This window comes from Schistocerca cancellata, unplaced genomic scaffold (assembly GCF_023864275.1).
Source record: "Schistocerca cancellata isolate TAMUIC-IGC-003103 unplaced genomic scaffold, iqSchCanc2.1 HiC_scaffold_718, whole genome shotgun sequence".
In the NCBI taxonomy this organism is placed as follows: Eukaryota; Metazoa; Arthropoda; class Insecta; order Orthoptera; family Acrididae; genus Schistocerca; species Schistocerca cancellata.
The window spans coordinates 7,732,189-7,876,367 of record NW_026046729.1 but is presented as its reverse complement, the minus strand read 5'-3'; the positions used below and the strand labels follow the sequence as shown (position 1 = coordinate 7,876,367).

General features: G+C 43.6%; 1 protein-coding gene across 2 annotated transcripts; it reads left to right on the top strand.

The window, feature by feature from the left end:
* Positions 1–36,583: 36,583 nt before the first annotated feature.
* Positions 36,584–140,748, top strand: LOC126141537 (probable cytochrome P450 6a13). Of its 2 annotated transcripts, XM_049915250.1 has the most exons (7): positions 36,584–36,688; positions 76,270–76,616; positions 94,090–94,440; positions 103,658–103,883; positions 116,661–116,882; positions 121,590–121,841; positions 140,423–140,748. In XM_049915250.1, exons 2-7 carry the CDS (start codon positions 76,281–76,283, stop codon positions 140,587–140,589), a joined length of 1,554 nt encoding a protein of 517 aa, XP_049771207.1. In that variant the 5' UTR covers positions 36,584–36,688; positions 76,270–76,280; the 3' UTR covers positions 140,590–140,748. The 2 variants fall into 2 exon arrangements, with proteins under 2 accessions (XP_049771207.1, XP_049771208.1); XM_049915251.1 differs by lacking the exon at positions 116,661–116,882.
* Positions 140,749–144,179: the final 3,431 nt, after the last annotated feature.

Below are 144,179 nucleotides of genomic sequence, written 5' to 3'. Positions count from 1 at the left end.
AGCAGAGACACATCCACCGTGCATAAAATTGGGAAAAGGCTTCTACTGTTTTGATGTGAAAATTACCGATCACCGCAGAATGTCCTCACTATTTCAAAACCATCATCGGAATAAAGAAAAAGCAAAAATTTAAACTCCAAAGAAAAAACATCAATGTGAAGCAATTTGTTTCACTTTGATGGCCAAATTACACGACCTAAGAGTGTATCTCACATTTAAATCAGTGTCTGTAAATAAACCCATAATGTACATGTGTATTACAAACGTTTCAGACACGTTAAGTAACATTACAGAATACAATTTTTCACGCCATTAGCTAAAATGGAAGAAAAAAACCATACAGCCAATTTATGATTAACAATAAGAAGCTGTAATCCAAGGGGTTGTAATGGCTCTGAGCACTATGCGACTTAACTTCTGAGGTCATCAGTCACGTAGAACTTTGAACTGATTAAACCTGACTAACCTAAGGACATCACACACATCCATGCCCGAGGCAGGATTCGAACCTGCGACCGTAGCGGTCGCTCGGCTCCAGGCTGCAGCGCCTAGAACCGCGCGGTCACTCCGGCCGGTAATCCAAGAGGACATAGCTGTTTTGTACACTATGGCATGTCTCGTTTCTCCAATGTGATACCACGTCATACTGGCGTTACAAAATAAATCGTGAGAACCTGTCTTGTAACAGAACCTCCTGTAAGTTTCTACCACGTGACTATCTCTTCCATTACATCGAAACCAATTACCGTCTCTGTGTATACATTTGACATCTTTTTGCATAAATGACCTCTACCCCCATGTCTATTAAGTTTATATCATACAGCAGCAGTTTCTCGCGTTCTAGTTTTGTAAGCAATTTGATCATGACAGCCTGTTTCACGCAACCTACTCACTTGGTGGGAAAGAAAACGCTATCATTTCTAGGTTCCACAAAGAGCTACAATTCAGGTGGTGTCTTCATTATCATTAGAGGTAATGAAATATGAAATAATGCAGGACATGCGGTAACACCTATTTTTTAAACACGCAACCGTGACGATTATAATAAAAACATGTCATGATTCAGTGAGAATAAATATCCGATTCTAGTTGTTTGAGCAAAATCGATGTAGTTTTGAGACCTTGCATCTAAACTTCAGTCCATTATAGCACTCTTCGTAACAGAACCTCCTATCAGATTTTAGCGCGGCTCTCTCTTCCAATATGAAAACAATTAACGTCCGTGTGTTGTCATTGAGCATGTTACATATGCATGTATCACTACTCTGGATCTCGAGGCCAGTGCTCGAAGCCGTTTGTACAGTTCTGGACAAACTCTCCGTTAGAGTATTAAGAGTGTTGCATTCTGCACGACTGACGCTTCAGAAACCACATGGCTCTAACACTATTGCACTTTTAGGTGCAGATCCGTGTAATCATCGGAGTGTGTGTTTATGCTCTACGATCATTTCTCTCATGGTTGACTTTTGTGATTTTGACGCTGAACAGTGGAATAATGCTTCGGAATTGATTACAGTATTGAATTATTTGAAATGTTTCAACTCCAACTGTCTGGAACTCCATCACGTATAGACAACATGACTGTCTGGTATACCAACGCAACACTCTCATGTCTACTATACACTGATATGAGGTGCTGTCCTCCTCACCACGCATGCATCTAGCGAGATCTTGTGCTTTTGAATGAGTGCCATGCGTAAGATTGGTGTTGCAGGGAGGACTGGTCAAGGACAATGTGGGAGGGATCTGTCAATCTCCGACTTTATCCTACGAATGCAACAATACAGTGTGGCGTCTATCCACACAGGGAAAGACGGCCAGTCGTAATCATGAATCCTATATTATGATTGATGTACTGGAAATATGTAGATAACATCTTTTCGTCGATAAAGTACGCTGTGCAGTATACTTTGGTGGACATGGTCGAATGCATGTACTGCACAGTCATCTACCTGCATTCGCAATCTAGGGTATGCTACTTATAGTGTGATGGTGGTGGAGGGTGGGGGGGGGGGGTGATGATGCAGAGACTGAGAAGCATTCTACCGTGTCACTGACTGGCATTGAAATTATGGCACAACAAGAAACATTACACCGTCCCATCGTCCTATATGAACGGTGCCTTCCTCATCCCGTCCGGCCGCTGGATGTTGTTGTTGTGGTCTTCAGTCCTGAGACTGGTTTGATGCAGCTCTCCATGCTACTCTATCCTGTGGAAGCTTCTTCATCTCCCAGTACCTACTGCAACCTACATCCTTCTGAATCTGCTTAGTGTACTCATCTCTTCGTCTCCCCCTACGATTTTTACCCTCCACACTGCCCTCCAATATTAAATTGGTGATCCCTTGATGCCTCAGAACATGTCCTACCAACCGATCCCTTCCTCTGGTCAAGTTGTGCCACAAACATCTCTTCTCCCCAATCCTATTCAATACTTCCTCATTAGTTATGTGACCTACCCATCTAATCTTCAGCATTCTTCTGTAGCACCACATTTCGAAAGCTTCTATTCTCTTCTTGTCCAAACTATTTACCGTCCATGTTTCACTTCCATACATGGCTACACTCCATACAAATACTTTCAGAAATGACTTCCTGACACTTAAATCTATACTCGATGTTAACAAATTTCTCTTCTTCAGAAACGCTTTCCTTGCCATTGCCAGTCTACATTTTATATCCTCTCTACTTCGACCATCATCAGTTATTTTGCTCCCCAAATAGCAATACTCCTTTACTACTTTAAGTGTCTCATTTCCTAATCTAATTCCCTCAGCATCACCCGACTTAATTCGACTACATTCCATTATCCTCGTTTTGCTTTTGTTGATGTTCATCTTATATCCTCCTTTCAAGACACTGTCCATTCCATTCAACTGCTCTTCCAGGTCCTTTGCTGTCTCTGACAGAATTACAATGTCATCGGCAAACCTCAAGGTTTTTTATTTTTTCTCCATGGATTTTAATACCTACTCCGAATTTTTCTTTTGTTTCCTTTACTGCTTGCTCAATATACAGATTGAATAACATCGGGGAGAGACTACAACCCTGTCTCACTCCCTTCCCAACCACTGCTTCCCTTTCATGTCCCTCGACTCTTATAACTGCCATCTGGTTTCTGTACAAATTGTAAATAACCTTTCGCTCCCTGTATTTTACCCCTGCCAGCTTTAGAATTTGAAAGAGTATTCCAGTCAACATTGTCAAAAGCTTTCTCTAAGTCTACAAATGCTAGAAACGTAGGTTTTCCCGGCCGCTGGTACTCTGTTGATTACCTCACAATGGTTGACTGATACCACTTGGTTGCGATGGAGGCAGCCTTGGCGTAACAATGGATATCTCCTACTTGTTACTGTGGAGCATGGGGTTAAATGTAAACGTCATCACCTACAGACAGTTGTTTGGAAGCGTTCCTCGATGCTGCAGACTCATTATGCTTCCTTATGCAGCGACACCCTCCACATGATTTTATGTTTATATTTTTTTGCACCATTAAGGTAACAGTACTTCTTTTATTTGTACTACCTTGCGCGTGTTGTGAACAGCAAAAAAATGGTTCAAATGGCTCTGAGCACTATGGGACTTAACATCTGAGGTCATCAGTCCCCTAGAACTTAGAACTACTTAAACCTAACTAACCTAAGGACATCACACACACCCATGCCCGAGGCAGGATTCGAACCTGCGACCGCCGCGGTCGCACGGTTCCAGACTGTAGCGCCTAGAACCGCTCGGCCACCGTGGCCGGCCTGTGAACAGCACCCTCTGTCAATGGTCAGCACCGGAACAGTAATCATATGCATGACTTCAGAATGAGAAAACAATGCTCTTCAAAACGGAACACCAAGATATCCGCTACCATATCGCTGTGGAAGATGAGAGAGATTAACTGAACAAGTCATCACCATCGGATAGTTGTTGGAAATGCTCTACAATACCGCAAACTCTTCCGTTTTCGATATTTTGCCATGTCTTCCACATTTTTGTCAATGAGAAACATCGCCTCTATGTTTTATTTCTACCAACCTGTGTGTTGCGGGAGCACTATGTGATGCTCAGCTTACTGTAAGAGCCAAAGGATCGAAACGCGTTAATAACGGTTAGCAGCAGGAAAACACATGCCGTCATCTGGGGGTGGGCTGCGTGCGGCCGGGGGGGGGGGGGCAGAATGAATTGATCAATTTATTTAATTTGCATATCTGTATGATATCAATTTGATATCAAAATTCCACCGGCACCGCCATCTCCCTACTACTGCTGATGTCAATTGAACAATGTTGAGTACCACGAGGAAGAGCGGCTGTGGCATTTAAAAATGTGTGTGAAATCTTATGGGACTTAACTGCTAAGGTCATCAGTCCCTAAGCTTACACACTACTTAACCTAAATTATCCAAAGAACAAAAACACACACCCATGCCCGAGGGAGGACTCGAACCTCCGCCGGGACCAGCCGCTCAGTCCATAACTGCAGCGCCCAAGACCGCTCGGCTAATCCCGCGCCGCGTGGCACTTCGTCCTAGCACGTGACACTGCAGGTCTTGCGAATGCCAGCGGCAGTTTGTGGCGGGGAGCGAGTAACTCTTTCAGAGGAGTTTAATAATTCTTGTCTGCACATTTCAATGTATGCAAGCTCTCCATACCACCCAACAAAATTAAGGTCTTTAGAGGGGTACCTTTTCAATTAAATATTGATTTTCTGTGCGCCCTGCACGGAGCCGAAGTTTCGCGATGTGTATTGGACAAGCCGCGGAGTGTGACGTCAGAAGTTCGTTGTAGGGCCCGTATATCTCGTTGGCTCTGGAGAGTATAGGGTCGCATCGTGGTTCCACTTCCACATTAAATACGATTTACATTCACTACTGACTGGGGGTGAGTCACTTTCGGTTGGGCCATGACGCAAACAGAATTCCCGGAGAGTAGAAATTTAGTCATCAATAATCTTTCTTAGGCTAGAAATTTTATTTTCTTTAATATATCAACCGTCATTTAAAGTTATAGCACTGTACATAATTGTATTTGAACTTTATATGGAGAAAATATTGGCGCTGGACTGGCATTCCATCTCAAATCATCAACAGTCAGGCAGCTTTAGTAGGGCTGAAATGCCCTGATGGATTTGTCACGATGCAAATTCTGGTCCATGTTCGATGTCTCTGAGCTCATTCTGGTGTTTCTTCTTCTCTACTGACAATACAGTACTCTCCGCCTTCCTTTGTATTGGCGGATCTGCTTCTCGTGACATCTAGTGTTCAATCCTAAATACTTGTGTCCAAATAGTGTAATATAATGATACAAGTTCGTAAAATTTAACTGATATCCTCCCGAAGTAAAGCATTTTATTGGGCAACTAGACAGCACGCGAACCAACAGCCAACAGGGTGAAATCTATGCTAAGGCGGCCAACTTTTTCAAATCCCAATGCGGGACGTTTCGAGGATGTAGATAGGGAGTATGAGCACGTGACTCAGTATGTCGGTTATTCTGAAACTAGGAAAGAAACGTAGGCGACAAAAGAACTCATTTACTCTTAAAATAATATATCTAATATAAGTGACATTCTAGTTTTAATTCTAGATCTTTATTACATTTTCATAAATATTTTCGCAAGCGCCTATAATAAATTTTTGTCTGGCGATTTTTGAATGGGTTTTACTTAAGACGGTTAAGGTCTGTGTGGAACGTTTTGTGCATATGGATGAGAATTGAGGGTAAGTGCCCGTTATCCTGATGGTGCTAAAATTAGCAATGAAACATAATTTATTATTTTTTCATTTATTTTTCAAATCATATTTCTGACATGAGTGTCATTATTTCACTAAATCTTGGTTTTGATTCAGAATTTCATAAAAATTTTCACAAGTTCCCATACTGAATTTTACAATCAGCATTGCACGTAGTCTTTGAACTTCTATGTGAAGTTTTTTCCGATGTCCACATAGTGTTCATCAATGAAAGTACTCGTTCTGAAGGTGTGTTCGTCCCTGGTAAGCCGAGTACATATCGAACGATGGCCAGGCAGTATGACGTGGTATGTGCTGTTCATTAAGTTTGTTGAACACGTCTAACTATCGTTCCTCCGCGCTGCTCTTCATATCATCCCATCTCTTCAGAACATCGTGACTGACGTAATCTGAAATGTCGTTCACCTCGTCAAACAATCTATCTTCAGCTATTGTAGTAGCCGTCGTTGGCATCTGCACAATTACTTGTTGGTACATTTGCTTCACATCATCCCATTTCAGACTATTTTTTAACTGGATTCAGTCATATGCTTTGAATTCATTGTACTGATGCATAAACTTCTGTAGGTACTTGATACTGCTATTATAAAAGTTACCTATACAGGGTGTTACAAAAAGGTACGGCCAAACTTTCAGGCAACATTGCTCACACACAAATAAAGAAAAGATGTTATGTGGACATGTGTCCGGAAACGCTTAATTTCCATGTTAGAGCTCATTTTAGTTTCGTCAGTATGTACAGTACTTCCTCGATTCACCGCCAGGTGCCACAATTGAAGGAAGGTAATGTTGACTTCGGTGCTTGTGTTGACATGCGACTCATTGCTCTACAGTTTGGGCAGGCATTGTTGGTGATCTCTTGATTGGGCCCCGTGTTCTTCCGCTTACGCTCAATGGAGCACGTCATCATGATTTCATACGGGATACTCTACCTGTGCTGCTAGAACATGTGCCTTTACAAGTACGACACAACATGTGGTTCATGCACGATGGAGCTCCTGCACATTTCAGTCGAAGTGTTCGTACGCCTCTCAACAACAGATGCGGTGACCGATGGATTGGTAGAGGCAGATCAATTCCATGGCCTCCCCACTCTCCTGACCTCAACCCTCTTGACTTTCATTTATGGGGGCATTTGAAAACACTTATCTATGCAACCCCGGTACCAAATGTAGAGACTCTTCGTGCTCGTATTGTGGACGGCTGTGATACAATACGCCATTCTCCAAGGCTGCATCAGCGCATCAGGGATTCCATGCGACGGAGGGTGGATGCATGTATCCCCGCTAACGGAGGATATTTTGAACATTTCCTGTAACAAAGTGTTTGAAGTCACGCTGGTACGTTCTGTTGCTGTGTGTTTCCATTCCATGATTAATGTGATTTGAAGAGAAGTAATAAAATGAGCTCTAACACGGAAAGTAAGCGTTTCCGGACACATGTCCACTTAGCATATTTTCTTTCTTTTTGTGTGAGGAATGTTTCCTGAAAGTTTGGCCGTGCCTTTTTGTAACACCCTGTATATGTCTTTAAAATTTTTTTGTCGATTTGCCAACTCTCCACAAGACCTCTTAACTCATTTTGTATGCTCAAAGGAATATTATTATTTTCTAAACGCATTGTGAACTTGTGTTTGGGTTCTATAAATAAATGGTAAACTTCCTTAAAGGAAATTTTATCTCCTATCATCTTCACAGAGTCATTAAATAAAGTGGCTGGCACAGGTACAAACTGTAACCAAAACTCCGAACATTCAACGCGTGTAGCACAGCTGGGCATTTTTCCTGGAATAGAAAGTAAGGTTTCAATGGTACATACATCTGCAGGGCTCTGTTACTTCAGGCAAAAGTGCAAGCCATCGTGTTTTACTATATTCCAGGATCATTTTGTATTGCATTTCTGCTTCTTCGCAAAAAATGTTTGAGAGCGTCTACACGCACTGTGTGTGTATAAAAGTAGGAATAAATCTTCGTAATAATATATTCGACGTCCACTGGTAACGAATCTGCAGATGTTTGTATAGCGTTGTGTGCAATATGCGCTGCGCACCACACTCCAACTATTTTCTTCCTTAAGCCCTCTTAAAGTTTCAATAACACATTACGTTGTCCCTCATTTTGAACTCCGCTAAAATTTGTATTGCCATTATCTGCACACATTCCCATGACATTCTCCTTGAGTTCACGTTTTTCCATAATGTCCGTTAAAGAATGATATACTGTATAATAACTGCATTTTCACCAGGTAAATTCAGGATATCTAATATTTTTACATTGATTCCAGTCTTTGGATGAAAGCACCGCACTAGTATTGGAAATATTTTGAGGTCTGTCGTTTGAAACGTTTGCACAGTTACAGATAAATGGAACGTCTTTATGTTCTGTCTGTAGGTTATCTAAAGGAAAAACCGAGCGAGGTGGCGCAATGGTTAGCACGCTGGACTCGCATTCGGGAGGACGACGGTTCAATCCCGTCTCCGGCCATCCTGATTTAGGTTTTCCGTGAGTTCCCTAAATCGCTTCAGGCAAATGCCGGGATGGTTCCTTTGAAAGGGCACGGCCGATTTCCTTCCCCATCCTTCCCTTACCCGAGCTTGCGCTCCGTCTCTAATGACCTCGTTGTCGACGGGACGTTAAACACTAATCTCCTCCTCCTCCTCCTCCTCTAAAGGAAAAGGCGCAATCACATTATTATAACTGCTTCGCACTTAGGTTTGCCGCATTGAAACTTCTTTTGAAACACTATTTGTATCAATTTAGAGGTGCATTCCATCGATCTAAAACTCTGATTTGACTTACCGTGTGGAAAGCCCACAAACCTTCGCAAGTTCTTTGCAGTCAGCGAAGTTTTCCTGGCGGAAATGTTTCACAAATGTTAAACGACGTTCTGTATCGTGTTTATCGCCGTGAACAACGGAGAACACCCCATTACACTTTTTGCACTGCACTTCTGAAGGTGTTGCACTCTTCTGTAAAGAAAGTGACTCCTTTTGCAAGTCTTTCGTGAATTGACAACTTCTCTTTATAACAGTCGGCGACATTACTAAGTAAAACAAGCAAATTAGTTCACGGACCTCGGGGAAGCGCGCAAACAGAAGTCAACAATGTCGAGTCTCCGCGCGGACTAATTTACAACCTAAACAATCGCCCGTTGAACTTCGGCATTACCCGGAATGCTTCGTCTGGAACCTATCGTTTCTCAGGTGCTGCCAACCTTAGAGAACTAAGAGTGGTCACCCCATGCCAACAGCAAGTGGTGTTTTACCCAATTGCACACTCATAAATTCTATCCTGATTCGTAGTGCTTACGATACGTGGGAATAATCTGCAGTTGGTGGAATGTGAAAATTACAGGAATGCAGGACATGCGGGAAAAATTAGCCACTTTGCGAGACACTTTTATTAAGTCTTCCAATGCGGGACGGTGCGACAGAATCTGGGACGGTCCCGCAGAATCCAGGACGGTTGGCCACCTTAATCAATGCGAATTTAACAGCCTAAAACCTTTTGTGTTCGGGCCACATTTTTTTTTCTTTATTTTCCAGTTTCACAACTTTGCATCGCATCCTGCGATGTCATGTAGCATTCAGTGAGTACAGCGGAATCGCAGAACGCAGACAGTCGGGAGTTAGATTTTTGTCCCTGCATAGGACCATACGTCGTTGCCAGTGGACGGTAGCGTGCGGCACCGTGGCTAGACAAGAGAACGCCCGTTACGTCAGCAGCGAGGGAAAGCACAGCTATTCTGGCGCGAAGCAACTAATCTTCCTAACAAATATCAGCAACTAAAAGTCGCATTTTCCAGTGCAGGTACAGGGCTATTACAAATGACTGAAGCGATTTCATAAATTCACTGTAGCTGCATTCATTGACATATGGTCACGACACACTACAGATACGTAGAAAAACTCATAAAGTTTTGTTCGGCTGAAGCCGCACTTCAGGTTTCTGCCGTCAGAGCGCTCGAGAGCGCAGTGAGACAAAATGGCGACAGGAGCCGAGAAAGCGTATGTCGTGCTTGAAATGCACTCACATCAGTCAGTCATAACAGTGCAACGACACTTCAGGACGAAGTTCAACAAAGATCCACCAACTGCTAACTCCATTCGGCGATGGTATGCGCAGTTTAAAGCTTCTGGATGCCTCTGTAAGAGGAAATCATCGGGTCGGCCTGCAGTGAGCGAAGAAACGGTTGAACGCGTGCGGGCAAGTTTCACGCGTAGCCCGCGGAAAATTGGCTCATGTCACAACTGGAGACCGACAGCGCCGACTTCATCTTTCAACAGGATGGTGCTCCACCGCACTTCCATCATGATGTTCGGCATTTCTTAAACAGGAGATTGGAAAACCGATGGATCGGTCGTGGTGGAGATCACGATCAGCAATTCATGTCATGGCCTCCACGCTCTCCCGACTTAAACCGATGCGATTTCTCTCTGTGGGGTTATGTGAAAGATTCAGTGTTTAAACCTCCTCTACCAAGAAACGTGCCAGAACTGCGAGCTCGCATCAACGATGCTTTCGAACTCATTGATGGGGACATGCTGCGCCGAGTGTGGTAGGAACTTGATTATCGGCTTGATGTCTGCCGAATCACTAAAGGGGCACATATCGAACATTTTCGAATGCCTAAAAAAACTTTTTGAGTTTTTGTATGTGTGTGCAAAGCATTTTGAAAATATCTCAAATAATAAAGTTATTGTAGAGCTGTGAAATCGCTTCAATCATTTGTAATAACCCTGTAATAGGAGAAGCCTACAGGTTGTAAGTACTTTCTGACAACAATATTACAGTGCCAGAAATCGATCATATTAATAAATAAGGGGATGATGTTTAATCTAACGAAAATGGCTAGGAAATATGAGTGTATGTACCAGTGCTGGCTGCGCAATCACCGTTTGCATGCCTTCTTATCTAGTTCGTCACGAGGTCACTCTACTAGGAAATTGTTACTTTTCAGTTAATCATTACCAGTTGTGTCGGTACGATCAGTTTATGGCGTTTAGTTAATAAATACATCAGAATGGCAATCATTTTGAACGCTATTCCGAATAATATAGCTTCCTGCTTCATCAGTTAGAATCGCAGGATGTAGAATTGCACCCTACAGAGAACCTCGTCGAGCTGATACTGCTTCTGCACCGACATAAATTCGAGAACTTCCCAACAAACAGGTCGAATCAATCCTATACGAAGAAGACTCACGAATAGAGTCCAAGAACTTAATCTCCGAAAAACTAGGATGAAGGAGAACGACTGTACTGTAGGTCTCTTACATTATTCTCTACGGATCCTCTGGCTTTAGTGAGACATTTATGGAGGTTTAGTAAAGTGGAAGGTTCTTGCAAGCACTCAGGCTGATATACTGTTACTCTGCGAAAATGAAATGCGGAATGGACGACGTCTGTTTTGTACTGAAATAGTATTGCCTAATTCTATTTATTGTCACATGGACGTCTTGCCACACGAAATATTTCCTGAGCTATAAAGATTCTAGTCACATAATGAAATGATCCGAAATCGAAATAGGGAATAAAAATTCAAGAAAGACATAACCCTTTCCTGCCCACACTAGGAAATGCTGCATCAAAGAATTTAATACATGGGAGGAATACTACCAAAGCAGCTGAAAACCGACTAGGTTAATGTTATACAAATTCATTTTTAATTTAAGTACAAAATAAAAGTACATAGAGAAACTCTTTCCTTGCCTCCTCTTTGTTTTTGTCATAATCATAGAACTTTCTCTGGGTGATAAGTTGGTCTGCTTTTACCTTTCCTTTTCTGCCTCGTACAGTTCCTTTTTTGGCCATCAGCCTTTGTTTCATCTGTATTATAAGTTTTATGACAGGTATTTTTTCGTACTAACTACAATAAATGAGAAATGTGTTGATAAATACTATACTAAGTATGGCCCAGAATACTCTGTGCCGCCATTCTGCAGACTTAAGACCAACATTTTACAATGACCTGACTAGATCTGCATAATCTACTCTTCCCATTTGATTGTTATAGCTTCTGTGCGACAAGAAATATTTACCGTTGTACCATCTTTTTGATTTCTGGTAACATTAGCTGTTTCATTCCAATGCCACTACTCTGCCGTCCCTCCACTTGAAACAGATATCCAAAACTTAGAAATCCTGTGTTCCTAATTACTTCTTTTTAATTATTTGTCGTCTGTAACTTGAGGCATACCATTTCTTCCCCTTCTTATTTTTCACAAGTACTCGAATTTGATTATTTTCATAATCTCAAGCAACCAAGGGATCTAAAGTACTTACCGAAATGTAAAAATGAGTTTTTGTTCCATCCATTTTGGTCAGTTATAAATTGCGCCTCCTTTGGAAGTCAGATCTGGAAGCTGGAGAGATCTGGAGATATTGAATAAGAGTCTCGAACCGTTCTCTCCACCAACCTGTCGTCTTCTAAAGTTATGTCCCCAGCGCAGAAGACAGCACATCGGTGGTGGGACCTTCTTCAGCGGAGGCTGCGATGCTGTCATGTCGAACCTGTGACTGTGCGTTTTTGGGATGCCACTTGCCCTGGTTAGTCTCTGTATCTACAGAGGGCAAGATCCGTAGTACTGACAAACATGGTACGCGACACCTCTCATTAATGTATCCTGTATGGTTATTATTCAAATATTCACCCACCTTACATTGTGTTTTACAACAGAGTAGCTCTCTTAATTGTATGGTAACTTTTCCGTCCAGCTTCCGATACGGAGTACTACATGTCCGTCCCTCGAGAACGCCCAAAACAGAATGACTAGCACAGCCGAAGTACATCGTCTCTCAGGCGTGCAAAGCGGCCCGAAGATGTGTTAAGCACTTCGGTTACAGTATCGTTACTTTTATGTTTCTCTAAACCAGTGAAATTTAATAAACAAAAACGGTAGACTCGTAGGGTAGCCGTGAGAAATACAATGAAAAGTATATAAATAAATAATAAGAAAAGTTAGGCGTTTTGGCGCCAAGCCAGTCAGAAGCAAGTTCAGTACAATTGGTGGACTCTCGGAGAGGACTGGTACATACTGTACAATCTGTGGCTTGTACTTCAATTCACTATTGTACCATTCGCTACTTTACGTGTATGAAGCTGCATCATGGCGAACTTCTAGCAAAATAAAATACTGGCGGCCACAGCTAGGAATATCACACATCACCCTCCTTCTTTGGTTTCCAAAATTGGCCTGTTTTCGAAAACAACTAACAGATTTCGAAATGAGAAAGTTTTGTCTCAAATTAAAAAAGAATTTGAAGTTTCTAGCCTCTCAATAGTTCCCCTACTCTCGCATTCACGGAAATTCTTTAAAAAAACTAGGAAATTGTTATTCCTAAAGTATGATGTACTTTCTCACCTTACTTCTATCAAAAACTTTAACTAAGCACTCATTACATCATGAACTTTCTCTTGTGACAAAACATCATTTATGATTATTTAGCACATAGCTGTAGTCTACATCTACATCTACATCTACATCCATACTCCGCAAGCCACCTGACGGTGTGTGGCGGAGGGTACCTTGAGTACCTCTATCGGTTCTCCCTTCTATTCCAGTCTCGTATTGTTCGTGGAAAGAAGGATTGTCGGTATGCCTCTGTGTGGGCTCTAATCTCTCTGATTTTATCATCATGGTCTCTTCGCGAGATATACGTAGGAGGGAGCAATATACTGCTTGACTCTTCGGTGAAGGTATGTTCTCGAAACTTTGACAAAAGCCCGTACCGAGCTACTGAGCGTCTCTCCTGCAGAGTCTTCCACTGGAGTTTATCTATCATCTCCGTAACTCTTTCGCGATTACTAAATGATCCTGTAACGAAGCGCGCTGCTCTCCGTTGGATCTTCTCTATATCTTCTATCAATCCTATCTGGTACGGATCCCACACTGCTGAGCAGTATTCAAGCAGTGGGCGAACAAGCGTACTGTAACCTACTTCCTTAGTTTTCGGATTGCATTTCCTTAGGATTCTTCCAATGAATCTCAGTCTGGCATCTGCTTTACCGACGATCAACATTATATGATCATTCTATTTTAAATCACTCCTAATGCGTACTCCCAGATAATTTATGGTATTAACTGCTTCCAGTTGCTGACCTGCTATTTTGTAGCTAAATGATAAAGGATCTATCTTTCTGTGTATTCGCAGCACATTACACTTGTCTACATTGAGATTCAATTGCCATTCCCTGCAGCATGCGTCAATTCGTTGCAGATCCTCCTGAATTTCAGTACAATTCTCCATTGTTACAACCTCCCGATATACCACAGCATCATCCGCAATAAGCCTCAGTGAACTTCCGATGTCATCCACAAGGTCATTTATGTATATTGTGAATAGCAACGGTCCTATGACACTCCCCTGCGGCACACCTGAAATCACTCTTACTTCGGAAGACTTCTCTCCATTGAGAATGACATGCTGCGTCCTGTTATCTAGGAACTCCTCAATCCAATCACACAATTGGTCTGATAGTCCATATGCTCTTACTTTTTTCATTAAACGACTGTGGGGAACTGTATCGAACGCCTTGCGGAAGTCAAGAAACACGGCATCTACCTGTGAACCCGTGTCTATGGCCCTCTGAGTCTCGTGGACGAATAGCGCGAGCTGGGTTTCACATGACCGTCTTTTTCGAAACCCATGCTGATTCCTACAGAGTAGATTTCTAGTCTACAGAAAAGTTATTATACTCGAACACTTGTTATTCAACAACAAAAATTGGCACCTGGGCCAATAAATCTCCTCATAAACACTCACTACAGTTATTGATGTTTATATATGATAGGAACTGAACAATATATGTTGTCAGCGCATTGTCATCAACCTTTATACAACGCACGTTTTTCATCTGATAGCAGCGCAGTGCCGTCCACTTTTACCTAATAACACATTTTTTTTTTACTTCTTCCAGCACTAGGTCGTCCATATATGTTGTCTACTATCACAGAGCTCAGAAGTACTCTAAATTATATCAGCGTATAAGTGTGCTTACATAAAATTCTTACGTAGATGTTACATAGTTTTACAATATAAGCAACGTTGCATTGAATACAATACAATAGTACAGTATTTATGAAGTCTTTGTCACTGCTATGGTAACTACAGGGCTTTTATTTGAATCGTCGCCTCACGTTTTGTTTTGGTTTCCCTAACGTTGACGCATCGGTCAGTGCACTCCCGCACCACCTGTTTTTGCCTTTACACATCAGGTGTGACTCGTCCCAGTCACCGCTCTCTGCAATTCAAGTTTATAATGGCGCTCGACGCACCGCTATCTTAAATCTACGTATTGAGTATGGAAATGATATGAGAATAGTTCTCATTTTATACTGCAGGTTTCATTTTCATTTCATTCGATAACTTAACTAGGTATTCAAGCAAGATTAACAGGTTTTTTGATAGAACTGAAGATACCCTAGATCGTAATAACAGAGGAAAATAGCGAAGTATATCCTGTTGCTTTAATTCGCTCTTAGCTTATTATGGACTTTACTGCTCAAACATGCAAACACTATGGATATAACGAACATTTCTCATGTGCTTTATGTATTTGTACCTCAGTTCTCATTATTGTCTTATGTGAGATTCATGTCTTGTGTTCATCAGTTGTGAGGGTAACATTTCTGCATCGTGATACGATTAATTATAATGCTTCGGCTGAAATACCCCGCCTACTGATCCCTAAACTTGTGGCCTACTCTCACGTCGCCGATTACACGTATTGCTGCTGAAACCTCATCACTGCTTGTATTCACTCACAGACCATCTACAAACTGTTGTTAATAAAGTTTTATTTAATCTTCTCAGAACCATTGCGTATTGTTTGCTCTAATTGTGTCTACTTACTTGGTTTGGCGTCGCCCTCTTCCCCTGCGTCAGCTGCAAGCTAGCTAAATAAAGAAATACAGAAGACTGCTTTCTCTGCCTATATGTGAATGTAATTTCTTTGGATTTCATAATATACAGAAAAGATTACTGTACTTAGTTTATAGGCTGTTCTCCGGCCTGTATAGCCTAGGCTCTGTACTTCTTTTGCAAACTTTACGCTGCATTTTAATTTTTGTTATACACAGATATAGTCTATAAACGGTTGTTCAAATAGTACGTCTTTCGTTTCACTTACTCCCTTTTTATCTTGAATAAAGAAGAAGGATAGATGACAGACTTTAGTTCGGAATGATGAAGAGAGACGAACTAACAGCGTGAAAAAAAAAAGGAACAAAACTGTTAGTTAACTCGGGTGCGTCAACAACCTAGCAAATCAAAGAGCGCTATGGCTCCCTGAGGTTATTCACGTAAAGGATCAGTTAATACTGGCAGTTTTCCCAGTAGTGCTGAAAGAACTCTTTATTACTATCGCAGCCACTGTTTTCAAAGCCCCTAGCTTCAAATATTTCTGTTCTTATTCTGTTTTGTGTACTTGTGGACCAGTCTGCGTTTAAGAATGTTATAAAAAACTCTTTCTATGTTTTATGTGTGTTACTCGCTCCTGTTCCCCATGATATTGCGTCCCCTTCAAAACGACTGGCTGCAAAATTTTTTTTTCTTTCATGTTTTCAGGTATGATGCTCTCAAACTGACGAAAGAAAGCAACAGGATGTATTCTACTTTTGCTAGAAAAGTTAGGAAATTTGTAAGCTTTGGCATTGCGACTACTTCATTAATATGGACAACACCCTTAAGTTTACCAGTTGAGCTTACGTAAAAGTGTTGAACAGTTTTAGTCCTCGGAAATTACATGAATTTCATGAACAACAGGTATATATTTGATTCAGAATGGCTTAAAGATGTTATTACATCCAGAAATACTCTTTTTGCTGAGGATAGAATTTTCAGTTTTGGTTCCACTTTCGCTAAAATCGTCAATGCTACATATTTCGTGTAAGTCTTGAAGGAAATTAAATGCTCTAAAACGCTAGTTATTATGCATTTCGCATAAAACTCCGCAAAACCAAGTTCTTAAGGCGAAGCCACTGAGATACGTAACTTTTTGCGATTTCTTAATATTTTTGCATGTTTCAACAGCCTCGTACCTCAGCAGCTGTTCCGAACTTTCCAAAACGTTGTACATGAAACTTGCAGGATATTTAACGCCCCCCAAAACTGATGTTTTATATTAAGATTAATTCACTTCATTGACACAAAAAAAATCATTCACAGTCGCCGAAATCAACAAAAAAGTTAGTTCAGTGAACCATCATTCGACTGATGGTTCATGAGAAATGAGGATAATCACATCTTGAAATAACGGTGCCTATTTCACCAAAATACTGCCTATAAGTACGTCAAAGTTGAAACAGTGATTATGATTCACCTAAATCAACATCTTCATGATTCCTCTGCAATTCGCAATCAGATGCCTGGCAGAGGGTGCATCAAATCAGCTTTAAGCTTCTTCTCTACCGCTCCACTCTCGAATAGCAAGTGGTAAAAACAAACACTTAAATCTTTCCGTGCACGACATGATTTCTCTTGTTTTGTTATGATCATTCCTCGCTATGTAGGTGGGCACCAACAAAATAATTTCACACTCTGAGGACAAGGTTGGTGATCGAAATTTTATGAGTAGGTCCTGCCGCTGCTAAAAGTGCCTTTGTTTTAATCACTGCCACCCCTGTTCGTGTATCATATCCGTGGCGCTCTCTCTCCTATTTCACGACTGTACAAAACGAGCTGCCCTTCTCTGAACGTTTTCAGTGCCATCCGTCAGTACTATCTGATGCTCATATCGCACCGCACAGCACTACTCCAGAACAGGGCGGACAAGCGTAGTGTAAGCAGTCTTCTTACAAGACCTGATCCATTTTCTAAGTAATAAATCGTAGTCTTTGGTTTGCTTTCCAGACAACATTATCTATGTGATCGTTTCGATTTACGTTGTTCGTAATTGTAATCCCTAAGTACTTAGATGAGTTTACAGCTTTTACAAGTTGTTTGATTTATCGTGTAATTGAAATTGAGCAGATTATTTTTAGTGCTCATGTGGATAGCATTACACTCTTTATGGTTTTGAGTTATTGCCACTTCCTGCACCATACATATACCTCGTCTAAATCAATTTGCAATTCGTTTTGATCACCTCATGACATTACATGATGGTAAATGACAATCTAAGAGCGCACCTCAGAAAGTCGCGTAAAAATCGTTCGTGTAGATCAGGTACAAAAGGGGGCTTATAACACTTCCTTCGCGAACACCAAATATTACTTTTGTTTTAGTCGACGACTTTTAGTCAGTTATTTCGAACTGTGACCTTCTGACAGGAAATCACGAATCGAGTTGTAATGTCCCCACAGAAAAATACCCTCTACCACGCAACAGTTAATCATTGTCAATCAAACCATCCACATTTATTTACTCTGGAAAAGTATCTGATCTGATTTTCTAGTAATATATGCGCCGACAGTTCGTCGACGCCAAAGTAATTTTTAGTACGTTTATTCTTTGGAATAACAGAGATACATGTATGTATTCTCCATGGTTGTGACACTGGTAACTAGGACAGCTTCGGAAGTATCTGTTGAAAGATTGACGGGTTTATAAAAGAGACATATTTGCTTTTCTTCGCGCTAAAGCGAGCTATAAACATTTGTGCCACTAGCGGGTTATTTGAAGAGAGAGAAAGAAATTGTAACGGAAAATAATTAAGACTTGGAACCAACAGAGATTGGGACATGTAATGGAGATGAATTGAATATACATTTTCCTTCATAAATAAGGTTTGTGACCCCTTTTATTCTGGAGTGAATGAACGAATGAGTTCTTTGTCTGAATCATTGATGATCGCATTGGCCCGGTAATTAGTGGGGAAGTTTCAGCTGTGTCGAAGAGAGCCTGCAATCACCGAACCTTTGTTAAATCGTCCAAAAAGGCTTCGTACACATCTGGAATTCGAAATCTGTCGTAAAAGGAACGAATTGTTCAAACGATCGATTTTCCCAACTGAATGCAGCGCTTAACAATAATAATAAGTGTAAATATCTCTTACAGCAAGCCAGCCGCTGAATACTAAGACGAAGGGCTCCACCAGAGATTCTACTGGGCTGATTTCACGTAATGAAATATTATATTTAAAACTGTACATAGATAAAGGAGAGAGAGAGAGAGAGAGAGCGAATGAAATTAGAGAAAATACTCATAATCCTCCATTAGTCTAACTTTTCGCCTGTTTTATCACGGATCAGCCTAAAGACAAATCGGGAGGCCCTTACTTTACTGTATAGATTTATGTGTGAAAGTGAAGGGATCTTAAAGGCAACAGATACACGTCTATACAGACAAAACATTACACAAAGTTAGCGGCAAGCTGCATGCATTCATCATTCAACATCTATATTCTCCTTACATTAATACATTATAGAGTCACACAAAGGAGACTTAACTCCATAGGCACGCAATTTAATTAGAAGTCGCTTGTGCCAAAAGCCTTCTGGGGATCTAAAAATATGGAATCAGTACGACGTCCCTTGTCGATTGCACTCATTACTTCGTAAGGGTAAAGAGGTAGTTGTGCTCCACAAGAATTATATTTTGTCAATCCGTGTTCGCTATTTGTCAATAAATAGTTTTCTTCGAGGTGACTGATAATGTTCGATCTCGGTATTATGTTCTAAAAGCGTCCTGCAAATCGGTGGTACTGATACTGGTCTGTAACGCAACGGATTACTCCTATTAATTTTCTTGGGTATCGATGTAGCTTTTGCAAATTTCCAGTCTTTGGATACTGATACTTCTACGAGCAAGCGGTTGTATGTGACTGCTAAGTATTAAGCTATTCTATCAGCATATTCTGAAATGAACCCGACTGGTATACCGTGTGGAATGGAATGGTAAGACTTCCTTAAATATTTTAAGGTGCTCGCTACACCGAGGATATCTGCTTCTCAGTTATTCATGTTGGGAGTTGTTCTTGGTTCGAATTCCGGAGTATTTTCTTCACCATTTTTTGCGAAGTAATATCGGAAAAACTTATACTGTAACTCTGCTTTAGTATCACTGTCGCCAATAATGTGACCACTGACATCGCGCAGTGAGAGTACTGATGCGTCTTGACGCTGGTGAGCTTTACGAGGGCAGTTCAATAAGTGATGTAACACATTTTTTTTCTGAAACAGGGGTTGTTTTATTCAGCATTGAAATACACCAGGTTATTCCCCAATCTTTTAGCTACACAACACTGTTTTTCAACGTAATCTCCATTCAATGCTACGGCCTTACGCCACCTTGAAATGAGGGCCTGTATGACTGCACGGTACCATTCCACTGGTCGATGTCGGAGCCAGCGTCGTACTGCATCAATAATTTCTTCATCATCCGCGTAGTGCCTCCCACGGATTGCGTCCTTCATTGGGCCAAACATATGGAAATCCGACGGTGCGAGATCGGGGCTGTAGGGTGCATGAGGAAGAACAGTCCACTGAAGTTTTGTGAGCTCCTCTCGGGTGCGAAGACTTCTGTGAGGTCTTGCGTTGTCATGAAGAAGGAGAAGTTCGTTCAGATTTTTGTGCCTACGAACTCGCTGAAGTCGTTTCTTCAATTTCTGAAGAGTAGCACAATACACTTCAGAGTTGATCGTTTGACCATGGGGAAGGACATCGAACAGAATAACCCCTTCAGCGTCCCAGAAGACTGTAACCATGACTTTACCGGCTGAGGGTATGGCCTTAAACTTTTTCTTGGTAGGGGAGTGGGTGTGGCGCCACTCCATTGATTGCCGTTTTGTTTCAGGTTCGAAGTGATGAACCCATGTTTCATCGCCTGTAACAATCTTTGACAAGAAATTGTCACCCTCAGCCACATGACGAGCAAGCAATTCCGCACAGATGGTTCTCCTTTGCTCTTTATGGTGTTCGGTTAGACAACGAGGGACCCAGCGGGAACAAACCTTTGAATATCCCAACTGGTGAACAATTGTGACAGCACTACCAACAGAGATGTCAAGTTGAGCACTGAGTTGTTTGATGGTGATCTGTCGATCATCTCGAACGAGTGTGTTCGCACGCTCCGCCGTTGCAGGAGTCACAGCTGTGCACGGCCGGCCCGCACGCGGGAGATCAGACAGTCTTGCTTGACCTTGCGGCGATGATGACACACGCTTTGCCCAACGACTCACCGTGCTTTTGTCCACTGCCAGATCACCGTAGACATTCTGCAAGCGCCTATGAATATCTGAGATGCCCTGGTTTTCCGCCAAAAGAAACTCGATCACTGCCCGTTGTTTGCAACGCACATCCGTTACAGACGCCATTTTAACAGCTCCGTACAGCGCTGCCACCTGTCGGAAGTCAATGAAACTATACGAGACGAAGCGGGAATGTTTGAAAATATTCCACAAGAAATTTCCGGTTTTTTCAACCAAAATTTGCCGAGAAAAAAAAAGTGTTGCATTACTTATTGAACTGCCCTCGTACATACGACCGGAATTCCTTTGAGTTTTTGCCAGATTTCGAGACAGTGTTTCGTCGTGGAAACTATTAAAAGCATCTCGCAATGAAGCTTGTGCTAAATCTCGAGCTTCTGTAAAAGTTCTCCAACCTTGGGGTGTTTGTGTTTTTATAAATGTGTCATGCTTTTTCCGTGTTATCAGATTGAACCAAATAGAACTTCGGTCCAAAGAGTGTATTCACCTCCGATATGCTACCATGATGACACTAACGCACAGAATGTCCGAGCGACGATTCTCCCAGTTATACGTCCCCTTGGAAAAATTATGAAAGACTGTGCTGGAAAACCTACATCTACATCTACATCTACATCCATTCTCCGCAAGCCACCTGACGGTGTGTGGCGGAGGGTACCTTGAGTACCTCTACCGGTTCTCCCTTCTATTCCAGTCTCGTATTGTTCGTGGAAAGAAGGATTGTCGGTATGCCTCTGTATGGGCTCTAATCTCTCTGATTTTATCCTCATGGTCTCTTCGCGAGATACACGTAGGAGGGAGCTTGACTCTTCGGTGAAGGTATGTTCTCGAAACTTTGACAAAAGCCCGTACCGAGCTACTGAGCGTCTCTCCTGCAGAATCTTCCACTGGAGTTTATCTATCATCTCCGTAACGCTTTCGCGATTACTAAATGATCCTGTAACGAAGCGCGCTGCTCTCCGTTGGATCTTCTCTATATCTTCTATCAACCCTATCTGGTACGGATCCCACACTGCTGAGCAGTATTCAAGCAGTGGGCGAACAAGCGTACTGTAACCTACTTCCTTTGTTTTCGGATTGCATTTCCTTAGGATTCTTCCAATGTATCTCAGTCTGGCATCTGCTTTACCGACGATCAACATTATATGAACATTCCATTTTAAATCACTTCTAATGCGTACTCCCAGATAATTTATGGTATTAACTGCTTGCAGTTGCTGACCTGCTATTTTGTAGCTAAATGATAAAGGATCTATCTTTCTGTGTATTCGCAGCACATTACACTTGTCTACATTGAGATTCAATTGCCATTCCCTGCACCATGCGTCAATTCGCTTCAGACCCTCCTGCATTTCAGTACAATTTTCCATTGTTACAACCTCTCGATTCACCACAGCATCATCTGCAAAAAGCCTCAGTGAACTTCCGATGTCATCCACCAGGTCATTTATGTATATTGTGAATAGCAAAGGTCCTATGACACTCCCCTGCGGCACACCTGAAATCACTCTTACTTCGGAGGACTTCTCTCCATTGAGAATGACATGCTGCGTCCTGTTATCTAGGAACTCCTCAATCCAATCACACAATTGGTCTGATAGTCCATATGCTCTTACTTTGTTCATTAAACGACTGTGGGGAACTGTATCGAACGCCTTGCGGAAGTCAAGAAACAAGGCATCTACCTGTGAACCCGTGTCTATGGCCCTCTGAGTCTCGTGGACGAATAGCGCGAGCTGGGTTTCACATGACCGTCTTTTTCGAAACCCATGCTGATTCCTACAGAGTAGATTTCTAGTCTCCAGAAAAGTCATTATACTCGAACACAATACATGTAAACCTCTTACGTTGTTTGATTTTCAAACACCTTAGCAAAACTGAACGTACTCAGACATTTCTCTCTTTACTTATTCTGATCAACACTGAACTGATACACAATATTTTCAGCGCAACGCAGTCTGACTTTCAACAATCCCTTTCATGAGTCACTTACCTCACAAAAATCTTCGTTACTCAAACTACTGCAATACAGCGAGCGCCAATACTGCCAGCTAAATAAAAGATTCTAACTACTGAAGGCACTAACTGCTGATAGGCATAGTTAGCAAATGGAAGATTCTGATAGAGAACAAACAATGTATTTACCTTAATAATGTTCAAAAGTCATCATATATATATCTATCAACTCATAACATCCATCTCTACAAACTTCCTTTCTCTGGCGGACACACGTCCAGATCGTCCGCTTATAGTAACCTCTCAAAACTCTGGCATCTCTCTTTCCACGTCCACCACTGATGGCGGCTCACCTCCAACTGCGCAATGCTACGCGCTTTTCACATCCAACTGCCCAATACTACACAAGCGAATATTCCAATAATGAGTCCAACCAGCCACAGACTTCATACATCTCAGTCAGTGTTTTTCATACAGAGCGCTACGTGGCGTTACCAACATAAAAACCTAAGCAGCCTACTTACAACAGCAATGTACGTACGTCGCAAGTGCTACACACGCATGAATACGCTCAAGATGTCACAGCACATGTTCGCCATTGCGGCACACCAGGTTTGTTCATCACGTACCCGTGCTGTCCCCCGTGGACAGACATTCCTTGGCCAGTCACGCATCGATCTCCATGACATCACTGACAGAGTCTTCAGATAAAGCTGAAATCACCGATGGATTTCATTGTGAAGCATCATGTGTTTGGCGAGACGCTCTAGAGGATGTATTCAGTGAAGTGGCACAAACGCGGCCTGCGCCACGCACGTATTCTCGTTTGACTGACTGGGAAGATAAGACCGAAAGAAATCGACGATGTGATAACAGTCGAAATTCCGTTTGAAGAAGCTTGCCGTGCATGGACGACGGAAAACATTCGAAGCCTTATCGACGGGCACTAGTAGCAGAAATAATTACTGGAAGTAGCTTTCATCCACTGTATCGTCATAGATCGACTCTAGACAACACAAGATCAACAGTTGTCAAAGTGAGTCTATATGATATGGATGTTAATAGTCGTTGGAATATTCCGTATTCGTCATTAGTCTCGAACACATTTAAAGCGTACATCAATGTAAAAGCTTGCCATTCCTTGGAATCCATCAGATACGTCTGCAACAGTCTGACCACAGGAAGGAAGGATGAAAGGAAGATTTGGTTTAACGTTCCGTCGACATCGAGGTCATTAGAGAGGCTGCACAAGCTCGGAATAGGGAAGGCAATCGGCCGTGCCCTTCCAAAGTGACTATCCCTGCATTTGCCTGGACCGATTTAGGAAAATCCCGTGAAACCTAAATTTGGATGGCTGGACGCACGTTTGAACAGTCGTCCTACCGAATGCGAATCCAGTGTGCTAACCAGTGCTCCACCTGGCCCGGTGTGACTAAGGAGGTGACGTGAACGTGAATGGAGCCCGTGCGGAGAACTCCAGCGGTGAAGTCACTCAGCACCAAATGGGCCTCTATATTAGCGGTTTGGCACATTTTTTTCATTCTCCATTCATGAAAGGCAATCCACTTTTGTTCTATAGGTCGTACATCTGGAGAATGGCAAAAGACTATACTTCAACGCGAAGAACGCTTTACAACGAGCTGATCGACCGCCATCTACAACAATGACAGATTTTTGTGAAGTGCGCGCAGAATGCTGATTTTGCCTGAAAGCTGCTATACTCCGATGTATTATAACTGGAACTATCTCAAAAGAAATTTCGATGACGGAAACAAGGAAATCAAGTTACAGGTTACCGCATGCACTTCCCACAGTTGCATTAGGTCGCACTGAGACAGTCCATCCAAGCAACGCCCAGTGTTTCTGTTTGCGTTTCCTGTTAGTCAACGTTCGTGGCCGAACATCATTCTAAAATCTACGAATTGTTAATGGCGAATGGTGTAGCAAATAAGACGTTTGCGACTGCTAGAAAATGACACCCATTTGGATTATATCCTCGGAGGTGCTATTTGTGGACATGACTGAATATAGTTATCTGGGAATATGAGCAGCACAGTTTTCTCTGTACCGTACCGTTTGTTGGAGGCGACTGCCGAGCGAATTACTTGAAAAGAAAGAGAAATCGAAACGCTTGTACGTGAAACCGTGCATAGCGAGAAGAAAAGCTCGACTTGTTCACCAGAATTTGATTCTTAAGCTACAGTGTGAGGACATGAGGAACAACAAAAAATATTTGAGAATGGCGAAAAAATTTCAGTTTGCCCTCACCAGCGTGATCCCTCATACACGGCACTCATTTAAGAAATTCCATTTCTGAATTTCATTCATCATAACTGATGTTTTTGGATAGCTACGATGAAGCTGTGCCATTAAAGATTTAAATAGTGAAACAAGATGCTAGTTATGTATTTTTTTCACGCTTAAAATGACGCCTTTTGAGAATTTATTCTCATTATCAAGAGGAAAGATTTACACAAGTATTTTACGTGTTGTTTGTATGTTGTTGTTGTACTCTCTAGCCTTTTAGTGGTATTTTCGTGGTTTATTTCAATCGGATTGACTTCTTTTGCCCGATTTTCCGAAGCATCATATAACTTCCCTACGTAAATATTTGTACTTGTTCATGAGAACAAATTCTCACAAAGAATCGCACAAAAAAGAAGAACATCTATCTCGTCATGACGGCCTCATTTTCGACGAGCAACTACAGCTGTGAAATAAAAACTTTTTCGACTGTATAAAGCCGTTGCTTGATCATTGATTCAGATTTCCTCATGCAGTTTGTCGAAATGTTATTTTCCTGTTACGTCTTTGCTGTTTTCTTGTATGTCACAACTGACGTTTTTTTACGTTACAAAATGTATCTCTGTTTAATGCAGATAAATATATAACTTCATCTTATTATTATTAGTACATATGTTATGCCTCAATCAGCTTCATGACAATTTCATGCGTCTAATTTGAAGGTACAGTAGCCTACTCATTTCTGCTGCTACTAGATGGCACTCGTAGCAACATCATGTTTACTAGCCGGCCGAGGTGGCCGAGCGGTTCTAGGCGCTACAGTCTGGAACCACGCTACCGCTACGGTCGCAGGTTCGAATCCTGCCTCGGGCATGGTTGTGTGTGATGTCCTTAGGTTAGTTAGGTTTAAGTAGGTCTAAGTTCTAGGGGACTGATGACCTCAGAAGTTAAGTCCCATAGTCCTCAGAGCCATTTGAACCATTTTTGAACCATGTTTACTTGCCCACACTTTGAAACGTGGGAACCTCAGTTTTGTTGCAACCCGTGTTCACTCAGGTACGAGCAGCCCTTAGCAGCTCGCCATCTTATTTTATTTACAAGTTTTCATGACGTCGCCTTTCCTGCTTAGATTTTTTTTAGAATGTGACTCGTAAGTACTGCATCTCTCTCCAGTCAGCACACACTTTAGTTTATTAATGTTTTATATACCTATTATTGTTTAGAACAGTTAGTGTAATTCTGAAGACGACGCTCATAGTAGCATCGAAACCTGGTCAATTTCGACTTAATATTTGAGACGGAGGGCTTATTTGTTATAATCGTACAAAACAAAAGTGATGCAGCGATTCATTATATTTATCATGAAAGCCATTTGTGCTAAAGGTCCTCTCAAGATTCGAAAGCTATTCTAACTTGCAATGTAGTACCCGAATTCTTCAATGCAGCAGTTTACGTATTATTCAAGGGAGACGTAAACGAATCCGTAAGTCACCCAATGAGGAATTTATGAAGGGTACGTAGGTTAGAGTACAAATAAATACATTTATTTTACTTATGTACACTTTGAACACACTTGGCTTTTCAAATCTCCATCTCCTTCCACATCCTTTCCTGACGCTGCAGCAATTTCTTTGTAAGATGCCATCCACTTATTACGGTTTTTGTGGTCATCGTACTTTGTATTATGAAGAATTTTGAATTCTTTGTACTTTGCAATGATCGCTGTGGTGATAGCGATGCACCAAATATACTTCGTCATTTGAAGCTTAAAGACACTAAAGCAAGCGAGGCTACATGTAAGAAATCGCCCTCGCTCGAACTTTATTTCAAAGATCTTTGCGGAAAGCTTCCCTGCAACAATTTCAAAGATATGACCAAAGGGCTTTGACAAGTATTTATCATTGGCCGCGAATACTACGTCGCAAATACAAGTTTTCTTTTTTTTTCTTACTTTACTGTAATATTAATCACCTCATACAGGCGGGCTGTTAGCAGCATATTACACTGCTCTACAGGCTTAAGTGGTACAACAATATGACATATAGGTGACACAGACAATACAATAAAAATGTAGACACAAAAAACAATAAACATGAAGCCGTTCACGCTGGACGAGAAAAAACACTAACACATTTTGACACGCCGCACATATCATGGATGACTGCGACGGCACACGTGAACAGTGGAGGCGTGACGGCGAGAGAACACGAAACACAAAACAAAGGAACACACACGAGACACCGATGGCGATGATCTCCAGCGCGCGAAAGTCCACGTAGTGTGTGCGAGTCCAGGGACCTGCCAAGAGAGGTGGAGGGGGTGGGGGGGGTGGGAGAGGGAGAGGGGAGAGCAGAGATTCCATGGGCAGGGGAGAGAGGGGAAGGGAGGAACGGGGAGGGGAGGCCCGTGTGAAGAGGGGTGTAGGAAGGGGGATGGGGGAAAAGGAAAGAGAAGGGAGGGGAAGGGAGGGAGGGTGCCTAAAGGAAAGGACACAGGAAGTCGGGGGGGGAGGATCAAAGTTGATAGGAGGGGTAGATGGAGGGGAGGAGGACATCATCAGCGAGGGGGAGCTGGCGGAAGCCAGCTTGGGAGAGGGTAAGGAGGGTGGAGAGATGGAGACCGGGTGCGACATCATGGGAATACAGGCGCAACAGCGGGCGGCTGTGGGAGAGGATGAGTGAGACAAGCGGGTGAGGAGGATCGAGTTTGCAGGAGGTGTACAGGATCCGTATCCTTTCAAGGACAAAATAGAAGCACTCAGGCCTTTACTTATTGTTGGCCACGGTTGCAGTCGCTCTTAAACAAGCGCGCCTGAGAACCGGCAGCGGTGTTATAGTGAGGTCATTTTGCGGTCGAGAACTTCCCAAGGCGCGCCTCTGGCTGACTGCAGCTGTTGCAACACGATCTGCGCGTTAGTTCTCCGCAGACACTTGCTCAGTGAAGAGAAAGCGTCACATGACATGCAGTTGGCAGCGTGTGTAGGACTATGGGACAAACCACCATTATGTGGACCGGACAAGGTTAAAGTGAACGGAATGCGTATTTTCTTAGCTTGGCTATTCGCATAAAATGGTACATTCTCAAGACAAACATAATAATATCTTCGATGATCATTTTCGTATCACTCTTTCTTTTCTGAGCATTTAGACTGGCTATGAAAGAGGGAACGGTAATCGCGTTAAGAGACTGTTGACTGCAAATATATAGCGTCACTTCTTACTGGCTAAGCATTTGAAAAGACGGAAAGATTCGAATAGAAAAGGTTCTCGTCGCTTCTGAACTGGTTATCTTTGTAGTGATTGTGAATGTGATGTCTTCTGCCTGTTGCCGTCTTCCCTATGATCAGATGTGAATTACCTGTCTTGTTAGTCTCCTGCTCACAGGACCGTGGTGACAACAGGCTCCTTCACGTCTAGCAGGGATTTCGATTGCCTATTAAAATTAATTGGTTAATGAATGGAACAGTGTGAGACTGCACTGGATCTTCTATCGACATACGCGGTCTTGTGTATTTTTTAAAATTAAACACCCTACATCCTTCTGAATCTGCTTAGTGTATTCATCTCTTAGTCACCCTCTACGATTTTTACCCTCCACGATGCCCACTAATACTAAATTGGTGATCCCTTGATGCCTCAGGACATGTCCTACCAACCGATGCCTTCTTCTAGTCAAGTTGCGCCACAAATTTCTCTTCTCCACAGTTCTCTTAAATACTTCCTCTTTAGTTATGTGATCTACCCATCTAATCTTCAGCATTCTTCTGTAGCACCACATTTCGAAAGCTTCCATTCTCTTCTCGTCTAAACTATTTATCGTCCGCGTTTCAGTTCCATACGTGGATACACTCCATACAAATACTTTCAGAAACGACTTCCTGACACTTAAATCTATACTCTAATTTAACAAATTTCTCTTCTTCAGAAACTCTTTCCTTGCCATTGCCATTTTATATCCTCTCTACTTCGACCATCATCAGTTATTTTTCTCCCCAAATAGCAAAACTCCTTTACTACTTTAAGGGTCTCATTTCCTAATCTAATTCCCTCAGCATCACCTAACTTAATTAGACCACATTCCATTATCCTTGTTTTGGTTTTGTTGATGTTCATCTTATATCCTCCGTTCACGAGACTGTCCTTTCCGTTCAACTGCTCTTCGAAGTCCTTTGCTGTCTCTGACAGAATTACAATGTCATCGGCGAATCTCAAAGTTTTTATTTCTTCTCCATGGATTTTAATACCTACTCTCAATATTTCTTTTGTTACTTTTACTGCTTGTTCAATATACAGATTGAATAACATTGGATAGAGGCTACAATCCTGTCTCACTCCCTTCCTAACCACTACTTCCCTTTCATGCCCCTCGACTCTTATAACTGCCATCTGGTTTCTGTACAAATTGTAAATAGCCTTTCGCTCCCTGTATTTTACCCCTGCCACCTTCAGAATTTGAAAGAGATTATTCCAGTCAACATTGTCAAAAGCTTTCTCTAAGTATAAAAATGCTAGAAACGTATGTTTGCCTTTCCTTAAACTATCTTCTAAGATAAGTCGTACGGTTAGTATTGCCTCATGTGTTCCGATGTTTCTACGGAATCCAAACTGATCTTCTCCGAGGTTGGCTTCTACCAGTTTTTCCATTCGTCTGTAAGTATTTTGCAACCGTAACTTATTAAACTGTTAGTTCGGTAATTTTCACATCTGTCAACACCTGCTTTCTTTGAGATTGGAATTACTATATTCTTCTTGAAGTCTGAGGGTATTTCGCCTGTCTCGTACATCTTGCTCACCAGATGGTAGAGTTTCGTCAGGACTGGCTCTCCCAAGCCGTCAATAGTTCTGATGGTAAGTTGTCTACTCCCAGGGCCTTGTTTCGACTCAGGTCTTTCAGTGCTCTGCCAAACTCCTCACGCAGGATCGTATCTCCCATTTCATCTTCATTTACATCCTCTTCCATTTCCATAATATTGACCTCAAGTACATCGCCCTTGTATAGACCCTCTATATACTCCTGCCACCTTTCTGCTTCCCCTTCTTTGCTTAGAACAGGGTTTCCATCTGAGCTCTTAGATTAAATTAGTCGATTTTTTAACTTACAGATGACACTGAGGTGACATGGGATACTTTCTAATATCGTTGCGTAGTACAGCAACTCGACGTGTAATAGAGTCAACATGTCGTTGGAACTCACCTGCAGAAATACAGTATTGAGTTATGGTGCCTCTTTGGTGCTGTCCATGATCGCCAAAGTGTTTCTGGTGCATGACCCTGTGTACGAACTGACCTGTCGACTTCCTTTAGAGAAAGCATCGCAAATACGACGCGCTCATTACTTGGAAAGATACTTACATCTGCACACCTGATTATGACTGTTAAGGTAAATACATTGTTTGTTCTCTATTAAAATATTTCATTTGCTAACTATCCCTATCAGTAGTTAGTGACTTCTGTAGTTTGAATATTTTATTTAGCTGGCAGTAGTGGCGCTCGCTATATTGCAGTAGTTCGAGTAACGAAGATTTTTGTGAGGTAAGTGATTTGTGAAATGTATAGGTTAATTTAGTCAGGGCCATTCTCTTGTAGGGATTACTGAAAGTTAGATTGCGTTGCGCTAAAAAATATTGTGTGTCAGTTTAAGCACAGTCGTGTATAAATTGTTCTAAGGGGACGTTTCACATTCAGTTGGCCGTTCAATGTAAACACAGCCCACACTATTATGGAGCCACCACAAGCTTTCACAGTGCCCTGCTGGCAACTTGGGTCCATGGCTTTGTGGGGTCTGCGTCACACTCGACTCATCTGATCAGGCTGTGATTTTCCAGTCGTCTAGGGTCCATCCGATATGGTCACGCACGCAGGAGAGGCGCTGGCAGCGACGTCATGCTCTTAGCAAAGGCACTCGCGTCGGTCGTCTGCTGTCATAGCTGATTAACGTCGAATTTCACTGCTGTGCCCTAACGCATACGTTCGTCCTCTAAGGTGCGTTCCATAAGTAATGCGACCAAATTCTTAAAAAATCGTTTATTGAATATATTCGTACAAATAATCAAAAATTCTCAAAATAGCATCCTCTTGCGTCGATACACTCCTGGAGGCTGTGTTTCCATAGCTGGATGGCATCTTGGAATGCCTTTTCCGAAATGTCCTTTAGAGCTGATGTAACATGCGCCTGGATGCATTCAATCATGTTTCCCTTTCATTACTCCTTTTAACCGAGGAAACAAAAAAAAAGTCAGCAGGAGCCAGGTCAGAACTGTAGGGAAGCTGGGGAACCTATGGGGCATGGTCCCGGCGAGAAATTCGTTGACAATGAAGGCGCTGTGACTCGGCGCGTTGTCGTGGTGAACTTTCCACGTGTCCTTGATGTCGCTTCGGCAGCGCGAGACCCTCCTTTTCAGTCTTTTGAGCACTTCCAAGTAGAAAGCTTAGTGTTCACTGTAGTCCCAGTAGGTACGAATTCGTGGTGGAAAATGCCTCTGACGTAAAAGAAGACAATGAGCATGGTTTTGATCCTGGACTTGCTCAAGCGTGCCTTCTTGTGATGGGGCGACGATGGGGTGTGCCACTCTGAAATCTGCCTTTTTGTCTCAGGATCGTACTCAAAAATCCACGACTCATCACCAGTGATAACTGAGTTTACAATATGAGGATCATTTTCACACATTTCCGACATTTCTCAGCACCGAAGCAGTCGCATGTGCTTGTGTTCGTCGTTCAACACTTTTGGGACGAGTTTGGCACACACCTTTCTCATGTTCAAATCTTCGGTCACAGTGCGGTAAATGGTTGTTTTTGACATGTTTAGAGTTTGTGCTATCAATTGAAGGCTCAGCCGTCTGTCAGAGTTCAAACAATCGCGCACACATTTTCGTCGACTCGTGCGGTTGATGGCCGTCCACTGCGAGGTTCGTCGGTGATCTCCTCTCGGCCCTCCATGAACGACTTGTGCCACCGAAAAACTTATGGTTTGGACAAGCAATCAGTCCCAAAGGCACGCTGAAGTATTGGAAACGTCTCGGTGACGGACTTCCCAAGTTTAACGCAAATTTTGATAGTGTTCCATTGCTCTACAGAATGATCCATTGTGCCGTGTTAAATAAACTCAAAACGGGGTTGACAAAAACGCACTTCCCGACTCTCTGGCAACTCGCAGCTGGATGAGACAAAGAGCGTTTTGAAGCTAACACCCTCCCCCCCCCCCCCCCCAAGTAGCCCAGCCGGTTACAGCACTGTGTGGTGTACCGTTGCGTCAGAAAAAAATTGGTCTCATTAGTTATGGAACGCACTCTGTACGTCGCGCATTTATTTCTGGGGTTATTTCACGCAGTGTTGCTTGTCTGTTAGCACTGACAGCTCTACGGAAACACCGCTGTTCTCGGTCGTTAGGTGAAGGCCGTCGGCCACTGAGTAGTCTGAGGTGAGAGGTAATACCTGAATTGTGGTATTCTCGGCACTCTCTCAATAGTTTGACTCTCAGAATATTGAGTCCCCTAACGATTACCGAAATGGAAAGTCCCATGCGCCTAGCTCCAACTACTATTCCACATTCAGAGTGTGTTAGTTTCCGTCGGGCGGCCAACACGACCCCGGAAAACTTTTCACATGATTCACCTGAGTGCAAATAACAGCTCCGCCAATGCACTGCCCTTGTGTATGTGATACTACCGCCATCTGTATATGTGCATACCGGTATCCTATGACGTTCGTCACATCATCAGTGTTATGGGGCTGGACTGGACTGCTGTTCAGGCTTCATTACGGGCTCTAAACGTTTCCAAAAGCCACTGTATTACAAACTGAATCTGTCTTCTGTACTTTGAAAGAGCATATAACAAAATTTTGTAGTGGGAAAAATAAATACACTCCTGGAAATTGAAATAAGAACACCGTGAATTCATTGTCCCAGGAAGGGGAAACTTTATTGACACATTCCTGGGGTCAGATACATCACACGATCACACTGACAGAACCACAGGCACATAGACACAGGCAACAGAGCAGGCACAATGTCGGCACTAGTACAGTGTATATCCACCTTCCGCAGCAATGCAGGCTGCTATTCTCCCACGGAGACGATCGTAGAGATGCTGGATGTAGTCCTGTGGAACGGCTTGCCATGTCATTTCCACCTGGCGCCTCAGTTGGACCAGCGATCGTGCTGGACGTGCAGACCGCGTGAGACGACGCTTCATCCAGTCCCAAACATGCTCAATGGGGGACAGATCCGGAGATCTTGCTGGCCAGGGTAGTTGACTTACACCTTCTAGAGCACGTTGGGTGGCACGGGATACATGCGGACGTGCATTGTCCTGTTGGAACAGCAAGTTCCCTTGCCGGTCTAGGAATGGTAGAACGATGGGTTCGATGACGGTTTGGATGTACCGTGCACTATTCAGTGTCCCCTCGACGATCACCAGTGGTGTACGGCCAGTGTAGGAGGTCGCTCGCCACACCATGATGCCGGGTGTTGGCCCTGTGTGCCTTGGTCGTATGCAGTCCTGATTGTGGCGCTCACCTGCACGGCGCCAAACACGCATACGACCATCATTGGCACCAAGGCAGAAGCGACTCTCATCGCTGAAGACGACACGTCTCCATTCGTCCCTCCATTCACGCCTGTCGCGACACCACTGGAGGCGGGCTGCACGATGTTGGGGCGTGAGCGGAAGACGGCCTAACGGTGTGCGGGACCGTAGCCCAGCTTCATGGAGACGGTTGCGAATGGTCCTCGCCGATACCCCAGGAGTAACAGTGTCCCTAATTTGCTGGGAAGTGGCGGTGCGGTCCCCTACGGCACTGCGTAGGATCCTACGGTCTTGGCGTGCATCCGTGCGTCTCTGCGGTCCGGTCCCAGGTCGAGGGGCACGTGCACCTTCCGCCGACCACTGGCGACAACATCGATGTACTGTGGAGACCTCACGCCCCACGTGTTGAGCAATTCGGCGGTACGTCCACCCGGCCTCCCGCATGCCCACTATACGCCCTCGCTCAAAGTCCGTCAACAGCACATACGGTTCACGTCCACGCTGTCGCGGCATGCTACCAGTGTTAAAGACTGTGATGGAGCTCCGTATGCCATGGCAAACTGGCTGACACTGACGGCGGCGGTGCATAAATGCTGCGCAGCTAGCGCCATTCGACGGCCAACACCGCGGTTCCTGGTGTGTCCGCTGTGCCGTGCGTGTGATCATTGCTTGTACAGCCCTCTCGCAGTGTCCGGAGCAAGTATGGTGGGTCTGACACACCGGTGTCAATGTGTTCTTTTTTTCCATTTCCAGGAATGTATATTGCGGAGAGGATTGTGCCCACAAATATGGGGTCCTTTTTCCTCGAATCGGTGTGGCGCAGTTTTTATGCAGCAGGAAGTTTGAAATTAGCGCACACTCAGCTGCAGAGTGAAATTTCGCTCTAGAAACAATACCCAGGTTTGCGCCTAAAAAGCAGATAACGTCACACGCATTGTGTGCATCCGAGAGTGAAGGTGTGCAGTAATCAAAGCTAACAAAACCGGAATAATGGTTAGGTGTATCTCATGATTGCATTTTGAAATTCATTCCACCATTGAACAGTAGCCTGGATTGTTTGAATAAGTGTAACATTTCCGGCCGCGAACGTTTACATTTCACAGTTAACTCATTTATGTTTGCTCTTTCAATGGTGATCAGAAACTTGTGGTAAATTTCGTTACAGTTCTCATTTTAAAATAAGAAAAATACTTATGGAATATTCCCCCAGTTCTTGGAGAAATATGGACATACTAAAAACGTGAATACACAGTATTAATGCTTCACAATAATATTTATTTAATAGTTCGTTATGAACCGGCTTTCGAATTCTTCAGACAATACAAAATTGTTAAGGCTGTCATGGCCACTTGTTGACAAACTGCCTATTGGCTTCCGTCTCGGGTTCTTTGGCCGACTTTTCGCCAGCACGAGTGGCTGGCATTGTCAAAGCTTCACCCTCCATTGCCGGTGGTGAACTGAGCATGGAGGGTGAAGCTTTGACAATGCCAGCCACTCGTGCTGGTGAAAGTCAGTAAAATCATTAGATGAACGTCGGCCGAAGTACCCGAGACAGAAGCCAATAGGCAGTTTGTCTTCAGATAATACTAAACAGACAGTCCACGCAAATTCAGGAAGAATTCCTAGCTCTAGAAACATCGTTGTACACAGCTGTATGACATTTCATGACTAATCGATACAATCACAAGCACAAGCTAAATGTAATATCTGAAGAACCCTGAACAAATAAATCTTATATTACAGTATATTCAAATATTAAAACTGTATGACTATATTAGCGAAATATGTAGTACAAGTGGGTAATGGCACAGGCTAATATGTCACATGGAACAACTGGTGAATGTGATGAACAGGCAAAAAATAGTGGAAAGGGGGGGGGGGGGGGCGGAGGAGTGAAAAAGTCTAAAGAATGTGGGTGTGGAACAGTTATAACAAGCTTGTTAACTATTGGTGAAAGAAATAATAACTGACTGCTGATATTTTTCTAATGGTGAGTAATGGAACTCTGTTGGTCGTTAAGGACCAGGTCAGGATTCATTGATTGTTGTTTATTAATGGCCAGAACTTCGAGTAATATTAGTTTTCTGCCTTTACTTTTTCTACGGAGAACACCACATTTCACAGCATGTGAATGACATTCTTTCAGAGCATGTTCAGCAAAGGTTGAATCTTTCTTTTTCAGTCTCCAGACCATTTCATAATTATTTCTCTAACCACTGGATAATTGGTTGTTGTAGCCAATCCAGACCCACATTCCATAGACTTCTTTCTGCCCCCCTTCCCTCCCCATTTTTTCGGCCCATTCATGACTTTTATAAGTGTGTACATAGGATTTAGTGGAATGTACTACTACTCACTTGCACAGCTTATTTGGGTTATATACTGATGTATTTTTAATATTTGAATATACTCTAATGTAAGATTTATCTCTCCAGAATCTCGTTAGGTGTTACATTATGCCTGTCTCTTGTGCCGATATAGCAATAAAATGTCACACATTTTTGTACAACAAAGTTTGTGCAGCTATGAACTGTCCCTGAAGTTATGTGGACTATCTGTTTAGTATTAAGTTCTCTGACCATGGCCTAAGAAGCCGAAAGCCGGTTCATAACGAACTATTAAATAAATATTATTGCGCAACGTTTACCTTGTGTATTCAAATTCTGAAGAAAAATACAGTTAACAATGATCATTTTTATCATCTCGTCGAAATGGACCTATATTCCTGGAATATTCAGTGGAATAAAATGGCTCTAGACCCTGAGCCAAAGTGCGTACTCCCAGGAGGTGAGACCTGTCGACCTCTCCTTGGGTCTGTATCTTCGTTTCGTGACTGACTGTGAGTGTGAAGCGTGAACCTGCGGCAGGCAAAGCGCGCGCTGCTGCGACCGTCCGCTCCCCAGAGGCAGGATAACCGGTTTCTCCTTCCTGTGACTAGCCCGACCCTGACCGCGTGCCTTTCAGTGCCACGCCCCCGCGGGAGAGACGCCGGCCGCCCGTTGCAACAGAAGCGCGCCGTCGAATAGCTGCTCCCTGCACAGTGCTCGACTGCTGCGTCACAGGCAGACACTGGTGAGTACCTTCTGGACAAAGTCTCAAGGTCAGCGGCGCGTGAGGCCTGTAATTACACCATCATATTTATTTGTCAAATATTTATGTCAAAGAAATTTGATGGTGTAATAGGGAACTTGGTCAAATCTCGCCTGTCGTCAAATAAATATGATCAAATCTAGGGCCTCGCCGTAGATTTGATCATAAAAGTCGTTCGTCTTCTATTGACTGCAATGTGAAATGTAACCGCTTCGAGCGCTGGCGTCGCTAAAGCTATTTGACGTCTCTGTAGTGTGTTTGTAAACATGGCTTCACAGTTGGTTTTTTCCCTCGACTCTTTTATTTTTTTAAACAAACTTGTTTCGACTAGGGGGGGGGGAGAGGGGGTGTAAAAAGGGGCACAGTGCGTCCTTTTAATTGTGCGTTGATGGGCAGGTGAAATATGCAGCAGGCGAATTCATGTTCACAATCACAGCTACAGCCATCCACCTCTAAATCTAGTAACTTCCAGGCAGTTATTCAGCAAGCCGGAATAGAGGATGTGGTCGCACTCTACAATAAAAAAGTTCTTTGTTAACTTTTCATCCTGCTTTGTCTATTTTTCATCTCTGGATGCCACAAGTTAAAATGTGCCTCATCGCTTTCGTACTTTTTATTTATTTTGTAGTTGTTGGAACACTAATTCCATCAATTAAATTATTCCAAATTAAATGTCTTATTGTCCATATAGTGTTCTAAGCATTTATTTACCTTCAGATATTCCCCCTTCATTGCCCTATAAATCGCTTCACACGTTTCTGGAATTATTTTGGTTAATGTGCAAAGTGATATTCGAGTGCCGTGTTGTAAACTAGAATACCTCTCTCATGTACCAAGTAATCGCAGTGTCACAGTTTCCCTATCTTCTTCACGCACAGCATTTCTCAAGACAGTATTCTGTTATTTAATACAACAAGCCACTGCACTGAGCAAATACTGAAATACATTCTCATCCATTAGAAAGTGATTTATATATTAATACTTGACTTCCTCCACTTGTAGCTCTCGTAACAAATTTTGCTGAATGCTGTTATTATCTCGACGTAATATCTAAGGCTTCATCCAAGAATGCTTCCTTTTTTTTCAGCCGCTTTTCTTCAAAATACACACACAATGTAACTATGGTACTAGCAACTGCACCGCATAGCAACAAGTTGTCGTCCGCTATCCTCAAATTTGAGAAAAATATAACGACAGCGTAATACCCCTTTTTAGAGCCACGCCAAAGAAATTTGACGAATATTTTATCATATTTCTTTGTCAAAGAAATATCGTAATACCGGCCTGACAGGGCAGATACATTCGTGGAGTCATTGCTTTAGCGATTCAAACACAGTATCTTACAAAACACTGATCCAGGTTAACAGGTACTCATCTGAAGTCCCCTTTAGACGAGTGGCTTTGTGGACAAAATCGACCGCTTATTGTAGTTACGCATCATGTGCTACGGCGTAAAGCTACAATTACGAATACGACCGAAGATGGCAAGCCGCTCTGACCCGCCACAAGCGGCACCACTCGCTCACATTGTTGGTCCTCACATGTACAGTTATAACCGTGCGACTTCAGGCTGCGCATCTGCCAGCGAGCCTGCACGTGCGCAAAACCGTGGCGCTCAGATGCATGGAGTAAAAGGAAGTCGGCGTTCAGGAGTCGCATGGGCAAGCATCTGCGTGTGCTGAACAATGAGCGTATATATCGGCCCAAATGTGGCGTGTGGAGTTTCGTCAGTTCTAAAATGTTGCGTGGCGTGTGCTTGGCGAGTACGATAGTTGCAACCATGTTCCGCACGTAAACGTTTCAAAAACATATTGTTATTGGCACAGCAGCAATAGGTATTGCAGCTGTGAACATGAACCAAGCAAACGTCCTAAGGAGCACACTTACCGTCACAATATACACCACTGGCCATTAAAATTGCTACACCATGAAGATGAAGTGCTACAGACACGAAATTTAAACGACAGGAAGAAGATACTGTGGTATGCAAATGATTAGCTTTTCAGAGCATTCACGCAAGGGTGGCGCCGGTGGCGACACCTACAACGTTCTGACATGAGGAAAGTTTCCAACCGATTTCTCATACACAAACAGCCGATGACCGGCGATGCCTGGTGAAATGTTGTTGTGATGCCTCGTGTAAGGAGGGGAAATGCGAACCATCACGTTTCCGACTTTGATAAAGGTCGGATTGTAGCCTATCGCAATTGCGGTTTATCGTATCGCGACACTGCAGCTCCAGTTGGTCGAGATCCAATGACTGTTAGCGGAATATGGAACCGGTGGGTTCAGGAAGGTAATGCGGAACTCCGTGCTGGATCCCAACGCCCTCATATCACTAACAGTCGAGATGACACGCATCTAACCCGCATGGCTGTAACGGATCGTGCAGCCACGTCTCGATCCCTGAGTCAACAGATTGGGGCGTTTGCTACACAACAACCATCTGCACGAACAGTTCGACGACGTTTGCAGCAGCATGCACTATCAGCTCGGAGACCATGGGTGCGGTTACCCTTGACGCTGCATCACAGACAGGAGCGCCTCCGATGGTGTACTCAACGACGGACCTGGGTGCACGAATGGTGAAACTTCATTTATTCGGATGAATTGAGGCTAGGTTTACAGCATCATGATGGTCGCAGCGGTGTTTGGCGACATTGCGGTGAACGCACATTGAAAGCGTGTATTCGTCATCGGCATACTGACGTATCACCTGGCGTGATGGTATGGGGTGCCATTGGTTACACGTCTCGGTCACCTCTTGTTCGCATTGACGGTACTTTGAACAGTGGACGTTACATTTCAGATGTGTTACGACCAGTGGCTCTACCCTTCATTCGATCCCTGCGAAACCCCACATTTCAGCAGGATAATGCATGACCGCATGTTCCAGGTCCTCTTTTGGGCCTTTCTGGATACAGAAAATGTTCGACTGCTGCCTTGGCCAGAACATTCTCCAGATCTCTCACCAATTGAAAACGTCTGGTCAATGGTGGCCGAGCAACTGGCTCGTCACAATACGGCAGTCACTACTCTTGAAGAACTGTGGTATCGTGTTGAAGCTGCATGGGAAGCTGTACCTGTACATTCCATCCAAGCTCTGTTTGACTCAATGCCCAGGCGTATCAAGGCCGTCATTACGGCCAGAGGTGGTTGCTCTGCGTACTGATTTCTCAGGATCTATGCACACAAATTGCGAGGAAATGTAATCACAGGTCAGCTCTAGTATAATATATTTGTCCATTGAATACCCGTTTATCATCTGCATTTCTTCTTGTTGTAGCATTTTTAATGGCCAGTAGTGTAGCTGGCGTTCCCCAGGGAAGTGTTATAGGCCCTCTGATGTTCCCGATCTACGTAGACGACATAGGAGACACTGAGCAGTCCTCTTAGATTGTTTGCAGATGATGCTGTCATATGCCGTCTAGTAAAGTTATAAGATATTAAAACCAACTGAAAAATGATTTAAACAAGATATCTGTACGGTGCAAAAAGTGGCAATTGATTCTAAATTATGAAAAGTGCTAGCTATCCACATGAGAATAAAAGAAATTTCGGTTACACGGTGAAGCACACAAACATAAAGGCTGTAAGTTCAACTAAATACTTAGGGATTACAATTATGAATAACTTCAGTTGGAACGATCACATAGATAATGTTGCTGGTTATGCAAACCAAAGCCTGTAATTTATTGGTAAAATACTTAGAAAATGCAACAGTTCGACTAAAGATACTGCGTACACCACTCTGGTCCCCTCGTTTCTGGACTGTTGCTGTGCGGTGTGGGATCGGCATCACATGGGACTGAAGGAGGACATCGAGAAAGTTCGAAGAACGGTAGCTCATTTTTGTATTATCGTAAAATAAGGAAGAGAGTGCAACGGACATGATGCGTGATTTAGAGTGCTTGTCAGTAAAACAAAGGGGTTTTTCGTTGCGGCAGAATCTTCTCATGAAATTTCAGTCTGCTACGTTCTCCTCCGAATGCGGAAATAGTCTGTTGGCCCTCACATATATAGAGTTAAATGATGAAAATGATAAAATAAGAGAAATCAGAGCTCTCACAGAAAGATTTGTGCTCGTTTTTATCGCGCTCTGTTAGAGAGTGGAAGCCGTGGAGAAATAGTTTGAAGGTGGTTGGATGAACCCTCGCCACGCACATAATGTGGACTGCAGAGTAATCATGTAGATACTTCTTTGATTAAAGAGCTGTGACACGATTACCGAATTGTTGTTGTTGTTGTGGTCTTCAGTCCTGAGACTGGTTTGATGCAGCTCTCCATGCTACTCTATCCTGTGCAAGCTTCTTCATCTCCCGAATTCATTACCGAATTATCGAATCTATTTAAGAATGATACACTGTTTGACACTGTCAAGAATATAGACAGCTGGAACGACACAGTTAAGAAGAACAGCGTTTCTACAGAGCTGCAGCTTACAGCTATTCTCAGATATTTGAATACGGTCACTCCCTCGCAGATTTAAAATTTGCCACAGGAATTTCCAGATAGTCGTTGTCTAAAGTAATTCCTGAGATATGAGAAGTACTTTATGATGCACAACGCCTACAGGACACGAGGGTAAACAATTAAAAGTGCTAGCTATTGTATCAATATCTTCAATTAAGAAATAATTGAAACTTAGGCGGAGGAAAAGTCGCACAGACTTCCAAGTAAAATTTTTAGTGGCGTCACTGCTTAAAAACGAGAAAGAAGGCGAGGCACTTTTGTTACGCTGTGGTCATGTAATTACTATGTTGGTGTAAAATATGTGAAGGGATGTAGTGCTTTGATCTGGGACAGAAATCTGTTAGATGCAGATTGAGACGAAAGAGAAAAATCTGTCGAAGCATGGAATGGTGCTGGTAACAGCCTACTACATAAGTTATTATTACACAGATATGTGTAGACAATGTTTCAGGAAGATCTTGACAACTTTTGAGGCGCAGGAAACAAAACGAAGCCGAATTATTATGCTGTCACTGTGGTATCCATAGTTCCAATGCCACAGCGTGAAAGTTCGCACTACGGGAGCGGAAGATTTTCGCCGACGACAGCACCCTCTAGCCGGCGCTGTGCAGCTCTACGAGCGCCGCTCCACTTTCCCCCAGTTCATGAAGAGCAGACGGCTGAGAACCGTCGCCTTAGCTTAACTTGCTATTGGGACTTTTTTATCTGGACTTTGGCTGCACACCTACGTGCTCATAGCCTAAAGTTATGTAATATGTTTGCATATGTTTATACTATAGTAAAACCTCTTTTACTTTACTTGCAGTGCCGATGTGCTTTGCCACACCTGCTCCTACTCGCTTCCAACATTCGGCCTACCTTTCAAATTTCAGGAGCAGACCCACGCGTCACCTTCCAGGAGGGCTACAAAAGACACTATACCGTACAGTTTTAGGTGGGGAGTGCTTTTAACTACGGTTGCGTAAGATACGGATAGCCGTCGGGCCTGAATTACCACTGTCAACCGCAGCAAACAATTGCGCTGTAGCCACTACCAGTCTCCATTGCGTTGTAGATCACTTTTTCTTCCTAATCTTGAAATGTGTGAAGAGCCTAATCCTAGTATATAAAAGAAGTCCAATGGGACTCTCGCCACATCAAAAGGAATCAGCGATTCCGAAGAGCATTATGTTAGTTCTGTTTTCGTGGAAACACAGCACGCAGTCGAGGACGGCAGCCCTCCCAGAAGGAGGCGAAGATTATTCCCTCAGCACCGCACCTCTCCCCTCGGATAATCTAAGTTCTCGTTTGTTTACGTTCGCGGCCGATTGCCACGATATACTATCTCCATAATACCACAAAGGTGGTGGTACATGAATGTAATCGAGAGATCTGCCCTTCGCTTACTGACGTAAACTTTCTTCCGTTCCTTTCTTAATAAGTCACGGAAGATCTGTTTTTTTTTTTTTTTTTTTTTTTTTTTTTTTTTAGGTGGTGGTACATGAATGTAATCGAGAGATCTGCCCTTCGCTTACTGACGTAAACTTTCTTCCGTTCCTTTCTTAATAAGTCACGGAAGATCTGTTTTTTTTTTTTTTTTTTTTTTTTTTTTTTTTTTTTTTTTTTTTTTGCAGTGTAGTCGCGGTTCGCTTCGCATTAACGCCACTAGTATCATAAACTTCAGTCAGTTCATATTTTTACGGCATTTCAATTCCAGTTTTCAAAAGCGCCGTAGCTCTTTGTGCATATTTATAAATCCATAAGAAAGTCATTTGACCAGAAGCGGGAATCTGCCTTGATCGTGTCACGTCTGTAGGTTACTGACAAGAGCCTCAGGAAGAGTACATAACAGAAAGTCCCCTCACGTACTGTAGGGAACAGACAGAAGAATGTACTGAGGCGGACAAAAGTTTTCAGACATTGGGAGTAAACGTATATGTTTTTTTTAACTTAAAACATATATTTTATGCTTTACAGATGTGTAGTACATATGTCAGTCTGAACGTAAGCAGAACAACAAGTAACAAAACACACCTTTTGTAAAAAAAAAAGAAAGAAAATAGAAATATACAGTGGGCAAAAGTATTCACTCAGCAGTCAGTCTTTGGTAATGCGTCCCTTACTCTGTACTACAGCCCTCAGTCCTTATGGCATCGAGTAAAAACCTTTATCGTTATATCCGAATCGATATCACCCATTCTTGTTCTATCAATGCACGCAAGTGTGTCAAACTGCTCACATGTCGTTTGAATAGTGTCGTTTTGAGTTCATTGCAAGATGATCTCGATTGGATTGGGTACGCGAGACTCCGGTGCGGTAGTGGGGCGATGAGGCGTGTTGTATTCGATCCACTGTTTGGCATTTTCCGCCGCATGCTTAGGATCATTTTCTTTTTGGGTATAAAATTCATCTCCATGAGCCAACTTCGCAGCACTTTTCGCCAGAATGTATGTTTGAATGTATCGAGATAGACAAATTTGTTCATGGTGCCTTCAATGAAGACAAGCTCGCCAACACCTTCTAGAAGACATGCATCCCCACACCATCATACTGCCGCCTCCATGTTTGATGGTTGCTTGCATGTTTTTGGAATCCCATTCTGTGTTTGCTTGACGCCACACTAAACTGCGTACATCCACGTGGCTCAAAGTAAATTTGCATTCATCACTCCACAGAATCTTGTCCCCGAAGATTGCACCCTTGCCGACAAATTCTTCTGCAAAAGCCATCCGCTTTCTTGTGTTACACCTACTGACGAACGGTTTACGCCTTAGCACTCTGACATTGCACCCAGCACTGTTCAGGCATCTGCGCACTGTTCTAACACTAGCTTCAATACCGACGCCTTCTGCTAGTTATGCCCGCATCTCGTGGTCGTGCGGTAGCGTTCTCGCTTCCCACGCCCAGGTTCCCGGGTTCGATTCCCGGCGGGGTCAGGGATTTTCTATGCCTCGTGATGGCTGGGTGTTGTGTGCTGTCCTTAGTTAAGTTAGGTTTAAGTAGTTCTAAGTTCTAGGGGACTGATGACCATAGATGTTAAGTCCCATAGTGCTCAGAGCCATTTGAACCATTTTTTCTGCCAGTTACGCCGCTACAGCAGGGGCCGTTGTATGCTGGTCGTTTTCCACCATTCGAACTACCTTCCTCTTGTCTCTGTTCGTGAGTTTCTGAGGCCGCCCCTGTCGTGGACGATTGACGAGAGTTTTTTCTTCTTCCCATTTGTGGACGGTACTAAATATAGTTTTTTGGCCTCGGTTGACGCCCTTGACTATTTCTGCATATTATTTTCCATCACTATGCAGCCGCACAATAAGCATTCGCTCTTCCACTGTCGTTTCCCTACCTTTCCGAGGCATGGCAATTCGTTGGTCTTTTTTGGCGAGACCCTTGCTTTCTGTAGTACGAGCAGCGGCCTAGCGTACAATACAAAATTGTTAAGGCTTTCGTGGCCACTTTTTGGCAAACTGCCTATAGGCTTCTGTGTCGGGTTCTTCGGCCGACGTTCATCTAATGATCTCTACAGCCAGAACTTCCGTGTCGGCGAATTTTATTACGTTCTGGCTGTAGAGAAGCACTATCACACGTGCTTGTTCAGAGAATCGTTAGAAATACAAAAACGCGCGAACAGATTCAACAAGAAAGAGGAAAGCCTAAAGGTAAACAGATCCTGGCTTCCAGTACTGCATCAAACGACCGTCGCAGGTAGCAAGACGAGAACCGCACCAGAAATGACAGCGGAGAAGCCCTCGGACGTTGGCGTGCCAGGTACATATAGTCTGCGGCCGCGAGCTCGGCTCCATTTCACCACCGGCAATGGAGGGTGAAGCTTTGACAATGCCAGCCACTCGTGCTGGCGAAACGTCAGTAAAATCATTAGATGAACGTCGGCGGAAGAACCCGAGACAGAAGCCAATAGGCAGTTTGTCTAGCGTAAAATGACTGCTTGCTGCCGACGAGTTGTGCCTTCAGACTGCTGTTACCTCGACAAGCGAGGTGGTGTCTGATTACTTTTGTCCCGCGTGAAACACACGCCTGAGATGGTAACACGGAACTAATCGTTCCAGATAGAGCGTGCGGTGAGATTCGCATAGTCGACGTCTTTCGAAATGTTCCCTGCATTATGGTACATAAGTAGATACACATTCCGTGTACGCGTCAGTCACAGTGGACCGTGAGGTACGTATGCGATCTGTGTCTGACTACTTTTTCCCGCCTGTATACGAGAGAACGCATAGTAGCATACGTGATAACGCCACACTCCTGGCGTGTTCGTCTAAATGCTCAGGTGGCCAAATGCGGGACGCACCTGACCGCCGCCGGCTTAGCCGCGAAAGTACGTGGCTACTGTGATTGCGTTCACATTCACTGCCTTTACATCCGACACATCTTCCCAAAGACGAAAACCGAATTTCGGAAACCGTTTTTCGCGGTCGTGTTCACGTGTTGAGGCCTGCAGCGGATCGGCTAGCTCCGTAAAATATGGGGCCTGTATAGCACTACCGCCTGTTATTCTTATACCATAACCTCAAAGTTGGAGGCAGTTCGTATAATGAAATTATTTTTATTAGAGCAGTTACAGCATAAAGAAGTAGAGCAGTTATACCCTCTGAAAGGAATTTCGTTATGTTGATCGTCATGTACCTAACGGAGAAGACTTATCGGAAGTGAACGTCAGAATTACGTAAATATTTGAACAGTAACGAACAATAATTTACCTATCCACAGTGTCCAAATGATAATGAAAACGGTCGCCAGCCTAATTAGGCACAAGAATGAATACCATTCTTGTTCAGGAAACTGAAAATAAGTAACTTCAGTTGGCAAACACAGCATATACTTTGTCACACGAGAGTCCAATGAACTCTGGGACCTGCATATGTTCACGTTAAGGCTGGAGCTGACAGAGCAAAACAAACTGTTTGCATAAATATAACAGATAACGAAACACACAATTACCTTGAGGACTTAGTCAAACTGAATGGTCTCAATAAAGTTACTATTAATGTTCACTGTAGAATCGTAAATTGGACATAGGTTCAATATTATTTTTCAAACATATTCCAACGTGACACGAAATGTGGATATGGTTCATAGCAAAATTAGTTATTGTACGTAGATTAAGTCTCTCACTACTAAACACATTTCTACTTAGAATGAAAATTAAATTGAGTTCACCAACAAATTACTTCTCACTGTCTTTTGAATAAAGAAGTTACTGTTTTCATAGATAGTGGTCTTCCTATTAATCGTTATCTAGCATGAGTACAATAGACAAACTGTGGATCATGTTACACCATTAATACGCACTTTGAATACACAAGAGGAACCCAATATTGTACAGAATTCGACTTGAATAGCAAGAGTAATTGAAGCTTTCTATTATTAAGTAACTTCGAGCATTTGAACTACTTTCAGTGGAGGGTGGCCCTTAATCTTAACCACTGTAGCAGAGCAAACTAAACACACTTCAATACACTAGAGAAACAAGCCCTTAACGAGCATGAACATGTAGCTTTCAACAGCAACAGTTCTCAACTGTTACTGCAGTAGAACACAACTTGACGTGGTTATAAGACAATAGCTCACCTTTGGGTGATTTTCAACAGGCTGCACTGTGATCATTTACTTTGCAAAACTCTATAAGCCACAATTTTGAGAACATTCATTTTAGAAGTTGGCAACAAAATGTTAATAAGCAGTTGCAATAGAAAAATTATTTTCAGCAAGCATCATTTACTATATTACTCAGTTCTGCTACATTAATTTTAACTTAGTTTCATCTTACTATCTTCAAGTGGTATTAATTAGTAAAACACGGAGCTTTATGTTCTTTCAATAAGGACACTCGGTAATTACTTTAGCATGGGAAGGATCCTAAGTGGAAATGTGACAGACGATAAATCAAGGTAAGTTTTCATTAACAGTCTTTTGTTTTACCTTGTCATTGAAAAAAAAAATCATCCACCTTAGCTGATCTTTCACTGTACATTTCCACAATTCCTTGGTTCCTTTTCAGTGATTGCGCAATGTGATGGCGAGTGCATGTCGATGGGTGGATTTGCAGGCGGAAATGCTGGACTCTGTCATTTCTCGGTGGCGTTGATAGATACCAATTCCAGAATAGTTCCAGCTCTTTATCCATCCATCCGAGGCATTAGCACTTCGGAAAACGGCACCAAAAGCCTCTCACGGCACCAGCACAATACACAACTTTTACATGAGCAGTTGATAGTTTGGTACCTCGTCCCCGTCTAACTCTTAATTCACCTCTTCTACCTATGCCAACAACAATTTGCGCGCACTACTAAGTTTCGTTCCGGAGGGGAACCACACCACCTTTTACATACAAAATAACTAAGAACCCTAAGTGGAGGTCAGCAGTTTACATAAAAGCAAACAATCACTTTAAACAAAACATATTATTTATATATATTGGTAGTTCTACAAAAAATTATTTAAATACAGGAATTCAATTTTAAAGACAACCAAAGAGATTATGTGAGAAAGACAAACAATATAATTTTCTCATTTTGTGCATATTACGGGGATTACACTTCATTGCAGTATCGCATTAATCATACACTAATTACAGATGTTGAACAAAACAGAAAGCTAAATGAATAAACAAAAGGTATGTAGTGTCTAAGCTATGGTGCTACACCTGGAAAACAGCTGTTAGACTTTCTGACCACAATCGGTAATTCAATTAGAAGACGTGTAAACAGCTTCAGTCTTATATTTCTACTTATCCTTCACTATACAAAAAGCCGCTCCGTTCATATTAGTCGAAAATTTTTAAATAGGTTGCGTTTACATGGGAGGCAAAATCGATAGCTGAACTGGAAAACCGGCAACTAGAAGCGGATTTCCAGAATCGATTTTTACATGTCTACATGACCACCCAGAAGCGGTATTGGGAAATCGGTCGCGACATCCCGTCTTCGGAGCCATATGTAAAAGGAGTGACAGACATTCTTGCACGCGGATCCTAAGACTCGTGTGCCGAACGCGGCAACAACGTCCAGAAGTACCACCGTATAGCTGCTTCGGCGACAGACAGAACCTCCGCTCTCTGCTCTGAAACCATTAGTGCTGCCGCAGAGCTACATAGCAACCGGACACTGCCTTTACTGGCCTAACATAGCGAATTCATTAGTGGAAATCAGTTTTTCACATTCCGAGGAAGAAAAGTTAATAAACAGTGTGGATAAATATTTTGTAATTTATGACACAGGACATGAGGAATTCAGAAATGTCTTCGTGAATGATTGCGTCAGAAAAAACGCAGTAAAGGAGTTAAATAAAACTAGAAAGTACATAGAGCTATTATTCATTACCTTACAGATTCGTATGTGTACTGTTAATGGCTGTTTTACCTTTCCATTTCACTGTCAGAACACTGTCAGACATGACATTTACTGTGTGGTTGTACTTCAGTCTAGATGTGTAACACTGAGGGATTAGTCTTCCTATCAAAATTAACCATTGTTTGAACGCGTTTTCGCCCACACAAGGAATGCCAAGTGTGACATTGTCACGTGAGGGCTACAAAAGCGGTTACGGCCTGTATGGGCGAGCAGTTCTAGGCGCTACAGTCTGGAACCGCGCGACCGCTACGTTCGCAGGTTCGAATCCTGCCTCGGGCATGGATGTGTGTGATGTCCTTGGGTTAGTTAAGTTTAAGTAGCTCTAAGTTCTAGGGGACTGATGATCTCAGAAGTTAAGTCCCATAGTGCTCAGAGCCACTTGAACCATTATTGAACATAAGCGGTTGTTCGGAATGCAAAATGCAGTCTGCCACTTTAAGGCACAGATCTACACACAGGAACGCCAAGTGTAATGCTATCACAGCTGTCAGGGAAATGAATGTGGTACGTGCGATATGCTGTTCAAACTCTAGTGCGTCCGCCCCCTATTCCTCGTAAATGAATTGCAGCCGACTTGCTTACCTCACGTCTCGTAGACGTTACCCCAGTTGGTTTCTTCTCTGTGGGCCCCAGCTCTATCGCTTGTGCCATAAACAGTGCACGATAATGTGACAAGTGGGTAGGCTTAAATGTCTAAGCATAACAAGTATCACAAAATTCCAACTAATTTTATTTTATTGTAACAACTGCAAAATTAGTGAAACGATTTCTGAAGCCGATTAATATTCATGGCTATATTCCCGGTCATTAACCATTGCCTCCAGACCACCACTAACGCCACAGAAATGTTTCAGTCTTAGAACCACCATGAGATCCGACAAATATGTTTTTCGAGGCTACCTTAACAATTATTTCCGTCTTTGCGCGGACTCGCACTTCGCACAGTAGTTCGCGTGTGGCCATCTCGAAAACTGATCGTAGACTCCCTGGCATTGACACAACATCGCGCAAGTGTGTTATGCGAGACAAATTTTCAACTAACTTTTCCGTCTTTACATGAGATCAGATTTCATCCACGGATTCATGTATTACCTCTTCAGAAACCGATCGTACACTAACAGTGAGCTATCTTAGCGGTTTGGTGCTCTGCCTCCTCAGGGCACCTTGCGATTTGTCCATCCTTTACATCAAAAGAGGGCGAAGAGGAGGAGATTAGAGTTTCACGTCGCGTCGACAACGAGGTCATCTGAGGTCGTGCACAAGCTTGGATTAGGGAAGAATAGGGAAGGAAATTCTCCGTGCCCTTTAAAAGGAACCATCCTGGCTTTTACCTGCGGCGATTCAGGAAAATCACAGAAAACCTACATAAGGATGGTCGGACGCTGCATTGAACCTTCGTACTCGCGAAAGTCCAGTGTGCCAACCACTGCACCACCTCGCTCGGTCCTTTCCATCAATAAGCACAGTCGGCAACTAAATTTCGTAATTAGCACTTTCTGATGAGCTGAGTGCTACTGAAATTATTATAACACATTGTCCGTTCAGGCAGCGCATCAGCACGGTTGTAAAGGATGATACTCACTGTGTGTTAATATTTAAACAGTAAATATAATGGACAAAAAATTCGATACTTCCTGGCAGATTAAAACTGTGTGCCGGACCGAGACTCGAACTCGGGAACTTTGCCTTCCGCGGGCAAGTGCTCTACTATCTGAGTTACCCAAGTACGATTCACGCCTCGTGCTCACAGCTTTACTTCTGCCAGTACCTCGCCTCCTACCTTCCAAACAATACAGAAGCTCTCCTGCGAACCTTGCAGAACTAGCACTCCTGAAAGAAAGCATATTGCGGAGACATGGATTAGCCACAGCCTGGGAGATGTTCCCAGAGTGAGTTTTCACTCTGCAGCGAAGTGTTCGCTGATATGAAACTTCCTGGCAGATTAAAACTGTGTGCCGGACCAAGTCTCGGTCCGGCACACAGTTTTAATCTGCCAGGAAGTTTCATATCAGTGAATACTCCGCTGCAGAGTGAAAACTCACTCTGGGAACATCTCCCAGGCTGTGGCTAATCCATGTCTCCGCAATGTTTCGCAGTTATTATCTGTCCGTTCGTTCATTGACGTCTCTATTCACTGTAATGAGTTTAGTGTCTGTGTTTTGCGACCTCACCGCAAAACTGTGCGATTAGTAGACGAAAGGACTTGCCGCTCCAATGGGAACCGAAAACATTTGATCGGAGGGTCATATGTCAACCGATTCCTCCACAGGAAAACACTGATACATTCTATACGACACTGGTGACGGAATATGCGTCACATGACAGGAATATGTTGTCGACCCACCTAACTTGTACGCTTGGCGAATGGGTGAAAAGATTCCTCTACCTTGCCCCATTTAGGTGTTCTTGTGGATGTGATAATCACTCCCAAAAAAGTGATGAAAACATAAGAGTTTGTCACATAAACTGCAACAAATGTATGCAACAGTTTCACAGTCGCACAGTTTTCCCTGTGCTCTGTCGAAACATAAGTTTTTAACGTTATCAAATTTTTCCGTGTGTAGACCGTCAAATCCTGCATATGTCCAAGCAAATCTGAAAATGTCCTAGAATTTTAGAGAGCGAAGTTTATTATGTGTGAGTGCCTGAACTTTGATAATTGTGTGAAAATAAAAAATTAAAATTTTTGCTCGAGGGAAGAATTGAACCAAGGACCTTTTGCTCAGCAGCTGCTCACGCTAACCACGAGACCACGGCGCTCCTTTGGTCAAATGCTCCTTAATGTTACCTACCTTCCACATGGACTACTCAGTTTGGATATTTTTGCTTATTTTTTTCATAGTTCCACACAACTTCTTCCTGTTTTCTCGATTTATCTGTGTTCAGTTTTTCAAGGCCTATCCACTGTGCCAACTTACAACTAAATCTGAGGGGGGTGCGATGGGGAGGTTCCCTTGTTAGTAAGAGTTGATGGTAGGGTTTCAGTGTGGTGCACACTCCACGAAGCCACTGACCCAAGTTGTCAACAAGGCACTGTGCAAGCTGGTGGGGGCTCCACAATGGTGTGAGCTGTGTGTATACGGAATGCACTAGGTCCTGTGGTCCAACTCGACCGATCACTGATTGTGTCCGCCTATTTGGAGGCCATTAGCAGTCATTCATTTACTTAATATTTCCAAACAACGATAGCATTTTGTGAATGACAATGGTCCCTGATAGTCTCACTTTCACCGTTTTGCTGCCAAACTGTCCAGTAGACATTTCTGACAACACAGGCAATTTTGGTGCGTCCGTGTGGACAGAAAATAACCGCGTGTCACATCTGCGACTCAGAACAGAAATAAAAAGCTAGGGGACGCTTCAGTAGACTTGCTTACCACGGGCAGACTGTTGAGAAAACAAGGTCACTCGTGTCAAACAGGATTCCAAATGGCAATCGACGCTATACCACATCGTAAATATTCAAGTTACATTCGTACGGTGTATTTTCGCTAGCTATGCGACAGACTCGACGATTTTTAGGGTTGCGCAGCTCGGTCGATAAAAATGGAAAACTTATTGGACAGCAACTGTCCCCCTGCCTGTCCTACTTTTCTCAGGATCAGATAGAGATTGTTGTTGTTGTTGTTGTTGTTGTTGTTGTTGTGGTCTTCAGTCCAGAGACTGATTTGATACAGCTCTCCATGCTACTCCATCCTGTGCAAAGCTTTATCTCCCAGTACCTACAGCAACCTACATCCTTCTGAATCTGTTTAGTGTATACTGTTGTGAACTGGCAGGAGCCAATTCACGGAGTTTGGAGGAAGCCGAAAGGCACGCGATTAAGCTCACGCAGGCTGGCGTGTCTCTAGACCTGCCGTGTGGCGGCGCTCGGTCTGCAATCACTGACAGTGGCGACACGCGGGTCCGTCGTATACTAGCGGACCGCGGCTGATTTAAAGGCTACCACCTAGCAAGTGTGGTGTCTGGCGGTAACACCACATATACATCTCATGGTCTCCTTCTACGATTTTTACGCTCCAAGCTGCTCTCCAGTACTAAATTGGTGATCTCTTGATGCCTCAGAATATGTCCGACAAACCGGTCCCTTTCTCTTCTCCCCAAATCTAGTCAATACTTCCTCATTAGTTATGTGATCTACTCATCTATTCTTCAGCATGCTTCTGTAGCACCATATTTCGAAAGCTTCTATTCTCTTTTTGTCTAAACTATTTATTATCAACGTTTCACTTCCATACATGCCTACACTCCATACATATACTTTCAGAAACGACTTCCTGATACTTAAATCTATATGATGTTAGCAAATTTCTCTTCTTCAGAAACGCTTTCCTTGCCATTGCCAGTCTACATTTTATATCCTCTCTACTTCCGCCATCATTAGTTAATTTGCTCCCCTAATAGCCAAACTCCTTTACTACTTTATGCGTCTCATTTCTTAATCTATTACCCTCAGCGTCTCCCGATTTAATTCGACTACATTCCATTATGCTCGTTTTGCTTTTGTTCATGTTCATCTTATATCCTCCTTTCACGACACTGTCCATGCCGTTCAGCTGCTCTTCCAGGTCTTTTGCTGTCTCTGACAGAATTAAAATGTCATCGGCGAACCTTAAAGTTTTTATTTCTTCTCCATGGATTTTAATTCCTACACCGAATTTTTCTTTTGTTTCCTTTACTCAGATAGAGGTATCAAGTTGAAATTTATGTCCAACCTAAGTTCTACGGTCCATTTGCGATGTAAATAATTTTAAGCGTCTATGTCAATGCAGTCAAAAGAGACCACCGTTTATGTCAAATATTTTGATACTGGCAACTCATTCATCAGAACCTGCGGGTTGATTATCCATATAAATAGTGAAGTTTGTACAGAATCCTGGCAGCGCGTGTCCTACCCGCAATTTTTCCTCGTTTTTACTTTCGGAATCCAGTGGGCACATTGGAGAAGGATTATTCAAGACAGACAGTCAGCCTCTGTAGCTCAGTGGTCAGTATGGCAGAATACTGTGTGGGGAGCAGTGGTTCGACTCACAGCCGGATCGGAGATTTTCTCCACTGGGAGACTGGTTGTTCTATCATCATCATTTCATCACCTCAGACACGCAAGTCGTCGAAATGGTGTCAGCTAAATAGGCTTGCACCAGGCTACCGGTCTACCCGACGGCAGGCGCTAGCCAGATGCTCATTTCAACAGGAAGAAAGCACCGCCTGGCACCCTCATAGAACCTCTTACATTCTCAATTTACGTAGGAAAAGTTATCAGATAGGTTCAACAACTCCACGACATTGTTCAGTGGCGGTACTGTTGTGGAAAGGAACGAATCGTCGTTTGACGATCGAAGAGAAACTTACAATGACTAGTGCAAACCTTCCATTCCATATAATGAATAATATCTATGTGTAAGTTTCGAAAATGCATTGCAGTGCCTATAACAATCAGCAACTACCAGCCACAATCCAATTACGAGATTAGTGATGATGATGATGATGAGCGGTTGGCGTCATTGGCCGGGAGGCCCCTCGCGGGGCAGGTCCGGCCGCCTTGGCGCAGGTCTTATTACATTCGGCGCCACATTGGGCGACCTGCACGCCGGATGGGGATGAAATGATGATGAACACAACACAACACCCAGTCCCTGAGCGGAGAAAATCTCCGACCCAGCCGGGAATCGAACCCGGGCCCGGAGGACGGCAATCCGTCACGCTGACCACTCAGCTACTGGGGCGGACGAGATTAGTGATCAGTACCTGCAATGCGTGACTTTGTTTAGTTCTTTAATGTTAATATTAAGAAGTTATATTAAATAGGACGGAAATACAAGGTCATTATTACAGAATGTGAATGGAAGATTAAGACTTGGTGCTAGCGTTCCGCGAATAGGCGATATACCTGAATAGGAAATTGCATGAGAGACACTTGTCATCCAGTTATCGTATAATAGGTTAGGGTCGAATGTAGTGGTACAAAATAGTTTCCGCTATGTACTGAACTGTCACTTGCTGAGTGTGTAATGCTGTGTTAACGAAATACGATTGGTGGCATATGTATCAATTCAGGATGAGAACCACCTACCACCAAAAGTAATTAATCTTACAAGGTGGTTTTCTTGCACGCAGCTGCCATATACCCTCTTCACAGGGTAAAATAGGGTTTCCTACATCTATATACAAAATGATGGCAAATTTTACTAGCAAAAATTCGCAACAATTTGTTAATTGAAACTTTACAAAACACTACAGTCCTTCACATACAGAGGAAAGTAACTCCTGTAAGTATTGCAACAATGTTTGTACTCCCTCAAAGTGCTGCTATCCAAGATGGCGGCGCTGACGTCATCCAACATGGTGGAAATGACGTCAATCAAGATGGCGGATTTTGGCGGTATGCTTGAATTTTGGCAGGGAAGTGCCACGCCCACCTCCGCACAGAAAATGGCGTGAAGTTCAAATTCCAGCAGAATAATGCACCACACCCCGGTTATCTCTACTATGCAAAGAAAATGGCGGGAAAAAAGGACTTGTCTTTATTATTTAACCAATTAAAAGCACTTGTGTTCTCCACTGGGTCTGGACTCCAACTGGCTTAGTTCATATCGTCGCCTTCAGAGGACGCCAACGTGACCTCAAGTGATGAGGCAAGTAGCGTTATTCAAGATGGTCGCACCCAGTGTGTTCACAACAATCTCCTGAGCCCAACTGGCTTAGCTCATATCGTCGCCACCAGAAGATGCAACCATGATGTCAGATCACGGCACAAGTACAGTTATTCAAGATGGCTGCACCCGTGTATCCATTACAAGCTCCAGAGGCCAACTGAATTAGTTCATATCGTCACTGCCAGAGAACGCAACCGTGCCATCGAGTGATGACACGAGATCATCTGCTCTTTCTCTCCCGGGCGCTATAACCAGACATGCGCAGCATCAGTTGCCCGAAAGTGAAAAGCTACTGACCTCACGATCTCCAGCCTAGACCTTTATACTCGCACTGGACACTGTCTTCTGTAAATATGCTAACGAATTAAACTGTACACATGTGACACCAACATCGCTCATCTAACCTATCAATTACTTAAGTAATTCCATTTTAATTTTGATCATATTCGATAAGAGAATTTACAATTTCAATATTCAATCATCAAATGAGAAGTTCCACATTTTGCCACTATGAACGCAGTATTCATTCATGACCTAACACCCCCCCACCACCTCTAGAATGCTGCTCTCCTCTTGGCTACTGCACCAGTTACGTGATTCGTCTTTGTAGAACCTAGGACTTGGAATCAATTTTCACCAGTGTCACACTCACCTGGATTTGGAATCAAATAGTTAAAATCTCCACCACTATCCTCAACCCAGCACCACGTCCTCTTACCGACCTATGTTGGCGTGCTAACGTGTACTAAATGCACAACATGCATTGTGCATGATGGAATCTGAGATGGTGGGGCGAAATGGCGGGAAATTCACTCTGTCTTTTCTAAATATAAGTTTTTATTTTGCTATCAATGTCTCCACCGCGAGATCTAGACTCCAGCTGACCTAGTACACATTACTGCTACCATAGGGTACTGTCGTCCCTCTTGTGACCTAATCCCAGATGATGGTCTGTAGGAGGAAAATGATGTGAAAATGAGTCACACTCCGCTGGACTGCTGGGGAGAGTAAGGAAGGAGTGCACTCTATTTAGTTTCGAACATTTTATTTAGCGATGGAACATATTTATCACACTGAAGCAAAACACTTGCCATCTTATGCCTAGGTTCACAATACACAGTCTTCAGACATTCAAACAACACCTAATTTACACAAATAATTTAAGTACAGTCATTCAGACTCCTCCCAAATAATTCCGCACAGTTATTCATAGACACGCTCAGTACTCTTAAACTGTCCCAATAACTCATAGCACAGCCTACCGACCCACTCTCAAAATAATTCAATGAATGTGTGCAAGTACCCTCTGCCAACCCTGTTGAGTAGAGCGCACAAGCAACCCCAATGATGTGGCGCAGTCATCAGCTGTCAAATCACGTACAGGTCCCCGCCTGGGTCCTGCAAGCATGAGGTGGCAACATCTCATTCATACTTCATTTCTGAAAATTCCTATCCAAATACGTGTTCACCTAGAAACACGTGCTGACATGATAGGGCGGGAGTGGCTCAAATGGTTCAAATGGCTCTGAGCACTATGGGACTCAACTGCTGTGGTCACAAGTCCCCTAGAACTTAGAACTACTTAAACCTAATAAGGACATCACACACATCCATGCCCGAGGCAGGATTCGAACCTGCGACCGTAGTGGTCGTGCGGTTCCAGACTGTAGCGCCTTTAACCGCTCGGCCACTCCGGCTGGTGGGCAAGAGTGTAACCGCGATCTGACGCCAAACGCAGGTGTAACTTGTATGTAGGTACCATTGATGATGCGACCAGTCATGGTTGAAGGCTCATTTTCTGAGCGTGCACTACAAGCAGGGACGGGCACGTGCGGCGTTCCTCACTACCCTCACTCTAACTGTGGTCCAGCGAAGACGCTGCAGAAATCCATTCCAGAATAGCAGAACCTGCTTTCTCCTTATCCATTCTAGCAGACCATACGTGACGTCTGACTGACACTTTGGCATGCATAGCTACTTACCATCGCAAGCGCGTTTAGCAACGTTCTCAATCTTGTACTGAAGTGACGTTGCTTTCTAAAATAATAACCAAGTCGAACTCTAGTAAATTCCATAGTCCCCCAGAAATACTTAATGTGTGGTTTTCTACTAGTTTTCGTCTTCTCGCAGCCTGTATGCATGAAATTCTTGCCCTAACAGGCTCTCAAGATACGCAACTGTTCGCACAGCTATGTGTAGGCTACCGTATACCAGCACAAAGCATGTAAATGAAGCCAACATAATCATTTGCTCTTATCGAATTTACAGCCAAATTACTGATGCCGCCGGTATCCAAGCACCATCCACCTCTTCTTTCTGGGACCTTCAGCGGTAAAATTATTTTGCACAGATCGCTAAAGTGGATTATAATTAAACCTTTAAACTTGCCTATAGATCATCAAATGCATACAATACTCACAATGATATTGGAAGCCACGAACATATCTACCAGTGTAACTACAATTAAATATTACCATTGCTGCTATAGTCTGGCACCCATCGTTGTAGAGTTAATCCCTCCTCTTGACAAGTGTGCTTCAGTATCTATAGCACATATGATTTTCCACTTAAAACTCTCACTCATACACTTGTCATTATCAATCTGATCAATCTATACTTCCCTCACAATAGTACTCACAGTCATTCTCTCTAGTCATGCCATAACATAAACGATGCTAACTTTACAATGCAATATATACACATTTTACCAAAGTAAGCCACACCAACTTTACAGTACAATATATAAAAATTTTAGACAAACAGTGCAGTTATCTTTTATATCTGTACAGCTACTGAAAAAGTTACTGTATGTCTACACTCACACGCACTTTATCTCACTATGCTCCTCAGTCCTAGGTAAGCACCGTCCACCTTCTCTTTCTTTCTATAGACGTGACATTCAGAGGCTATAAAGTATTCTACACTCATTGCCATACTGCACCGACAGCTAAACCTCGCAATGTGCCATAAATATCGTCAAATACGTAAACATACCTACTCATTTACACTCTCCTCCCACTGGGGACAGGAGCTTGAATATTAGTGTGTGAAACCGATCTCCAACACAGCAATATATCAATGCGTACCCTACCTATATATTAAACATACAATTCACATCCTATGCCATGCAAAATCACACATTTTACATCAGAAAGCCCTCACTGAATCGAAGTCACTCTCAGAACTGATTTGCAAAGACATCCTCCTTTCCTCATCGATACTAATGCGCTATTGTTTTTAGTCCGGACCTGTCTGCTTGCTTGCCTTTCTACACCCATCTCCAGACTCTGGGATTACGCCAACACAAGTATTTCCGCATCGTAAGTCATAATATTATATGATGATCGTGGTACTTCTCGCTATCAAGCACACAGCAGTAGCCTCCCGATCGCTCACGCAACGTAATTCCCAAGATGTAGACTCGAAATCATTTCTCTACAAACACGAAACTTTAGCTGTGTGGAGCATCCTCTAGACCATTTAGTAACTAGAAACAAACATATGAAAAATAATATCTCCACCTGCGAAAACCGATCTCACTAATTTAACATATTCCATATCATCTCTCTAATTTACAAGTCATGTCCAGTCATCAGGATGGTATGGATTTGACTTGGAGTACAGTGATAGCAAAATAAAGATTGTGTCCAGTCATAAGGAAGGTACAGATTTTTCTATTTCCAGAGCCACTACCGTCAGAGAGAGCAGACGATCTTCTGTCATCACCTGACGTCACGGTAGCATTGTCTGACAACGACAAAATAAACTAATTCAGTTGGGCTCTGTAGCTCGTGGTGGGTACACTGATTGCTGCCATCTTGAATAACTGCACTTGCGTCATGATCTGGCGCCATGGTTACGTCCTCTGGTCGCGATGATATGAACTAAGCCAGTTGGGCTCTCGAGCACGGTTTGAACATACTGGGTGGGGCCATCTTGAATAACGCGACTTGCGCTGTCACCTGACGTCACGGTGGCGTCCTCTGGTGGCGGCAATATGAACTAAGCCAGTTGGAGTCCAGACCCAGTGCAGAACACACCTGCTTGAAATTGGTTAAATAATAAAGACAAGTCCTTTTTTCCCACAATTTTCTTTGCTTAGTAGCGATAACTGTGGTTTGGGTATCATCCTGCTGGAATTTGAACTTGGCGTCTTTTTTCTGGGGGAAAGGGGGGCGTGCCAAAATTCAAACCTACCACCAAAATCCGCCATCTTGATTGACGTCATCGCCACCATCGTGGATGATGTCATCGCATCCATCTTGGATAATGGTACTTTGGGGTGGCACAAATGTTGTTCCAATACTCCCGTATGGTGCATCACTGCTAAGTAACACACGAGTAACTCAACGAAACTTAGACCTTGCTGTACAGATTGGTAGTGATGCAAGGATTATTGTAGAGAACTGGTTTAAAAAAACTTTATTTCAGTGGCTCCAACCAAGTCTTTAGACGTTTCCTTACAGTGTAACTTTGGCTGCTCTTCCGTGACCATGCTGCCTTACTTTCAGAAACAAGTGAGTTCTGTCTGCTTAAAGCTGTTGGCAATAGATGATTTCGGTTCTCTGCTGATGTTACTGACGAATTCACGCCATCACTTTATCCAATATTGAGCATGTGGAATGGGTGACATGTGTGGATGCTGGAGGGTTGTGGAGAGCATAACACAGTCGTTTCTGTCTCTTGTGATCCAGACCTTGACAATAACAGACGTCTGTTCTGGGATGCAGAGCCTCTGGCTCCGCGTCTAGTGATCAGCCACGAGCAGAATTTTACATGAACTGCAGCCTCTCCTGTTGCCCGCGTTTTAAGTTTGTTCAGTCTCCTAGGCTGGTCTACATATGATAACTTGCTATCCTTCGCATGCCCAGTGTGTTCCGTATACTGATATATATGCTCTTTATTTGACTTATTTGCTAGTTCTCATTTAATATTAGTTCTACAATCATACTCCTAATTGTGACCACACGACCACCTGGAATGCCAATGTGTAGTTCAGAAGGGAACCGACAGAAACACATGACACGAAGAGCAAAGACACTTTTACTCAAAAGCCGGCCGGATTTGGCCGAGCGGTTCTAGGCGCTACTGTCTGGAACCGCGCGACCGGGACGGTCGCAGGTTCGAATCCTCCCTCGGGCATGGATGTGTGTGATGTCCTTAGGTTAGTTAGGTTTAAGTAGTTCTAAGGTACTGATGACGTCCGTAGTTAAGTCCCATAGTGCTCAGAGCCATTTGAACCATTTTTTTTTTACTCAAAAACAATGTCAGACTGATGTCAACGTGACGATTACAAACTCCACGACATGCTTGTTGGGATGGTGATTGACCACGATGTAAGCTCTGGAATGCTCTGGAAGGTCCTCCCTTGATGGCCACGAAATTAGTAAGCAGATAGTGTGACGACACTGGTTTATGACACGTCGTTAAGCGACAATGCAGGGTAGTCCATTTATCGTGATCGGGCCAAATATCTCACGAAATAATCGTCAAACGAAAACACTACAAAGAAAGAAACTTGTCTAGCTTGAAGGGGGAAACGATTTGGCGCTATGGTTGGCCCGCTAGATGGCGCTGCCATAGGTCATACGGATATCTACTGCGTTTTTATAAATAAGAACCCCCATTTTTTATTACATATTCGTGTAGCACGTAAAGAAATATGAATGTTTTAATTGGACCACTTTTTTTGCATTGTCATAGATGGCGCTATAATAGCCACAAACATAAGGCTCACAATTTTTCACTAACAGTTAGCAACAGGTAGGTTTTTTAAATTAAAATACAGAGCGTAGGTAGGTTTGAACATTTTATTTCGGTTGTTCCAATATGATAAATGTACCTTTGTGAACTTATTATTTCTGAGAACACATGCTGTTACAGCGTGCTTGCCTGTAAATACCCCATTAATGCAATAAATGCTCAAAATGATGTCCGTCAACCTCAATGCATTTGGCAATACGTGTAACGACATTCCTCTCAACAGCGAGTAGTTCGCCTTCCGTAACGTTCACACATGCATTGACAATATGTGACGCATGTTGTGAGACGTTGCCGGTGGATCACGATAGCAAATATCCTTCAACTTCCTCCACAGAAAGAAAGCAGGAGACCTCAGATCCGGTGAACGTGCGGGCCAAGGTATGGTGCTTCGACGACCAATCCACCTGTCATGAAATATGCTATTCAATACCGCTTCAACCGAACGCGAGCTACGTGCCGGATATCAAAAATGGCTCTGAGCACTATGGGACATAACATCTGTGGTCATCAGTCCCCTATAACGTAGAACTAATTAAACCTAACTAACCTAAGGACATCACACACATCCATGCTCGAGGCAGGATACGAACCTGCGACCGTAGCGGTCACGCGGTTCCAGACTGAAGCGCCTAGAACCGCACGGCCACAACGGCCGGCTACCGGATATCCGTCATGTTGGGAGTACATCGCCATTCTGTTATCCAGTGAAACATCTTGTAGTAACATCGGTAGAACATTACGTAGGAAATCAGCATACATTGCACCATTTACATTGTCATCGATAAAATGGGGGCAAATTATCCTTCCTCCCATAAAGCCGCACCATACATGAACTCACCAGGGTCGCTGATGTTCCAACTGTCGCAGCCATCGTGGATTTTCCGTTCCCCAATAGCGCATATTATGGCGGTTTACGTTACCGCTGTTGGTGAATGATGCTTCCTCGCTAAACAGAACGCATGCAAAAAGTCTGTCATCGTCCCGTAATTTTTCTTGTGCCCAGTGGTAGAAGTGTACACTACGTTCAAAGTTCTCGCCATGAAATACCTGTTGCATAAAAATATGGTACGGTTGCAATCGATGTTTATGTAGCATTCTCTACACCGACGTTTTTCAGAGTCCCGATTCTCGCGCACTTTGTCTGCTACTGATGTGCGGATTAGCCGCGACAGCAGCTAAAACACCTATTTGGGCATCATCATTTGTTGCAGGTCGTGGTTGACGTTCCACATGTAGCTGAACACTTCCTGTTTCCTTAAACAACGTAGCTATCCGGCGAACGGTCCGGACACTTGGATGATGTCGTCCAGGATACCGAGCAGCATACATAGCACACACCCGTTAGGCATTTTGATCACAATTGCCATACATGAACACGACATCGACCTTTTCCGCAATTGGTAAACGGTCCGTTTTATCACAGGTAATGTATCACGATGCAAATACCGTCCGAACTGGCGGAATTTTACGTGATACCACGTACTTATACGTTTGTGACTATTACAGCGCCATCTATCACAAAGCGAAAAAGGTGGCCCAACTAAAACATTCTTATTTCTTTACGTACTGCACGAATATTTAATAAAAAATGGGGGTTCCTATTTATGAAAACTTAGTTGATATCCGTTCGACCTATGGCAGCGCCATCTAGCGGGCAACTTTAGCGCCATCTGGTTTCCCCCTTCAAGCCAGACAAATTTCGTCCTTTGTAGTTTCTTCGTTTGACGCTTATTTCGTGAGATATTTGGCCCGGTCACTATAAATGGACCACCCTGTGCCATTTTGTACTGTATTCTCGTGAAGTTTCTGAGTGGAAGAGAACGGTCAGCGAATTCTGGCGTTTTAGCTCGTGTTTTTCCCCGTATTTCGAATGTGGTGAAGAGGTCCTGCCGCAAGCCTTAAGCGCTGGATAAACAATAGCAGAAATCCGTGAGGTTTCCGTCCTGGAATTCCCACAGGTAGTGGTCACTCGAGTAAGCCGCCTTGGATATCTCCTAAGCCAGGGTACTTCAGAAGCGCCCATTCAGGCTGTGCGAGCCACGCGATTTCCCGTGAGAATTGCACAGTGGCCCACATGTTTCCCAAGAGGCAGATAAAGAGAAAGAGCGAACGCTATGTTTTACTAAACAGCAAGGGAAGGATGTCCTGCTATCTTTCCGCCAACGGCAAAGCGACGGCTAATACATCGCCAACCTTAAGTTCGTTAACAGAGAACACAACAAGCGCTGGAGGAGTAAATTCTGTAGGCTATCCCTGCGTGCAACATGAGAGAGAGCCAGTTCACCTCCTATGGTTTCTTTGGGGACTGTAAGTGGTGGCTGTTCGTGTCTCGTCGTTGAAGCGTTGCTGTTCGGTGCCCGGCTTCAGCTTGCTGCTTCTTTAGCTGTTTTGAGACAAGTGTCACATACAGCGTTTGCGTTGTCTTTGCACTGCGTAGCTCATAGTTTGGGTGTCTGTTCGTAACTTGTGATTGCATCTATGGATATTTCTTTATCATACTGGGATCAAGGGTCGATGCTATCCAGTATGTCCGCCTTCTGTGAGTTGCCTAATTTTTTGGAGGTATTTGCATCTCGATTTACTGTCTTCCAGAGAGCATTAAGGTGGCTTCTGCGCTGATAAAGTGCCTCTAAATTGGAATATTATCACAATGGTGATTAAAAAGAACTTTACATCCTATGTCCACTGATATTTACCATATTTGACGAAAGTAATGGTAAATTAATACAACTTTCATTTGATCAATATTGAAAAAGACCTTGAAATTGTATCTCTATTGATATTTACCTTTTCGATGAAAGTTATTGTAAAATAGAGCAACCAAAACTTTAGCAATATTGATTGAGCACAACTAAGTTAGCATTTTGAACATAACTTTTCCTCACTCCGTCATTTCCTCCCACAACATTCTGATGAGGCGGCACTTTTCGCTACAATAAGTATGGTCGTAGGACTGTAGCTCACTGAATCGCAGACTCACTCTGACAGTGTTTCCAATTTAATACAGCTGCCATTACGAAAAAAAGTCTTTTGTTTTTATCTAGGAAGTTAGCTATGTCCTTTCCTGTGCTATTAATTATCCAATTCTACTAATTCTAATTGAATATAGTTTTGTCGACAATGAAACTTCAAATGAATAAGCACTTAGCAGCGTGAATAATTATCATTATAACTGTTGTGCGATTGTGTCGTATTCTATCAAAGCATAGAACTGCTTGCTTTGTTATTTGTGTGTTGTGTTCGCAAGTGTGGCAGGCAGCGTTGCCGAACGACTGCTAAACCCCAGTCGACATGCACACCGCACTGTACAAAATATACGGAGCACACCACAACATTTCAATCCGATGGTATGTCGTTCCAATCCTCCACGAGCACGGTTAACTACCACTCGATGGACGGTTTGGGGCATGTGGGTGCGCTGCTATACGTCTCCCCCAAGGCAGCCCACATGTGGTCGATGGGGTTAAGTCGGGAGGGGGGGGGGGAGGGCTCTGGGTCTGTCCAGTCTCTAAATATCCTCTGATTCCAAGAGCTCTTCCTCCGGTGTTGCTCGCTGCAATTACTAATTGTCATCCACAAAACTGAAGTCAGCGCGAATGGACATCTGAAAACACTCTCATGGGGAAGAAATACTGTGTCACAATTATTTAGAACGGTGAGCGTACTTTATTCAAAGATTTCGAGGTCAGCACACCCATGAAACTTTATGCCTCCTCAAACGATAATACTTGGACCAGCGAAATGACAATTTTGCTCGGTACATTACGTGTTCACAACTCTCGCCTTGTCACAGCGTTTCCGGAACAATGATCGGTATGAACCAACGAAGAAGGAGGACGAACTCTTGGAAACAGAGGATATTCGGTTAAATCGACTTGCCTACCTGTTCCCTCGACTTAAATCCCACCGAGCAAGTGTGGGGTGCGTTGCTGAGACGTACTGCAACGCGTCAAAATGCACCGACGACCATCGAGCACTTGTCAACGGCTTTGATGGAGGCAAGGAAATCCGTACCGCAATAACTCCTTAGCAACGAAGCGGTCGGCGTAGGAACACATTGTAGAGCATCTATTTCCGTCCGTGGTGAAGACACACACTATTAAGGATGACTCTTTTAGGTACTGATAACGCTGTCTCATACGAGTACGCGGCATCTTCACAGTGATCGCTCCAGATCTGATGCTGTCACGCCCCTTAAACGCTACCAGGCTCGGTAACAACATTAAACAGAAAAAAACACTAATGTACTCTAATGGCTATAACGTCCGTCCCAGAGAGTTCAAACGATAATCATTTGCACACATCCCGATTGTGTGTAAATGTACAATGTATCATTGAGATCTGACGATGTCTTCTGGGTGGTTCACTGTCTTGTTCAGGTAGTGTATTTGAAGAAAAAATTCATTATCAGAGAAAAACAGTGCGCTAGTTTGGTCATTAGATTACGCTGGTTAACAAAAGTACGATGAAAAACGAATTATAAAATGAATATGTTTTGAAGAGTGGGGTTGGGTTGCGTTGTTTGGGGGAAGAGACCAAACAGTCAGGTCATTGGTCTCATCGGATTAGAGAAGGACGGGGAAGGAAGTCGGCCGTGCCGTTTCAAAGGAACCATCCCGCCATTTGCCTGGAGCGATTTAGGGAAATCACGGAAAACCTAAATCAGGATGGCAGGACGCGGGATTGAACCGTCGTCCTTCGGAATGCGAGTCCAGTGATTTGAAGTGTGGAAAGGAATTATAGGGATGAAACGAGCGAGACAACAATGTGCACAATGAGGAGCGACAGTGGTAGATGGTGTCGTATTACCAAGCCTGGAGGTCGTAGCTTATCGACAGACGGCGACGTTAATTGCTGAGAAAGTAAATAACGGCTCGCAAGCGGTAAACGTCGTACTATATATCAGACATAGTCCTCAGCAAATGTGAGCTTCTGTTGGCACTAGTCCATCGTCAAAATAGTGCTTAACAGGAGGCGTATCACGCGGCACGTTGACTTTCGAAAAACCGCCAAGTTGTAGAAGAGTGATCCAGATGATATGTATATCAAAACTCGGTCCCAGGAAGACACAGGGGGCGGTGTTGTATCTCTGTACGTTTCTTAGACATTCGCAGCTAGAGCGCCCAGTAACAGAAGTCTATTTTTTCTTATCCATTTTTAAATGGTGGAATTTTCGTGTCATGTTGTGCAGTCTTTCTAATAAATCAAAAACAATAGTCGGGAAAAATTAATATATGTGCAAAGGAGAAAACATATTCTAAGGTACAACGTGACTTAAATTTAAATGCGTTGCAGTCGATAAAAGCTTGTGAGAGATGTATCTCATATCCTATCCGTTACGTTATTACTCTGCTACGCATCATAAATAGGAAAGTCAAAACGGTTCAACTGGCTCTAAGCACTACGGAACTTAACATCTGAGGTCATCAGTCCTGTAAGTAGGCTGTTTATGTTTTCTTATCGGCAACGTTACGTAGCGCTCGGTATGAAAATCACTGGCTGTGCTGTGTGCAGTCTGTAGCTAGTTTGCATTGTTGTCTGCCATGGTAGTGTTGGGCAGCGGCAGCTGGACGTGAACAGCGCGTAGCGTTGCGCAGTTGGAGGTTAGCCGCCAGCAGTGGTGGATGTGGGGAGAGAAATGGCGGAGACTTGAAATTTGTAAGACTGGATGGTATATATATTATGATTATTGAGGTAAATACAGTGTTTGTTCTCTATTAAAATCTTTCATTTGATAACTATCCCTATCAGTAGTTAGTGCCTTCCGTAGTTTTAATCTTTTATTTAGCTGGCAGTAGTGGCGCTCGCTGTATTGCAGTAGTTCGAGTAATGAAGATTTTTGTGAGGTAAGTGATTTGTGAAAGGTATAGGTTAATGGTAGTCAGGGCCATTCTTTTGTAGGGATTTTTGAAAGTTAGATTGCGTTGCGCTAAAAATATTGTGTGTCAGTTTAAGCACAGTCGTATATAATTTTTCAAAGGGGACGTTTCATATGTCGACCCTTAGTCGAGGATACCTCACTGGAATCTTCTGATTTTTTCTTGTAGTTTGTGTAATTAGTGTAGATTTTGTTTATTGCTATTGCGTAATTGTAGAGAGAATCTCCTTTGTAGTTGCAGTCTTTCATTGTTGTACAGTAAACAGTTGTGGCATGCATGTAGATTTGCACCAAGTATTTCGCAGCTGCGCTTGCAATTAACTAGATATTATTTTCAGTGCTATGTTAATGTGTTCCCCTATTTTTGCTCTTCAAATTGTGTTTTTCTGTGTTGTCGTGTGAAATATTGTGACAATAATGGCGTGTGAAAAACGTAACACTAGGCTCCAAAATAAAGTGAGAAATGACAGTGAAGACGAAAGCAGTGTGTTAACGCCACTATGTAATGAATTAACTAATATTCAAAGTAGTCATTTGGTAACTGTGCATAGGGAAATGGAGCGGGCGTCAAATAATGGTGTAGACAGTGAAACAGGTAGTAAACAGGGAAGCATTGTCGATCGATCGGTCGGCAACAGCTCGCCTCAGGAATTGGGAATGACAGAACACAATATTGCAAATACTGTAGACTCAGGTTTTGGGTTCTCACCGTTTTCTCAAATGAGTCAAGACACATTTTCCGCTTGTCAAAATGTGAATGTTGCCGGTGCAAATTCACTGCCGAAAAGCACTGAGGAACATGTTTCAGACACCAGTGCATTGTTATTACAGTTAATGCAACAAATGGGACAAAAGCTTCAAAAGTTAGACACAATGGAACAAAATAAGAGACAAACACAGCAGCAGTTAGACACAATGGAACAAAATCTTCAAAAGTTAGACACAATGGAACAAAAGCTTCAAAAGTTAGACTCAGTGGAACATAAGCTTGAACAAACACGTGGCGATTTAATTATTGAGTTGCATAACATTGAATCGAAATGTCAAAAAGTCTGTAATGATGTAAAAACACAAATTTGTGAGCATTTTCAACCTATTTTTTCGCAGCATGAAAATGCATTACAGAATCACGAAGCAGCCATAAAAGAACTCCAAACTATTGTTCAAGAAAAGCACGACACCTTGCAAGCTAAAATTGACTCAGTTGCATCTGCCGATTCGGTTACGCAACTTGCAAAAACCCAAGAAAACTTAAAGGACACAGTAGATACGATTTCAACACAAATGGACACTCTGAAACTTGGTTCAGAAAAACACACTGAAGAAATAAGTACACTATCGGAGAAAGTAGCCGAACTTTCGGATCAGTTCACTAACGTATCTGCAAAGGTAGATGATGATCTCAATGACACAAGACCTGTAGCCATCACTGACACAGAAGAGTGCGAACAAATTAGGAAATTCAAACAAAGTCAGAATCAAATTAATACGCAACACCAAAGAGAAATCCGGGAAGTACAAGATCAGCTGACACAGGAAATACAAGAATTACATATTTCAGAGGCCACTCGCGCTCCAATACGGGAAGAGGGACATGGAAATACGGAACAGCCACAAAATAATAACTCAGGGCACTTCGGAAATTATTAAAGAAATTGGCAAGGTACACCGAATTTTGAGATGGAACCGCCGACACGACGTAACAATGACCTATATGCTACTCGCCGACATGATAATTTTGACTATAAGCGGTTCTACACATAAATTCAAAACGTTTAAGAATTCTGCCAACAACATTCATCCACAAGCGTGGCTCCATCAATTCTCTCATTGTTTTCCTCCCAACTGGTCATTGGAGCACAGGTTAGAATTTATGTGTGGCTACTTGGAGAAGGAACCAGCTGTAAGAATGCGATCGGTCATTCACGATTGTCACAGTGAAGGAGAATTTTACCATGCGTTCCTCTCAGCATATTGGTCTCAAGCTACACAAGACCGAGTAAAACATAGCATCATAATGATGAAACATTTCGAACAATCTGAATTTTCCAGTCTTGTGAAATATTTTGAAGACATGCTGCACAAGAATCAGTACCTGTCAAACCCATACAGCCCCTCAGAACTCATACGCATTTGCTTAATCAAATTACCTGAACATTTACGACATACTATTTTGGCAGGACATTGCAAAGACGACATTGAAGCTTTTCAGGGACTGTTACAAGAACTGGAAATTGACACTGACAATTGTGGAACGCGAAAACAGGAGCACAACAATTACAGATCACATCCGTCACAATACTGCGATGACAGAAATAATATACGACAAGGCTATTCTTTCAATGTAAATCGTGACCAAAACAGACACCACCCGTAATACAACCATTGGCAGAGTATTAATAATTACAGGGAAAGATCACCTCTCCGCGGTAATGAGTATCACAGAGACAATCAGAGAAACAGACAATATGGGAACCAAAATAATTATTATCAAGGGAGACAGAATAACTTTAGACGCAACAGTCCAGCGCGCAGTTACGATTCAGGCAGAAATTCTCCACCATGTGACCGACAAGAGAGAAACTATGGAATCTACCGACACGACGACAGACGATATGATGGTAACGACAGACCTGAACTGCATCAGAACTGGCGGGATTTAAACAGGGCAGGGCCCTCTCGTCATGGTGAATTTGTAGAAGGTAGGTCTCCAAATCCCAATAACGACGCGCGCCAACAAAGGAACAGACAATGACTCGCACCGCAGGCTGTCGCATGCGCCGGCTGACTCAGAGAAAAATAACATAGACGCTAACCTTGAGAAAAATTCCAGTATTCTTTACCGACGTATACCACATGATAATTGCGTTAAAGTTGAAACTCTGCGTACTAGGAAGAGCGATGGGCTACACTACATTTCACATGTGAAACCATTTATTGAAAGATAATCATCTTTTAACTTTGTCTTTGCCATAAAACGTTTCACTTCACATTTCTAGTATACATTGTCAGACTTAGAAACTGTTACCATGCAACAATGTTTGAAGTTAAATATCCAGTCAAGAACCAAGAGAACTTATTTAAACAGAAATTACGAATGCATTGTTATTGTGAACAGACGACACAGTGTTATTGTGTGGGTGCATTCTTGCTTGTTAGTTGCATGATTACGTGAGATTTTAATGGAAAATTTTGGTGTACTTGAAAATACATTCTGAATTAAAGTACTTTCTGAGAGATACCAGATGACACAGTGGTTAGTTTATGTGACAGCTACACAATTATATCACGACGTTACTAATGAGTGACAATTTACAATGTTGCTTCTGCAGTGTATCTGCTTTATATCTGCACAGTTTTTCTGAATTATTCTGGAAAGTAAAACATGTTTTAGTAGTAACTTTTGTGGTATAGCTACAAGGAGAGAGCCTTTTCCGTAGCACAACAATACGTTACAGCACAGTACTTTCATCATCACAACAATAAGCGTAATAACTAAGATATCTATATGCAAAGCAATTCACTTTTGTTTTTCATGAGGTAAGTACATTGGCTTCTGCAGAACTTAGCTTTCGGAGGAAAATAACTACGACACTTCCACAGAAATTATCTTACAACAAGATGCACATTTAGCGCTACAGGACACGCATTTCAGTGATTAATTTTGTTCTTAAAACATTTATTTTTAAAGATTTTTGAATTACAAAGAAAGTTTTCCATGATACATTTCATTCCATTGCTGTAATCTGTAACACCTGAGGGTATAATTACACTAATCCTCAGGGGGGTACACACTTATTTTGTGTACCTTGTGTTTGGCAAGCACAAGGAGCCCTACCTAATATGGTATTAGCTTGTACAACTTTACACATCGGTACCATATTTCTCTAACACACAAATTACACAGCTATCTGATCATTTAACTGAGAGAGACAAACTTTTTTACTACGGCAGTGACAGATGTTTATGTAATTACAGAGTTGGATTACTTCACACTTACGAAATTGTATTTTGTCTGTACTTTGTGAACTGTTCATATTTTTTCGGACCCATTGTGATATTATGAGAGCTTTGAATGATATATTTGGTATGGGATCACGATTTTTAAAGTACGTTTGAGGCAGATGACACTTTTGACATGAGCAGAGAATTTTTTTAGGTTTTGAAATTATTGGAGGAAGCTACAACGATTTTGAGAGTTGACTGAGGTGTTATGATGTTATTATTACGATGACTATGTGTATTATGCTGTTGCGGTATGTTTATGATCAATAAGCTGATGCTATATGAGGAATTTGTTTATGCTATGTATTTATTATGATGAAATATTAAAGTGTCGTCGCAAGATTGACGTGTCGACGAATATATATATGTGTAATAAGGTAAGGAGTAATGAATAGTGGTTAGGGACTCTGACATGTGAAAAAGGATGTTGGAAACCAAGAATCGTACTTTAAGAGTTATGAAATGTGTGTAAATGCGTGAATGTATCACAATGCCGGCGAAAATTTTTTGGACACTGTTATATTCATAAGATTTTGTTTCTACATACACTCCTGGAAATGGAAAAAAGAACACATTGACACCGGTGTGTCAGACCCACCATACTTGCTCCGGACACTGCGAAAGGGCTGAACAAGCAATGATCACACGCACGGCACAGCGGACACACCAGGAACCGCGGTGTTGGCCGTCGAATGGCGCTAGCTGCGCAGCATTTGTGCACCGCCGCCGTCAGTGTCAGCCAGTTTGCCGTGGCATACGGAGCTCCATCGCAGTCTTTAACACTGGTAGCATGCCGCGACAGCGTGGACGTGAACCGTATGTGCAGTTGGCAGACTTTGAGCGAGGGCGTATAGTGGGCATGCGGGAGGCTGGGTGGACGTACCGCCGAATTGCTCAACACGTGGGGCGTGAGGTCTCCACAGTACATCGATGTTGTCGCCAGTGGTCGGCGGAAGGTGCACGTGCCCGTCGACCTGGGACCGGACCGCTGCGACGCACGGATGCATGCCAAGACCGTAGGATCCTACGCAGTGCCGTAGGGGGCTGCACCGCCACTTCCCAGCAAATTAGGGACACTGTTTCTTCTGGGGTATCGGCGAGGACCATTCTCAACCGTCTCCATGAAGCTGGGCTACGGTCCCGCACACCGTTAGTCCGTCTTCCGCTCACGCCCCAACATCGTGCAGCCCGCCTCCAGTGGTGTCGCGACAGGCGTGAATGGAGGGACGAATGGAGACGTGTCGTCTTCAGCGATGAGAGTCGCTTCTGCCTTGGTGCCAATGATGGTCGTATGCGTGTTTGGCGCCGTGCAGGTGAGCGCCACAATCAGGACTGCATACGACCGAGGCACACAGGGCCAACACCCGGCATCATGGTGTGGGGAGCGATCTCCTACACTGGCCGTACACCACTGGTGATCGTCGAGGGGACACTGAATAGTGCACGGTACATCCAAACCGTCATCGAACCCATCGTTCTACCATTCCTAGACCGGCAAGGGAACTTGCTATTCCAACAGGACAATGCATGTCCGCATGTATCCCGTGCCACTCAACATGCTCTAGAAGGTGTAAGTCAACTACCCTGGCCAGCAAGATCATGTGATCATGTGATGTATCTGACCCCAGGAATGTGTCAATAAAGTTTCCCCTTCCTGAGACAATGAATTCATGGTGTTCTTATTTCAATTTCCAGGAGTGTATTTGCAACGCAATTTCTCGACCCGTGAAATTTTGTATATGAGACTGTCACTGTAGCGGAAAATGCTGTCTTAAATATTTCCGTAAGAAAGTTAAGTGACCACCTGCACGTAATGCGTCGTGGGCACCCAGCTGCGTCAGACGCCTGGAGAAAAAGCCATTAGTGTGTGAGTTTTCAGAGGCACAGGTAGAAAAAAAAGGGAGGCCCTTATCCTCGCTATTGACATTCCTTTGTAGAAAGCACCGCAAATACGACAGGCTCATTACTTGGAAACATTCTTACATCTGCACACCTGATTATGAGAAGTATCTTTCTACGAGAATTGAGAGACATTTTTACTACCTTATGAAATGCCATATGGCTAATGAATGATATTTCATGCCTTCCTTTGTACATATTTGTTCATTTTCTTTCATATCTATTTCCTAGCTGCACTGCAGCATTGGTTAAAATAAAATTTTATAGATGTACTAATATAAATATTTTATGCCTACAGATCCAGAAAAAGAGAATAACTTTCATGTACTTCAAAAAAAATACGAAGGAGCACAAAAACACATTTTCCTTCACAGGAATTGCAGACAGAATTTTCTTTTCAAGTGCTTGGTAATTTCTTTTGTAGATAATTTGTGGTGCACCACTTTAATTACATAGACATTAAGATGTCAATATAAATTTCCCTTGTCTGCACTGTTGTCTTTAGTGTAATATTTTTTCTGCTTGAGCTATGTTATGTTTAGATAGAAGTTTTTGCATTTGCTGCTGCTGTTTGCCACGCTTAGTGCTACTGAATTTCACTTTGTATTACTCTGTTAAGCCAGTTTTACTACTGATTTATTTTTCTTGTTTGCTGCACATTGCCTTATATTAGTTGTAATATTGCAATTGCTTTGCTAATTTCTATAATGCTGCTTGCTTTGCAAATCTGCATTTTTTTGTCATTGCTGTTTGTGTTAAATGTTTTGTGCTGCTGCATTGCCTCATCCCTTAGTTTAGCATCTGGGCTCAGTAGATTTAAGTTAGCTTAAGAGGGGGTAGACTGTATAAGAGAATGAGTTATGATAAATTGGAAGAAATGCATTGAGAAGCTATAAGAAAATGGTTTGGCCAAAAAAGTAGTGTACAGTGGAGAAAAACTATTTTTGAAAGAGGATATGAACAAAAAACTAGGGTTTAGTGACCAAAGCTTTAGGTAGGATTTTCTTGGAAATAAATGATGAGGTAAGATAATGGAAAATAAATAATGAGGTAAGAAATATGTGAACATATAAATACAGAAAGCATGCTTGCATAGGATTTTTTTGGTGGAAACAAATGTTGAAATAAGACGAAAGATCTATGGAATGAGGTTTTGGGTTGGACTGCAGTATCAAATTTTGCACTGAAAACAAACCCTGTCCTTTCCTCCTGTGTTATTCTGCTATGTGTTTATGTACTCTTGTGTATTTGTGTTTTTCCTGTCTTTATGTGTTTAGCTAATATGATTTATGTTGGAGAATCTTTCTGGTACTAAGCTACATTCACTATGATGGGGAATACTGTTATCCTCAAATATAATTCGCATTTGTAATATGTCATTTTCTTTGTAAAGATGTTTACACATTATTAATTCTGTTCTGTTTCAATTCTCATGTGTGAAATTAATGTTCAGAAAACTATTCTCATTATTTTATTTATTTACTTATGTTATAATTCTTGTAGCACTGACGTACATGTTTATTTCTTTTCTTTTGTAACACCTGTTTTAGTACAAATGTTACCTGTATTGTTATGTTCTTTAATGATGTATTTTGTTCCTTTGTAATTGTATTCTTATGTTAAAAAATTGTGATTGACACCAGATCATCATATTATTAACTTGTAAGTTCCATTTCACTGCACACGTTTCTGTTGGTCATAGTATATGGACAATATTGTGAGAAGTAGGGACTGTTAGTGTTTGCATGTGTGTTAATAATTCAGCAAGGGACTGGATAACGGCATTGCTGGTTCTAAGGACAATTCCAAATACTTTGTGAGTGCACAAGTGGTGGTTATGGACTTGTTATGTTATCCGCAAGACTCTTCAATGGTGATTGTGCACCTGCACAGTCACAAAAGATGGCTGCTGGCCATATCTACAAGGACTGCAGTGGGTCTGCATCTTTGATGACCCAACAATACCATTATTTCTACAAGGACTACAGTGGGTCTACACCTTTGCTGACTCACCAGTAGCATTATTTCTACAAGGACTGCAGGGGGTCTGCACCTCTGGTGGCCCACCTATACCACAATCTCTACCAGGACTACAGTGGGTCTGCACATCTGGCGGCCCACCAATGCCATACTCTCTACCAGGACTGCAGTGGGTCTACTCTGTCATGACCTACCTACCAATATTCTTCAAAACTTCGACTGACTCTGCTGTGGGTTTGCTCTGTTGTGGACCAACACCTGTCTGCATGTCAAGAGTCAGCACTGTCTTTCCGTTTTAAGGACAACACTACTTCTTCAAGACTGCATGGAAATCCACTACTTCCGTGTGCATTTTCTTTTACTGCTCAGACTTTGAGAAAAACACTGCAGCTTTACTGTGATGAATGATCAGGACTGTCCTTATGGACTGTGAGAAAATTTTAGCTTTCGACCAACATTGTATCAATAAGTGTGTGCATTTGACATCTTTGTTATTGTAATTATGAAAAATTTTATCAAATCATTATTGGCCACTGCCAAAAACAATTCGTAAAATTTTTTGTGGGGAGCATGGGGGCTATGTAAGTAGGCTGTTTATGTTTTCTTATCGGCAAAGTTACGTAGCGATCGGTATGAAAATCACTGGCTGTGCTGTGTGCAGTCAGTAGCTAGTTTGCATTGTTGTCTGCCATTGTAGTGTTTGGCAGCGGCAGCTGGATGTGAACAGCGCGTAGCGTTGCGCAGTTGGAGGTGAGCCGCCAGCAGTGGTGGATATGGGGAGAGAAATGGCGGAGACTTGAAATTTGTAAGACTGGATGGTATATATATTATGATTATTAAGGTAAATACAGTGTTTGTTCTCTATTAAAATCTTTCATTTGCTAACTATCCCTATCAGTAGTTAGCGACTTCCGTAGTTTGAATCTTTTATTTAGCTGGCAGTAGTGTCGCTCGCTGTATTGCAGTAGTTCGAGTAATGAAGATTTTTGTGAGGTAAGTGATTTGTGAAAGGTATAGGTTAATGTTAGTCAGGGCCATTCTTTTGTAGGGATTTTTGAAAGTCAGATTGCGTTGCGCTAAAAATATTGTGTGTCAGTTTAAGCACAGTCGTATATAATTTTTCAAAGGGGACGTTTCAGTCCTCTAGACTTATAACAACTTAAACTTAACTAAGGACATCACACACATCCATGCTCAAGGCAGTATTCGAACCTTCGACCGTAGCAGCTGCGTGGATCCGGAATGAAGCGCCTAAAACCGCTCGGCCACCCCAGCCGGCAAGGAAAGTGAAATCAAATGGAACAGAAACATTGTCAAAATTCAATTGACAGTTGCTATTTACCTGAAAGAAGATGTGTCAAGTTGCAGACAGGCACAATTAAAAAACATTCACATAAAGCAGATTTTGTCAGTAAAAGGCACATACACACACACACACACTCACACACACATACACACAACCTTCACAAACACACAATCAAGCATACCTCACGCAACACACGACCGCCAACTCCAGTTGGATCAACAGACACAGAAGTAACGTTGCACGTCTTTCTTCCGCAGAGTACGGAACGATGTCCCTCACCGGGTCCTGCCTGGGTGACGTGGCGGCTGCTGCGGCCTTCGTGGCCACGCTGCTCGTCATCGCCTGCGGGTGGTTCTATGGCTACTGGGAACGCCGTGGAGTGCCGTCTCTCGAGACGGAATCTATCTTCGGCAATTGTAAGGCCATGCTTCTGTACCGCAAACACTTCGGTGAAGGCGTGCTGGAGCTGTACCGGCGCCTGGACCCTCACCCTTACGGCGGGATCTTCATATCCCTGAGACCAATGCTGGTCGTCAGAGACCCAGAGCTCATCAAGAGCTGCCTCCTCAAAGACTTCGGCCACTTCCAGCACAGGGGACTTAAGGTGGGTATCGGTAAATCGCCTACATTGCAAGTGATTTTTTAATATTTTGCTTATTCATACTTTATCAGCAGAGTTAAAACAGACCAAAAAAATACTTTTTTGTATGCTATAAAAGGTGTATACCGTAGTTATTACTGCTTGGAAATAAAACTGATTAGAGAAACTTTGACAGACCTTTTAAATAAGGTTGAAATTATGTGCATAATCTGAAATGTTCATGAACCGTGATATATTTTCAAAGAATATTCTTAAGAATTTATTTTATTTACTACCGATTCATCAAGAACATTAACACATTTAATCACACTATGTAAGCATGGAAGTAGTTTCCAGGGAGTAACTGATGAAATCATAACCAAATTCCTTTTAACAAATACGAATTTTATTCACTTTAATAGTGCACAAAAGCATTTTTGAAATGAAACAGATTTAATATTATAATCAGAAAGCACCCTCTAAATATCAAAGTTACAATTTATTTAGAGGCAGAAAGAAACAAGTTTTGATAGTGTGAGCTTTCGCGCAGAGAACCTTGCCGCTACCTTTTGACACGGCCGTAGTTACGACCGCTCACATCAGCCTCTGAAAGACTACACTGGTGCAAATCTGCAACACACCATATTACTTTAAACTAAGAGTTTTAACAATTTACACAAGCACACAAACTATGCACACCCCGTAGGAGGGATGGAAATGGTACAAAACACTAACAATTAAAATATTAACCTTGCCACCGAAGGTGCAACTTGGTTTTAACATCTAAGAAAAGTCTTATGGCGAAAGGGTGGCAACTTTATATACTAAAATGATCATTTAAATAAAAGCCCATGAAATGCAATCTTATGTAAAATTCTACAAGGTTGGCCAAACAATAGTTAAGATGCTCTACAGTACACAGATACCGCTTCTCAAGATCATTGACAATAATATCAAAGTTTCCAAAGATCAAAACATATTTCAGGTATTAGGCGATTACACTCCAAGAATTAAATTTGTTAACACACCAAATCCGACAAACATGACAGAGGCAGCTACTAACGTACAGTAGATTGATAGGGAGCTTACCAAACAACCCGAACCGCAGGTTGCTCTAACCCGCCCCTACTCCACAAGGGAAAAACGGACCACCAAATTTATAAACAACCACCTTACTGCGGGCGGGAAAACGGAGAAGAATGGTGGGACGACCCCAAATCAAAATGGCTGGTGACCTCACCAAGAAAACAAGTAGAATTTAACAAGAGTAAATCAACCAACATACCACCAATCACTTAACTTCTAATAAACTGCGATTTTTCGAGGAGACCTGGCGTGGCACCCCGAAATCGCTCTCCCGAACCGTCCGCTACCAGCCGCTTCAACGGACGCAGGAAGGCGCGCCGATCTCCCGTCTCACGGCGTCGCAGCTCGCACCGGCCAGACTAATGTCGTGGGTTGACTCCTGTTGCTCTCGTTTCGACCGCGAAGTCTCTATCCCTCGCTATACGCCGCGGCCCACTGAACTCACGTGGCGACCTCACATGCGCCGATGCTCAAGACGTACAATCATCTTGTGTCTCAGTGCGCGACCGACCAACCGATCGATCCAACCGCCAATGACCATTGCCTAAGCAAACTCAAGCAGACTGGCGGCCTAACGCACAGATGCAGGAACTAAGCCCCGACCGGGTGAGTTCTCTTACTGGCGGAGTGGAGATACTCTCATTTTGCTGGCTTTAAAGGTTGATCCGAACGACAGACATATTAGCACTCCGAACCACAGACAGACGCTAAATGCCTAACAAATGCGGACGTGAGATGGACTAGCAAGCTGGGGACGAGAGACTAACCCAGATTGACTCACTGGTCAGCTCATAGCGCCCCCTTAAATGCATGTGAACCGGCAACCTTTCCCCTTTCCCACCAGAGGGAGACACCAAAGCTGCGACTGCCACAGCGGCGCAACCACTGAAACAGAGGGCGACTGCTTCGCACTACGAACAGCGGCGCGCTCTTCAAAACAGCAGTTTTTACCACGGCTAGTTCACCCTTCAGTGGCATAAGGAAACCATCGAGCGGAAGTCCACTAGACGAACAACCTCCTGTACTCTTTAAGGTGCGAAAGAACTTGTGATTCTCAGTCAGCACTTTATTTGCTGCACATGATTTCGAGCAACGTTCAAAGGCGCGTCCAACATTTCTCTAACTGATAAGGAGCTATCAAATGAAAACTGAACATCCGCCACAATGTGACCATGGGACGGTTCTTTTCAGATGATATCACGAGACGCGTTAAAACATTTATCCAGCTGGGAGACAAGACAATTCAAAACTGTTTCAATGAAAGTGGTCGGCGAGTGAAGCCAATGTGTACGCATGTCTTTCTTCAGGTTCGCAGGGATATAACAACCACATGAGGAAAGATACGGGCTGTACGGAAGATGTTGCGTCTTTCCCAACGAGATCGCTGAAGTTCAGCCTTCATCTGATTGGCAGTGAGGGGGTGGGAGCTGCTGCGAAACGGGATGAATCTGAGCAACAGCATTCCGACAGCCCGAGGGAAAAGGCAAAGCCAACAATGGAACATTCTACATGTACCCCGAATAAGAAATCCTAAGTTGTCCACACAAGTTTCGGTAGAGCCACGATGACCTTCGTCTTTGACTGCATTCGCCATGTGCCAGTTGAGAACCACAATTAGTGATCAGTGCTGTCGAGACACTTGCAGAAACTTTGACGTGAAGCACAGTCAAAACTCCCAGCGATGCTGTCGGACTGGAACGTCCTGCTGTACTGTGGCGCCCGCCCCCACACTGCCAGTCGCACGGAGTCTACACTTGATCGATTTGCTTGGGAAACACTGCGATATCCTCCGTTCAGCGCAGATCATTCACCGTGTGATTTTCTCATCTTCGGCGACCTGAAGAAAGAGATGGGTGGACGACGTGTGGCGTCGCAACTAGTGTGCGATCGCCCATTTGTCTATTAAAAGCTTTACTTCAAAATATATGTGGGCTGCAATGTAAGCCGGTAGAGTACTATACGGTCAGTTGTGTCCCGCAGACTGACGTAACGACCATCTGTTGCAGCTGCGCGTGTGAAAGCAGTGGAGTAGCGCTGGGAGGCCACTTACATTATACGAAACTAAAAATATTAATAACTAATAAAGGAATAACTTGAGGAACGTCATATTGGATGTACATCCTTCTGTTGTGAAAACAAACAATATGTCAAAGTCTGAGATCAAAAATAGATGTATTTTGGAAGTTAGTAAAATTCCATTAAAAAAACGTAATTTTCCGACAGTCGAGAATTTAAATAAATACAGTGATGTAATAATTCACCTTCAGTGACTATGTACGATGATCTGATAACACTTTCAGTGTTCATATATAAATTTGGAAAGTTTTTAGTTTCAGAAAGCCTCTGTGACTTTTCTGTAATAATAAAGTCAAGAATTCTAAGTACATATGTGTATTGTGTGTTAGGGTGTGTGTGAATGTGAATGCGTGCGTGAGAGTATGTAGGACGTTCGGCATTATTAAAAAATCATTCATGTAATTCTCTACAGGAACTGGCAAGTGTTCCAACTCTGTAACGTGGGAACGAATCCAATAGTGGTTCCCCTACTACACTAGTGGTTCCCCTACTAGTTAATGTCGGATGTCCAAGTATGTATGTTTATGTATAAGACAGCCAGAACATTCGCGACTACATAATAAATTTCCGGATGTAGAGTAAAGCTTATAGTTCATTTTGTTTTGTTTATTTAATTAGAGAGTTTTGTGTTACTTAATTTGATGACGTCAGTGAGCCTAGAGGGGTTGTTGGTGCTTGCTAGATTTTGGCGCGAGCCGCGCTCTAGAAGTGAGTTCTCATTGGTGCTGACAGCCAATGAGAAGCGAGACGGTTGGCCGCCTAGCGAGGAGAAAAAAATGTTCAATTGTGTGTGAAATCTTATGAGACTTAACTGCTAAGGTCATCAGTCCCTAAGCTTACACACTACTTAACCTAAATTATCCTAAGGACAAACACACACACCCATGCCCGAGGGAGGACTCGAACCTCCGCCGGGACCAGCCGCACTAGCGGGGAGATATAGTTTTGAGTGTGGGAGAGAGAGGAGAGAGTCGCGAGCTAGCTTTGATTGGAGGCGGTTATGCGGGATGTGACTTTTCGCATTATCTGTAAGATGAAGTCTTAGGATGACTTCCGCATTATGGTCCAGTGTTAATGGTATCTGGTAGTGACCAGAAACTGTTAATGAAAACTTTAGAGTGTTGTGATAATTCGTTCTAACGAAAATCGCGAGTAAGCTTTGAATTAAATAGCGTGGCGGTACTGAGTATATTCTTACTGAGTATTTTATGGCGAGCATAACCTTTAACTAAAGGCAACCACTGAATATCGTGTGCAGAAGTAATTGGACGATCATTGACTGTGTTACAAGTAATTGGTTTCGGAATTTGGGAAGGTAAAAGTTCTGGCTGTTTTAGGTATGGTGATAACTGTGAGCAGAAACTTTAGTAATTTTCGTAAATGTGGACTTATGATCTTGCTTAACGGCAATAAAGATCTATTGAAGGTTTAAATTTGAACTTCATGTTTAAAGTACGAGTGACATCCCATCTCCGAATCATTTCTTTAAAGTACATACACAATTTTCGGCAAATTTTACTTATAGCGGGCTCCGGCATGTAGCTATGAGGTTATAGTTTCCCCAACACTGCTTTTCTGTGATCTCGTAAGTAGCTGCAGTCAGGAGTTTACGTGCGAAGATCTACCGCTGTAAAGAGGTAGATGAACAAAAATTATGAAAGAAATTGCATTGCAGCAGCAACGTATAATCAGTCGCAATTGGTGCATCGCACGCACGCACGTAAAAAAAAAAAAAAAAAAATCAGTCGCAGACGATTTCAATCGAACGAGAAAGTGCAAGAGTGGGTACGGTTGTGGATCCGTCAGATGTCGACTGCATTCTACAAAACGAGAATTGATCACCTCGTCTCCCAGTGTGATAAATGCCTTAGCACGTGTGGTGATTGCTTTTGAATGGAACCGTTGCATGGTGTTGTGACAGGTTTTCAGTTTTCATTTGACTGCTACTCATACTTTATTTCTTAATTTTAGACAAAGTACAGGGTGTTTCAAAAATGACGGGTATATTTGAAACGGCAATAAAAACTAAACGAGCAGCGATAGAAATACACCGTTTGTTGCAATATGCTTGGGACAACAGTACATTTTCAGGCGGACAAACTTTCGAAATTACAGTAGTTACAATTTTCAACAACAGATGTCGCTGCAAGTGATGTGAACGATATAGAATACAACGCAGTCTGTGGGTGCGCCATTCTGTACGTCATCTTTCTGCTGTAAGCGTGTGCTGTTCACAACGTGCAAGTGTGCTGTAGACAACATGGTTTATTCCTTAGAACAGAGGATTTTTCTGGTGTTGGAATTCCACCGCCTAGAACACAGTGTTGTTGCAACAAGACGAAGTTTTCAACGGAGGTTTAATGTAACCAAAGGACCGAAAATCGATACAATAAAGGATCTGTTTGAAAAATTTCAACGAACTGGGAATGTGACGGATAAACGTGCTGGAAAGGTAGGGCGACCGCATACGGCAACCACAGAGGGCAATGCGCAGCTAGTGCAGCAGGTGATCCGACAGCGGCCTAAGGTTTCCGTTCGCCGTGTTGCAGTTGCAGTCCAAATGACGCCAGCGTCCACGTATCGTCTCATGCGCCAGAGTTTACACCTCTATCCATACAAAATTCAAACACGGCAACCCCTCAGCGCCACTACCATTGCTGCACGGGAGACACTCGTTAACGATATAGTGCACACGATTGATGACGGCGATATGCATGTGGGCAGCATTTGGTTTACTGACGAAGCTTATTTTTACCTGGACGGCTTCGTCAATAAACAGAACTGTCGCATATGGGGAACCGAAAAGCCCCATGTTGCAGTCCCATAGTCCCTGCATCCTCAAAAAGTACTGGTTTTGGCCGCCATTTCTTCCAAAGGAATCATTGGGCCATTTTTCAGATCCGAAACGATTACTGCATCACGCTATCTGGACATTCTTCGTGAATTTGTGGCGGTACAAACTGCCTTAGACGACACTGCGAACACCTCGTGGTTTATGCAAGATGGTGCCCGGCCACATCGCACGGCCGACGTCTTTAATTTCCTGAATGAATATTTCGATGATCGTGTGATTGCTTTGGGCTATCCGAAACACACAGGAGGCGGCGTGGATTGGCCTCCCTATTCGCCAGACATGAACCCCTGTGACTTCTTTCTGTGCGGACACTTGAAAGACCAGGTGTACCGCCAGAATCCAGAAACAATTGAACAGCTGAAGCAGTACATCTCATCTGCATGTGAAGCCATTCCGCCAGACATGTTGTCCAAGGTTTCGGGTAATTTCATTCAGAGACTACGCCATATTATTGCTACGCATGGTGGATATGTGGAAAATATCGTACTATAGAGTTTCCCAGACCGCAGCACCATCTGTTGTTGAAAATTGTAACTACTGTAATTTCGAAAGTTTGTCTGCCTGAAAATGTACTGTTGTCCCAAGCATACTGCAACAAACGGTGTATTTCTATCGCTGCTCGTTTAGTTTTTATTGCCGTTTCAAATATACCGGTCTTTCTTAAACACCCTGTATTTTACAAAACATTTCACATTTTTTCTGATTTTTTATTTTTATTTTCAAATTTCGCATAGTAATATAGATCGCTATATTTCCATTATTAACTGTGCATGCATCGGTCAGCATTCGTAGCTGAGAGCTCAGTGCGGTAGACTGTGATGTGGAGGATCCAAGTCCGATTAGAGTAAATGCCAAGGGTTTTTCCTTTGTGGGAGGGCTGTTACGGGGTGCAATCAGCTTCTTGATGCCAATTGAGGAGATACTTGACCAAGTAGTAGTGGCTCCAAGGTATGGAAAGTCTGCAAAACGGCCAGGAGAACTGTGTGCCCACCACATACCCTACATACTTCTTCTACATGACGCTGCAATGCGGAGGACGATACGGTGGTGCTTACACAGCCTTTGTAAATTCCCAGCCTGGCGAAAAGCTCGCATATACACTCCTGGAAATTGAAATAAGAACACCGTGAATTCATTGTCCCAGGAAGGGGAAACTTTATTGACACATTCCTGGGGTCAGATACATCACATGATCACACTGACAGAACCACAGGCACATAGACAGAGGCAACAGAGCATGCACAATCTCGGCACTAGTACAATGTATATCCACCTTTCGCAGCAATGCAGGCTGCTATTCTCCCATGGAGACGATCGTAGAGATGCTGGATGTAGTCCTGTGGAACGGCTTGCCATGCCATTTCCACCTGGCGCCTCAGTTGGACCAGCGTTCGTGCTGGACGTGCAGACCGCGTGAGACGACGCTTCATCCAGTCCCAAACATGCTCAATGGGGGACAGATCCGGAGATCTTGCTGGCCAGGGTAGTTGACTTACACCTTCTAGAGTACGTTGGGTGGCACGGGATACATGCGGACGTGCATTGTCCTGTTGGAACAGCAAGTTCCCTTGCCGGTCTAGGAATGGTAGAACGATGGGTTCGATGACGGTTTGGATATACCGTGCACTATTCAGTGGCCCCTCGACGATCACCAGTGGTGTACGGCCAGTGTAGGAGATCGCTCCCCACACCATGATGCCGGGTGTTGGCCCTGTGTGCCTCGGTCGTATGCAGTCCTGATTGTGGCGCTCCCCTGCACGGCGCCAAACACGCATACGACCATCATTGGCACCAAGGCAGAAGCGACTCTCATCGCTGAAGACGACACGTCTCCATTCGTCCCTCCATTCACGCCTGTCGCGACACCACTGGAGGCGGGCTGCACGATGTTGGGGCGTGAGCGGAAGACGGCCTAACGGTGTGCGGGACCGTAGCCCAGCTTCATGGAGACGGTTGCGAATGGTCCTCGCCGATACCCCAGGAGCAACAGTGTCCCTAATTTGCTGGGAAGTGGCGGTGCGGTCCCCTACGGCACTGCGTAGGATCCTACGGTCTTGGCGTGCATCCGTGCGTCGCTGCGGTCCGGTCCCAGGTCGACGGGCACGTGCACCTTCCGCCGACCACTGGCGACAACATCGATGTACTGTGGAGACCTCACCTCACGCCCCACGTGTTGAGCAATTCGGCGGTACGTCCACCCGGCCTCCCGCATGCCCACAATACGCCCTCGCTCAAAGTCCGTCAACTGCACATACGGTTCACGTCCACGCTGTCGCGGCATGCTACCAGTGTTAAAGACTGCGATGGAGCTCCGTATGCCACGGCAAACTGGCTGACACTGACGGCGGCGGTGCACAAATGCTGCGCAGCTAGCGCCATTCGACGGCCAACACCGCGGTTCCTGGTGTGTCCGCTGTGCCGTGCGTGTGATCATTGCTTGTACAGCCCTCTCGCAGTGTCCGGAGCAAGTATGGTGGGTCTGACACACCGGTGTCAATGTGCTCTTTTTTTCCATTTCCAGGAGTGTACATCAAGAGAAAGCACAAAAGTTTCGACATACGCTTCTCTGTTGTAAGAGTGCGGGCAAGGAGCAGTTAATCTGGAAAGGAAATGGGACACAAGACGCTGCTGCGACCATTTGCAGAGCACTGCTGCAGTGTTTGTAATTGTTATCAAGTAGTCATGGCAACAGACATCAATAGAATTTAGAGACGCACTGCTAGTATCGTAACAGGTCGGTGTAGCTTGTACAAAAGTGTAACAGAAGTACTGGGGCAACTTGACTGGCAGTGACTCAGCTGCCCCTACTGCTGTTGTTTTACGCAACCGTCAGTGTTGTATCTGGCCTTCAATAACCACATAAGAGAATGTCACAAAACACAATTGCACCTCAGATGCACTTCCACCACCATCCGGCACCAGTCAGAATTTCTAGTATGCTGGTCGTGGCACTTTCTCCCATCACTGTACCAAAATTTTCGACTATACGAGGTGTTCCCGATACTCGACCTTTTTGGTCTCCATTGATTGGGCTATTATAGCACCTGCATGGTCGGCTATGTCGGTAACATTATAAATTTAAACGTGCCCATAGACGACTTCTGTAATCGTTGCACTAAAACTGTGTTGGCACTTGTTTCCAACCTTAATACTTACAAGCACGGTAGTTTCGTAGTCAGAAGGCCTGACGAGTACACCGATAAAATTCTTTATTTTATGCTCCTAACATTCACAAGACTGTTAGGTGAAATATACATAAACTTCAATTTTACAAATTCTGAGTGCGCGACTAAGCTGGTGACATAATAAGGCGAGTCAATGAAGAGCAAAAAAGATGGACTGCGGGAAATGGATCGCGCAGGAGCAAATTTTTGTGCAGTGGTAGGAGGCACTGCCATGAGCAAGAACTTGAAATCCTGACCAGTGGCGGTTGAGTGTGGGAGTGGGGGCGCGTTTGAAGGCCTGTTTGTGCTCTTTTCTTGAATAACTCGAAAACTACGGCCTCTAGCGAAAACATATCCTGGTACAAAGAGTACTAGATTACATTTCCTACAGGAAACATCCCACTGAGAAAATGTAAACTTGGCACGTGGTTTTTAAGGTCATAAATAACAACGAGCGCTGCACAAAACGACAGCAGCAGGTGCAGCTGTGTCGCCTTGTATATGGATTCCTATATTTCTTAGGGGACAAATTGTGTTTGGAGTTTGAGGAATGATAACCTCTGCTGTTGAGTGAGTCCGGAAATCTCTGGGGTTCTGCTGTTATTCATGGAGGAACTGTGGTACAATTTAATTTTCTCCCCTTTATTTCGACATCCAAGCGGAACTCATACGGACATCATCATACGGAAAAGGGTTCACGAGTACGAGAGCAACATACGCGTTGGATTTAATACACTGCACACAGTCGTAAACAAACAATTGCAGTGCAGTCATATTAGTAACTGATCTGATCTTACAACAAAAAGTCATATTCACAGACAGATAATAATCACACCAAAAAGTAATGAAATTTCAATAATACATTTGCCTAGGTAATATATTTCAGCGATTGAAATTGCAAGTTGCTGGTTAATATAAATGCGAAATTATCCATTGCAAATATGAAATGTTAAGGGGCTCCGGAAAGGCTCAAAATCATGAAAAGTTCAATTTTTACTTTTTTGCGTTTTCTGAATCTGCAGACTATTACCTTTTAATAGGTATATAATTTATTCAATTCCGAAGACTACAACTATTTTTAAAATTTTTTTGAAATGTGTTCTACATGGGCGTGACCCACTGTGGCGCTGTTAAACTGCTGTCAAATGGTGTTATTATTAACGTCCGTGTTCATCAGGTACATTTTAGTGATGTGAGATAAAGTATGTGTTGTGGCTAACCTATTTTCAGATACTTAGCAGCACCTGAACTGTTGAAAAAGTGTATTCACGGAAAAACTCCAAACCCCAATTAAAGTGTAAATAGTGTTATATGGTCGAGAATCCCCAAGACTGTATTTGTTGGAATAGAAACACTTCACTTTGGTGTGTATGATGCTGTTGCGACTTTCAATGATGGCAACATTGTAAGGTGCAAGGTATTTAGAAATATGCCAATGAAGATAGGTTCTAACATGGTACGAGCGATGCTTGCTTTAGACAAGGAACGCCTTCGGGCTGCAGACAGGGCTGTAAAGAGTCCAGAAATACAAGCAAGAGTAAACAGGAGGAGGAACAAGAGGAAGCTGGAGGAGGAGTTTGCAGAGGATGAAGATAATCCATCCTATGGGCCTGGAATGCACTAAAAAGTTAATCCAATCTTTGTCGCTCGATTCCCAAAACTTTTATTTTCTCATACTAATTACATGTTTTCTAAGGATCTTCCAAACATATTTGTTTCAAACTTTCAGTAAATGTTACACAGTACCTTCTGCATAATTTAACACAGCCTTTTTTCCGAAAAACTGTATATTTCTGAATATATAAATAAAAATTGCAAAAAAATGTTGTGAATTTTCATTACAATTGAAAAAAAATCATCTTTAATAACTGAACTAAAATTTTGTAAAATCCCTGTGTTAAGTTGTAGCCCATTTTCCAATAAATAATCTGTAAAAATTTCAACTTCCTACCTCAAATACTTTGTGAGGAAAGATGTAATTTATAAGCGTTATTTTAACATTGCAAGTATAGGGCATTCCGGAGCCCCTTAATACATTAAAACAGCCAATGGTAACAGCGGTTTCCATCGGATCACCGAAGTTATGCGCTATCTGACTTGGCTAGAACTTCGGTGCACTCAGCCCTTGTGAGGAAAATTGAGGAGCTTCTTGGCTGAAAGGTAGCGGCTTCGGCCTCGAAAACTGACAATGTCCGGGAGAGCAGTGTGCTCACCACATGACCCCCTCTCCCCCTCCCCCCCCCCACCCCCCGTGACCGTATTCGGTGACGCCTATAGGCTGAAGATGACACGGCGGTCTGTCAGTACCGTTGAGTCTTCCAAGACGTGTTCCGACGGAGTTTAGGTCGGTATATTAAAATCTGGTGTTACCACCAGAAAGTTGAATGCAAGCGTGCAAACGTGTATGCACTGTGCTTTATAGGTTCCGGGTGTCATATTGTAGGATGGAGTTCCGTGCCTGTTTCTATTGGTCGCCCAAAACACGGACGGTTAACGCTGTTTATGGAAGTCGTTGGAGTTGTCGTCTGACAATGTTCCACATGTTCTCGATCAGAGGCAGTGCTGGCGATGGAGCGCGCCATGACAAGTCGACACTCTGTAGAGCACGTTGGTTTACAACATGAGCGCTACATGTACGAGCGTTACGCTGTCGCAAAGTCACACCATCCCCCCTCCCGCTCCCCACCCCCTGGAATGTTGTTCATGAATGGCAGCACAGAACATCGAGTCACCGGACTGACGTACAAATTTGTAGTCAGGTTGCATGGGATAACCACGAGACTGTTCCTTCCACCATACAAAATGTAAGCCCTATGTGAAATATGTAGGGCTGATCTTGGGTGAGAAGCTAACTTGAGCCCCTCATTTTAAGAGTACAGTGTTATTACAAATGATTGAAGCGATTTCACAGCTCTACAATAACTCTATTATTTGAGATATTTTCACAGTGCTTTGCACACACATACAAAAACTCAAAAAGTTTTTTTAGGCATTCACAAATGTTCGATATGTGCCCCTTTAGTGATTCGGCAGACATCAAGCCGATAATCAAGTTCCTCCCACACTCGGCGCACCATGTCCCCATGAATCTTTCACATAACCCCACAGAAAGAAATCGCATGGGGTTAAGTCGGGAGAGCGTGGAGGCCATGACATGAATTGCTGATCATGATCTCCACCACGACCGATCCATCGGTTTTCCAATCTCCTGTTTAAGAAATGCCGAACATCATGATGGAAGTGCGGTGGAGCACCATCCTGTTGAAAGATGAAGTCGGCGCTGTCGATCTCCAGTTGTGGCATGAGCCACGCGTGAAACTTGCCCGCACGCGTTCAACCGTTTCTTCGATCACTGCAGGCCGACCCGTTGATTTCCCCTTACAGAGGCATCCAGAAGCCTTAAACTGCGCATACCATCGCCGAATGGAGTTAGCAGTTGGTGGATCTTTGTTGAACTTCGTCCTGAAGTGTCGTTGCACTGTTATGACTGTCTGATGTGAGTGCATTTCAAGCACGACATACGCTTTCTCGGCTCCTGTCGCGATTTTGTCTCACTGCGCTCTCGAGCGCTCTGGCGGCAGAAACCTGAAGTGCGGCTTCAGCCGAACAAAACTTTATGAGTTTTTCTACGTATCTGTAGTGTGTCGTGATCATATGTCAATGAATGGAGCTACAGTGAATTTATGAAATCGCTTCAATCATTTGTAATAGCCCTGTATATGCTCCAAGGAAAAAAGCACTTTAGTGAGCACTAGGAGGGCTTGTGGCAAAAACTGGGGCCTAAGCCTCAGGGGTATGCACTGGATGTACACCACAAGGGTTAGACCTAGGATTTCGTATGGGGTCGTAGTTTGGTGGAAGAAGGTAGAACAGCAGGTTGCTGCTAAAGAGCTTGCTGAGGTGCAGAGATTCGCTGCTTAGCCATAACGGGCGGAATTAGCAGCACACAAATCGCTGGAATGGAAGCCATGCTGGACATGCCTCCACTTCACCTTTGGGTTAAGATGGAGGCAGCAGCTGGGGCATACAGACTTAAAACTGGCCAAAACTGGGTCTCATTCGGATATCCAGAATCACACACTAACATAGTGAGTGAGGTAAATATAGGTATGGCTGGGGAAATGCCCTCTATTATAACTCCGAACTGCTTTGACAAGCCTTACAACATAATAATCGGAAGTAGGGAGCAGTGGGAGAAAACAGTTCGACTCCATACGGGAGACATCATTTGGTTCACTGATGGGTCGAAAACAGATCAAGGCGTTGGGGCAGGGTTGTACGAGGTTCAGCCAAGACTGGAGAGCAGCATCTCTCTAGGGAAACTGGCCTCTGTATTCCAAGCCGAAATTACTGCAATCAGGGCATGTGTGGAGGAGAATATGAGTAAGTGCTACAATGACCATAGCCTCTACATCCATTCAGACAGCTAGGCAGCCCTGAAATCCTTGGCAGCTCCTACAACTAGATCTAAGATTGTTGCAGATTGCCACAGGGCTCTGGTGGAGCTAGCGGGAAGCAATAGGGTGTACCTTGTGTGAGTCCCTCGCCATTCAGGGATATGTGTCAATAAACAAGCCGATAGATTGGCTAGGATAGGGGCAACAACTCCATTTATTGGACCGGAACCCGTCTTCACAACCACCAAGACTATGATCAAATTAGAACTACGGAACTGTCTTAGGAAACAGCACGTAGGATATTGGACCAAGGTCCATAAACAAAAACATGTTAAGGTAATGATGCTCAAGCCATGTTTTAAAAGAAGCTCTGTAATCCTGGGATTGAACAGGAAAGAGATCAAACTCATGACTGGACTGATGATCGGCCATGGGAGCTTCAAAAAACACCTACACACAATGGGTATAATGGAAGAGGACCCTAAATGTAGGATCTGCGATGAGGGTGAAGAAACTGCACCAGACCTAATCTCCGAATGCATGGCATTGGAGAGTAAAAGATACAGAATCTTCGGGACAACTAGACCAGACGAAATTGGTAGAGGGACTCCTTGCACTATTTATGGGCACTAGTTGGCTTTACTAGATATACAGGGAGCGACACCGCACAATAAACCTAGTTTCGGTGCGGGCAGTGGCGGGTTAGACCTAATCTGTTTCAGCTCTCCTGTTAAAATCAATCAATCAATCAATCAATCAATTCCTATGTGTCTATCACGCAGACTCGTTTTTTGCAGGCCCTCAGCTGGCTGGCCTCCTCCTAACCAACGCTTCGCGATCGCTCGCATTGACGCAGAAACAGCTTTCATCAGTAAACACAAATGACCTCCATCCTGCCCTCGAATGAGCTCTCACTTGACTCCACTGAGGTGGTAAATGGCGATGGTTGGCGGTCAGTGGAATGCACGCTGTAGGCTGGAGACCTATTTTTAACAGTTCGTTACGTCTGTATGTCGCCAACTGCTGCTCATATTGCCGCTGCATATGCAGTACTATGCTCCAGAGGCGTACGCCGAACACGATGGTCTTCCCTCTCGGTGGCGTCACGTGACCGACCAGAGGCTGGTCTTCTTGCGACCGTACATTCTCGTAGATCTACATCTACATTTATACTCCGCAAGCCACCCAACGGTGTGTGGCGGAGGGCACTTGACGTGCCACTGCCAATACCTCCCTTTCCTGTTCCAGTCGCTTATAGTTCGCGGGAAGAACGACAGCCGGAAAGCCTCCGTGCGAGCTCGAATCTCTCTGATTTTACATTCGTGATCTCCTCGGGAGGTGTAAGTAGGTGTAACCGATATATTCGATATCTCATCCAGAAACGCACCCTCTCTAAATCTGGACAGTAAGCTACACCGCGATGCAGAGCGCCTCTCTTGCAGAGTCTGCCACTTGAGTTTGCTAAACATCTCCGTAACGCTATCACGCTTACCAAATGATCCTGTGACGAAAGCGCAGCTCTTCTTTGCGTCTGCTCTATCTCCTCTGTCAACCCAACCTGGTACGGATCCCACACTGATGAGCGAAACTGAAGTATAGGTCGAACGAGTGTTTTGTAAGCAACTTCCTTTGTTGATGGACTACATTTGCTAAGGACTCTCCCAATGAATCTCAATCTGGCACCCGCCTTACCAACAATTAATTTTATATGATCATTCCACCTCAGATCGTTCTATCTGTCGGCGAATTAAGGGAGCTTTAAAGTTTCATTTAGTTGTACATTTGTTCACTTGAGGCGCTGTTGACTAGGCGTCAGCGTCAGTTGATGCTAAGATGGCGACCGCTCAACACAAAGCTTTTTGTGTTATTGAGTACGGCAGAAGTGAATCGACGACAGTTGTTCAGCGTGCATTTCGAACGAAGTATGGTGTTAAACCTCCTGATAGGTGGTGTATTAAACGTTGGTATAAACAGTTTACAGAGAATGGGTGTTTGTGCAAAGGGAAAAGTTCTGGACGGCCGAGAACGAGTGATGAAAATGTAACACGCATCCAGCAAGCATTTGTTCGCAGCCCAGGAAAATCGACTCTCAGAGCTAGCAGAGAGCTGCAAATTCCACAATCAACTGTATGGAGAGTCCTACGAAAAAGGTTAGTTATGAAACCTGAACGTCAACTACATGAGGCGATGGATCGGCCGCCAGGCAGCCCGTGACAGAGCACTTCATCACTGGCCTCCAAGAAGCCCTGATCTTACCCCCTGCGATTTTTTCTTATGCGGGTATGTTAAGGATATGGTGTTTCGGCCACCTCTACCAGCCACCATTGATGATTTGAAACGAGAAATAACAGCAGCTATCCAAACTGTTACGCCTGATATGCTAGAGAGGGTGTGGAACGAGTTGGAGTATCGGGTTGATATTGCTCGAGTGTCTGGAGGGGGCCATATTGAACATCTCTGAACTTGTTTTTGAGTGAAAAAAAACTTTTTAAATACTCTTTGTAATGATGTATAACAGAAGGTTATATTATGTTTCTTTCATTAAATACACATTTTTAAAGTTGTGGTATTCTTTTTGAATCACCCTGTATAATCATACAATAAAGGATCCTTCTTTCTATGTATTCGCAATACATTACATTTGTCTATGTTAAGGGTCAGTTGCCACTCCTTGCACCAAGTGCCTATCCGCTGCAGCATTTCGCTGCAATTACCCAATGCTGCCACATTTCTGTATACTACACCATCATCCGTGAAAAGCCGCATGGAACTTCCGACACTATCTACTAGGTCATTTATATATATTGTGAAAAGCAATGATCCCATAACTCTCCCCTGTGGCACGCCAGAGGTTACTTTAACAACTTGCTGTGTTATGTTTGCTAAAAACTCTTCAATCCAGCCACACAGCTGGTCGGATATTCCGTAGGCTCTTACTTCGTTTATCAGGAGACAGTGCGGAACTGTATCGAACGCCTTCCGGAAGTCAAGGAAAATGACATCTACCTGGAAGTCTGTATCTAATATTTTCTTGTGACCACCGCTGCCAGGAATCATATACAGTGGCTACATTCCTGCTAAGGCTTTCTGCAGTATCACAGAAGGAACATCCATGTTCTCGTAGCCCTATTAGACCACCTCCTTCAAACACACTGAGGCGTTATGGCGTCTTTGCCGCAATAAAGTCATTCTTGACTAACGTCAGTTCACCATGTCCAGTTTCAAAGGTAACTGTGCGTGTATTTAAATCCAAACTGATTTGCATCGGCGGATGCCCAACTGGCGCCACTCCTAAGTAACTGGCGCGAAATTTGAACAGGCATCATGTTTCACATGAAGAAACACACCTACCAACTTTGGTTTATGTCGCAAAACTCTTTCTTGGTGCTGGGATATTTTCCGTTCGCGTAAAAGGCGATATATTCTCAAGTTTTTGAAGCAGAACTGTACGGTGATACAGGCCGGCCTAGGTGACCGAGCGGTTCTAGGAGCTACAATCTGGAACCGCGCGACCGCTACGGTCGCAGGTTAGAATCCTACCTCGTCATGGATGTGTGTGATGCCTTTAGGTTAGTTAGGTTTAAGTAGTTCTAAGTTCTAGGGGACTGATGACCTCTGAAGTTAAGTCCCATAGTACTCAGAGCCATTTGAACTAGTACGGTGATACAAGTCAGCAAACAACAACCAGAGATGATCCAAAAGCTGTAGGAGGAGGCCTGTGGCAATGTATGTGTTTCTACAGCCAAGACAAATGTGACTGACACCTTCTTCTCCAACAGAGTCGCGCAATGGTGTTGCGACCAGGCCAGTACGATGTAGATGATTCCTCTAAGAGATGTGGTTGAAACTGAGGTGCCTTCTGGTGTTTGTGAGCACCTGGTCCATTTTGGCCCGTGTCGCCCGACCTCCTGTGTCTGCAGGTGGACGAGGAGCACGACCCGCTGAGCGCGCACCTGTTCAACCTGGGCGGGCCGCGGTGGCGCGCGCTTCGCACCAAGCTGACGCCGACGTTCACGTCGGGCAAGATGAAGCTCATGTTCCCGCTGATGGAGGCGTGCGCGCGCGACATGGTCGCCGCCCTGCAGCCGCTCGCCGACCGCGGCGAGGACGTCGAGATGAAGGAGTGGAATGCCAGGTTCACCACCGACGTCATCGGCACCTGCGCCTTCGGCATCCAGTGCAACTCGCTGCGGGACCCCGAGTCCGAGTTCCGCAGGATGGGCCGCGGCCTCTTCACCTCGCCCATCCGGAACCTCTTCAATTTTGTGCTGGTAACGTACACACGCTCTGCTTATTTGAGACTAAAAGCGATTCCTCTGTGGGACTAATACTTTGCGCATAGTGAGCGAGAGAATATGAAAATCCTTCGTGGTGGTTATTGTGGGTTGCATGAAACCCATCGGCAGGGGGCAGCTGGATCAACCTGTATAGCCATCTTTCCCCCCATGTACACAGTGACTCAGCTGCACCTACCGAAAGGCTTTACGCAACCCGCACAGCCTTCAAAAACCACGAGCGAGAATTTCATACCAAAATCACGCTGTGTTCTGGTGTAGTGAAAAGCGTTTTACTACATTATTTGTGGAAAATATTCGTTATAGCTACGTATGCATCACAACACCTCAGCATGATGCGGAGAATGGAAGTGCTTGCCACACGAAAACATGACAAGCTACCTGTAGTAATTGACACGAAAGTGGTCCAGAAAATTCATGCTCACCAAATGTAAAGAATAAATAAAAACGAAAACCCACTGATAATGGCACAGTGGTGCCGAAACATGTTTGGGTACTGAGGAAAACGGCGTTTTGCGTAACTGGCGGACCTCAAATCCCAAAAAATTCATACAGAATTTCCTACAGAGAAACTGAACAGGATCTTTTTGTAAGAAATTCATTGCAGTTAAGTTTCGTACTGGCATACGTTTTCGCTGGAAGCCACGGTTTTCGTGTTAGTCAAGAAAACGACGTTTGAGGGTCACTTTTGTAGGTTTTCGTCGGATAATTCCAAAGCTACAGCCACTAGCGAAAACGGTTCCTATAAAAAAAAAATTATTCCATCAAATTTCCTACAAAAAGATCCTGTTCATTTCTTTCTGTGGGACTAATAGCTTGCACATATTGAGCGAGAGTAGGGTGACCAGACGTCTGGATGAATCCAGAAATGTCCTCCTTTTTATCTCTTTCCCCACGGTCCATATGGATTTTTTTTCATTGTCTTTCTTTAGCGCACAGTTGACCGTAATAAAAATTTGATTTGCGATTGTTATCGTTCTTTTCTTAAATACCTTACCTATACAATTTCAACTTCTCGTGGCGCTATGAATAGTCCATTTAATTTCGGGCATGCAGCCGCGCAAATAAAATTTCCCCCACTGATATTTCGGCCGCGTATCGTCCGGCCATCCTCAGAGTGAGTCAAAAGACTGACAACAAGACGCCAAGCGCGGCCTTATATGCTCCACCGCGGTCGTACTGCGCAGGCGGGTCACATATGCTGGTCGGCGGCAGAGCAATACGTTTACACATGCGCCGCCTGTGGCGAAGGATTACAGACATTCATCAATTATTCAAAAACAGTCTTAATCGCATTTATTATTATTACACCGCCAACCGGTTACAACCCGACGTGAGGGTCATCTTCTGGGCGTTTACACCAGTGGTCGACTGCTGGTGGTGTCACTCCTGTCTACATAACGACAGGAAATAGTATGATCGGCGGCGGTGACACCATGATGACTTCTCTGCAGTTTAATTACCTCTAAGAGTCGGATTCCATGCTGTACGCTTTCGGCACAGGCGACGCATGTGTAAACGTATTTCTGTGCCACCGACCAGCATCTGTGACCCGCATGCGCAATACCGCCGGGGTGGGGCATATAACGCCCCGCTTGGCATCTTGTCGTCAGTCTTGTGACTCACTCTGTGGACGGCCGGACGATACGCGGCCGAAATATCAGTGGAGGAAATTTTTATTTGCGTGGCTGCATGCACGAAATTTAATGGACTTCCTTACCTATAGATGGCAGCAGGTTCTTTGATTTTATCGATGCCCCACTCATGGATCGATCCATAAGCAAGTGCAGATATCGACTGTTTAAAATTTCTCTTCCGTATTTTCAGTTCCGTTTTCATATTCTCTTGGCTTGGCATCGTAGATTTGTTGTCATGTACTCAGCATTCATGTGTGAGTGTTTGCTGCTTATTGTAACCGAAAGAGTTTCATAAATTATCTGGCATTGTGACAGTCCATAAATACTTTTCTATATACGCTGTTAGAAAGGAACAGCATGTGAAAACTAGGTGGTTACCTCTTTTTCCCGGCCATTAAAAATGTACTGGAAATATATCCTTCTCTGAAATCTTACTTTCTGTCTGAAATCCAGCCACCCAAGGTTTCGTTTCAGTTTTTTGAGAATAGATTAAGCGAAGCCGACGTATGGCACTTATAATCATTGACGTCTGTGTTCACTTCCAATGCTATGCAGATAGAAAAGACGGGCAGTTCTGTGCTTGATGTGACTGAAATTTTAGATACAGTATGTAAGGTGTTTGAGAACCAATTTAATGAAACATTCATTTGCCTAAAGGTTAAACAGAAGGTGGAATAGTGCCATGAATATTTTAAACGATGGCTCTGTATGTCTGACGGCTTTTCCTGTTTCAAACGGATGTCTCTTAAGAACGAAGTTAGTTACAATGATATTGAAAAATGCCTTTTGTGATTACAAGATAAATTTAAAGCTTTTTGAATTGAAGATGTAAAATGTTTTAACCAGTTGTGTAGTTTTAGACAGTTTCTGAAACTGAATAGTAATGATGCTGAAGTTAGTGGGTTATCTCCTAGTTAAACATGGGCCAAGTATTTTTGTCAAAGTAAGTCTGTTGATTGTTGTTCAGATTTGTTAAATCTTGGCGAAAACTTTTTCAGCATATGGGGACACAACGCAGCAGTAGAAGATGTATTTTCGCTCATTACAACACAGTGGAATGATGACAGGACTCGGCTGAACCTTGAATCTGTTGAAGGTTTTTTGATGGTCGAGTATAATAATTTAGAAGTATTTACCTATGTATCTTTTTACAACTGTCTGCTAAGCTAGCCTACTCTTCTACATAGAATTGGATCTTCAGCGAAGTACCTTGAAACTTAGAGGACGTATGTTATTTCTAACAATTAATTCATTTATTGAATTTTTATCTAACTTCGTTCTCCTTTCTTAAACTGTTCGTCCTTTTTTTTTACGTCTGTGTCTGTGTCACAATAAGCGAGAGGATATGAAAATGCTACGTGGTTGGTGTTACGGGTCGTATAAAACCCACGGGTAGTGTCAGCTGAATCACCGGATGTAGTCATCTTCAAGACATGTATTCAACAACGAAACGAGATGTTCTGATACCAGGGATAAGAATTAAACCGTCTTCTATTGGCATGCTCGCTACGTCCTTCTGATGCCCAGTCTCTAACAGTGCTATTTAAAAGCGGACGTTTGACCAGTGATCGGCAATCTTAGAACATCAGGGGTACACAGGAATATACCATTTCACTGAGGGAGGCACGGTAAAGGTAGCCAGTCCTTGAATTAACCTTTGTACCGGTATGCCTCGAGTCCTCATTAGTGCTTTGGGTAGTCGTTACAATGTTCTCCTGAATGTATTGCAGTTTACCGAAGCACTTTTTAGAGTGCGAACAGCAACGTAGCAGATTAAAATCTGGTACCTTTGAAAAAAGTTACGTTGCCTTCAGAAGTACAAGATAGTTGCCCAGATTCTAAAGGGGGTCAAAATTCTGTGCACAGTTGTGTTGTGGTTTCTTATTAAATAATTGTACAAGTTTGTCCCTCCCTGGTAGTTGACACAGGCAGTCAGCGTAACGTTTTTCCCGTCATAGTATTTTTTTACCACTTACTATTCTTGATTAAAATGGCTGGTGTTAGCCCTATCACCATTATTTTGTTCTGAAAGCAGAACAGATAATAAACCACCAGCAATTTGAAACAAAAAGAGTAACTGATACAAATACATCCTTACTGGTAAAATATTAACCTGATTGAATGTATTGATACACATGTCCTGATAGAAGATAGAAGAAAAACTGCGAACAGTCTCTAGAAAAGTGAGTGTCAATTCAATGTAAATGAAGCCTTATTCAGTATCAGTCTAACATTTTTTACAATTTCGCGAATACCATGACCAATTGAAATGTATTTCAGGACGCAACACTTCCTCTCCAGTACTGTACGAGGTAAACCTAAGAAAACAGATGAAAACACAAAGGACTATTGTAATCAGCCCCCTCCTACCTACTTGCACCTATTGTCCACAATAAGCAAGGTCTTTCATGAAAAATTTGAGAAGAACGAATAATACAATAAACTTTTGACGTTACTTAGCTTTTCGTGTAGATTTGACTCCAGTCCTTCTTGTCTAGGGGACTGATTCTTGAAGCTGAAAACGTCACATTTTAGGTCATCACTGCTGGATTGATTAAATAAATAAATATCAAGATTGTTGCTGGAGAATTTTTGTTGTTACGTTAATATATTTTGTCACATTTTGGTATATCATAAAGTCTTTTGATTTTTCACATTAACAAAGCCGAAATTACATTGTTCGCACAAAATACAAAAATACGTCCGATCACATCAGAGGCCTGCTTACGACAGTCTCACTCAGCGGAAATAAAAATATTCCAAAGGGTTTACAATTGTTCTTAACAAATGGATTTCTAATAGTTTCAGTTACATTATTAATTTCGATGATTATTTTATAAATGAATCCAGAAATGAACGTAGTAACCAGTACAGTATTGCTCAATTAATAACAGAAATTTTAAGAGTGCGAAAAGTTCGTAATTTCAAAAGTTTCTACAACTAATGATTTTAACTGTACATTCAGAACTTGTACTTACCTTTTATAACAACGAAAATAAAGTAATTCCTTTTCATAAATTTTAGCTTTAAATCCAACATACTGTGTATAAAGTTATAAGAAAGTTTTCAGAAAAGCAGCTGAGATAATACTGACCCGTCCAAAATTCGAAAAATAACACTGGCATCGACAGATACTGTTGACGAAAAGCAATGCTAGAGGATGCCCAGTTATACCATGCACCAGAGGTACAGGCATATGGAAGTAACGCAACGGATGTTTCGGATTTTCGAGAAGGAAGGTTCGCTAGGGTATAACGTTCCATCGACACCGACTAAGGTTATACGTAATTGATGTCAAATCAATTAAATAAGGTCCTAAGGGTATTAAAATACAACACTGAATGAAAATTCCAGTAGTGCGCTGTAGCTGTATCTACTCAAGTAGATTAGAGGCCCACTTGACCGCATCCGCAGCTTCTAAGTTGCGTCTTCTGGTGAGTACCTCTACAGGAAAATTTATAAATTCCTAATGTTTTGACAATGGAGAACTGAAGTTATGTGACATATAGTAAAGTACAGTGAGAATAGACTTGAACAAGGAATAAAATATGACGCATCTAGTTAGGTAACTAAGTGTGAATCACATACCCCCCACAAAGAACGGGCCTGTACCTATTTTATAAAAGAGATTTATAATTTCGTACAAAAAGAAGGTTACCTACAATCCTGCACAATATGACATAGGGAGCTGTTAGAGAATTTAGCAGAGTAATAATTCGCGTGGCTAGGCAAAGTTTCAACCCTCAACTGCCCAGCAAAAACTAATATACGAAGGAACAGAGTTAGGAATCATAAACTGATGCTGGATTCAAAAACAGCGAAGTGGTAACTAAAATGAAAAAGAGATGGCTACAGTCCCCATATAACGTGGAACAACTGCGAAAAACAGGGCTGACCTATGTTAAAATCACGAGCTGTCATCACTTTACCGATCAAGCAACAGACGGTGTCCCTGGTAGGTCCTATGCAGAAAAGTAATGGGTCGTGAAGTGACTGGAGAATAAAATAAAAGTTAATGATGAAAACTAATAAAATTAATGTATTCTAATACAATGAAAAGCCATTTTTACCATGTTTTGGGGGCCACCAATGATCGAAAGGAAGGTTATGCTGACGGTCAGAGTTACCGAAAGCCGGCACGCTTTTGTGCCTGTCACCAGCATAATAATAATCGTATCAGCTCATAACACAAGCTACGAGGCGTTCTGCTTGTTGTCGGAGCGTGTGCAGTGACCGACGTCTTTATACTAAGACGGTTAAGGAAATCAATTAACGCGGGCAACACGGAAGATGCGAGAAGCGCGCTGCTAGTGTTCTGTTGAGGAACTGCGGTCACTTCGAAAACTATTACGCTCTGCTCTCTCTATTATATACAAACTAAACCTGGGTGATACTGATCTAATAATGTTACTAAGGTGAAAATTGTAAAAATTGATAGTTATTTCTGCACCAACAGTACAGTGTAAACATTGAATGAATCAGGTGCCATAGATGTGGACTGGCAGTGGAAATAAACTTGGATATTAACATAAAAGACTGTAATAAGTTAACCAACTAGTTAGCTGCTGATACACCTTACTTAAATATTCAAATAGTGGAAGGTGGCCAATAAAGCTCGGTGTCTTGATTCCGTTTGGTAGTTGAGATTATCACCAGAGGTCTGATTTTTATTATACGAGGGTTGCCCAGAAAGTAACGCACCGCATTTTCTTCTTTTAAACAATTCTTTATTGAAAATAATGAGAATTACACATACGAAAGAATGATGTTTTATCTCCATCCCGTTCTACGGCCTTCCTCCAGCGCGAAACGAGGGCGTGTATGCTGTGTCGGTTCTGATCCCTGTCCTGGTGGCGGAATCAGTGCTTCACTGTGTGGATCAGCTACTCATCGTCCTCAAAATGTCTTCCACGAATTGCATCCTTTAATGGCCCAGACAACTGGAAGTCCGAAGGGACTAGGTCAGGGCTGTGTGGTGGGTGGTCTCCCACGTTTCTCCCTTTGTAGGTGGGTGCCAACAGAATGTTTTCGCAATCGGAGGAGAAATTTGGTGATTGAAATTTCATGAGAAGATCCGTTAGCAACGAAAAACGCCTTTGTTTGAATGACTCCATCTCCAATTCACGTATCATGTCTGTGGCACTATCTCTCCTATTTCGCGATAATACAAAACGAGCTACCCTTCTTTAAACTTTTTCGATGTCATCCGTCAGTCCCACGTGATCGGATCCCACATCGCACAGTAATACTCCAGAATAGAACGGACAAGCTTGGTGTAAGCAGTATCGTTAGTAGACCTGAAGCACCTTTTAGGTGTTCTGCCAACGAATCGCAGTCTTTGGTTTGCTCTACCCACAACATTATCTATGAGATCGTTCCAATTTAGGTTAATTGTAATTGTAATCCGTAAGTATTTAGTTGAATTTACAGCCCTCAGGTTTGTGTGACTTAACGCGTAATCGAAAGTTAGCGGATTTCTTTTAGTACTCATGTGAATAACTTCATACTTTTCTTTATTCAGGGTCAATTGCCAACTCTCGCACCATAGAGATATCTTATCTGACTCATTTTGCAATTAGTTTGCCGTTGAATGCGGATTCTCAGTCCCCCAAATGCGCCAATTTACTGATGAACCCAAACACATGAAAGTGGCCTTCGTCGCTAAAACAGACCATATTCACGTAAAAGTCCTGCGAGTGCGCATGCGCTTACCGACTCCCATTATAGCCCGCGGCCAACCGTGCGGTTTGGTCATCCTAACTCAGACTATTTTATTTCGTGGAGTTCAGTAATTGCCACCCTGTGTAAGTAACATATCGTTATAATCTAGTGTTACAACTATTTCTACTGGTCCGAAACGGATGACGCTTCGTAACGTTTCACCTCCCTTTCTTTCCTTCTTTCTTTTTTTCCCGAGGGAACTAGGTTGAAATCGATGGTTGCAGACCCCTGGGTTTAATTGTTCGTGCTGTTCCTCGTGTGGATTTCTTTCCCTGTGGGACTAATGGTAGTCGCAGTTGAGAATAGTAAACGTATTCTATGGGAAATACTGACTCTACATAAGATATATATCTCAACACACTGTAGTTTCTGTTAGTTATTATTAGTCGATCATATTAAATATTTTAAAGAATAATATTTAGACCGAAGCGTTGTTCCAAGCATTTCTTGTACATATATATATATATATATATATATATATATATATATATATATATATATATGACTGGAATACTCTCTTTCAAATACTAAAGGTGGCAAGGGTAAAATACAGGGAGCGAAAGGCTATTTAGAATTTGTACAAAAACCAGATGGCAGTTATAAGAGTCGAGGGACATGAAAGGGAGGCAGTGGTTGGGGAGGGAGTAAGACAGGGTTGTAGCCTCTCCCCGATGTTATTCAATCTGTATATTGAGCAAGCAGTAAAGGAAACAAAAGAAAAATCCGGAGTAGGTATTAAAATCCATGGAGAAGAAATAAAAACGTTGAGGTTCGCCGATGACATTGTAATTCTGTCAGAGAGAGCAAAGGACTTGGAAGAGCAGTTGAACGGAATGGATGGTGTCTTGAAGGGAGGATATAAGATGAACATCAACAAAAGCAAAACGAGGATAATGGGATGTAGTCGAATTAAGTCGAGTGATGTTGAGGGTATTAGATTAGGAAATGAGACACTTAAAGTAGTAAAGGAGTTTTGCTATTTGGGGAGCAAAATAACTGATGATCGTCGAAGTAGAGAGGATATAAAATGTAGACTGGCAATGGCAAGGAAAGCGTTTCTGAAGAAGAGAAATTTGTTAAGATCGAGTATAGATTTAAGTGTCAGGAAGTCATTTCTGAAAGTATTTGTATGGAATGTAGCCATGTATGGAAGTGAAACATGGACGGTAAATAGTTTGGACAAGAAGAGAATAGAAGCTTTCGAAATGTGGTGCTACAGAAGAATGCTGAAGATTAGATGGGTAGATCACGTAACTAATGAGGAAGTATTGAATAGGATTGGGGAGAAGAGAAGTTTGTGGCACAACTTGACCAGAAGAAGGGATCGGTTGGTAGGACATGTTCTGAGGCATCAAGGGATCACCAATTTAGTACTGGAGGGCAGCGTGGAGGGTAAAAATCGTAGGGGGAGACCAAGAGATGAATACACTAAGCAGATTCAGAGGGATGTAGGTTGCAGTAGGTACTGGGAGATGAAGAAGCTTGCACAGGATAGAGTAGTATGGAGAGCTGCATCAAACCAGTCTCAGGACTGAAGACCACTATTACATTAATAGAGACCACCTTCGTTGCAATTATCCAGGGTTAACAATGAGCCAGTCTACGTACGACGTCATGGACACATGTGCTACTAGCATGACTCATTTCAGGTTACTGCTTCACTGGTTTCCGAAAACACCAGCGGTTTTCACAAGCCATTGTGGATAAAATAATAACTTATAGACATCTAACTGTTTCCCGATGCACCTCTGCGGATTTCATTTACGTCTCCGGCAAGGGAAGAAGTGAACGTACCTTACGTGTCTGACGTAATAATATTCAATTCTGTGTTGCAGGTGCGTATTGGTTACCTACTGCGCATAAAATTTCTGAGTCCCGAACACGAGCGCTTCTTCATGGGCGTCGTGCGTGAGACCGTGGAGTACAGGAAGAAGAATGGCGTGGTCAGGAACGATTTCGTCAACCTGCTGCTTCAGCTGCAGGAGAAGGGGCACGTCGACCCTGACCACGAGAGTCCTGACCAGGGCAAGAACGTTTCTCACTCACCGGACACCGACCTCAGTAAGTACACGCAAGCCACTAAAAGTATGCAGCAAGGTCTGCAGGAAGATGACATTTCTTCCTATGAAAATGGTTAATCAGAGCGCACTAACTGAAATTGTGAAATTATCAAGAATTAAATACGGGCAGCCACAAGTTTACAGCGCCAATCCTCTAATCCTACAGGCGGCTGGCTCCTTTGATGAAGACGTGCGTGGTGTACAAGCAGAGCAGCATTCATTTTGCTGCATCGTCCCTAGACCCAGTCGCGGTCATCTGGTTAGGAACAAAGTGGAAGGCTTCAACCAGTGGCTCAGGCGGTTCTCTGACGATCTTGACTGTGGATTTATCGTCCTCCGATATCGGGTGAAGAATTGTACTATCTCCCTTAACGAAATCCCTTCAAAAGCCCGTAAGACAGACAGCACAGAATACAAACCTCTTCAGTTACAGCCGGCCGAAGTGGCCGTGCGGTTAAAGGCGCTGCAGTCTGGAACCGCAAGACCGCTACGGTCGCAGGTTCGAATCCTGCCTCGGGCATGGATGTTTGTGATGTCATTAGGTTAGTTAGGTTTAACTAGTTCTAAGTTCTAGGGGACTAATGACCTCAGAAGTTGAGTCCCATAGTACTCAGAGCCATTTGAAACATTTTTCTTCAGTTACAGAGCGTAGCATTCGTCATAACAAATGAGCCGTGCCGGCACGCGTCGATTGATCGATCGGGTCGGCATGGTGTGATCTTTGGGCTCGTCCGTTTGACGCTGGGGAATCAGTGGAAGCGTGGTTGGGCAGGCCGGGGCACTACGCAGAGGTTTTGGCGTGTTTGACACGTTTGCAAGACAGAACCTGGCTTGTAGTGTGGGAACTGGACTCTGCCACATTACCCGAATCGAGTCGAGCGGCCCTTATTTGGATCTTTAAAGGATTTCGTAAAAGATTTGGTGAGAACTGTTTGTCATGTTTCTGGTGCGCATATTATACTCATCCTTGCTTCCCAAGTATCGGCACCATGGCTGGAAACTGTTGACTTGCCAACCAAAAGTTCCCCTCTATTTAGTGCTGTTTAAGTAAACAGAAAGAAAATGTTACAAGGAAAATTGTTGACTTGCCAACCAAAAGGTCCCCTCTATTTAGTGCTGTTTAAGTAAACAGAAAGAAAATGTTACAAGGAAAATTGTTGACTTGCCAACCAAAAGGTCCCCTCCATTTAGTGCTGTTTAAGTAAACAGAAAGAAAATGTTACAAGGAAAGAAAATGTTAATGCGGTATTACTTAACTGCCGGAGCATCTCTGGTAATATTCCGGAATCAGTCTCGCTTGTACGTTTTAATAACGCCCACACAGTACTACGAACAGAGACCTGGCTAAAACTGGACATCAACAGCAATAGCATTCTACACTAGTGACCATTAAAATTGCTACATCAAGAAGAAATGCAGATGATAAGCGGGTATTCATTAGACAAATATATTATACTAGAACTGACATGTGATTACATTTACACGCAATTTGGGTGCATAGATCCTGAGAAATCGGTACCCAGAACAACCACCTCTGGCAGTAATAACGGCCTTGATACGCCTGCGCATTGAGCCAAACAGAGCTTGGATGGCGTGTACAGGTACAGCTGTCCAGGCAGCTTCAACACGATACCGCAGTTCATCAAGAGTAGTGACTGGCGTATTGTGACGAGCCACTTGCTCGGCCACCATTGACCAGACGTTTTCAGTTGGTAAGAGATCTGGAGAATGTGCTGGCCAGGGCAGCAGTCGAAATTTTCTGTATCCAGAAAGGCCCGTACAGGACCTGCAACATGCGGTCGTGCATTATCCGGCTGAAATGTAGGGTTTCACAGGGACCGAATGAAGGGTAGAGCCACGGTTCGTAGCACATCTGAAATGAAAAATCCACTGTTCAAAGTGCCGTCAATGTGAACGAGAAGTGACCGAGACGTGTAACCAATGGCACCCCATACCATCACGCCAGGTGATACTCCAGTATGGCGCTGACGAATGTACGCTTCCAATGTGCATTCACTGCGATGTCACCAAATACGGATGCTACCATCATGATGCTGTAAAAAGAACCTGGATTCATCGGAAAAAATGACGTTTTGCCATTCGTGCACCCAGGTTCGTCGTTGAGTACACCATCGCAGGCGCTCCTGTCTGTAATGCAGCGTCAAAGGTAACCGCAGCCATGGTCTCCGAGCTGATAGTCCATGCTGCTGCAAACTCCGTCGAACTGTTCGTGCAGATGGTTGTTGTCCTGCAAACGTCCCCATCTGTTGACTCAGGGATCGAGACGTTTCTGCACGATCCGTTACAGCCATTCCGATAAGATGCCTGTCATCTCGACTGCTGGTGATACGAGCCAGTTGGAATCCAGCACGGCGTTCCGTATTACTCTCCTGAACCCATCGATTCCATATTCTGCTAACAGTCATTCGATCTCGACCAATGCGATCAGCAATGTCGCGATACGATAAACAGCAATCGCGATAGGCTACAATCCGATCTTTATCAAAGTCGGAAACGTGATGGTACACATTTCTCCTCCTTACACGAGGCATCACAACAACGTTTCACAAGGCAACGCCGGTCATCTGCTGTTTGTGTAAGAGAAGTCGGTTGGAAACTTTCCTCATATCAGCACGTTGTAGGTGTAGCCACTGGCGCCAACCTTGTGTGAATGCTCTGTAAAGCTAATCTTTTGCATATCACAGCATCTTCTTCCTGTCGGTTAAATTTCGCATCTATAGCAAGTAATTTTCGTGGTGTAGCAATTTCAATGGCCAGTAGTGTATATTCCAATTCCGACGATGGAGGCTTGTTAACAGACATAAAAAATATGGTAATATCTAGTTAGGTTAGTACAGATTGCGAATACGAAATTATTTGTGTGAAGATAAGTGTTAAAGGAAGATCAGACATGGTCATCGGATGCTTTTATATACTCCCTTTCTCGGACGTAGCAGACGTAGCAGAAAGCGGAATCAAATTTCCTCGTTATGTTACAGTACAAGGTGGAGATTTCGATGAAGTGGCTATTGCATGGGAAATTTAAACTTACCAGCCATTTCCTGGCAGATTCAAGTGATTAAGGCAGCTAGTTGGGACAGGAGCACTGTTCTAAATGCCTTTTCCGAAAATTACTCGAGCATACGAGAGCCGACTCGTGAAGGCAACCTGTTCGGTCTCCTGATCACCGCCAGGCCCGCGTTTTTCGACTCAGCGTATAACAGGGAAGCAGATCCTTACAGCCTCGCTGAATTCTGTTGCATATAGGAATCCAAAGAACGGTAGCTAGAACCGAGTGAGGCACCTCAGTTGTCAGCACGCTGGACTCGCATTCGGGAGGACGACTGTTCAAACCCCGCGACCGGCCGTCCTCATTTAGGTTATCCGTCATCTCCCTAAATCTCTTAAGGCAAATGCACGGCCGCTTTCCTTCTCCGTCCTTCCATAATCCGGGCTAGTGCTCTGTCTTTAATAAGACGTTAAACGTTAAGCTCCTCCATCTTATCGGTAGGAATATAGGTATTTCTCCTTAGCAAGAGGGAATAAAGATTTCTGATTACCTAAATGGTCAACATGAAAATTTCATCTCCAACGCTACCATTGTTGAACATCAGTGATCTATGTTCAAAAGAATGAAATTTTCACTCTGCAACAGTTGTGCGCTGATGCGAAACTTCGTGACAGATTAAAACTGTGTGCCGGACCGAGACTCGAACTCGGAACCATTGTAGGAGACGAGATACTGGCGGATGTGTAGCTATGAGGACGGATCGTGTGTCGTGCCTAGGTAGCCCAGTTGGCAGAGACCTTGCCTGCGAGAGACAAGGGACCTAAGTTCGAGTCTCGGTCCGGTATACAGTTTTAATCTGCCAAGAAGTTTCAATTTTCAGAAGTATTGGAAAATACGCTTTAAGCAAGTATATGCTGAGCAAGGTTTTGAGGAATGAGAAAGACCCTCCGTGGTTCTATAGCGATGGTAGAAAGCTGCTACGAAGCCAAAGATAGCTTCACTACAAATTTAAACATAGCTAAACAGAAACAAGTACTCAATGAAGCCACAATTAGCGTAAGCAGACTAAGACGTAAGGCTTTCGACAAATTCTGAAGAAAAGTTCTGTCTAACGACTCCACAGACAAGCCTCAGAAGCAGTAACTTATATTAAATCAGTAAACGGACCAAGCCATCTGTGCAGAAACACTGTGCCCGTAACGACATCGGAACTTAGCATGACACAAATAAGGCCGAAATACTAAAAGCCTTTGTGCATACCTGTTTAACTGAAAAAAGGTCGTGCTGAAATTCCTCCCTTACTGCGATGGACGAACGACAGAATGACAGATATCGAAATAAGAAAGCTTTCGTAGAAACCTACCGAAATCGCTCAACAGCGGAAAGGGCACTGAACCTGTGGGGATACACATACGACTGCATACAGGGTATGCGAATGTACTTGCTCTTCTAACATTGTAGCGTAGGTCGCCGAAAGAGTGAAGCGTTTTTACACATTACAATATCAGGCCAGCTAAAATCAGACTACATATTACCTGAGCGGTCAACTTGAAAATTCCATCTCCAGCCCTGACAGTTTTGAGCATGAATGGACAAAGGTTTTGATTGTGGAATGAGAAGTATCTAGCAAACAGAACACAACATGACATTATCAACTGAGAGGAGCCTTCACACGCAAGGCTAGTATCGGTCGAACCTCAAGGGAGTGTTATAGGACTATTAATTTTCACAGTAACTGACCTAGTGGGTGGTGTTGGAAGTACCGTGAGGATTTTCGCGGATGATGTGTACGGAAAAGCCGTAACGCTACAAAGTAATAGCGAAAAGAAAGGAGACCTGCAGGGGATCAAAACTGTTAAAGGGAGTGGCAACTGACCCACAACATAAATAAAAGTAACGTAATGAGCCTAGACAGGCAGGAATACCAATTATTGTATGATAAAACGACTCCAGAAAAATCAATATCTACGATTACGCGTACAGAGCGATTGAAGATGGAGTGAGGTGAATAAAACTGATCACGGGTAAGGCAGCTGCCAGGCATAGACTTGTCTGAAGAATCACCAGGAAGTGTGGTCCACCCACAAAGGACATAGTTTACAAACCACTCGTCCGACCAATAGTTCAATATTGCTCGTTGCTCGTCACTCGGCGGTCGGTATCACGATATGACCTATACGGATAATAGAGAGCCGGCCGGTGTGGCTGTGCGGTTCTAGGCGCTTCAATCTGGAACCGCGTGACCGCTACGGTCGCAGGTTCGAATCCTGCCTCGGGCATGAATGTGTGTGATGTCCTTAGGTTAGTTAGGTTTAAGTAGTTCTAAATTATAGGGGACTGATGACCACAGATGTTAAGTCCCATAGTGCTCAGAACCATTTTTTTTAAATAGAGATAAGCGGCACGGAGACAGTCAGTCAAGTCTAGAGACAGACGCTGTTAAGAGAGGTGTTTGGATCACCGTGTGCTTTGTGGTTAAAATTCTGAGCGAGTGTGTTTCTGCTAAAGTCAACCAGTCAATTTTTTTCTCCTACCTGTATCTCGCGGAAAGGCTTTGAACGTAAAAGTAAAGGGATCGAAGCTCACACGGGAGCTTAACAGCGATCGTTCTTCCCGCGAACCATTTACGACTGAAGCAAGAAAACAGAGAAGCAACAATGATGCACGAAGTACCTTACAACATAAGGTAGCTTGCTGCGTACAGATACAGATGTAGAGGGACTGGCAGCTGCCTCTCAAAGTAACAAATGTAGAATATTGTGCTTAAGAGATGATGTTTGGTTTGTGGGGCGCTCAACTGCGTGGTTATCAGCGCCCGTACAATTACCCAATCTTTGCTCAGTCCAATTTCGCCACTTTCCTGGATGATGATGAAATGATGAGGACAACACAAACACCCAGTCATCTCGAGGCAGGTGAAAATCCCTGACCCCGCCGGGAATCGAACCCGGGACCCCGTGCTCGGGAAGCGAGAACGCTACCGCGAGACCACGAGCGGCGGACAATATTGTGCTTAAGTAGGCAGAAAGGCTGATTAATTATTGCATGGATATAAGACTGAAGAACAATCACTAGAAACCAGGACTGTTCATATTTTTAAAAATATAGGGATTCCGATGTATCGATATTTAAAAATATTCATTACCGTCCTTAGATGTATCGACGGAAAGTATTGATTTATGATTAGATATTCTTTACATCAACAAACTAGCACCCTACCTATCCTCCTTAGAGCAATAATTGAAAGGAAAACTACACACGTTTACTCTTGGCGATAGTCACTTTGATAACAATTGTAATTGCATATTCGAGTAAGTGACGTAATGAAAGGTGTCCGATGGGTCCTTCGTTCGGTTTCGTGACATATAGGATTTGTCTGGAACACTTCATCTCGACTTCCCTGTTTTTCCATTTCAGCCAACGCCGGCGACTTAGCAGCTGGAGAGACAAATTTGCGTTGCGTGGCGAAGCTAAGCATTGCTGTTTCTTTTGGTAGTGCCGAGTGTCGATTACGTTAGAATTTCCTCTCACACGTCTCCGTCTACCATACAGACCAATTTTCTCATTTAGATTTTTGTTCATCATTTTCAGCAACTGTTTTTGAATAATTCCTATGTGAAGAAATATCAGCTGTGCTGTTTCTTCACATCGGAAATCTTGCTATTCCGTTAACATCACCCCTCCTCCCCTCAGTACAATCGAACCTCTTCTTTTGTGCCACATATACTTCCTTCACACAGTCAGAGGGACAGATCGCACTTGGTGAAATATTAAAAAGTAGTAAGACCCCTTCACACACTGAATGTAAATTATGTTCAACTACAGTTTCAAAAGAACAACTTCAAATATTTACCAGAAATTGTGAAAAAAAATTAATATATAATAAAAATATCGGCACTCGATGTTGACATTTTGATATCGATATATCGGTGTAATTCTATCGCTTATACGAAAATAGATATTGTCGCGTGTGGTCTCGGTGTACCGATACATCGATATTTTAACAACTGTACTACTACAGGCAGTCACATCAATAAAATTTCTGTGAGTATGCGTATGACATAAAAGTAATTGTAGGTAAGACAGGCGCCATATTGAGATTGACAGGGAGAACAGCGAGAGAATGTGTCTCGCTCACAAAAGCGGTAGCTTATAAAACCCTCGTTCTACCAGTATTTGAATATTGCTCGACATTCTGGGATCCGTACCGGACAGGGCTGCGACAGCAAATAGAGGAGATACAAAGAATAGCAGCACGTTTCGTTACAGGTTCGTTTAGTATACGCGAAAGCGTCACGGAGATGCTCAAACAACTCCACTGGTAGATACTTCAAGAAAGGCGCTCTGCATCACGTTGTGGTTTGCCTTAAAACGTCAAAAACTGGCGGTCCTCGTATGGATATTTCATAGAAAGATCGTGGACGTTCGATGGAGAGACTTTAGCTTACATGGAGGCTTAATATCAATCGCTCTTTCCGCGAACCGTCCAGACTAGAAAATAGCGGAGTGATACTGATAGACGAAGTACTTTCTTAAACACACAATAAGATGGCTTGCGTGGTATAGATGTAGATGCAGACATAGATTTAGAAAACAAATTCCGTGGTAGCATTGGAAAGGCAGGGAAGGGAACCAGTAGTTGAGGAGGCAGTGCGACGAATCAGTGGTATATACCATTTTTATTGAATCAGTACACGAAACCAACAGCAAAGGTAACGAAGGAGAAATTTCGGAGAGTGGATCAGAGAGCCCGGGGAAGAGACGAAAATTTTAAGTATTGCCGATGGCATTACAATTCTTTCAGAGACTCCCAAGGTGACAGGAATGAGTAGTTATCCAGAAGAGAAGCTATAAGGCACATGTCAGTAAAAGTAAATTGTAGGTAATGGAGTGTATTAAAAAAAAATCAGGCAACGCTGGGCGAATTTGATTCGGAAATGAAGCTCTGAAAGTAGTATATGAGACTTGCTATTTGGACAGTAAAACAACTGGCGGGAACAGATTTTAACCATGCTGCGTGGGAGTAGAAAGAAACTGTTTTCTTCACGAAGGGAAACAGTTGGTGTAGAGTATAAACCTGGTTTAAGAAGCGTTTCCTCAAGGTATTTTTGTGGAGTTTAAGTGTGCTGAAGTACGGATGATTAAGAGTAAACTCAACTACGACGGCACAGGAAATTTCTTGAGATTATATCGACAATCGTATAGCTAAAGAGGATCTACTGATTTGAGTCTCGAAGGCAAGAGTTTTACAGCACAACTTCAGAAAGTGAAGGGATAGGTCACTATGGCATCAAGGAACATTAAATTTCTTAAATGTGGTAGGTGCGAGGGATAAAAATATGATTATAGTGAGATGAAGGCTCGAATACACTCTTGGCCATTTTCAGCTGAAAAATTACGGAGTTTGTTGCGGGCGGCGTGGAATATTTCCGCTTGAGCACATGTAGTTTCATGAAGTTTCAATTGGTGGTGGCGCTATATGTACCCTTCAAAATGCCGTCTGTAAGGGAGCTGCGAACCAAGCCTGAGAGCAGCCATTGAGTTTCGTTCAGCCGAAAACATGACCATAACAGATCTTCGTAGCGCTAGCAGAAAGTCTGCGGAGACCGGGCATTGAACAAAAGCACGGTGAGTCGTTGGACGAGGTGTCTGTCATTATCGCAACAAGGTGGCACCAACCTCTCCCATCCATCGCGTGCCGGCTGGCCGTACACAGCTGTAGCTCCTGCAATGATGCAACGTGCGGACCCTCTCATTTGAGGTTGTAACGGAACATATTAAAGGCTTTACTGTACCGAAGTATGCGATACCCTCCAAATTCAACCAGTTTAATGAGTATTTATGATTATTGCAAAGGTATTGTGTATGTTAACAATGATTGCATAACATGTCTCCATAAACAGTCAACCCATTAAATTATACTGAATAACTGACCCACACAAAAGTTAATATCACTTGATCACTGATACAGCAAATGTCATCATGTAAAAACACTAAGTTCATCTTAAATAATTAATATGAAGTACGAAAAATAGTGGCCAACTTAGGTATTTTGGATCTCCTTAAATAAAAATCACCCAGTGAAACCTATTTGTTCACTAGGAGCGTTTTCACTCAGTATTCACGAAATCAATCCTATTTTAGACGAAAACCAATGTAATTCTTAATAATTCATGTTATTTACTTATTTATGCTAATTAGAGAAGTCAATTCACAAACTTCTAAAAAAACGGCCTTTTTGTAACAAAGTATTATTCTGTCAAGTCAACAAATCTGTCTGTCATTTTAATAACATGTTAAATTATGTCACTCGATGCAAATTAATAACTTTTCTGCACAAATTATGATAACAGATGTACATGTGACTTATAAACTATATCTCTTTTTAGTAGTTCTTTGACAATGTTATAAATACGAGCAGCAAGAAGGGTCGAGAGGCAGTCGGAATGTCACTTTGGTAAAGTGTGTTTGTGTGTTATTGTTTGAGGTGGATAAAAAAATGCAAAGAACATGTAACGGAAGATCTACTTTGTGTTGAGTCATGGTCTTTGGTGGACAGTGGAATTAAGATGGCCACCAGAGTAATAAATATTTGAAGTTTACAGATTTGTTGGTTTAGCTCGTTCTTTATCATCAAAAGCACATAAAAAACACGGGACCTCATGTTTTTAACCCTAGACAACCAGATGTAGAGCCAGCATCAGCATCGAGAGACAGCAGCGATCCAGCAAGTAGCAGCGATTACCACAACACAATGCATTTTAATGGCGCTAACCTAACATCAAGTGCTAACAAGCTCCGTAAATGGGAGTGAAATAGTGCGATTATAGCAATTAGCTATATCTACGACCAGGCGACCATTACAAGGTGAATGACGGATGACAGTCAAACATGTCGCTGTGTGAATAGATGACCGTGTTGGTACTGCCGACGCACTCGTCCACCATTTGGTGTACTCAAAGGTGTGCGCCTGCTGGATTCCTCGCGCCTAACGGAAGACCATAAAGTGCAACGACGGACTGTCTGCGCGTAATTATTTGGGCGCTACGACTCTGGTCGTGAAAACGGCAATCCACTGAGTGGCGCCACACCACTTCTCCGTCGGAGAAAAAGTTCAAAGCCACACTCTCCGCTGGGACAGTCACAGCGACGGTCTTCTCGGTCTCTGAAGGGGTCATTCTGTTTTATATCCATCGTCATGGTGCAACGATCAACATCTATGTGGATAGTCTGTAAATCACATTTAAGAGCCTGGCAGAGGGTTCATCGAACCACCTTCACAATTCTCTATTATTCCAATCTCGTATAGCGCGCATTAAATAATGAACACCTATATCTTTCCGTACAACATCTGATTCCCCCCATGAACCATGGACCTTGCCGTTGGTGGGGAGGCTTGCGTGCCTCAGCGATACAGATAGCCGTACCGTAGGTACAACCACAACGGAGGGGTATCTGCTGAGAGGCCAGACAAACGTGTGGTTCCTGAAGAGGGGCAGCAGCCTTTTCAGTAGTTGCAAGGGCAACAGTCTGGATGATTGACTGATCTGACCTTGTAACAATAACCAAAACGGCCTTGCTGTGCTGGTACTGCGAACGGCTGAAAGCAAGGGGAAATTACGGCCGTAATTTTTCCCGAGGGCATGCAGCTTTACTGTACGATTAAATGATGATGGCGTCCTATTGTTAACATCAAGTATAGATTTAAGTGTCAGGGAGTCATTTCTGAAAGTATTTGTATGGAGTGTAGCCATGTATGGAAGTGAAACATGGACGATAAATAGTTTGGACAAGAAGAGAATAGAAGCTTTCGAAATGTGGTGCTACAGAATAATGCTGAACATTAGATGGGTAGATCACATAACTAATGAGGAAGTATTGAATAGGATTGGGGAGAAGAGAAGTTTGTGGCACAACTTGACCAGAAGAAGGGATCGGTTGGTAGGACATGTTCTGAGGCATCAAGGGATCACCAATTTAGTATTGGAGGACAGCGTGGAGGGTAAAAATCGTAGGGGGGGGGACCAAGAGATGAATACACTAAGCAGATTCAGAAGGATGTAGGTTGCAGTAGGTACTGGGAGATGAAGAAGCTTGCACAGGATAGAGTAGCATGGAGAGCTGCATCAAACCAGTCTCAGGACTGAAGACCACAACAACAACAACAACATCTGATTTCCCTTATTTTATCGTGGTGATCGTTCCGCCCTATATAGGTCGGAGGGGAAAATTGGAGATTGTAATTTCGTGAGAAGATTCCGTCGCAACGAAAAACGCTTTTCTTTCAACGATTTCCAGCCCAAATCCTGTAACACTCTCTCCCATATTTCACGATAATACAAAACGTGCTGTCCTTCTTTTAACTTCTTCGATATACTCCGTCAGTCCTACCTGGTAAGGATCCCACACCGCGCAGCAGTATTCTAAAAGAGGACGGACAAGCGTAGTGTAGGGAGTCTCCTTAGTAGGCCTGTTAAGTTTTCGCAGCCTTTGGTTAGCCTTCCCCACAACATTTACTATGTGTTCTTCACATTTTAAGTTGTTCGTAATTGTAATACCTGGCTATTTAGTTGAGTTTACGGCTTTTAGATTAGACTTATTTATCGTGTCACCGAAGTTTATCGAGTTCCTTTTAGCACTCATGTGGATGACCTCACATGTTTCGTTATTTAGGGTTAATTGCCTATGTGTGGGCTCTAATCTCTCTGATTTTATCGTCATGGTCTCTTCGCGAGGTATACGTAGGGAGGAGCAATATACTGCTTGACTCTTCGGTGAAGGTATATTCTTGAAACTTCAACAAAAAGCCCGTACCGAGTTACTCAGCGTCTCTTTTGCAGAGTCTTCCGCAGGACTATATCTATCATCTCCGTAACGCTTCCGCGATTACTAAATGATCCTGTATCGAAACGCACTGCTCTCCGTTGGATCTTCTCTATCTCTCCTATCAACCCTATCTGGTGCGGAACCCACACCGGTGAGTAGTATTCAAGCAGTGGCCGTACAAGTGTACTGTAACCTACTTCCTTTGTTTTCGGACTGCATTTCCTTAGGATTGGTTGGTTCAAATGGCTCTGAGCACTATGGGACTTAGCCGGCCGCGGTGGTCTAGCGGTTCTGGCGCTGCAGTCCGGAACCACGGGACTGCTACGGTCGCAGGTTCGAATCCTGCCTCGGGCATGGGTGTGTGTGATGTCCTTAGGTTAGATAGATTTAAGTAGTTCTAAGTTCTAGGGGACTAATGACCTCAGATGTTGAGTCCCATAGTGCTCAGAGCCATTTGAACCACTATGGGACTTAACATCTGAGGTCATTAGTCCCCTAGAACTTAGAACTACTTAAACCTAACTAACCTAAGGACATCACACATACCCATGCCCGAGGCAGGATTCGAACCTGCGACCGTAGCGGTCGCGCGGTTCCTGACTGAAGCGCCTAGAACCGCTCGGCCACACCGGCCTTAGTATTCTTCCAATGAATCTCAGTCCGGCATCTGCTTTACCGACGATTAATTTTATATGGTCATTCCATTTTAAATCACTCCTAATGCCTACTCCCAGATAGTTTATTGAATTAACTGCTTCCAGTTGCTGACCTGCTATATTACTGACCTGATATATTTAAGGTGAGCTGTCTTGGTAATCACAGTATTCTATGACGAGTATTCAGAAAGACTTAGCCCTAGTTCGGTAGTTCTATGAAGTGTTAGCTATTCTATGAAGGTAAACAGCTGAGGGTACAGACAACCGTTGGTCTATCGTGTTGCAGCGCTCACAGACGAGCTACTAGCTGCACAGTGCCTCGTCTTCTTCGTAGCGGGCTTCGAGACATCATCGACCACAATGAGCTTCTGCGTCCACGAACTGGCAGTCAACCCGCATATCCAGGACCGCCTCAGGAGTGAAGTCGACAGCGTGCTCAGCAAACATGGAGGGCAGGTGACGTACGAAGCCGTGCACGAGATGTCCTACCTCGACATGGTGGTCGCAGGTACGGGGAATTCAAATACCGACATTAAATACACTCATGGAAAAATGAAAATCTTACAGCTTACACCTGCAAACACAAGACAAGTGAGAACAGTGATTAAAAGCTCACGATCTTCCAGAAGGTTGGTAGTGTTGCTATCCCTCCCTTCCGCAGGAAATGGTGAAGATGGCTGCAGTCGAAATGTTGCACTTTCTAAACTCTGCGGACTGGCTGGAAACACGAGAGCTTTTCTTTCATACTTGGGAACACAACATTTGCAGCGGAACTGATGGACGGCAGTTAAGATTATGATCCAAAGCTCTGTGCTATGAAAGTATAAGAGATCATTTCTCAGTCAGGCTCATCACAAGTTTGACCATGTCCTCCGTGTTTTACTATCTTGAGCTGCTTTTTCATTCATTTCTGTCTAGCAGCTACAAGAGACGTCATATTTAAGCTCTTTTGTATATTCCTGTCTTCACAGTGCTAAGGTTAAACTGGTGCAGGAATAGAAGGCCCACTAACGTTTCCAACCCTCTGGTAACAGTCTCCCATACTTCCTGGCAGATTAAAACTGTGTGCCGGACCGAGACTCGAACTCAGGCACTTTGCCTTTCGTGGGAAAGTGCTCTGTAGGTTTGGAAGGTAGGAGACGAGGTACTGGCAGAAGTGAAGCTGTGAGGACGGAGCGTGAGTCGTGCTTGGGTAGCTCAGACGGTAAAGCACTTGCCCGCGAAAGGCAAAGGTACTGAGTTCGAGTCTCGGTCCGGCACACAGTTTTAATCTTCCAGGAAGTTTCATATCAGCGCACACTCCGCTGCAGAGTGAAAATCTCATTCTGGAAAGTCTACAATACTGTTGAGCCTGTATAGCATGTGTCTCAAACTTGAGAGTTTGTGTGCTATTTTTTGAAAACAAAATATTCAGTGGAATCATACATCCAAAACTCTATAAGATTATATACTGGTGCCGATATGTAGATTACATCATTTGCTTGCTTGATGAAACACATACTCGAATAATAAAGTTGCACAGTGACATAAATACAGTTCACCCAAAAATGAAATTCACCCTTTAGACAGAAGGGGAAAGAAAGCTTAATTTCTTAGACATTACCATAACCAATATCATCAACGAACATAATTTTGGAATTTTCAGGAAACCTGCAGCCAGTAGTACAACCGCTCACATCAACCACCAACAAGCACACAAACTCTCAAGTTTCTGACACATGCTACACAGGCTCAACAGAACTCCACTGGACAAACTGAACTACACACAGAAACTAAATAAAATACACCAAATAGCCAGAGAGGACAGGTACAACACACAAATGATAAACAAACTGAACAACAAAATAAAAAAATTTAAAAGAGAACAAACCATCAACAAATCACCAGCCACAACAGAGAACCAAGAACACACTCTGCAGGCAAACACAGGATACCAGGAACACCCTACAAAGAGTACGGCATGGCATATATTAACATACAGCAACAAAAACGCACACAGGGTTCGAAACATACTGAAGAAACAAGGACTACAAATATCACTCCGCAAAAACAATACAGTACACAAGAATCTAAGATCTAAGAACACCTCTGCAGGCAAATTCTCCAAAGCTGGAATATATCACTTAACCTGCAGTGCATGCCAGTCGGTCTACATAGGCCGAACATGCTGATATTTCTAAACGAGGTACTTCAAACACCTCAGAGCGCTAAGAAGTCATAGTACACACTCCACGTACGTAGACAATGTAATACGAGAAAACCACCACCTAAAAAACATGGAGACTGATCTTAAGATACTCAGAGAATGCAAAAATCTCTATGCAAAAATTCACAATAGAGGAGAACTACCAAATACAAAAAGCAATAATACTGGGAAAGAGAGTCATGAATGAAAATACAACACTGTGCAACAAAACACTGTTTGGAACACTCAGTGAACTATACAAGGGTGACTCCCTACAAGAAACATAACAGGAAAAAAAGAACTTTGCTTTTCTTGGTTCTCTCTCCACCTCTCCCTCTTCATCTCTCTCCCCCCCCTTTCTCTCTCTCTCTCTCTCTCTCTCTCTCTCTCTCTCTCTCTCTCCCTCCCTCTCACACACACACACACACACACACACACAAACACACATTCAAAATCGGCGCCATAACACACACAAGACCAACGATGAACAAGTGGGCAACAATACATGACACATCTCACTGAGTGTAATGCCAGAAGTGTCTACTCAGATAACATTTCGCCACATTTTCTGTAAGTGCATGTAAGGTGAAGTAGTGAGCGGAAATTTATGAAGAACTGAGTGAAAGCAATGCACTAAATAGTAGCTGATTGAGGCATCAACCAGGGACACGAAACAGGACGGAAAACGTAAGTACAGAGACGTACATAACCTCTAACCTAGAAACAGCTCTCCACAAATACGCAGTAATTTCTGTTCATGGCTAGTTTGCTGGTGACATGCTGTAAAATAAAAAATTAAAAAAAACGACAGAAACGAGCACTAAAATAGATTTATAATAATACAGTTCAATTATCGATGTCATTTTAAGGTGAGTGCCCCAAAAAAACAAAGCAAATTGCAAATATTGTATTTCTTAGGACAACAGTAATTAAATTATTACAAATGTTGTACTTTACAGAAAATAAAATTTTCACCCACAGAAGATGACACATTGGGGTTAAAATATATCTGGCAAAATATAAAAAGAAACTAAATGTGTTTGCATAAGGCTGATTTCCAAAATAACCCAGTTTTTACATTGAGATTATAAACCCTTCTATCATTTTGAGATTTTTTACAACGACATTATAGTTTAAATTTCTATTTACAGACTTCACAAATTTTTCCCAATACACTTTTTTGTTTCGGTTTTATAACTCTTCTTCTGTTTGTGTTCATACAAAATATCATTTACTCAGTAAGAGGGAATAAAGACGTTTTCTTCATGCTACGTTTTGAATGATGTAGCCAACTGTTGAATATTATTGCCAAGTATAGAATACGTGTTTATGATTTCAGTGTTCTGTGAATGTATATTTGTGCTTTCATTTATGTGAATTGTATTTGTTTTACTACAGTTAGGTGTGTGCAAGCTTACTGCTTTTATTATTAGTATTACTATTAACTTTTTTTAAATAATTTTATGAATGCGTATGAGACACAGTTTGTATTTATTTTAGGCACGAATACAAGTCAACAGAGCCACATGGCCGCGCGCGCGCGCGCGCGCGCGCGCGCATACACACACACACACACACACACACACACACACACACACACACATATACACACATACACAGAGAGAGAGAGACCACCGAGAGAACTGTTTATTAGTAACAGAACTGTTTATATCCCCAATGTAGAAAGTACAATATCTACGATGAAATAGTATAAATTACGAATATGGTTATATTTCAGGCCAATAGAGATGGCTTTAGAATAACAAACGCGACTCGCGTGTGACACGAGAAAATTCGTTGCATTCATCCGTAATTAGACGGATCCCAACTGATAATTATGAAGGGAATACATTTCTACTTATAAGTGAATGTGAATATAACCTAATGTAGTGTATCTATAATTTATGTTGCTACTTGATACTTTCAGCAGTATAATCTATATCGATCTCGAAACCACTGGTATCAGTATGTTTATTTATATAGCAGACCGATCAAGAGGCTACTATCGTAATAATTAGCATCGCAAATTTGATGAATTATTCCATCTGATTTACTTCAAAACCTTTTAAAGCTGAAGCTGAACAATCTTACCAGCAGAGCAAGATGTTGACAGTTGCAGGCGGTCCTGGAGCCATTCAAAAACTCTCACTGTAGACCATGACTCCAGGGCTAATACTCCGAACGGAGTTTTAAATTCTGGTGCAAAAGTCTGTTGCTTCCCGTGAGACATCAAGCAGACGGTTGAAAATCCATCACTATTCGGAACTGAAGTGGTAGATTCCCTTATTACACACGCTTTCTATAATAGCTATTTATCATAATATTTTGACTCCAAGATGTGAATTCCAGTTGTCACTAAAGGTCACATTATACAGGCCTTTAGCTTGACCAGCGTATATACAGACAATATTTCTCTGTGTAAAATTATATTAATTCTTAGTTTGAAGTATTACATAAATGCAGCAGATCAGTAATTTGAAAGGAGAAACATAAGCTTTTTTTGATGTAGCTGAATTTCTGCTAACAGAGAACTCCGTAAATAATTTCCAGAAGCATTAAATTATGTGGATCAGTGCTAGTCATTACTGATTGCTCTACAATTCAGAAATATGTTACAATGTTTGTTTCTGGTATTTGACTCGTTTCGCATCCCTGAAGTTTCACAATCTTAATAGAACGTGAGGAAGTAAACGATTGAATGAATGGCGTATATAACTTATTGATTAGACCTTTACTTAAGTAAGTAGATAAAACCGCACTGTGCGAAGTCTTGAATCTGAAAAAGGTAATACACAATATATTTTAACGGTAGCCAAAATGGGTGTTATTGGCAATCTGTCACATTCTTTGAAGCTTTGCATGTTGAAGATTTAGGAGCTGTTTCATAGTGGTGTCATATACATGACAAATCAGCATTTTCAGATACGCATTTCTGGCGTACTGACAGCGCTATGAAACGCTTATTATTAAGTTTTTCTCTATTTTTCGCATATGTGTGGTAATAATAAGATTTTCTTGTTTCATTTACAGAGACACTCCGGAAGTACCCTCCTCTGACGGAGTTGGACAGAATCTGCACAGTGGCGTACACTATTCCAGGCAGCGATGTCAAGATAGAGGAGGGGACCAAGCTTATCATACCGGTCTACGCCATACACCACGACCCCAAATACTACCCGGATCCGGAAAAGTTTGACCCGGAACGCTTTACGGAAGAGAGAAAGGCGTCACGCCATCATTTTGTTTACCTACCTTTCGGTGAGGGACCCCGTATCTGCATAGGTAAGGCCTTTGCGTTATGCACCTAATTTTAAATATAAAAATATGGTGATGCATCAGGAATTGATTGAAAAGAATATAGAAAAAACCAAACACCCAAACAATATTTCAAGTCCCTGAAGAGCCTTCTGTGCTGAAATAAGTCATACTTTGAAGAAAATGTAAATCTGCCAAAGCATATTTACTAAACACAGCCTTCCGAAATGTCTTCACAGAAGAAGACGAAGTAAATATTCCAGAATTCGAATTGAGAACAGCTGCCAGCATGAGGAACGTAGAAGTAAATATCCTCGGAGTAGTGAATCAACTCAAATCACTTAATAAAAGCGAGTCTCCTGGTCCAGACTGTATACTAATTAGGTTCCTTTCGGAGTATGCTGATGCATTAGCTCCATACTTAACAATCGTATACAACCGTTCACTCGACGAAAGATCCGTACCCAAAGACTGGAAAGTTGCAGAGGCCACACCAATATTCAAGAAAGGTTGTCGGAGTAATTCACTAAATTACTGGCCCTTATCGTTAACTTCGGTATGCAGCAGGATTTTAGAACATATATTGTGTTCGAACATTATGAATTACCTCGAAGAAAACGGTCTATTGACACCAGTCAACATGGGTTTAGAAAACATCGTTCCTGTGAAACGCAACTGGATTTTATTCACATGAAGTGCTGAGTGCTATTGACAAGGGGTTTCAGATCGATTCCGCATTTCCGGGTTTCCGGAAGGCATTTGACATTCTACCAAACAAGCGGCTCGTAGTAAAATTGCGTGCTTATGGAATATCGTCTCAGTTATGTGACTGACCCCCCCCCTCCCCACCCATGAACCATTTAGGAATGCCTAAAAAAACTTTTTGAGTTTTTGTATGTGTGTGCAAAGCATTGTGAAAATATCTCAAATAATAAAGTTATTGTAGAGCTGTGAAATCACTTCAATCATTTTTAATAACCCTGTATTTTGTTGACACCGACCTACATAGGGCGGAACGATCAACACGATAAAATAAGGGAAATCAGAAGTTGTACGGAAAGATATAGGTGTTCATTCTTGTACGCGCGCTATACGAGATTGGAATAATAGAGAATTGTGAAGGTGTTTCGATGAACCCCTGCCAGGCACTTAAATGCGATTTACACAGCATCCATGTAGATGTAGATGTAGAAGGGGGGAATGTACTCATCTTACTCCAGGTTTTGCAAGCTTTATGGCTGGTATTAGAATGAAATTGCAAGGCGGAGAAATTTACGACGAGAGGAATAGTGGTTAACACTAAGACAATACGGTGTAGCTTATCATAAATACTTTTCTGGTGTGCGCTCTGAACTTTAAAAATAAGGAGGGTTAATAGCAATTGTTCTACTAAAGCCATTCTGTTTCATCGATGACCGAATTACCCAGGGTGAACCTGAACACGAGTTCCAAACATTGCTGTACAAGCTCTCCTTTGTTTACAAAGTACCAAATCTGCAAGGTCTCTACTGCAAAAACATAGAAATGGCATCCTATGACGAGGGTCTGGTTAGGTCGTACATCGCACTGAGGAATAAAACCCATATTACCGTCCGCAGCTCGTGGTCGTGCGGTAGCTTTCTCGCTTCCCACGCCCGGGTTCCCGGGTTCGATTCCCGGCGGGGTCAGGGATTTTCTCTGCCTCGTGATGACTGGGTGTTGTGTGATGTCCTTAGGTTAGTTAGGTTTAAGTAGTTCCAAGTTATAGGGGACTGATGACCATAAATGTTAAGTTCCATAGTGCTCAGAGCCATTTGAACCATTTGAACCATTTGAACCCATATTGCATGTTTCAGCTACTAGGGTTGTGACAGCTCATATTTCCAAAGCAGTACCGCTAATGGAAAACGCCGAACGCTAGCAATCCATATGTGCCACAGTCTTTAAATCTTAAACCAAAATGTAAGCAGAGAAACAATTAAGAAGTATACAAAACAGTAATCGTGCCAACGTTGGCATATGAAGGAAACCTGGAGAGTCACAAAAATAAAATGTTATGCATGGATCTGGACTGAGATTTCCGAGAAGAATTGACGGTGTAACAAGATTTCTCCCTAAACCAACAGAGCATCTAACGTACTAGTACCGAACTTCAGTTAATGGAATACTAGCAGAATGCTAAAAACTCTTTGGCACATATGGGGCGAATGCAAAATGAAAGAGAAAACATTTGTGAACTGCCAATATAAGTAATTTAGAAGAAGATATCCTCGGTGTAGTGAAGGAGCTTAAAACCCTTAAGAAAGGCAAGGCCTCTGGTCCAGGTTGTATACCAGTGACGTTCCTTTCAGAGTATGGTAACAAAGTAGATCCATACGTATCAGTCGTATACAATGGCTCGCTCGTAAAAAGAGCCTTGCCCAAACACTGGAAAACTACAGAAGTCTCACGAATACCCAAGAAAGGAAATAGTACTCCAATGAATTAGAGAACCATTTCACAAACTTCGATTTGTATTAGCATTCTAGAACGTATACTGTGCTCGAACATTATCTCGAATAAAACGATTTATTAACAACCAACCAAAACGGATTCATTCTGTGAAACACAAATAGCACATCGTTCTCACGAAGTAATGAGTGCTATCGACAGGGAATGCTAAACTGAATCCATATTTTTAGATTTCCAGAAGGCTTTTGATGCCGTTCCTCACAAGCGACGTCTAATTAAATTGTGACCTATAGACTATCGTCTCAGCTGTGTAAATGGATCCGTGATTTTCTGACAGAAACGCCATACTTCGTAATAACTGGTGCAAAGTCACCAAGTAAGGTTATATCTTGCGTTCCTGATCTACATAAATGATTTAGGGCGCAATCAGGGAAGCCCTCTTAGATTGTTTGCAGATTATGCTGTCATTTACGGTATTGTAAAGTCATCAGATGAAAAGAATTGAAAAATGATTTAGACAAAGTACCTACACTCCTGGAAATTGAAATAAGAACACCGTGAATTCATTGTCCCAGGAAGGGGAAACTTTATTGACACATTCCTGGGGACAGATACATCACATGATCACACTGACAGAACCACAGGCACATAGACACAGGCAACAGAGCATGCACAATGTCGGCACTAGTACAGTGTACATCCACCTTTCGCAGCAATGCAGGCTGCTATTCTCCCATGGAGACGATCGTAGAGATGCTGGATGTAGTCCTGTGGAACGGCTTGCCATGCCATTTCCACCTGGCGCCTCAGTTGGACCAGCGTTCGTGCTGGACGTGCAGACCGCGTGAGACGACGCTTCATCCAGTCCCAAACATGCTAATTGGGGGACAGATCCGGAGATCTTGCTGGCCAGGGTAGTTGACTTACACCTTCTAGAACACGTTGGGTGGCACGGGATACATGCGGACGTGCATTGTCCTGTTGGAACAGCAAGTTCCCTTGCCGGTCTAGGAATGGTAGAACGATGGGTTCGATGACGGTTTGGATGTACCGTGCACTATTCAGTGTCCCCTCGACGATCACCAGTGGTGTACGGCCAGTGTAGGAGATCGCTCCCCACACCATGATGCCGGGTGTTGGCCCTGTGTGCCTCGGTCGTATGCAGTCCCGATTGTGGCGCTCACCTGCACGGCGCCAAACACGCATACGACCATCATTGGCACCAAGGCAGAAGCGACTCTCATCGCTGAAGACGACACGTCTCCATTCGTCCCTCCATTCACGCCTGTCGCGACACCAGTGGAGGCGGGCTGCACGATGTTGGGGCGTGAGCGGAAGACGGCCTAACGGTGTGCGGGACCGTAGCCCAGCTTCATGGAGACGGTTGCGAATGGTCCTCGCCGATACCCCAGGAGCAACAGTGTCTCTAATTTGCTGGGAAGTGGCGGTGCGGTCCCCTACGGCACTGCGTAGGATCCTACGGTCTTGGCGTGCATCCGTGCGTCGCTGCGGTCCGGTCCCAGGTCGACGGGCACGTGCACCTTCCGCCGACCACTGGCGACAACATCGATGTACTGCGGAGACCTCACGCCCCACGTGTTGAGCAATTCGGCGGTACGTCCACCCGGCCTCCCGCATGCCCACTATACGCCCTCGCTCAAAGTCCGTCAACTGCACATACGGTTCACGTCCACGCTGTCGCGGCATGCTACCAGTGTTGAAGACTGCGATGGAGCTCCGTATGCCACGGCAAACTGGCTGACACTGACGGCGGCGGTGCACAAATGCTGCGCAGCTAGCGCCATTCGACGGCCAACACCGCGGTTCCTGGTGTGTCCGCTGTGCCGTGCGTGTGATCATTGCTTGTACAGCCCTCTCGCAGTGTCCGGAGCAAGTATGGTGGATCTGACACACCGGTGTCAATGTGTTCTTTTTTCCATTTCCAGGAGTGTATATGGTACAAAAAGTGGCAGTTGATTCTAAGTGATAAAAAGTGTGAAGTTATCCACATGTGTGCTAAAAGGAATCCGTTAAACGTCGATTACACTACAAATCTCGCAAATCTAGAGGCTGTAATCTTAAATACTTAGGCATTACAATTACGAATAACATAAAGTGGAACGATTACACGGATATGTTGTGGGGAAAGCCAACGAAAGACTGCGAGTTATTGGAAGAACACTTAGAAAAACCAGCAGGTCTACTACCAGAGACTGCTTACAAGTACGCTACGGTTGTCCGTTCCCTTTTGGAGTACTGTTGTGCGATGTGGGATCCGTATCAGACAGGACTGATGGAGGACATCGAAAAACTTGAAAGGAGGGCAGCTCGTTTTGTATTAACGTAAAATAAACGAAAGAGTGCCACGGGTATGATACACGAACTGGGGTGGCAATCATTGAAACAAAGGCGTTTTTGGCTGCCGCAGGACCTTGTCACAAAATTTCGATCACCAACTCACTCCTATGAGTGTGAAAATAATTTCATTGCGCCCACCTACATACGAAGAAATCATCATCATAAAATACTTAATCAGAGCTCGCACGGAGAGATTTAAGTTTTTGTTTTTTTCACGTTCTCTTCGAGAGTGGAACGATAGAGGAGTAGCTTAACGGTGGTTCGATGAACCCTCTACCTGGCACTTAACTGTGGATTGCAGAGTAATCATGTAAATATGGATGTAAATGTAGATGTATCGTCCAACGCTACGAGTCGCATTGCAAAAAATGGCAGGGGGAGGGGTCAAAAGAAGAGCAAACAGGTGTCTGCTTTCTGACAGCGGAAGGAGTACGAGGAACGGACATTCATCGACGAATGTCACAAGCGTACGGCGAACACTGCATGTCCCTTGCAAGGGTTAAGGCGTGGCATAAGCGCTTCAGGAAAGGACGGGTGTCGTTACCCGATAATGCACGGCCTGGAGCACCACACTGCATTACCGATGACATCGTCCAGCTGGTGGATGCACTGATTACCCAGGACCGCCGAGTGTGAAAGCCATAGCCGCCGTTGTCGGATTGAGCATCGGAAGTGTTCACACCATCATGAACGAACAGTTGCACGTGCTCAGAGTGTGTGTCCAATGAGTGCTCACAGTCTTCAACCGCACCAGGAAGCACGTCGAATGTCCAACTGTCTCGCTCATCTGCAGCGTTATTCTAGGCAAGGGAATTCGTTCCTGGCACAAGTGGTGGCTGGAGATGAGTCATGGTGTCATCACTTTGAACCAGAATCAAAACGACATAGCCTCCTGTGGAAGCATCCAGGGTCACCACCACCAAAAGAAGCCAAAGCCATCCACACGAGTGCAGGAAAAGTTATGCGGACGTTCTTCTTTGACCAAGATGGCTCCCTTCTGATTCACTTCCTGCAACACGGGACAACAGTGAATGTCCAGCGTTACTCGCACACCATGACCACGCTTCGCCATGCGATCAAATCAAAACGACCAGGCAGTCTCACCTGTGGGGTCATTCTGCTCCACGACATTGCAAAGCCTCATATGGCCAACACCATCGCGGCACTCCTGCAGAAATTCCATATAATCCGGACCTCTCTCCCTGTGATTACGCCATTTCTGGTCCCCTTTTTTAGGGACAAACGATTCACCACGGAAGACGACGTCCAGCTGGACGTGCGGACCTGGTTAACATCACAGCCCCGGGAATTTTATGAGAGAGCCATTCACCACCTTGTGTCACAGTGGGACAAGTGTCTCAACAACAAGGGTCAATACGTCTAACATACAGGTACTGGTTTCTGTGATTATGCCTCCTGCTAGTTTATTTTTTAACGTCCTTATATTAGCCTCTGTTGTACATTCACCCCAAATATTTTGTTTCCAAATAGACTACCAACATCATGTGAGTTCGGCACGGGAGATTCGAGTCCCTTTGAAGCCTGCTACTAGTACTGCTATTAATAGACTACCAACTACAGATCCACCAGTTCCAGACAAAAGAAAAGCAACCGTCTCATTTACGATTACTGTGCTCATCTTGAAAAGAATTCAGGGCACTCCTCATTCCGCAGAGAAAATAAGAGAACTGATTCACAAAATTAAGGATATGTTGATACATGGTGAAACAACGCTCTGGTGGGCAGTTTGCGGATTTCAATCACCTCGGGGTATGACCATGGGATGCATTTGACCTGCGGTCGTCGCAAAGTGGCGCTGGCAGCAGTCCACATATGCAGAGGTGTGTTGGTGCATGTCAGAGTACGGTGCAGCGAGTAAGTGTACAGATGTTTTCAGTCGTGCTAATGGTGACTGTGTGTTGAAAATGGCTCAAACAACACATCTTGATGACGTTATGAGGGGTAGAATACTAGGGCGACTGGAGGCTGGTCAAACACAACAGGCCGTAGCACGGGCCCTCCGTGTGCTACAAAGTGTGACCTCAAGATTATGACAACGATTCCAGCAGACCGGAAACGTGTCCAGGCGCTACAGTATGGAACGTCCACAGTGTACAACACCACAAGAAGACCGATATCTCACCACCAGTGCCCGCAGACGGCCATGGAGTACTGCAGATAGCCCTGCTCGGGACTTTACCGCAGCCACTGGAACAGTTGTGGCCAGACACACAGTCTACAGACGACTGAACAGACATGTTTTATTCGTCTGGAGACCTGAAAGGTGCATTCCAATGACCCCCGGTCACAGGATAGCCCATGAAGCCTGGTGTCAAGAACACAGTACATGGTCATTGAAACAGTGGTCCCAGGTTATGTTCACAGACGGGTCCAGGTATAGTCTGAACTCTGATTCTCGACGGGTTTTCATCTGGCGTGAACCAGGAACCACATACCAACCTCTTAATGTCCTTGAAAGGGACCTGCATGGAGGTCGTGGTTTGATGGTGTTGGGTGGGATTCTGATTGGTGCATGTACACCCCTGCATGTCTTCGACAGAGGAACTGCAACAGGTTAGGTGTATCGGACGTCATTTTGCACCAGTATGTCCGCCTTTTCAGGGGTGCACTGGACCCCACCTTCCTCCTGGTGGATGATAAAGCACGGCCCCACGGAGCTGCTGTCGTGGAGGAGTACCTAGAAACAGAAGATATCAGGCGAATGGAGTGGACTGCCTGTTCTCCAGACCTAAACCCAATCGAGCGCGTCTGGGGTGCTTTCGGTCGATGTATCGCTGCAAGTCTTCAAACCCCTATGACATTTCAGGAGCTCCGACAGGAACTGGTGCAGGAATGGGAGGCTGTACCCCAGCAGCTGCTCGACCACCTGATCCAGAGTATGCCAAACCGTTGTGCGGCCTGTCTACGTGTGCATGGTGATCATATCCCATATTGATGTCGGGGTACATGCGCAGGAAACAGTTGCATTTTGTAGCGCATGTGTTTCGGGACGGTTTTCTCAACTTATCACCAATACCGTGGACGCCGAACAGATGTGCAGAACTATAGACCTATATCTCTAACGTCGATCAGTTGTAGAATTTTGGAACACGTATTGTGTTCGAGTATAATGACTTTTCTGGAGACTAGAAATCTACTCTGTAGGAATCAGCATGGGTTTCGAAAAAGACGGTCATGTGAAACAGAGCTCGCGCTATTCGTCCACGAGACTCAGAGGGCCATAGACACGGGTTCACAGGTAGATGCCGTGTTTCTTGGCTTCCGCAAGGCGTTCGATACAGTTCCCCACAGTCGTTTAATGAACAAAGTAAGAGCATATGGACTATCAGACCAATTGTGTGATTGGATTGAGGAGTTCCTAGATAACAGGACGCAGCATGTCATTCTCAATGGAGAGAAGTCTTCCCAAGTAAGAGTGATTTCAGGTGTGCCGCAGGGGAGTGTCATAGGACCGTTGCTATTCACAATATACATAAATGACCTGGTGGATGACATCGGAAGTTCACTGAGGCTTTTTGCGGATGATGCTGTGGTGTATCGAGAGGTTGTAACAATGGAAAATTGTACTGAAATGCAGGAGGATCTGCAGCGAATTGACGCATGGTGCAGGGAATGACAATTGAATCTCAATGTAGACAAGTGTAATGTGCTGCGAATACACAGAAAGATAGATCCTTTATCATTTAGCTACAAAATAGCAGGTCAGCAACTGAAAGCAGTTAATACCATAAATTATCTGGGAGTACGCATTAGGAGTGATTTTAAATGGAATGATCATATAATGTTGATCGTCGGTAAAGCAGATGCCAGACTGAGATTCATTGGAAGAATCCTAAGGAAATGCAATCCGAAAACAAAGGAAGTAGGTTACAGTACGCTTGTTCACCCACTGCTTGAATACTGCTCAGCAGTGTGGGATCCGTACCAGATAGGTTTGATACAAGATATAGAGAAGACCCAACAGAGAGCAGCGCGCTTCGTTACAGGATTATTTAGTAATCGCGAAAGCGTTACGGAGATGATAAACTCCAGTGGAAGACTCTGCAGGAGAGACGCTCAGTAGCTCGGTACGGGCTTTTGTCAAAGTTTCGAGAACATACCTTCACCGAAGAGTTAAGCAGTATATTGCTCCCTCCTACGTATATCTCGCGAAGAGACCATGAGGATAAAATCAGAGAGATTAGAGCCCACACAGAGGCATACCGACAATCCTTCTTTCCACGAACAATACGAGACTGGAATAGAAGGGAGAACTGATAGAGGTACTCAAGGTACCCTCCGCCACACACCGTCAGGTGGCTTGCGGAGTATGGATGTAGATGTAGATGTAGATGTAGACTTACAGATCTGTGTCGTGTGTGTTTCCAATGTGCCTATGCTATTAGGATCAGTTTTGCGTAATGTCACGTTGTGTGGCTCCAAATTCTGTAATTATCCTTATTTTATGAGCATGACCAGTATCTTGGAGCATGTTCTAAGGCAAAGGACTCTGACGCTCGTAATGGAAAAGAAAGAAATCCTCAAACATAAGTGAGAATCAAAGGGAAATTCGTACAGAACACATATTTCTGTACTTACTTACATTATCTAGTAGATGGTGATTTTCCGAGAGCGTTAGACACTGCACCACACTGTCCACTGACAGTTTCGTATTCATCGTCCTGTGTGTCTTCACAGGAATGCGATCGGCTCGATGACTTTTTCCACAAATCGTATCCAGTACTGTGCTGCGAATGTATGATACAAAGAAAAACAAGGTTGAGGGTGTATCCAGAGGACAACTGCCTGGGCTTCTAATGCTCTCTGTACGCTGGAGTGCAAAACTGAAGGACAAAAGTAATGTTCGTACGATGTGTCCCTGCCAAGTAACATAGCTCGAAGAAACTTGGACCATGCTTTGAAAGTGCTGGTATAGTTGAGTGCAGTACTGAAATGACACATTCATTCAAGGGCAATAATTACACAGAATTCAGCGCTATTTATTTCGGTTCCATACACATTACTTTGTCCTGCAGTGCCCGGGAAGGCGGTGGGGAGGGGCAATGTTGCCACCAGGCGGGCCAGTCACGCTTCACAATCGCAAGGTTCTGTATGTAACTTCAAAACAGAGACGCGAGCATGAGGCGTTACAGTATTACTGTTGGGTATTCTCTGTACCCTATTACTAGACCCGCTGCACAATATAATTTTATTTGGGATGTAGTAGGGTGTATTATGACAACGGATGGCAATGCATGTTCTACAATGTGACGCCTAGCTGGCCACAAGGTTGGTAAGTAGTTGTTATGGCGAGGCGCTCCATTTCTCCACCAGTGCTTACAACTGCTGGATGCCTGTGGACGGACTGCATCGCGTCTCCGCAACGCATCCCACATTTACTTTGTGGTATTTAAGTCCGGGGGACTGGAAGGACAGTCCATGGCCCAATACTCTCTCGTTCCATGAGCTCCTCTACTTGCTCTATTCGATTTCGTCGCACGTTCTCATCCATAAAAGTAAATTCAGGGCCGAATGTACCACTGAAAAGGCGCACGTTAGGACAGAGTACAGTGTAACAATGGCGCTGACCGGTGAATGTACGTATTAAAGGATTCGTTGATTATTTCTCCCGTGCATAACAGAACACAGTATGTCATTCTCAAATGGAGAGAAGTCTTTCGAAGTAAGAGTGATTTCAGGTGTGCCGCAGGGGAGTGTCGTAGGACCGTTGCTATTCACAATATATATAAATGACCTTGTGGATAACATCGGAAGTTCACTGAGGCTTTTTGCGGATGATGCTGTAGTATATCGAGAGGTTGTAACAATGAAATATTGTACTGAAATGCAGAAGGTTCTGCAACGAATTGACGCATGGTGCAGGAAATGGCAACTGAATCTCAACGCAGACAAGAGTAAGGTGCTGCAAATACATAGAAAGAAAGATCCTTTATCATTTAGCTACAATATAGCTGGTCAGCAACTGGAAGCAGTTAATTCCATAAATTATCTGGGAGTAGGCATTAGGAGTGATTTAAAATGGAATGGCCATATAAAATAATTCGTCGGTAAATCACATGCCAGACTGAGATTCATTGGAAGAATCCTAAGGAAATGCAGTCCGAAAACGAAGGAAGAAGGTTACAGTACGCTTGTTCGCCCACTGCTTGAATACTGCTCACCGGTGGGGGATACGTACCAGATAGGGATGATTGAAGAGATAGAGAAGATCCAATGGAGAGAAGCGCGCTTCGTTAGAGGATCATTTAGTAATCGCGAAAGCGTTACGGAGGTGATAGATAAACTCCAGTGGAAGACTCTGCAAGAGAGACGCTCAGTAGCTCGGTACGGGCTTCTGTTGAAGTTTCGAGAACATACCTTCACCGAGGAGTCAAGCAGTATATTGCTCTCTCATACGTATATCTCACTAAGAGCCCACACAGAGGCATACCGACAATCTTTCTTTCCACGAACAATGCGATACTTGAATAGAAGGGAGAACCAATAGAGATACTCAAGGTACCCTGCGCCACAACGTCAGGTGGCTTGCAGAGTATGGATGTAGATGTAGATGCAACACTATCCCTCCCTGCGCCATAATATCACCAAAACGATAAAGTGCGACAGAGCTGGATGTACACCCAAGTATGGAAAGGGGGGGGGGACGGGGGAGAGGTAGGAGCGTAATGCACTTAGTATGATGTTAATGCTAACTAGCGACTATGAAATGGGGGAACACTAAGAACTGTAATAAGGATGGTGAAAGGAAAATAGAGGTTTCTTGGAATATTGCTAGGGAAGTGAGGTTCCTCTGTGCTGGATATTGGAAGACGGGCGCTGGTTACGAACAACTGCAGAGTCTTCTTCCAGTGCTTGGAGTCCAGATCAGATGAGCGTGAAAGCTGGCATCGAATGAATTCAGGTACACGCTGCTGGAATCTTAATACATTGTTACACCCCATTACGAAATATACAGCCGACCGGGGTGGCCGAGCGGTTCTCGGCGCTATAGTCTGGAACCGCGACACCGCTACGGTCGTAGATTCGAATCCTGCCTCGGGCATGGATGACTGTGATATCCTTAGGTTAGTTAGGTTTAAGTAGTTCTAAGTTCTAGGGGACTGATGACCACAGATGTTAAGTCCCATAGTGGTCAGAGCCATTTTTGTTGCATGAAGGCCATTAGAATATAGTTTGCTATAGTAGCGAGTAGACGACGTCTTCATACAGTTATCAGATCTGGAAACTTCCTGTCGGACTGAGACTCAAATTCGGGACCTTTGTATTTCGCTGGAAAATACTCCACCGATATTACTTGCCAGTGAAAGGCAAAGACCCCTAGTTCGAGTCTCGGTCCGGCTCAGTGATTTAATCTGCCGGTAAGTTTCATATCAGTGCACGCTCCACTACACAGTAAAAATGTCATTATGAGATCTTCACAATGTTCTAGGCAAGTGATGTGAGAACGACACGACTTTTATTTAGGGCGAATGGTGCCAAGTATGAGGACGACAGTGTCCTTGTATGATGAGACATGTCCTTATTGTGCTACACCTTCGCTATCTACCTTTGCAGAAGTAGTACAAACGCTTCAGGAAACAAGAAATGTCGATAGCGATAAACGTTGATAGCTCAAATCAGCAACCGACGAGCAATGTGCAATTGTCATCTTAGCAGCACATAATCCTTGACAAATCTCTAACGTGAGAGTGGGATCAGCCAATGATGTTTTCTGTGAATACTAAATTTCAACAAATTTCATCCATACCATATATAACTTTATCAGGAACTCCAAGACGATGAATTTCAATAAAGGATACAATTCTCCGAATGGGGACTACGGAAACAGCAATGAGATGACATGTTCCTAACCAACATGTTGTTTACGGATTTAGCATCATTTAGAAACCATGGGCACACTAATATCAGCAACATTTACTAATGGCACTCTGAAAACACACACTGGATGAGAGAAGTGGACGAACAAAAACCTTTGTCACTCAACGTGTGATGCGGCCTTCTAACGAATTATGGATTGGATCTTAAATATCGCGAAACATTTTTATCTATTAACAGCGGAACTGTTTCAGTTACCAGAAAACATCCGACTGGACATTCGACAACTCGTGTGATACCAACACGTTGGATTTTTTGCACGTTCTAATAGACGTGATGTAATAGAATTATTATACAAAGGTATTATTAAAAGGTTAATACACTCCTGGAAATTGAAATAAGAACACCGTGAATTCATTGTCCCAGGAAGGGGAAACTTTATTGACACATTCCTGGGGTCAGATACATCACATGATCACACTGACAGAACCACAGGCACATAGACACAGGCAACAGAGCATGCACAATGTCGGCACTAGTACAATGTATATCCACCTTTCGCAGCAATGCAGGCTGCTATTCTCCCATGGAGACGATCGTAGAGATGCTGGATGTAGTCCTGTGGAACGGCTTGCCATGCCATTTCCACCTGGCTCTTCTTTTGACCCCTCCCCCTGCCATTTTTTGCAATGCGACTCGTAGCGTTGGACGATACATCTACATTTACATCCATATTTACATGAATACTCTGCAATCCACAGTTAAGTGCCAGGTAGAGGGTTCATCGAACCACCCTTAAGCTACTCCTCTATCGTTCTACTCTCGAAGGGAACGTGGAAAAAACAAAAACTTAAATCTCTCCGTGCGAGCTCTGATTAAGTATTTTATGATGATGTTTTCTCCGTATGTAGGTGGGCGCAATGAAATTATTTTCACACTCATAGGAGAGAGTTGGTGATTGAAATTTTGTGACAAGGTCCTGCGGCAGCCAAAAACGCCTTTGTTTCAATGATTGCCACCCCAGTTCGTGTATCATACCCATGGCACACTTTCGTTTATTTTACGTTAATACAAAACGAGCTGCCCTTCTTTCAAGTTTTTCGATGTCCTCCATCAGTCCTGTCTGATACGGATCCCACATCGCACAACAGTACTCCAAAAGGGAACGGACAAGCGTAGCGTACTTGTAAGCAGTCTCTGGTAGTAGACCTGCTGGTTTTTCTAAGTGTTCTTCCAATAACTCGCAGTCTTTCGTTGGCTTTCCCCACAACAAATCCGTGTAATCGTTCCACATTATGGTATTCGTAATTGTGATGCCTAAGTACACTCCTCGAAATTGAAATAAGAACACCGTGAATTCATTGTCGCAGGAAGGGGAAACTTTATTGACACATTCCTGGGGTCAGAAACATCACATGATCATATTGACAGAACCACAGGCACATAGACACAGGCAACAGAGCATGCACAATGTCGGCACTAGCACAGTGTATATCCACCTTTCGCAGCAATGCAGGCTGCTATTCTCCCATGGAGACGATCGTAGAGATGCTGGATGTAGTCCTGTGGAACGGCTTGCCATGCCATTTCCACCTGGCGCCTCAGTTGGACCAGCGTTCGTGCTGGACGTGCAGACCGCGTGAGACGACGCTTCATCCAGTCCCAAACATGCTCAATGGGGGACAGATCCGGAGATCTTGCTGGCCAGGGTAGTTGACTTACACCTTCTAGAGCACGTTGGGTGGCACGGGACACATGCAGACGTGCATTGTCCTGTTGGAACAGCAAGTTCCCTTGCCGGTCTAGGAATGGTAGAACGATGGGTTCGATGACGGTTTGGATGTACCGTGCACTATTCAGTGTCCCCTCGACGATCACCAGTGGTGTACGGCCAGCGTAGGAGATCGCTCCCCACACCATGATGCCGGGTGTTGGCCCTGTGTGCCTCGGTCGTATGCAGTCCTGATTGTGGCGCTCACCTGCACGGCGCCAAACACGCATACGACCATCATTGGCACCAAGGCAGAAGCGACTCTCATCGCTGAAGACGACACGTCTCCATTCGTCCCTCCATTCACGCCTGCCTGTCGCGACACCACTGGAGGCGGGCTGCACGATGTTGGGGCGTGAGCGGAAGGCGGCCTAACGGTGTGCGGGACCGTAGGCCAGCTTCATGGAGACGGTTGCGAATGGTCCTCGCCGATACCCCAGGAGCAACAGTGTCCCTAATTTGCTGGGAAGTGGCGGTGCGGTCCCCTACGGCACTGCGTAGGATCCTACGGTCTTGGCGTGCATCCGTGCGTCGCTGCGGTCCGGTCCCAGGTCGACGGGCACGTGCACCTTCCGCCGACCACTGGCGACAACATCGATGTACTGTGGAGACCTCACGCCCCACGTGTTGAGCAATTCGGCGGTACGTCCACCCGGCCTCCCGCATGCCCACTATACGCCCTCGCTCAAAGTCCGTCAACTGCACATACGGTTCACGTCCACGCTGTCGCGGCATGCTACCAGTGTTAAAGACTGCGATGGAGCTCCGTATGCCACGGCAAACTGGCTGACACTGACGGTGGCGGTGCACAAATGCTGCGCAGCTAGCGCCATTCGACGGCCAACACCGCGGTTCCTGGTGTGTCCGCTGTGCCGTGCGTGTGATCATTGCTTGTACAGCCCTCTCGCAGTGTCCGGAGCAAGTATGGTGGGTCTGACACACCGGTGTCAATGTGCTCTTTTTTCCATTTCCAGGAGTGTATATCGCGCCAGCCCATTTAAAATGACGAAGTTTACTATCTCCTCTAGACCTCCGCATTCCAAAAGATTATGAATACAACATTCAAGCGAAGAAACTTTTCTCTGAAAAATTTTCTGCTATCACTAAAAGTGGCTGAGGTATCCAGTGTTCTCATTCTGTACACATTGGCTCCCAGGAAGAATGGTCACTGTTCAGATTTATTACAACAATGGCCATTTGAAGCAAAAAATGTCAGATAAACATGAGCTATGACCACTTCTTCATGTTCGATACAGTAAAGCAAATCTATTCTTCTGCTGTTTCTTTGCCTTCCATATTTTGAAAGATGGTCGTATGGACAAAAACAAGAAAAACATGACCAACAGACACGGACTCCAAAATGCATATTTTGCGAGTTACGAACACCTGTGTGGCGAGGAAGAATAAGCGTTTGTAGCTCTCAATGCATGCAATTTTGAGCCCATATTTGGTAGATATCTTTGCTCCGAACGATAGTTCCAGGTGTATCCCTGAATATTAACCATTGCCCCTGGGATTCCCTGGATATACAGAGTGAAAAGTATTTAAACCGACAAACTCTGGGAGGTTGTAGGGGACATCAAAACAAATATTTTTTCCTAATGTTAATTTTTCCTATGGGGATTATTTAAACCATTGGAGGCCGTATTACGCTCTTCAGTTGTTAGAGGGCATGTTACGCTCTTCAGTTGTAGGTAACTGCTGTCCACCAATGTAGTAATGCATTGTCTCTGTTTACTAATGGAGCGATACCCCTGGAGTGAGTACACTGATATGGTTGGTGCGTACTACGTAGAGCACCACAACGGACGAGCTGCACAGCGGGTTTATCAACAACAATATCCTAATCGCCGTATCCCGCATCATACGACCTTTGCTGTTGTGTACCAACGTCTGCGTGAGAACGGGTCATTTAGCAGATTACGTGGACAGCGACGCCGTCGCGCGGTAAGAACGCTGCAATTTGAGGAAGCTGTCTTGCTGCATGTGGAGCGGGATCCTTCAATCAGCACTCCTGCAATTGCACGTAACATGGGGAGGAATCAGACGAATGTAAGAACAATCCTTCGAGAGCAGTTGTTACGTCCATTTCACTTACAGCGTGTCCACAACCTGGAACTAGTTGATTATCCACCCAGAGCACAGTTTTCGCAGTGGTACCTGGAAAAGTGTGAAATGCATCCTACATTTCCATCCTTGTATTGTTTACCAATAAAGCAACGTTCGGGATTTATGGAGTCTTCAATATGCACAATTCGCATGTTTGGAGTGAAGATAACCAACATGTCACAGTTACTAGCGCTCATCAAGTGTGGTTCTTCCTTAATGTGTGGGTCGGTGTTGTTGGGGACTGTTTAAATGGGCCCTATCTGCTACCTAGGTCATTAAATGGCAGGTACTATTACAATTTTCTCACCAGATCATTGCCAGAATTGCTGGAAGACGTCCCACTCTCTACAAGACAACGCATGTGGTTCCAACATGACGGGGCGCCGACACGTTTCAGTCGCCGTGTGCGTCGATTCCTGAACCGATGGTTCCCAGAAACGTGGATTGGCAGAGGTGGTCCTGTACCATGGCCTGCTCGATCCCCAGATATGTCCCCTCTGGACTTTATTGTGTGGGGAGAGATGCGCAACCTTGTTTACGCAACTCCTGTTGCATCAGAAGAGGATCTGGTGGCCCGGATAGTAGCAGCAGCAGGAACAATTCAGGATACTCCTGAGGTATTCGTCCGTGTCAGACAGAACATGATCCGACGGTGTAATCTTTTTTTACGTGTCAATGGAGGCATTTTTGAAAATTTACTGTAGTTGAAATCGGGTGGTGTTGATGTGTTGCCTCTCCGTCATAAAAAAAATGGAAAAGTGTTTGTTGGCTTTATTAATTTGCCGGTTTAAATACTCACCATAGGAAAAAATGACATTAGGGAAACATATTTGTTTTGAAGTCCCCTACAACCTCCCAGAGTTTGTCGGTTTTAATTCTGTAGATATAAATGTCGATGTGGGTTCATCTATCTGAAGGCCTTATTGGTGCATTTAACTGTGAGATGACGTTACAACAATGTAACCAGTATGTACCTGGTAGCAGTGTCCAATAGATGTAAATTTCTGTTTGTGAGCTTAACTACAAAATTTGTGTCTTGTAGTGAATTTGAAACACAAAAATTCAGCATCTGTCAAAAAAGTCGTCCGCCAAGTTTCCCTCGTTTGATTGGCGACTTTCGTTGAGGATAACAAAAAGTTTTGTTTCCTGTGGTTTGAGAAGTTTTGGGAAGTTCTGATTATCGCTTGCATCGTGGCCTGATTAGTTCCTCGGATTCGAAATGGTCAGCCTCTGCTGTTTTCATCTTTGGGCTCAGGTAATTTCAGAGTTGTCTTGTTACCTTGATGCCAAGTTCAAGGTTGATTTCAGATGGTGGGTGGACAACGGGGTGAAATAAATGACTAGATGTTGATTTCCTCTTATTGTGTGGGTTGTTACTCCACACGGACATCTGATAGTCTAATGTCTGTAACCACTGAATGTATTGCTCACTCGTGCAGTACATTATATCAAATATTCATACGTAATAACATGTGGAGAGATGAAGTTAAACTATCATATAGGCACGGATGTGGTTAAATCAAGCGGAAAGTTATGGGAAAGTTCCTTTTTATCACAAAAGTTACTGCTTACAAAATTTTTATATGGCAGATGCTTGAATATTGCTCAAGCGTATGGGACACATATCAGGTCCAAGTATCAGAAGACATAAAGTGCACAAAGAAAGGGATCCAGTCGAACGGGAACAACGCTTCTGTGGCAAGCGAGAGTGTAAAAAAAGTATTGCAAGAGCTAGATTACTTCATGAACAGTCGTTCATGATAGATATTATGAATGTTCTAGAGTTTCATTTTATCTACTCCGCATTGTCCATGCAGAAAGGAAAATGGCCTACTAACAGCTCACACAAAGCTGCCATTTTTTTCGTCCTATATCTATCAGTGGAACGAGTGAAAACTCCAGTATATTCGCAGTAGAAACAACCCCTTGCCATATACATGCCAGTGATCCGTAAAATGTAGGGTATGTAGAAGGCTTCACAAAGTTTTCTTGTCCTTTGAAGGTTTCCTACTAACCACAGACACGTTTGCATTAATATTGTAACATGTTACAGGAAAACAAATGCCACGTACAATTTAGAGCAACGCTTGTTTTCTCTCTGCAGGTATGCGTTTCGGCCTGATACAGACCAAGCTCGGCATCGCTTCGTTGGTCTCCAAGTTTGTCTTCAGCGCCACGAGCAAAACACCTGCAAAGCTCCAGATGGATCCCAAGGCAGCTGTGGCGTCTGCTCTCGGAGGCATCAACGTGCGTATCACCGCGAGAACTTGATACGCCCACAAGCAGGGCTGTCTACAGAAGGAGCTGACACGTATGGACTTGAAAGTGTGTGATCTGACTCATTCTTCACCTATACTTACTTTAGCAAACACACATAAAATTTTGTTTACTAACATCAGTGCACCATCCACCTCGATAATAAACTTGAACTATGGCAAATATACTAATAAAGTCCTTCTACTGTCTTTTCCGTGGCGTATTTTATTCGACTGTGTTCTATCATGTCCAAAAGTATCCGACCGCCATGAACTGCGTTGGGCCGGATTTTCGTGCAGCCCGCATAACGTAACATCCTTGTTAGTCCTTAGTCACAATTTAATACAGTCATGTGACTATATAAAATAGTCACCACAACACATCACTAGATAATACAGCATTGTAATTTAGTCACTCCAGATACAAATTAGTACTCCGATAGAGCAAATGTCGCGCGACAGGTTATTGAACATGACACTGATTTTAATGCTTGCACACTCAAAGATATTGCAGGAAGGGATATTTCAAAAAACAAGTCTGAGCTTAAAATGACCTCTTCTTATTTCCAAAGGCTAAGCCTTGCGTCTGCAGCCACAGCTTCCTCTCTTCAGCAGTTCTCTTCATTTCCATGTATGAGGAACACTCCATATCACTGATCATATTTCTTTTAAATAGGATGTTCTCGATAGTCTATCTGTTCCATCCCCTGCGATCTTGTCTTCGAAAACGCTATCTAGAAGAATGTTCTTGTTGTTGTGGGCTTCAGTCCTGAGACTGGTTTGATGCAGCTCTCCATGCTACCCGATCCTGTGCAAGCTTCTTCATCTGCCAGTACTTACTGCAACCTACATCCTTCTCAATCTGCTTAGTGTACTCATCTCTTGGTCTCCCTCTACAATTTTTACCTTCCACGCTGCCCTCCAATGCTAAATTTGTGATCGCAGAACATGTCCTACCAACCGGTCCCTTCTTCTTGTGAAGTTGTGCCACAAACTCCTCCCCAATTCTGTTCTATACATCCTCACTAGTTATGTGGTCTACCGATCTAATCTTCAGCATTCTTCTGTAGCACCACATTTCGAAAGCTTCTATTCTCTTTTTGTCTAAACTATTTATCGTCCACGTTTGACTTCCGTACATGGCTACACTCCATACAAATACGCCGGCCGAAGTGGCCGTGCGGTTAAAGGCGCTGCAGTCTGGAACCGCGAGACCGCTACGGTCGCAGGTTCGAATCCTGCCTCGGGCATGGATGTTTGTGATGTCCTTAGGTTAGTTAGGTTTAACTAGTTCTAAGTTCTAGGGGACTAATGACCTCAGAAGTTGAGTCCCATAGTGCTCAGAGCCATTTGAACCATTTGAACCATACAAATACTTTCAGAAAAGATTTTCTGACACCTTAATCTATACTCGATGTTAACAAATTTCTCTTCTTCAGAAACGCTTTCCTTGCCATGGCCAGTCTACATTTTATATCTTCTCTACTTCGACCATCATCAGTTATTTTGCTCCCCAAATAGCAAAACTCCTTTACTACTTTAAGTGCCTCATTTCCTAATCTAATTCCCTCAGCATCATCCGACTTAATTTGACTACATTCCATTATCCTAGTTTTGCTTTTGTTGATATTCATCTTATATCCTCCTTTCAAGATACTGTCCATTCCGTTCAACTGCTCTTCCAAGTCCTTTGCTGTCTCTGACAGAATAATTCCTTTACTGCTTGCTCAATATACAGATTGAGTAGCATGTCTAATTATGAGTCCAATGAGTTGTACTTTGCGTTAGCTCACACCTTTGAGTACTTGTTCCTTCTCTCCTGTTTCGTGCAGTACCATCTTGTTTGTTTCTCTATCGGTCCAGTTAGTTCTCGCAATACCTTCAGAGCCACATTCACACAGCTTCGAGGCCAGCTTTCTTCTGCTTTTGTAACGTCCAGATTTCACATCAATATTCCAGGACCTCCAGTCTAAGGTCTTTACCTATCATTTATTGGTGTGGATGCTGATGTGTTAGTTTCATCGAAGTTTCTTCCTATTTTGGATGACACTCTAGGCGTCATTCTACTCTTGATTTAATTCAGACATCTATCAGCTTCATCCACAGTGCTAGATTGAGACTGAAATTCGGTTTCTTGCTCGGGTAGTCTATTTTCATGTCGTCCTTACCTCCACCAACTTTTTTGTCTATAATCATGATTTTTTTCTTATTTATATTTATTTTTTGTTTTGATTTTGCTACAATGTCGACATCCTCCAAACGATTCAGCACTATACTAACGACATCACTGGTGAGCATACCCATTGAACGCGATCTCACTCCAATTTTTGCTCTGGTGTACAGGGTGGATCCTCTAGGGACGGTTCAAAACCATTCGACGAAATATGAAAGTGATCCGAAGCGGCTCTCCTTCTCCGGCTCACCTGTGGTGTGATCAGTAGGAGTGCAACATTGAAATGTGTGCAAATAAAGCGGCTCTCTAAGATCTTCAGTTTGGCAACGTCTTCAGTGCGACCCACAAACGGTTTTTGAGCACGTTATAAAGGCACCGGTCAGAGATTTCGGCACCCACTCAGCTGAGTGGTGCCTCGTGGCTGCTCTAGCGCCTGAGGGCATGCAAACACAACTAAGGGGTGCCAAAAGGGATGTCTGCCCTCAGGCGCTAGAGTAGCCACGGGGCACCAGTCAGCTGTGTGGATGTCGAAGTCTCTGACCTTTCTAACGTGCTCAAGAAAGGGGAAGACGCTGCAAGAGAGACGCTCTCCATCACAGCATAGTTTGTTGTCAAGGTTCAAGACAGTGTTCTCCTAGAAGAGTCAACCAACATACTGCTTCCTCCGCGAAAGAAGATAAAAGTATCACGTACTGTTATTTCCACTAACCATGCAAAACTGGAATGGAAAAAGGGGAAGTGACAGTGGTGGATAAATTACTGTCCATCAAATGCCATAAGGCGACTTGCGGAGTACTGATGCAGATGTAGATTTAGAAACATTGTGCTCAGTTCTTCCTCTGACTCTGCCCCTGTAGTAACCACAACCAACAGCGGGAACGCCTCGGGCTGCGGATCGGTGCCGCCAGGCGGGGAAGCCGCCGGTGGTGGAGCACACACCACCGGGTAAACACAGGACGAGTCGGACGACAGACCAACGACAACTGACAACAACCGACCACGACCGACTATGAGCGACACAACGAGGAAGAGATAAACAACGGAGGCTTGTTGAAACCACAACACCAAACACCAAAGGTAAATCCACTCGGAACCAGAGCCAGGCAAATGTCAACAACGAGCAACGACCAGAACGCAGTACCGCCTAGATAGAAACGAAATCCAGAGCGAGTACCAGACTGGCTGGACTAGGGCAGAGCGGGTTTCTATATACGAAACCGGAAGGAGCGGCTATTGGCCGCTGTTTTCAGTTGGCTTAGCGGTGGCGCCCTCGCTGCGTGAGAGCCGCTGCGCGGAATAGCCACCGCGGAGGCGGAGCCCTCTATGGGCTGACCACGTCCATTCGTTCTGCCGCGTGTTCGGCTTCCGCGGCGGAAGGTACTAGAGCCACTATTGCAGCGTCATCAGCAGTTCTGATGTTCTGATGCCGTGGA

Bases quoted from the DNA above. Each gene is read 5' to 3' on its own strand.
- LOC126141537 (XM_049915250.1), top strand. From the start codon at position 76,281: ATGTCCCTCACCGGGTCCTGCCTGGGTGACGTGGCGGCTGCTGCGGCC. The intron at 94,441-103,657 runs GTAACGTACACA...TCTGTGTTGCAG, and splicing joins ACCTCTTCAATTTTGTGCTG to GTGCGTATTGGTTACCTACT. The intron at 121,842-140,422 runs GTAAGGCCTTTG...TTCTCTCTGCAG, and splicing joins GGGACCCCGTATCTGCATAG to GTATGCGTTTCGGCCTGATA.